The sequence below is a fragment of the Rhipicephalus sanguineus genome, chromosome 1 (assembly GCF_013339695.2).
Source record: "Rhipicephalus sanguineus isolate Rsan-2018 chromosome 1, BIME_Rsan_1.4, whole genome shotgun sequence".
Lineage (NCBI taxonomy): Eukaryota > Metazoa > Arthropoda > Arachnida > Ixodida > Ixodidae > Rhipicephalus > Rhipicephalus sanguineus.
This window is the reverse complement of record NC_051176.1, coordinates 134,572,024-134,707,375: the sequence shown is the minus strand read 5'-3', so window position 1 is coordinate 134,707,375 and position 135,352 is coordinate 134,572,024. Positions and strand designations below refer to the sequence as shown.

The following is a 135,352-nucleotide window of genomic DNA, read 5'->3' as shown; positions in this document are numbered from 1 at the left end:
CACAAAAAGCAGGAAAGATAACGCAGCGCAAAAAAGACGGAACACACCGAAAGACGAACTGTATCCGTTCGTACTTCTGGGTTTTCCGTCTTATTTGCGCTGTTTTATATTTCCTATAAGTATGAACCAACTGGCCCAAACAACCGCTTTAGCAAAAAGTAGGTTTGTCTTTCTGTAGAAGATGCTTCCTTGTAGGATTCAAATGCGTGCTATAAGTTACTGCGCGATGCAAATACGTTATTACAGAATGAAAAGAAATATTGTGTGCTTCTAATTCGGCGCAACGATAGCGCTACTATACATAGCAGGTGTTCGTTTTTTGTTTGTTTGTTTTTTTCTTTTTCGCTTAGGCTATACAGAATTTCAGAGTAAGTATATGTCTATACTTACATTGAACCGCAAGCGGTGCGCGGTCGCGTCCGATGGATTTCATCCGCGTCAACAAGGTGGCCGCGGCGCGAATTTTCGCCCTGCGGCCCCGTCGGAAATGGGCCCGCGGCAGTGGATGAGAGCGGGCCCCGAAAAAAAAAGACAGCCAGCAGAGCGTGCCGGCTGCCGCCGCGTGCTCAGCTCGCATGCGGGCTGCGCGAGACGACGTGCGGGTTAACGATGCGGAACGCTCATCCGCTTCGCCCCATGCGTTCCAATGGGCGAGTTTCGGGGCTAAAGAAGAGAACGGCCCCGATGAGACAAGCACGCCAGACGCCTCTCTCCTCCGATTGTCTCTTTCCCTCCGTTCCCCGACATTTCTCGAGAATTGTACTGCCTTCGGTCGCCCCCTCCTCCTCGCTTCCTTCCACCAACTCTCCAGCAAATATGTATACGTGACGAACAACACCGAATCAGAGACGCCCTCGTTTAAAGCGTGGTACGTCAAGCGCGCGTACGCCGATGCCGCGTGATTTGGGCGGACGTGCATCGCATTTCACGCACAGTAGCACGTACCGCGTTGTCAGCACACGCGAACGTTGCACGAGAGGAATGCGACTCGCGAGCGTGCTCGGTTAAAGAAACTATGGATGCGACGAAGGCTTCAGCGCCTTGATGTGCATGCTTCAGTGCGGAGGCTGGTGTATACAGCTTACACAGAGGTGTCCTCGATGAGTCTAAAGAACGAGATGCCAGTCTATATCTCAGCGAATTAAGAAAGGCGGGCGACCTCGAAGTACTTGTAATGGCAGACAACGACAAATAATCTCAGCGCACGATGAGCTTGGCGCCTGTCATTCAATATTTCCGCCTCCGTCGAGATGTTTGGGCTCGCGACGTGAATCGTAATGGCTGAAAAGTGACAGAAAGAACCTTACGACGGCGGTTTTAAATTGCCCTTGTAGGTCACAGCTAAAGGATAGAAATGCAAAGAATTCGCAGTAATTGGAGAGAAACGTTAAATATAGAGTGGATCAGTGCCACTATAAATTGCAGGCTACAGCAAGTAGAACCATGTGACGAAAACGTCATTGCATCCTCAGCGTTCCAATACCGGCACGTGGAGCAGCGCAGTACGCAAGGCAGGATAGCAACTGCTGGCAACGACCATGAATAAAGAAGAAAACTAACGCGAGAAGCGAATACAGGCGAAATTGTTTAGTAGTAAAAATTAATTATTACAAAAACAAGGGGAGGAAAAATAGAAAGATTCCGCAGCTCGTTCAGCGGATCGCTTCAACCTTCGCGAAACGCGCTAAGGAAAATGACATAACCAAGTGGACTGCAAGGAAAGAAGGTGTAGAGCATCACGTGCACCGTGTTCTCCGCGCCGGACGGGCTATGCCGCGGGAAATGGAGCGCCTTCACCGATCTAAAGAAAAAGAAAAAAAAACAGTGGAGCAGGTTTGTCATCAAGAGGAATGAATTGAATACACGCTGGCATTCGGAATAGATGGAGCAGAACGGTTCCTGAATAGGAGGAAGACGAGTATACTGATGACGCGAGAGAAAGAAGCGTGCTGCCAAATACACGCAGTGAAGAACATGCTTAGGGGAAGCGCGGGTCCTCATAGACAAAGGCCGACTCGTGCACGAGACGGTGGGCGCGCTCCGTGCGAAGAAGCAAGTTCACGTGGCAGGACGCACGCTGCTTTAGAAATCTTACAGACGCTCTCTTCGGCCTTCTTACCTACGTATTTCAAAAAAAGCAAAAAAAAGCATCCGTCTATGCAGTTGTTTTCCAGGATCGGGCAGCTGGAAAGCTCTGAAGACAGAAAGAAAAGTTGCAGCGGTTCTAAGCCGCAGATGACTCTGTCAGCAAGCACTGATCTATTCTTCCCTGTGCTCCCTCCCCCTTCAGCCTTCCTACGACCCGCTCTTATTTCCTTGCGGCCTCTCTCTCCCTTCTGGTCTGGCGGGCACTTTACGAGAGCTAAACGACGTCGGCGTGCCCTTGGCATTGAGCAGCGCGCGACGACCGGTGGCCCACTCTCTAGCTCGGCCGAGCGCCCACGGTCCTGGAGCGAGCGAGCGCGCAAATTGAAGGCTGTACGGCAACCGAGTGACCCGGACTGCTCGCACGCTGGTCAAGGCTGGAGCGGCGGGATGAGAGAGCGCGCGCGACCGCTCGGCGTGTACTACATACGCCGCGGAATTAGCTCCGCTGGGAAAGAGATGTCGGGCAAGCTTGCTTCTCCGATTAATCGAGCGTGCCCTCGCTCGCCGCTGTCTACACCGAACGTAACGGGGCCTTGAAGTTGAGCGAGGCGGCCCCTGCCATATAGGGGAATCGTGTGTGCGTTATTAAAGCCGATGGCGACTCCCATGATCCCATCCAGCTTGTTTAAAAAATGAGAGAAAACGAGAACTGGTGTCTCGAAGCTACCAGTCGTCGCAGTGCTGTGTTTCACGGTAAGCGCTTCGGTATACGCGACAAGGTTTATTGCGCTGAGTTCAGATGAATGGATTCAGCGTGTGAATTTGCAGCCTGCGTGCCCACGTTTAGCTGCTCTGTAATGTGCGGGCCAACAGAGCACGCAGTGAAATCATCGAGAAATTTTATACACACTGCTGAAACTGACGGTCACGAAATGGCACTTCACCGAGTTCGTGCAGTAAAGCCAGAATACTTCGAAACAGGGGGAAAAAAAATGGAACCATATTAACTGACGAAATTGGCACACAACATGCGCGGAGCAGGTTGCATCGTTCAGCTTTTCATGCACGACTTTAGGAACACATAGCAAATGCTCCTAGAAAGAACAATAGCGGTATGGTACGATGAAAGGGCCAAGAGAAGAATCGTACGCATTGCATGAAGCGTACTCGCACGCGAAACAACATACACACAGAAACAGGGAAAAAAGGAGTCATCCTTTTATGTTTTTTCTTTTTTTTTTCTTGCACGCGTTAACGTGCTTTAATGCAGCGACGGGAAGAAGCCCTGCTTTATCCGCTTTGGCGTACACTTGATCTCCATCCTTACAAAATTCATGACGCTAGCTTCGAGCCGTGCGTGTGAGTACGGTGGACCAGGACGTGTTGCGCATATGCTGGTGAACTGCCTCGTTAATTAAGTTTGCAGCAAATGCGGAACCTACCCTACAAAGTTAGGACACAGAGCAAGCACTCATTGTCACTGGGAAATATACTTGACCACGTTTAGTAAATTAAAAAAATACATTTTTCATTGCCACAAAAGTATCCTCTATTAGTGCTGACAAGGCGCTCAAGATACGGACGCTTTTATGCAGAGTGACTCGATTTCATGCTAATTCATCTTTCTCCTTTCGTGAATAATTTTTTTTTTTTGCAAATAACACGCCTGTTTTCTGAGAAAACCATATGGATATCCACTATAGATTCGTGCTACAGATAGATGCACGAGAATTTTTTCACTTTCATGAACATTCTTTCCACCCTGCGGAACTGATTTGCGAAGTAACGCTCTGTCTACGCCACATTCCGCGCGGTGACTACACGTGTACGTCTGCGCGTGTATAGCGGGCGCGCCTGTAAATCTGGCTTTTCCGCAACAAGAGGTGTTCAGGGGAGAGGCCCGCTTCTTCGATTCCGATAGTTTTTTGCGAGCGTTATTGCGGTATTATTCTATTCACCCGTATGAGCATGAGTGGAATCTTGCGAACTGTAAACGCGTGCCAGCCGAGATCGAACGTGGGCATTCTAGACCATGAAACTCGGGTTTCACTGATCGCCGTACCACGGCATTGCGTGCGCGCCTATTCTAAAAGGAACCTGTGTAAGGCCTAAATAATAAACAGCGTGTAATAGGACAGAAACACGCAGGACACGCACTACTAGAGTATAGCGCCAGCAGTCGTGTGCCAATTACAACTAGCCGAAGCAAAAACGTTTCATTAGAGGGACGCTAAGCAGGAATATGAGGCGTATGAGTTAATCAGTTTTTCGCAATTACGCAACCACCGCTCTTACTGTAAAAGAAGGTTCCGTAAGTGTCAGGAAAGGCGCTGAAACGAAAGGCGGCTGAGAACGTCGTGACGGCCACAGATTTTGACAGCCTCGGGCTCCGATCTAGTCGATTGTTTATCGCCAAAGAAAAACAGCATTGTACCATTCTAAAGGAACCAAAGGCTTAATTTATCATGACTCGACACTCCTTTTTTTTTCTACCGATGTGGTCATAACAGGATACAAAATAACTTGAATTACGAACTTCGTGCCGACGCTTCTGGTATGAGGTTCCGGTGCAAAATATTCTTCAAAAAGATTAAAAGAGAGACAGGCATAGAACGAAAGTTTGACTCTCCGCCCATTAAGTCATGATAAATATATAAGAGTTTCGAAAGAATATTTTGTACTTGTCTAAACTGCTCAATTGCTGGTCTTATAGAAGGGTCATTGGGGTACGACAAACGGGCAATGTCGCATACGTATCAAGAGCAGTGAGCCGCCAGCACGCTTTCGGCGGAGGCGAACTCGGAGATTGACTCATGGCAACGATCAGGCAAGTTTCGAAATGCATGAGCAAAACAGCAGTCCGTTAATTATACGTGAGAATTTTTGCCCTTAAGAGCTGCTAAGTAAGGGCTGTATATTTTCTAAGATAGAGCACCCCTTCCCCCTTTTCTGCTTCCAATTTTGGTATGTACCAAGTGAACCACACGCGAGTTTTTATTTTCGCACATTTTCAAAACACCTAAACCGGAAATCGGTAGGTGAACAGGGGTTGCTGTGCAAGAAACTAGACTGTCGCTCGGTGCTCGCACCACAGTGCAACCGCCGCCCAGAGGAATGAACAGATACAGTATGTTGAAGTAAGCTCCTTTATTTATTTTTCATAATTAACAAATGAAAAAAGTACATTTAGCCAAAGTAGGATCGTCTATGCCAAAATAATAGATACGAAAAAAAAAGCCGCAACCACAACAAAAGCAAAAGAAAAAAATGAAAAAAAAAAGAAACTTTGAGCACTGTCAAAAGGTCCTAACCAAAATGGTAAGCACGAAGAAGCAAGTCCGTCGTGGAATAAAAAAAATCTAAATAAAATGGTTAGTTAGACTGCAAGGAATAACACTAGTATATCAGGGGCGTAGCCAGAAATTTTTTCCGGGGGGGGGGGGGGGGGGGGACACGTGTCAACTAACCTTTACGTATGTTCATGCGGGTGTTTGCGTGTGTGCGTGGCGGAGGAGGGTTGAACCCCCAACCCCCTCCACCCTGGCTACGCCAGTCTCTCCGGGGGTGTGGGTTCAAATCCCATCGCTGCCACCAAATGTAACGGGACAAAAAAAAAAACCCCGCGTAGTCAACACTATACTTTACGAACGCTCATACTGTCCCCATCCAAAAAACAGTCTCTCTTCGCCCTCTTCCCTTTTATCCCGATCTTCCTCTTTAATCTGTGGCGTTCCTTGCCACGGTTGCACTATTTTAAGTGTGAACAAAGAGCAAATTAAAAATGCACAATAACTATATACTGCTCCCAATGACTTCATTAACTACGAGCAAACATCGTAGAGTCTTGGGCGCCAATCTTTTGATGGTTCGGGCACCACCAGAGTTCCAAGAGCTTTCTGCACTGACAAAGGGCGCCTGTGCAAGGCGTTCACTCGATTGCGAAACTTACGTCGCTGCTTGTCACGTCGTGGACACCATCAAGGAGACCGTGTTCAACAAACGTTTCTTTTTTGCTGCATCGAGGCCTCTCAGATGACGACCTTTTCTTTTTGTGACGCAAGAAAACGTGTATAGGTTTATATCCCGATGCGTAAGTAGTGCACGAGCGCACTTATAACGTGCGGTAGGTTTTCAAGCGTAACTTCGACGGGGTCGCACAGGAACATGCAATAGACATGAATGCTTCGCTGATAAACCGTGGCGCAGCTTTATTGAGCAAAGTTCCTGCGCCACTCGTCTCAGCGAGCTGAAAGCGAACTCATTAATGAGAAAAGAAAACAAAAACAGAGATATTTCCTGGAGCATATTCATCCTGCCCAGCTTCTCTGGGAAAAAATAATGACTCGGAAGAACGGAGGACATAAAATGAAGACAACGTGATGGCCTTCCTCATTTTGTTTCATTTTAGTTTATAATTTGGCAAAGGAAATCTTTCTTTGAAATGAGCTAGGCGCTACACGCCGGCAAGCTTGGAACATCAACGTTGCAACGAGTGTTTTTAAATGCGAAGCATTTCTTAGCGAACCTCTGGCACTTTGAGCGTTTCTATCTATCTATCTATCTATCTATCTATCTATCTATCTATCTATCTATCTATCTAGCCGCCTACGTTTGGGTGCTCTCATGATCGCCTCCTTAACTTCGTGTAGACCAAAATTTCCATGGGAGGGTAACAGGATTTGACGAATATGATTGCCGGGTCATGACAATAATAACGTTAAGATCCTGTCGCGTACGTGGTCAAACCCTTTCCACTAGACACGTGTGGCACAACCCGTTTACCAAGGGCCGCTGTATACGGGTATGCGCCACAGGTGATTGACAGTTTATATCTACCCAGGAACGGCGAGAACAGACATTGGCAACTTAAATGCTAAAGCGTTAAGGAAAACCAACATCGGCAGCGTTGACTCAACGAATGGAAAGAATGGAAATTAGGATCCCAGCAGGAATCGAACCTAAGCATTCTGCGTGGCAATCAGGTATTCTAGCACTGAGCCACGCCAGGTCTATAAACTGGTTTGTAAAAACAGCCTACGCAGGCGTAATATCGATGCAACGTCAATTGTGGTTGTGGTGCTGGCTATCTAATTTTACAAGAAAGCAATAAACACTACATGATACTCCTACGATGTGTACTCCTACGATACAGGCGTCATATCAGATTAACGTCTGTAGTTCCAGTGTTGGCTCGGCTTTTATAACAGTCTAATAAGCATTACGTTTGTATTCCTATGATTCAGCAAGCTATATTGAAGCATTGCTAGACCCCGGAGGAAGTTACATATGATATTCACATCACCGCACCGTAAAGTGCACTTCGTCCACCAGAACGACGCAGTGTCCTCTTCATTTCTTACGAGCTGGGTGATGGCCTCATGCTGACCGAAAATGGTGCCAGAGTGACTGACAGCCGCTTTGTAGACTAGGCTACGTAGGCCACATACGCCCAGGTAGTCTACGAATACGACAAACACCATCCACTGATGTTGGTCTACGTAGCACTATCCAGGCCTACCAGCCTTGACGGCCTATATACCTCACCAACGCGAAAGGTGGCTTCAGGTTTCGACATGTCGCCGGCTCTGTCGACAGACAATTTGTCGACGAAATGACCGAAGCATCCACGAATTCCAACAGCTCTAATATACGACATACTTCACTACACGCGGACCCCTCGTCACCACGATCACGACCGGATCCTATAACAAGTCATGACCAGCTGCTGGTGCTTACTGACCACGGTGATGATACCCTTGTTCAAGAACTGTCAAGAACTTCTCGCACACATGCACACGGGTTCGCGAAACGTGCGTGCGTTCTCGGGACACGTATAAGCACTACATATCAGCTTACCGCTTCCGGTGTTGGTAATACCCATGTTGCCATTGGCAGCGTTACCCAACCGTAAACAACTGGTTATATAACACATACGCGGCTCTTCAACATATATATGTGTGCGTATAAAATTTATACAAATCTTTAGCGTCATTTTGTAACGTGTCGCTCAGTAAGAAAGTTACGCCACAGTCACCTACCCGCCGCATGCTTCGCATAACATCGACTCCCACGGTACGTGGGATCTGCCGAATTTTTTTGTCTTAATATTGCATCAGACATTGCGCGTTCTCTGTGCTCCGTATTCGATAACGAATACAGAGGCAAAAATATTTCTCTCTATATCCGAGCTTTTTATAGCGGAGGCGGACATTGTAATATGTGCGATAATCGCCCACATAAAAAAATTAGCTATATTTCAAGTGATTAACTTTATAAATAAGCGTTTTAAGGGATACGCTGTAATTGATTTATTGAAGCCCTTGACTGAGTCGACGACCAGTTTCTAAATACACCGATTTAAAATGCACAGTGCCTTGCTGCTCCACATAACACTTTTCTGTAGTGCGCTTTTATCGCACTGCCCTGGGGTATGTTAATAGGAAGAACAAAGGACTTCTCAACGTGCAGATTATGAGCACTTACTGCTTGAAACTGGTACGGGGCAGATAGTTTCGAACAAATGGTTAGGGTGTGAGTTACGGCCGATTTCATTTTTTGATTACGATATACCCCCTCAAGTCCTGCCAGGCCGCCCCCTGCTCTAACGCACAAGTCTCGAATACACAGTAGCTACGATTCAGGTTGGCATTAGACGAGTGCATTGAACCTACTACATTACATGAAGTTTCCCGAGGCTATACCCTCTTATATTGGTGTATGTCAGGCAGTGAGGCTGCTGACTGCTTTGAGAGCAAGGTGTTTGGGATGTCAGGCCAGTGGCGAAGGCTCCTTCTCAGGGCGCAAGAAGAGACACAAAGCGCGCTATCTTAATCTACAGGTTGTTCAAAATTAAGCTTTATGGTTTCCTTAAAATTCAGCACTGGGAGGTGCGTGAAAACCACCTTTGCAGATAAGTTTTTTATCAAGGGGGACACAAAGTGAGACAATAATTATCGCTGTTAGCCGCCAACTTAACTAAGACTGAATAAGTAACTTTTTTAATGAGCGCAGCAAGTGGGCATGTTTGTATTAATAAGTTGGAGACCGTCGCGTTTCTATACAGTTCCACTTGAAAAAATTCTTCTAGCATCTCTGTGCCTCAAAATATCCCGCTGCAAAGTTTAATTGCGCTTTGCATGATTACGTATGCAAGACAGTGAGCAGTGGCACAAAGCTCCGCCCCGATGTGCCCCGGCAGTTGCGTGCGGCGATTAATCTGACAACGGGTCGAACGCATAGGCAAAGATGATAACGGTTACCCTTTTGCTACCGGCTGGCGATAGCAAGCAATGACTGCTCGTCACATCAGGGAGGAACACTGCGCCGATCCTCACCATCTTGCATGCGTAATCATGCAAACCGCAATTAAACTTTGCAGCGGGATATTTCGGGGCACAGAAGAATTCTTCCAAGTGAAACTGCGTAGAAACTCGACAGTCTCTAACTTTTCAGTACAAACATGCCCGCTTGCTGCGCTCATTAAAAAGTTAATTATTCAATCTTAGTCAATTGGGTGGCTGACTGCGATAATTATTGTCTCATTTTGTGTCCCCCTGGATAAAAAACTTAGCTGCAAAAATGGTTTTCACGTTCTCCCCAACTCTGAATTTTAACAAAACCATAAAGCTTAACTTTGAACACCCGGTATATTCCTGTTCTGGTCTGCTGCACCAACCAGGGGCGTATCCAGGAGGGGGGGGGCACACCGGGCCCGTGCCCCCCCCCCTCTCAAATTGTTTTCCCCCATGGGATACACAGGACAAAATGACACTCGACCCCACTTCTCTGCGCGGACTCAATGTCGGATCAAGGAGGTGCCCCCCCCCCCCCCCCCCCCCGAAAAAAAATTCTGCCTACGCCACTGGCACCAACACCGCGCCACCGAGGGACTTAACAGACTAGGCCGTCCTGCTTTATCGCACCAGCAGCAGATTGCCAAGTCATACCTGAGCATGGCGCTGAAAGACAGTATACTCGGTGCATCATTGTAGTGTGAGAATTTTCAAGCTTTCGGAAATGATTACTTGCAGGAGAACCATGAATTTGTTGGAAGTGCCGCTTAGTTCCTGAGCTAAGTAGCTGGAAATGACGCTTTTCCTGTCTTGGCCTCCTGCACATACCCTGCTTCACGTGATGTATAGTATATTAGACCAGAATAAGAACGGTAAAGCGGCAGCACACAGTCTGAAGCCAGCTGAAGCGTTGAACGGCGTCGAGCACGAACTTATAATTGACATTGTGTCTTCCGGCGAAAACGTTTGGTGTTAAGGAGGGAAGCGTTTCGGCTGCTCCACAATTTCATCCACGATATGCAGGTGGAGTGCGAATAGTGAGGTGAGTGGACGGGGTAGCAGAGTGATGTGGGTTCTATACGGGCCCCGGTTCAGCCTCGTGTACGGCGTTAGAATTGTCTTGTTCGTCTGTTGCGACGGCCGCCAGACTCTATACACATATACCGCACTCGACATCAGCGTCACTCAGGCGGAGCAACTGGCGGCATATTTTGCACTGTCTGCCGCTACTCGTAATGTCATTTACTTAAAGGTTTGTGAACTTTTCGTAAATTAAAGAATATGTTGGCGATTATTGCGCATATTCGGGCGTCTGCCGCTGCTGTGAACCTTCGTAAAAATTACCACGACGTCTCGAATCCAGAATCATTCCTTAACACACGAGGCTCAGCCATCGGAGAAACACGTAGGCATGGCTCAGGTGTTGGTAGAGTGATTACACACCGCAGACGAGTGTTACGAGCTATTTGGCAATGCCGCTTTGCTGCCGCGTCTAGACAGCCTGGCCGCAGCTGCAGTCTGCTGTACTGTAGGCCTAACGGAGCTCGCCCGTCGTCCGCCACGCCCTGTTCTCGTGCACTGCGTGTCTATTGCTCGACAGCCGCCGTCGCCCGCTTTCACCGACCCAACTGGAGCGTGCGCAGCTCTGTCGCGGCTGTGTTGGTTCTTTCGAGGATTCCTTACTTTCGGAGTTACGCGCTCCAGAAAATCGCGCGCGAAGGGAGAAGGGGCCACTCAGTGCATGCAAGCAAGCGCGGAAGAAAGCGTCGCGAAGATGGGCCGCTGTTTCGGCCTCGCTGGACGTGAATGGGACGAAGTACCTACGTGCGTCTGCTAACGCGTGTACACGCCATGCGACGCGCGCGAGATGGGCGTCGCTCGGTGTCCGTAGCACGCCATAGACAGCTTCGCGCGCAGAAAAAAAAAAAGAGAAAAAGTCGTGTCGTGCACGCACGCACGCTCCCTCTGTTGACAATGGCTCGAGGGGGCCCGTTATCATTCACGGACCTAAACAGTAAGCGTATACACCACCACCGGCACGGTGTGTGTGTATATATACTCTGTCAAAATGCGACCCCTGCTGGCTGGCGCAGAGAGCCGAGAGGTATGCATGCGTAAGCAGCGGCAACTTCCACACCATATAGTGTCTGTATACAGCCTCTGTCGGTCCCCTACAAACAGTTCGCGTGAATCGATGCTTCCCTTCAGTGCAGGAAATCTACACGCGTCACTCTGTTCGAGAGTGGCCGCGGTGCTGTCAAATGCCGCCGTCTCAAAGTAAAGTCCTTGGGAGTGAAACAAAGTCGATGGCGAAACAAAATCGAAAAAACGGCGAAAACGAGGGGCATTCCACACTACAGCGAAACCAAGGTTTCAGATTTCCGCCTTTAAGCACGTGGTTTTCTGCCGTTGTGGAAACAAAAGAAATATCCAGCGTGTTTAATGGAATCGAACATGTTCGATTCCATTAAACGACGACGAAGCTTTCTTAAAACGTTTGAATTACATGCCCGAGGAGACACGTGATGCTTACAATTTTACTTTATGTCCGATATATGAGCGAGGAACTGCTCTTCTTTCCATCCTATACAGAGAAGCTTTGTCATTCCGCTTCGCGGTAATACAGCTTTTCGCCTTCTACGCCGCGCTTTTGAGCATATTGATCAAGTGCCTGCTCAGTACGAGGGCTATACACGAACACTCCCACCATGTGACCCACGTGTCCTGCGGCGGCCACCGGGATTGGCCCAATTTTATTTACCCTATCTCAGGGGTCGGCCCACTTTTCATTACAATATCCGGGAGTGCACTGCTCACTGTCGAATACCGCCAAATTGGCGAATGCGCCATCTTCGCGTTGTTCTTGGCCCACAGGGCTGTTATGCGCTCCCTGGTTGGCTTAAGATACAGCCATTACAGAATTTGCAATACGACGTAATTTGACAAAGTCCAGAATAGTACCCCGGGTGTAGTCCACTTTGCTATTGAAGTGTCTCTGACATCGGTCAAGAGACGCGGGAGGAAGACATCAAAACTGCCGCTTTAATTACGCGCTTCAAGGCGTATATTTGTTATAGCGAGAGCTATTCAGGTCCACATACACCGAACACCATCGTTGCCTAATACGTGTTGTCTTTATCTGAACTTCGCTAAAGCCTAACTTTTCCTCGAAGCTGCCAATAAATAGCTCTGAACAGGAGCCGATCAAAACCGGGCATATGTCACTTACAATCAACTTTATGAAGAAAACAAGTAATGATGCTAAAGGAAGCATAGGAGCGTTATTTGCAGTAATTATGAGATAAAGAGACGACGCCGCAGCTGAGCTGCACAACAAGTGCGCCGTACGCGTACTGCGAAAGTTGTGGGTTCGGTCCCGAAAGTTGTTTTCTCGTCCACTTTCATTTCTCTTTGTCTGTTAATTATTACACTTCAATTAAAAAAAACAACAGTGACGTGTCAGTTCGTGAACGCGGCCGACGTGTGAACGGATGGCTGCTATCCTCTTGTGCATTGCCCGTAGAATCTCTCTTTATGTTAACCAGGATGGCGTTGTCGTCCTCAATGTTTCGAGGGAGAGTGCACGGAGCGTGACATAAGTTTCTATATGTATACGGGCAATTTACCACCGGCCACCGAATGCCGCATTGACCGCTACGTTATTGCGCACCGCTTGGAGGACGAGGACAGAACTGCACAGACACAAGTGCACAGACACAAGTGCGCACGAGGGGGGCAGGGGGAGCTCCCCCCCCCCCCTCATCATCTAATGGGGGGCGCCAATTCTGCCCCATAATTGTACTCAGTCGGATCTTTCACGTCGTTTATTAATGCGCAGGGTTATGGCTGTCCATGCTTTTTTTTTACAATAATGGCGATCAAGGACCACTGATATTGCATTAAAAAAACTGTTTACGCCCCAATTTACGCGGAAAGCCGGGGACCAATGGCGCGGCGTTTGTGAGAAGCACGTCATTGCTTCATTTTCATTTTTAAATCCACTGCGGAGCTTCTTTTCTTTCGGACGCGACCGACGGGGGGGGGGGGGGCTGCGGTCGGACATGCCCCCCCCCCCGATAGAGAACCCTGCGCACGCCTACGGTCTGTGCAGTCCCGTACTCGTCCTCTAAGCGTTGCGCAATAACGTAGCGATGAATGGATACCAACTATAGCCCAAGGCAATGCCCGTCGTATTGACCGTCATTGGAGATAAGCCGCCGAATTTAGCCGCTTCGCAAGCGAGTTGAACTTGGACAAGTAAGGTCACTTGGGCGGATACACGTGTCTATTGGAAGTTGAGAAATACGGGAATGCGCTCGCATTTGCCTGTGCGACCAGACGCCATGCTAGTTAATTTAACGCTATATATCTCTGCTTTCTTTCCAATACCCTATTTCCCCGCCCCAGTGCTGGGTAACATACCGGTTGGTTGGTTGGTTGGTTCCTTAGGGGAATAGCTCAACCCGCTACGGGGGATCGGCCACGAAGCGTGCGGCAGTAGACTTTGTGAAAAAATAAAATAAAATGAATATGCGAAAAAGATAATTTATAGTAAAGAAAATAATGTTTGGGCAATTTTGATTTTTTTTCCTTTTTTTAATGAAATGTTAATAGAAATGTTAATAGAATAATAGAATTAAATAAATAATAATTACAAAAATGTAAGTAAGGGAATGAAATGATATATTTCTACTTATAATATTAACATGGCATTCTCTTTGTTTCTTTAATGTAAATGAATATGGCATCACATATGCCCCTGTTGCATTGCCCTAGTGACGACGCCCCCAGGGAGAGTAATGCCGATGTGGAAAGCTCAAGGCCAAGTTTTTGAAAAGGAGGTTTTAGAAATCTTTGCCTGATGTTTTGGTATCTTCGACATTCTGTGAAGTAGTGCTCTATTGTTTCTGCTTGATTACAATAATTACAGTTAGGGGAAGGAACGAAACCAGGCCTGTGTAAATAAAAATTTAGTGACGGTATTCTGCATCGCAGTTGCCTGTACTACACCATGTGCCTTGTACTACACCATGTGCTATTCCACGAAAACCTAAGGCGCTGAAAATATGTATTGTTTAGGACAGAAGATTTAGTGCATTCCTCTTGCAGACAAAAATTTCGGAATCGTGTGATCGTGTTATTAGAAGACGGCCTCAGAACATTTATGACTGGTCCTTTAAGGGATGCTGCCGTCAGAGTGTCCGCCGCTTCATTTAATATCAGTCCTGTGTGGCCTGGTACCCAAACCAACCGGACGTGCCATACGTGATTGGGCATATATGAGTAAAGTTCTGTTAGGCAGCTCGACGGCTGTGGCACTGTTAATGCCGTACACACAGACAAGGAATCCGTTAATATAACTGCTGAAGAGATATGTGCTGGGAGTTTCCGCAAAGCAAGGATAATTGCGATTAATTCTGCCTGGAATATTGGTGTGAAGTCGGGCAAACGAAGGGAAAATGATCAATTTAGTGCTGCTGAATAAATTCCCACCCCTGCCTTCTCATCAGTAACAAAAGCATCTGTGGCTATTACTGAATTTATCCGTACGTTTTTAAGGTGGACTTCCAACAACCCATTTAATTATCTAATGGGCAATAACTTAGCATTTTTTTGGAAATATGTCGTCATATTCTATTACTGGTGTGTGTTTGAGTGCGTTTGGGTAGATTATCTCACTAAATGCCACTTGTAATGGCTCCAGGAGCTTTTGCACGAAAATTACTTGAGGGCGATGTAGTCGAGACCATTCACTTTCAAAAAATGTGGACGGCTCTCTAAGAAATACATATTGGGAGCGTCTGTGTCGGGAGGCATATATGTTTAGAAATGTTTGAACTGTTAAAATTCTAAACCTAGTTTGAAGACACGGCAGGTTTGTTTCATGGTAAAGTATATTATTAGCTACAAATTTTGGAAGTCCGAGACATAAACGTAACGCCTCACGTTCTATAGTTAGAAGAGGGCGTAATTTCCGGATACTAGCGTCTGGGTAACCTTCCTGTCTTCCTCTTCTCTCTCTATCCGCGATGCGCAGCGCCTATAGGGGCGCCACTGAAAGCCGCGTAGCGGCGGCCGTTGGAACCGCTCGCGGGTCGCGTAGCAGACGCCTCATTTGCGCGCGTGCGATTCGCCGGTTGTGCGCGTCCCAGCTAATTACTTTTGCGGCAACAGTGTGCGCAAAGGAGCCGCACTTTATAATAATGGACATGTGTCCGATGTCACAGCTGTGTGGGACGACAATGTCCCCGTACGCGACAAGTGTTTGTCACAGACAATCGACAACAAGCTTCTCCTACGAAGTGGAGCTCATCGTAAGTACATCGCTTTCTTTATAACGTCCACATCACTAACGCCGGCATGCGTTGACGCGTGAACCAATGTTTTTTCTCGACACAGTAGCTTCGTTTACGTGCCATGTGCTGATATAGTATATTTTGAGGGAGCGCTGTCGCATCGGCGTATATATTTCACAGCGTCGGCCACGTGAAGGGTCAGCGTTGGTAAAACTTTGAAACCAGCACGATAAACTTGTGAAAAAATAAACGATAAGCTTGTCATCATCGGTGCAGGAGCGCGCAGCGAACATTCTGCACCGATGATCGCATTCCAGTGCCATCAGTAGGTAGAATGCAGCCGATTTCGTACAGCACACGTGTGATTCCACGGCGCTTTTTTAAAGGAGCCGTCACCTGCCCTACATTCTCTCGCATTGCGCTTCGCGCCATTCGTTTTTCAAGTGAGCCAAGGTATCGCGTCTTATCAGTAATAACAACCTCATGTGAATTGTAGTGTCTACAATGCAGGCGAGGCGACCAAGTGTAAACGTAGTAGCGTTCGCTAAAAACGTAGCGACAAAAAAGAAGAAATAAAAACACGGTAATTGTTCTAACACTGCCGTAAACAAAGCGCGATTGCTTAGCTTCTACGTCGTACAGCCGCAATCCACCGCCGCCGTCGCTTTCGCTCATGAAATAGCACCGGAAACCTGTAGATGTGCGTTCCTGGCGATTTTTTGTGAGTGTTTGAGCAGCCGACAACGCAGCATGTATTTTTCGACATTGCTGAGGCCCGCCAGAATCGTTAAATCACGATGAAAAACACATCCATCCGTGCACTCGCGTATAGACGCTCGCGGGAACTGCTCGCCGGGCCCCGCGCTTCCGAGCCATGGCGGCAGATGGCGTCGCCGGCGCTTTGCGCATCCGCCTGCCCATGTTGCTGTTCTTGGCTCACAAGCGCCTCCTCCGCGACGCTTCGTCGTCTTTTTCCTTCTTCGTTTTGCCTTTAGATAACCTTGATTTGCGTAGACACACTCCACGACACCGATTTCACAGATGGGGCTTGCGCGTAAAACTACAAATAACGCCCCCCAAGATTTCCTTAGCTGGAGTGTAGCGTCGACAACGTTGATACGCTTGTGCGTCTCATAAAAAACGAAAATCCAAAGTGCAGGTGGAAGCAGAACGTGATATGCAGGTTGCCTGAACAGGAATAAGTGCCTAGAACAGGCTGACCAAAAAAAACAGGCCTCTCAATTCATTCCCTTCATTCGTTGATCGCGATCATGTTTGTGGCGTTACGGTAGTCCGCAGCGTATTAGTGTTCAGTGTGGAGCTGCTAAAAATTGTAGACCAACTGCCCGGTTGTATACTTCTCTTCACCTCGCGGAAACTTTAGAGGTTACAGAGGAGATACGGGCGCAAATACAAAGTAGAAACTCCGGTGTGTATACATGCTGTATACTCCAGCTGACCACTGAAATGGTTCCTAAAGGAGGAAGGAAGGGGTGCTATCTTCTGCGACCCTAGCGGGAACACGGCTCAGCGCCAGCTAACACCTCTGCTCTTCATGAAAAATTTATCTATCTATCTATCTATCTATCTATCTATCTATCTATCTATCTATCTATCTATCTATCTATCTATCTATCTATCTATCTATCTATCTATCTATCTATCTACTTACAGTATCTCACCTACTATATCAAATGTCCTCTGATAAAGCTACGGGAAAAGGTCGACTATCGTTCCTTGACGGAGGACATATGTCAAAACTGATCCAGACCGTGTTCAACACAGAAATGTGGATTCTCTGCATCAGTTGTCGCTCTTTGCATCGCGTTTGTGGCGCACTTTTAAAGCGAAGCTGTTCTTAGTCGAGTCTTTCATGTCCGTGGTCCTTATGGTAACGCTTGCGGGCATCATAAACGGGTATGCGCCACAGACATCGGGCAAATCCCACTACTTACCACTGCTACACTAAAAATGAAGGCAAGAGTTAGCCCAACAAAACGGGTATGTGCAACAGAAATCTGTGTGGCCTATCAGAAAACTATGATCATCATAAACGCGTATGTGCCACAGAAAGTGGGTAAATCCCACTACACACAACTTCCACTAAAAAGAAAGAAGGCGACAGTTAGCCCAACAAATGGCGTGCGCGTTACCACAGTCACGCCACTGTCACGTGATACTTTGTAGCTATGAAAGCCGGTGGCTATACTACCACTTTGAAAGGGTGCTTTGTGCTTGACAAAGTGTGTTTAATAAAGAGCAGTGATACAACATATTGGAGCATCTTAAGCGAATGCTTCTTTGTAAACCTGCAGGAGTGGTATGGTCAATGTGCGGGAACAAAAATGGTAAAACGCCGTACAACACGACGCTTATTTGTATGATGCTTAACATCGCAGGGCTACACTTCTGTGATACGTAATTTACACCTCAAAAGCATGACAAATGCAAACATATACTCACTGCAATGCACCCAAGCTGTTGCATACAGCGGATGTTACTGGACCCGCAGGTTTGCGGGACACCTGCGAAATTTCACTCAAGTGAATGCGAGTGTAAACGTAGGCAATATAGAGCGACATGGACGATAATATTTTCAACGCATAACAATACGTGACTGGGATGCCGTCACAGTTTGCACAGTCATTCTTAATAAAATACTTCGACCACTTCAATTACTCCATATGTTCGACCGCCTCTACTAGATTAAAATGCTTGTCTCATACATTGTAAATTAGAATGGACTTCCTTTTTTTTATTGCGATAGCAATTATATGGACACTCTCGGCTGGTTTTTGCCGTTGCCGTCATGTCCTGTATATATATATATATAGATAGATATATATATATATATGTATATATATATATATATATATATATATATATATATATATATATATGTATACATATATATATATATATATATATATATATATATATATATATATATATATATATATATATATATATATATTGGCTTGAGCGAACGAACGTACGAAAACGTTGGAACAATAAAAGTTTTCGTGCGTTCGTTCGCTCAAGCCAATTCTATTAATCACATTTTTATTAATATATATACATGCATATACATATACGGGACATGACGTGTATATATATATATATATATATATATATATATATATATATATATATATAACATCCACAAAAAAAATATTTCAGGAAAAATATTTCCGAAGCGCGGAATCGAATGGGCTACCTCTCGCTCCGCAGCGCGCGGCGTTGCACGGCTAGGTCACAAGCCATACGTCTCTCAGCTTTTTAACGGCGAGCTATTTATATACACCATTTACTTCAGCGTGCTTTCTTGGTGACCAGCGAGATGGCGCGAAGGGCGCGAGGGGCGCGTGCTTCATGTCTCGCAAGGTGCACTTTTCCCTACAGGACGTGGTCGCCTGTGCGAGCGCTTATCTCGTGAGGGGTGTGGTTTGTATGTCTTGTGCTTTCACCGCGATGTCCGCGCAGAAGTTACAGAGCGTACAAAGGTCACTTCGTTCGCTGCAGCGGCCGCGTTCGCGAAAGGAGCGCGGTGTTCAAATAGAAAGAAGTAACAACTGTGGCAGTTGTTAGCGCTCGTCTTGTGTATCCCTGTGCGTTCGTTTCGTGCGTCCTTCTTTATGTTTGAGCAGCGCGCTTTAAGTGTCGAGCTGTGACACTTGATAGTTCGCACTCGTCCTGTGTGTGTTCTTTTCGTGAGTCCTTTGCGCTTGTGCGAGGCGCTGGAAATTTCGAGCTACTTTCCGTTCTTCGCGTTACATTCCAATTTGTTGCTATCGCATTCATTGCTTCACCGTTGCGGTGAAAATTGTGACATTATTTTATGTTTAGATGAATGTTGGTATTGTGCTAAAAAAACTTGGAACAAGACTACTTTCCTAAGTAGCATATACACGTCGTCGAATCAAAGTGTTTTTTTTACTAATGTTTTCATAAGATTTCATTACTGCTTGCGACTGAGAAGGTGGTTAGACGTGTTCCGACGAAATGTGGTACTTAGCTTATTATTGCTGCCCGTCGACAACTATGCATGTACGCATTCGCCTTAATTGTTCATCTCTGAACGACTGTGTTCGCGCTCGCCCCATCCTTGTGTAAACCGCGTAACTGCTCAGAGATTACAGGCTGCCCTGCGGAAAACAGCCAACCTGCTCTTTCATTGGAGAGCTTATATATTAATTGTCAGTTGTTGCAGTAGCTTTGTTACGTCATTTCCGAACCATTAGTTTTCTTTTCTCATCGTGCCTATCATTTTTGTGTGACTGCATTCTCACCGTTTTAAAGGACTGACCCTCAAAAAAAAAAAAAAAAAAGCTGACCCGGAGGCGCCTCAAAGAAGACCTGCGCGCATTCCTTCGAAGAAATGAGCCCGAATTCGCAAAGACCTTTGTTCCCAAGGGCTGCCTGTCTTCGACAGGCCGCCTTCGCTAATAACACGTTCGTTCGTTAAAACGATTGGCCGGCGCATGATCTTACGCGCCGTCCTACACATGTAACGCGCGCGCTTTACTTTATAAATATGGAACCTGCTTTCCAATGTTATTAATTTCTAACACTTCGCTTTGTTCTTCTTTCCTATTCTCTTCCTCATATCCCCTCCATATGAATTTGCGGTGGCGCGCTGCGCTATAGACGGCATCAGCACTGACAATGCGTCTGAGGAGGCCGCGCTGCAGCCATCGTGATTTACTTGAAAGCGTCTGATCGTGCCGCCGCCTCTTTGGCCACATTCCCGCGTGGCTCAGCGTCGAGCCGCCGCTCATGGGAGCCGCTGTTATAGGCCGGACGCCGTGGATCTCAAAATCACGAGCAACTGGGGTCACGCTTTGCTCTGCAGTCACGACTCTCGAGTCACCGCGCGCTGGCTGTCACATACACGCACGTGCCGAACCGACTCCCTCGCAGCGGCTCCCTTCCGAGGTCCGCGGCGCGCTCTCTGCGACAACCTCGCTTGACTCCTTTTTAGCCTTTCTATATTCCGAACTCTTATTGTTTATCTTTGAGGCTGAGACTGGTGTGCCGGGCGCCGTGTAGCTATAGATGTCTGCCCAATTCGAGCTCGAACGAGCAACTGTCGCTGTGTGACGTCGGCAAGTCCCTCATCCAGCGCGCGCGTGTGAACGCCGGGTGGAGGAAACAATATATATATATATATATGCACGGGCTTGCTTGAAGGGCATGACCCCGAAGCAGCTGCGACGGATGATGTCAAGAGTGACGACAGTGAGTTGCGCAGTATAAAGCGCGCACAGCGGACGGCAGTTGTAACACGATTGCGATGACGAGTGCCGGGTGTCGTGTACCATGAACCCGCACTCATGAGCCTTGCTTTATTTATCTATTTTTTATTATTTTTCGCTCTATAAGTCGGTGGTGCTGGGTTTAAATTCCGCTGTCCTCGCAGCTGACCTAATTCCTCAAGGTTTGTAACGGGGCGGCTGTCACACCGGAGAAACAAGCTATAGACGGGCAATATGTCCGCATGTATAACGTATGCGGTCCGCATATAAGTGCGGTCCCGGTACTGTCACACTGAACTATACCGATACAAGTGTAAGAATGTGTAGCCAAAGGTATGTACGTGATGAGCATGCGACCGAAATTCGGAGGAATTATGGTGCCAAGTACTGCGCGAATCATTTCAGCACGACAGCGACGCGTGCCCAATGGAGATATCGTGTATAGTGGCGAGAATCCTTTCAGTAGAAAGAGCAGGCCTCATCGTGTAGGGGACGGACCATCGGCTCATACATGGTCGCATATGTGGACAGACCTTTGTCAGGTCGCTGAAAGGCCGTTTGACGTGGCCGCAAAAGTGGGCCGCTCCTGGACATAGTGCAGTACTGAACTGCACTTTGCCGACGAAACTTATTGAACGGCTGCACCAAACCAGAAACCCCGACAAAGGAGGTCTATAGAGGTTTGCTCTATGGAATGAATTGTACTGATTGTGCCACGCACTTGTTACCCTAAGGATATTCAGATATTAAGCCACTGTGTAGTCGTACAGAGAAAAGGGTCAGCAACCCGCACACCTATGAATGTATAGTTTTAGATGGGGCCGTATATGCGCAGACTGGAGCGTTATGTTCATCTTGCACGGTGAACGGAAAATCCGGCGAGACCCGACAAAATTTCGCGAGACCCTGTGGTAGCTTGCCCAAGAATGCTTCGTATTATTATATATAGGGTGTCCCGGCCAAGGAGGTTAAAATAAAATTTGCTGGAGTGGAGGAGGCGCCCCTCAGCTGAAGCCGCGTGCCGCCATCTTGCCATAGGCAGAAAGCGCGCCTTCCGCAACGCATGCTGCAGCGGCCGCATAGATGTTCTAGCTGTTCTCTGGCGTGGTGGCGTCCGGACGTTGTTGGATACATTGTGTGTTGCGTACGGCTGTATAAATCGAGCGAAAAGGTACTCTGGGATGAAGTTTCAGTTGTAAGCAGAACATTTCAAGCTCGATGAAAACTTCTCTATATGCCGGAACATATGCTGACAGCCCGCAATCTGTCTCTAATTTCCAATCTGACGGTCATTCTTTTTTCCTAACCGGTTTCGTAAGGACTCAAATGTTCGAAGCACGTCGGGGCAGGCTGTTTGACGGGAAGTCTGGAAGCCAAAAGACGGCGATCGCATATGTTAGAGGCATTTTTCGCCAAATTGTTTCGACCGGACTAGGCTGCGACCTGGGAGTTCTTCGACTAGCTGTGCTTGACGCATTTGTAAAACACCTGCAAAACCAGTCATACACATTCTTGTGCTTGTTGATACCACTGGTGCGGAGCGCGAATAGGAAAATAACGCACCGCTTGCTATTCATTGAAATTATATAAATAGGCGAGATTTCGTTATCGGTTGCCCTGTTCGTGCTATAAAAGGGTAGCTCGCAACTACGAGGTTAAGTAACGTCATTAGGGCAATATACAAGGACCTGTTTTTTCTTACATTCGTGCATTTTTTCGTTATATTTGTATTTGCTTTATGCAGTGCAGCGATCGAGTAAAACCAGCAGGCCTGAACTGTGCAGTGCTCTTTCCAGCTGCAAATAAAGCGACCTAATTCCGATCGCCCAGGGGTACTCCGGCCGTTAGATGCGTTCAAATTGAAAAAAAGTTGAAGATGTGGCAGTTGCATCACCTATACGGCAGCATTACGAAGAAATGCTTCTTTTCTAAGAAGAGATAAAACAGCTCAAGATGAAAATTCTGCAGCAGAAAAATTGCACACTAACCAAAAAGAGCGAGGCTCGATCCTCAAGCGATAATAAAGGAGATCAAGGATCAAAAGCTCATGTCTGAGTAGGGCAGGGCGATGTTCACTGCAGCCTTCCCCCATACATACAGCAACCCCTAGGGCACGAAAAGACCAGAAAGGCACGTATTCCATCCGAGCTGCGGGCGTTTGCGTTAACGCTGCACTTCTATTCTCCATCAGCTTACGAGTATGTACGCACGAAGTTTAATCGCGCACTGTCAGCAGAGCGCTCTATACGAGAACGGTGTACAGAATTCCATCAAAGGAAATGCTGGCTTCACAGATGAGTCACTGTCTCGAAAAAGCTAGCCCATTGCCGCACAAGAACTCTACTGTACTTTGATTGTTGATGACAAATGAGAAAACGTGTTGAGATTGTGGGCGACTAAACGGTTAGATATGCGGACTTTGGGACTGGAATACATGATGACAGACTATGCTCGTTGGCTTAAACTTATGACTTATGTCACTTGGGCGTTTTTAATTGATTCATTGACAGGGTAAGAGAGAGCGGCCGAGCCTACGAAATAGTATCGAAAAAGCTGTATCTATTGAAATAGTGTCGACTGCAAGCTGAATGCCCTTGAAGCACGTCCATGGAGATTTTGAGCTTGTCTTGAGAAAAGAGATGGCTTTCAAGCCTTGACGAATATATATCCTTCTCGATGAGCATATCGTGTGTGGGGTGATTCCACGAGAGATCGAACATGCCTGTCCGGTCGCAATTTTTGTTTTGCCTGGGTTTTTTATATGTTATGTGGGCACATTCAAAGTACACGGAACTGAAAATTTTATTTCCAAGAAACGCTCCCAGCGCACCCAAAAAATATTTGAAGGTGGCGGCGCATGCCTCCTGTTTTTGCTCACTGCATTGTTTTCGGATTTCACGGCCGAATTTAGCGCGAACTATAAATGATGTGTCGAAAATTTATTTTGCTGGTTTTAATACGCACTACTGTGAATTACATCCATGCTTTTTTTATGCCGTCCTCAAAAAGAAGAAAATGTGAAAAAATGGCAAACACGGCCGAAATCAAAAAAGGGTCCTAAGTTTGAGGCGCCTTGGCGCCTTTACTATTTCAAACAGAAACTTGAAAACAGTGTCAACTATAGAAAAGAGCCTTTGCAACATTTATACGGAAGATAATTTTCCTACGGGCAACGCAAAAAGAGAAAAAAATAGTTAAAGAAGCGAGTTTTTTCAAAAAAGTACATTTTCAAAAAATAAAATAAAAAAAAACTCCGGTCTCAATTTTGACGGCAATTTTTTATCGAAGAGCGCTTATGTCAATGAACATACGGTTTTAATATCATATGTCCTCATTTGCTTTGTTTACGAGATATAACTGGCCAAAGTGACCCTTGCTGTGAGTGCTCACTTCAGGGCGACTGATGGTTGTTAATAGCTTGCATTGTGCGTAAGTCGCAGTTTTATTTATTCTGCTGCAGCAAAACCTTGCTCTGGTGGCTTTTCGTCAAGAAAAATGTGTTCTCAGATTTTATTTGTGTCTAGCGTGTGCAAAAGTGGGCTGCTGCCGCCCTCTAAAGGGTGATTCCACGAGAGATCGAACATGCCTGTCCGGTCGATATTTTTGTTTTGCCTGGGTTTTTTATATGTTATGTGGGCACATTCAAAGTGCACGGAACCCAAAATTTTATTTCCAAGAAATGCTCCCAGCGTGCCAAAGAAGTATTTGAAGGTGGCGGTGCAGACCTCCTGTTTTTGTTCACTGCAATGTTTTGGGATTTCACGGCCGAATTTAACGCAAGCTATAAACGATGTGTCGAAAATTTTCTTGTTGGTTTTAATACGCATTACTGTGAATTACATCCATGCTTTTTTCCAAGTATTTCAAGGAGCCTTTGCATCATTTATGCGGAAGATCGTTTTTCTACAGGCAGCGCGAAATAAGAAGAAAATAGTTAAAGAAGCAAGTTTTTTTCAAAAAAGTACATTTTCGAAAAATAAAACAACTCAGGCCTCAATTTTGACATTTTTTTGTCGAAGAGCGCTTATGTCAGTGAAAACACCATGTTAATATGTATGTCCTCATTTGTTTTGTTCACGAGATTTAACGGGCCATAATTACCCTTGCTGTGTGTGTTCACTTCAGTGCGATCGATAGTTGTCATCAGCTTGCATTGCTCTTAAATCTAGTTTTAATTATTTTCCTGCAGTAAAACCTTGCTCTGGTGTCTTGTCGTCAATAAAAATGCATTCTCAAACTTTAATTATGTCTAGCGTGTGTGGGGATGGGCTTCTGCCGCTCTCTAAAGGCCGAACGCGTACGCAGTTTGCAGCTTACAACCTCAACTTACCCGCCAGTATTCGTTAATCAGAAGCACGCGAGACACCGCGAACACATGGTTTAGGTCACTTTGTCAAAACTCTCCTTGCACACAGAATAAAGCATCTGTATGCAGCGAAGGCCAACTTAATCTGTAACTAAATGCCACAATCAGCAGGCGCGCGGTTATGCAGTTGTTTTCTCACTGCCTGCTTGCTTCCCTTCCATTACGTGCATTCTACGCTCTAACCATCTTCCCCATTCGACGCACCCTGTGCCTAAACAACATTTGTAAAAAGCTAGCTCAATCATTTCCGAGCCGTTTATTTCACTTCCCGCTATCACATGTTTTCGGCGTCGCAGATAACGTCTTCCTGTATAATCTCGACCTTTACCTCAGCGTTTCAGCAGCCAGAAAACGTGCGGTGCGGCATGATTAAGCCATGAGTGGCCGAAGCTTCCCAATTGATGATGTTTTGTTGCTACTTTACTTAAGTACTTTCCCACGTCGAGGACAGCAAAGGTCATTGGTGGCACCAGACGGACATTACCCTTAGTTTTGACAATGAGTGCGGCCTACAAATTAAATATTACAGCCCAAAGCGCTTAGACACCCTTAGTCATAAAATGTTAAACCGTAAGCAGTTCTGGAAAGGCATTCATGACAGCTGCGCAGATGTGAGATAATTTTGCGGCGCCGTTCAGTATAAACGTTTCGGCTTGCTATAGGTCTAGCTGTTCACTACACGCGATGCGCGCGGCCCATGGCTACGTCCGATTGTTCTGTGCCGATTATTTACGCGTTCACAAAAAGAAGATTGTTGAGGAAAACGTTTTCGTTGCGCAATTTCTTTTTCCTTGCTCTTTTTGTTGTTGCCTACCTCCAGAAGCTACTGTCATGGCTGAGGATCTTCGCGACACCTGCGAGGTCTGCTTGCATTGCTTTAGGCTCCTCAAGGAAAACCTGTCTACATCTAACCGCGATGAGGTAGACCAGGCATTCCTTCAGGAAGAAGAACCGGTTGATATCTTGAACAGGCGCGCCCATCTTTCCTCTGATGATTGTAGGCGAGGTTGTAGGCTGCAAACTGTTTACACGTGAGCCATTTAGAGGGCGGCAGCAGCCCACTTTTGCACACGCTAGACACAAATAAAATCTGAGAACACATTTTTCTTGACGAAAAGCCACCAGAGCAAGGTTTTGCTGCAGCAGAATAAATAAAACTGCGACTTACGCACAATGCAAGCTATTAACAACCATCAGTCGCACTGAAGTGAGCACTCACAGCAAGGGTCACTTTGGCCAGTTATATCTCGTAAACAAAGCAAATGAGGACATATGATATTAAAACCGTGTGTTCATTGACATAAGCGCTCTTCGATAAAAAATTGCCGTCAAAATTGAGACCGGAGTTCTTTTTATTTTATTTTTTGAAAATGTACTTTTTTGAAAAAACTCGCTTCTTTAACAATTTTTTTCTTTTTTTGCGCTGACCGTAGGAAAATGATCTTCCGTATAAATGTTGCAAAGGCTCTTTTCTATATTTGACACTGTTTTCAAGTTTCTGTTTGAAATAGTAAAGGCGCCAAGGCGCCTCAAACTTAGGACCCTTTTTTGATTTCGGCCGTGTTTGCCAATTTTTCACATTTTCTTCTTTTTGAGGACGGCATAAAAAAAGCATGGATGTAATTCACAGTAATGCGTATTAAAACCAGCAAAAGAAATTTTCGACACATCATTTATAGTTCGCGCTAAATTCGGCCGTGAAATCCGAAAACAATGCAGTGAGCAAAAACAGGAGGCATGCGCCGCCACCTTCAAATATTTTTTTGGCGCGCTGGGAGCGTTTCTCGGAAATAAAATTTTCAGTTCCGTGCACTTTGAATGTGCCCACACAACATATAAAAAATCCAGGCAAAACAAAAAATGCGACCGGACAGGCATGTTCGATCTCTCGTGGAATCACCCTGTGGTGCTTTGGACCCACATTTATATTCCGCTCAAAGAAAGTGGCCGAACTCCATATATGCATAAGACTCCGTCACGTGACGAACGAAATAAAGAGGAAAATTAATGCCGAGAAGTGAGGTCTGCTCTTACGAGGATAATTATTTTAAAAAAAACAGTGATACAGGCCCTTCGGTGTGCATGCTTGCAAGGAAAACGCCAAAAGAAACAGAATAAAACTGACCGCATTCTTATCTGCGATTTCGCTTCTTATTCTTGACAACTTATCCCTTAATTTTCGCCATTATAACCATTAAAAACCACTGCGGAAAGACGCGGTCAGTGCGGCGGGCGCGCTTTGGCTCCCGTTTCTTGCCTATGGCAAGATGGCCGCCGCGCGCGCGGCGCGGCTTCACTGCGGCCCATTGGTAAGTATAGGCGGCCTCCACTCCAGCAAGTTTTATTTAAACCTCCTTGGTCCCGGCTAACTAACGTTAACCTAAGCTGTTGTTCGTTTTATTTTTTATTATTTCTTTAATCAGCCAACTAAACTGCAGATGAAAATTTGGTTCCTGGCGGAGCAGGACAAACGACCGAAAACTGCTTAGGTCACTTAAAAGTATATTTTGTCAATTATCCTTTGTTTCTTCATTAAGCTTGGTTAACGTTCCATACATATGAATGCCATATGCTTCTCTTCGGTGGCAGAACTGCAAACAGCGCGACCTCGATGACAGTACTAGTCAACCTGCGCCCCGATGTGGCCACGCCCTTACCCAGACAACACTCGACGTCCTGAGGTCGTCCTCAAATGGTACAATCGTCCTCGCACATTTCTCGATGTCCTTGGTACGTATTGAGTACGACACGAGCTGGTTTGACCCGGAAACGTCTTTGCGAGTGCTTTCTGAGGACAACAAGTTGTCCTGAAAAAGTTCTTCCAGATACCTTTTGGGGATGACAAAAGCAATATCGAGAGCGCGCTAACAAGTTGTCCTGAAAAGGTTCTTCCAGGGACCTTTTGGGGATGACAAATGCAACGCATGCACTGAGCGCTTACATATGATTCCTCGCGTCCTTTTCACGCTAAGTAGATGCATATCATATATGAAAATTTTCTCAGCACGGTTGTTTCACACAGTCATGGCATATTTTCGCCTCGTTGCTTCTCTTTTGGTTGAAAAGCTTCAAATTATGCCTTTCGCTTTCTGAAACACAAGTAATTAATCATCTTGGGTATCGAAGCTGATATTGCGAAATGGTCATTTAAAATAGTATGTTCTTAAAAGTGGCAGCCATATATTAGTGAATATCCGCCGCTGTAGCGTGTAATAACAAACTAGCCGCTGGCAACCATTGACCATGCGTTGCCGTTCTGGATAGTCAAGTAGCCAAACCAGCCAAGCCATTCCAAGTCAACGGACTGTCAAGATGGGATCTTGCACGGAGGAGTGGGATCTTGCAATGAAGGTTAGTGCAAGCCGCATATTTGTTGTTTGTGTGTACAGTACAGTGTAGGGTACAGTTAACAAAAGTGAGATATCTAAAAGTGCAAATCGTAGACGTCGACGGGAGGTCAATCGCCGTGTTGATGGGTGCTTCACGTTACTCAACGCTCTGACTGATGCTCCAATGAATGGATCGGCATCAGTCGAACAAATTGCGGTGAATTGTGCTTCGGAAAGCCCCAATGTGAATAACGGGGAATCGACGTCTGCGTCTAACACATGGCCCGACCTCGGGCAAGTTAACTCGATGCCCGTGTCGAGTGCACTGGTGGGCTGTCAGAGCGGAGCCTCTAACACTAATGAGTCCACTGTGCACGATACACGTGGTGACGAGGACATTGTGCCAGACTTCCAAGGAAGTTTACAAACGTGGGCCATTGAGTCGCAGTCGTCGCATGCTGCGGTGACATCACATGAGACTGTCATGAAATGTAGCATTGTTCTACACGGGACAGCATCTGGTTCCTTTTGCATGTATTATTCATTTCATTAAAATCGTAACTGCCTTTATTTGACGTCGTTCTCTTTTTTTTTTTTTTTGCCGGAGTAGCCCGGTACAGTAAAACATCTTTGCAAATTTGCGTTGAATGCCTTAATATTGCTTTTTTTTTTCAGACACTGCCTCTGACTACTCGGACTCGGATGCCTGAGAAAGCGGTCCTCATAACCAGTCGGGACTAATTACTGTTTAAGTAAATGAATTTCAGTCAACAAGCTTTTTTTTTGTCATATAGTCAAGCACTTATTGTCACCTCTCCGTTTCTTGACGCAATATACATACACAAGACCTTACAGAGATGTTTTTCCTTTAATGTATGTAAATACCTTAAAAAGAAATAAATCATATGTAGTAATACAAAATATCACAACCTACGGTACCGAACCGGCTGCACAATGGTTGTTCTGAAAACATACTAAAAAAGTCCTGAAGTGTTGTTTTGAGGACGTCCTGAGGTTGTTATGAGTACGGACAACAGGACTGGATTAGTGCCATTCTAGTACCATAACAGGACGTCCTGAGGGCATCATAATGTCCTCAAGGTGGCATACTGAGGATGTCCTGAGGTTGTTATTGTGTTGTCTGGGTAGCGTGCGTATTACGTATGTGACCAAGACCTGTCTAACGGTCGATGCCTCTGTACAACTATAGCATAGTTGTACACGCTCAGAAGAACTGAAACTTGGGCGAGCTTGTAAGGACCCATGAATGTGTGTGTGTGTGTGTGTGTGTGTGTGTGTGTGTGTGTGTGTGTGTGTGTGTGTGTGTGTGTGTGCGCGTGCGTGTGCGTGTGTGCGTGTGTGTGTGTGTTGTTGTTGTCGTTGTTGTTGTTGTTGTTTGAACGAAAGAAGGGGAATTTAAGGGCTCGTTATTCTTTGTTAGACACAACCTTAACGTGAACCAACAGACAATCAAGCCAAGAAAGGTATAGGGGACGTTATTTGTAGTAATTATGATATAAAGAAAGAAAGTGGGGCTTACAATTACTTTAATAAGGAATTACATACTTCGGACTGAACGCTGACATTTCTCCTGCGCTGTCAAGAAAAATTCACGCATATCCACGAAGTGAATGATGATGAGTGGGCGAAGCACCGGGGATCATTCGGATAACCGTGAATCACCCGTACATTGCCCACTCGAGCATGCAAATGCGTGACAAACACGTGTGTATAGTATATACAATGCTGTTTTATTGTTGTCATAAGGCGTATATAGTGTTGAGGTGCGGACTTCGTTTCCATTTCATTAGGACCGCCTTGTGGTCGGTGAAATGAAGAGCCAGGGGTTCTTGAATGGGATGTAATCTGAAGTTAGCGAAGACGAGGTCTATACACGTCCCCCTGGTTGTTGTTGGATGTTTATGGCCATATGAAATGCATGTGAGAGCATAACGCGCCCCTAGTGGTCTCTATTCAAACAAGAGCATGCGCCGGGAGCGAGCACTGCTACCGCAGCGCCCCTAGCGGTCTCCATTTAAACCAGAGCACGCGCTGGGAGCGAGCGTTGCTACCGCAGCGCCCCTAGCGGACTCAGTGTAAACCAGAGCTACGCTCGACGCGGGGGGCACAAGGCTCGACTCTAAGGTGCTTCGTCCCTAAAATCGCCAGGCCTGTGCTAAACACGCAGCACAGTCACAGCGAAAGCTGGAAGAACGGCCTTTCTAGACCTCATTGTATGAGTAGTGGGGCAGTTGATACAAGTCTTGGGGCAATTTATACAAGTATACTTGCGAGGTACCGACTAAGCCATAAGTCATAACTTTTGTGAAGTAGGGAAGCACCCACTATGCCATTATTTGTCATTCTGCGGAGAAGCGTGGTACCCGCTACACATCTGTAAGGCATTATGTGCACTTTGTTTGTGCTGTATCTGATGACGATGAAGAATTATGGCTGAGTCCTTTGTAATGGTTTGGAAGGATTCAACGACCCACTCTTTCCGCAATTCGCATTATGTGACACGTTGTTATTTTACTCTTCTACCACGCTATATTACATATGTTAACGCGATTCCTCGCCCGACATGACACCCTTATAGGGTCTAATTCCAGAAAATACCAGTTCAACCTGGTGAAGGTAACAATACTAACAAACGCTTCTGAACACATTCGCCCTCACTTAAACAACCTTAACTATACAGAGCAACAGGGGCGTAGCCAAAGGGGGGGTTGGGGGGTTGAACCCCCCCCCCGAAAATTTTCAGTTTTGCTTGCGTATATCATACAAACGCACGCACGAACATACATAAAGTATGGCTGAACCCCCCCCCCCCCCCCCCGAAAAAAATTTCTGGCTACGCCCCTGCAGAGCAACACTACTCATAAATCATTTCTGAGAACCCTCTTTCATGGTGAATCCTGAATGAACAGTTAATATTTTATCAGAACCTGTTGAATACCAGTATACAGACTCGTCCTAACATTCTCAAAATCTCTACCACCCGTTATGGCTCGAATCCAGGATCCGGAACTTGCTGGTTGGTTGTGGGGATTGATTCCACTTCTCTCACTGGAGAGCCATCGTCACTTGCTGCTCGGTTTGCTGACCGCGGTATGCATGCGTATTATCACCAAACATGTGACTTTTGACACAATAGAGAATGCAAATTATGGTAATAGTTTACCAGAGAACTAGGCATTTTCCATAATGACAACAACCTTGCGTGCACAAAGAGAAGCGTTGTTCTCCCATCTCAATGGGAGCCAGTCGCCTCATCATACTAAGCACGCACTTCTTTTTTTTTTTTCGCAATTCTTTCAGCGGGAAGATATTGACGTTTAATGTGCTTTGGTCCTATGACATCATTTAGCATGCTAAATTTAGTTTCCATACACAACATTCAGATCTGTACTAGATTATTTTTCTAGTACAGATTTGAATTTAGTACCTACTTGAATGCTCAGATATGTGAAAATTTAGCATGCTAAGTGATTTCATAGGACCAAATCACATTGAACGCTGAAAGAATTGCATCTTCCCGCTGAAAGAATTGCAAAAGAAAGAAAAGGCGCGTGCTTAGTATGATGATGCGAGTGGCTCCCATTGAGATGGGACTGGGAGAACAACACTTCTCTTTGTGCACGCAAGGTTGTTGTCATCATGGAAGACGCCTAGTTCTCTGGTAAACTATTCTATCCCCATAATTTGCAGTCTCTATGCTGTACATGTCAAAAGACACATGTTTGGCGATAATACACTGTGCATACCGCGGTCAGCAAACCGAGCAGCAAGTGACGATGGATCTTCAGTGAGGCTAGTGGAATCAATCCCCACAACCAACCAGCAAGTTCCGGATCCTGGATTCGAGCCAGAACAGGCGGTGGAGCTTTTGAGAATGTTAGGTCGAGTCTCCACTAGAAGTTAGTCAGAGTCTTTATCTGTATATAGTCACTTTTAATCCAGACAGCTGCACGAACTTTGAAACCCAGCGTCGGAAATATCCCGATGCACGCATGTATAAAATGCGGTTTATGTAATATTGGTTTAATTCACGAATGTGCTGCTTAATTGCAAATTATGTCCGTCTGGGCAGACCATTTACACATTAGTGACGTCATCGAGTAAATTCGAATGCGTGTTAAAGGCTGCAGTATATGTGCGGGCGTGTGTGTGGAGAAAGACAGAATAAGGAAGAGAAAGTTCGCCCCCCCCCTCCTTGCGAATTAGTTGATACACCACCACCTAGCACGTGCAACTTTTGCGTTGGTAGGCGCGGCTATTTAGGAAACGCAAGCAGCAACCGTTATGACGAACTTACATATCATTTCATCCGTCCGGGCCCCGGGGGTGGTTGCACACACAGAGGCGTAGGTTTTCCATTTTTCCGGGTTGGGACTCAAATCGGGGGAAAGGGGGGGGGGGAGGTCTCGTATAGAAGCCTCTGCGCACACAATCTGGTCGATTTGTCGCGGTTGAACAAAAAAGATATATCTAAACGGTACCACCATAGGCGTGCGCACAGGGGGGGCCAGGGGGGCGGCCGCCCCCCCTAATAACTAAGAGGGGGGGCGCAAAATCTGCCCCATACATTGACCCCCCCTAGTCACCTAAGAGGGGGGGCGTAAAATCTGCCGCGTACATTGACTTACAAGGGGGGGGGGGCGCTGCGATGAACCTTCGCCCCCCCTAATGGTGAACCCTGCGCACGCCTATGGATACCACGGAGGTTCGCTACGGGAAAAAGAAAGGAAGGGCGTGAAGGCTTCGCTATTTCCCTCATTTCTTGTACATTTTCTAAGCTTTTATGTGAGATAGAATATTTGCTCCGGTGTTGAGGCACTCTTGGCAATTGTGCCTATGACGTTGCGTAGCTAAGCACGAGGTCATGGTTTCGATTTCCGGCCGCGGCAGTAGCATTTTGTCTGGAGCGGAAAGCATAACACTCTTTCATTTAAATTTAAGCGCAACCTAAAAGAACCCCGAGTGGACAAATTAATCCGGAGTCCCCCACGAGGTCACGTTTTGTAATTGTATCGTGGTTGTGGCGTGTAATAGTTCGCTTTTCTTTCTTTACGCCATTTAGTGGACGTGTTATCAATCGGTCCAGTCGGTCTTGAACGGCGTAGCTACCGAAATAGCAGCACAAACACTCTACACGCGCTTCCAAGGCGTTCTTGCGTGAGTCACATAAGCAGCTTGCAAAAGTAATATGTGACGACGTTGTCGGTTAACATTAAACAGGACCGAAAGCTAACTTTTGCAAATGCTACTGAGTTTTGAAGCGTAACGTTGAGAAAGCCTGTCGTGCAAAACAAAACAACCACCATCACGCTTTCAACGAACGCCCCCACAACCCAGACGTTGCGCTCGTGTGCTCGTGTGTTGTGCTTGTGCTGCCATCTGCCAACATCTCAACCTGGTACGGCGGTACGGCTTCCGCGGCCGAAGCGCCGAAGCCACCGAAGCCGCCAGAGGTCGGGTGCACTTTGCAGCCGACGACGGAGGAAAGAAACGGGCCGTCGCCGCTTTGAGCGACGGGAGTCGCGACCGAATCTCGACAGTTTGTATAACTCCACGAAAACAGCAGCAGTGGTCATCTTCGGCAGCAGTTGCATGCATAAAAGGTACGACTAGATCCCGTTTGAACAGCACATGTCAAGGGAGAGCGTTGCCTACTAGCATGACGGCATGACGACACAGCCGCCCCCTTATGACGAGTTTAGGCTTACAGGAGAACATGAATACTTGATAGCGCCGTCTAAATTGCTTATTGCTCATTACGGTGCCTCGGTATCAGTCGGCGCCCAGCTAGGTAGCATCGAAGCTGCGATGGCAGCTAGCAACCGCCCTTAACGCTTCTTGTGCATTTAATTTGTGGCTTTGACAGGTAGCGGTGTGGTGTGCAATCGCCGTATCCATGGCTGCGGAAATAAAGCCGATCGTTGGGCCCGACGGTCAGGTCAGCAGCGCGAAGAAGCCTCAGCTGATCAACAAGCTCGAAGGCCACCAAGAGCCGGTGAACGTTGCCGTCATCATACCTGGCGAAGATGGAGTCATAAGCATCAGCGATGACAGGTAAAATGGTGAATCTTGAAGCATGCTGCTTGGCACCATTCCAGCACATAGTACTTGCATTCCTTCCGTCTTGTAAACAGAGCGGCGGCGGCGCTTGCACTTCGTCTGGATCTTATCATCTAGTAGCTTGAACACAATTGCAGGCCCCAGGGGTCCCTAGCACTTCATCTAGCTTATGTTTAAGCAGCCCCTTCACGTGGGCGTGTCTGTGGTTGGTCGCATCGTTTCAGTAACTCGAGAATTCGTTGTCAACTATCGTCTAAAACCTTGCGGAGTACACATTTTAGTAACTTGGATCATATTGTTTTGGCGTAGGTGGTCATGCTGCGTTGGCATGATTGATGGCTGTGTGAACAGTTAACGCAATTTGTTGTTCATTGGCATGGCTGTCAAGGCAGTGACCGCAGTTCTAAACGCAAATATGTTCGAAAAATGTGAGTTTTCCTACCCATGCATCGAAAATGTCAAACAAAGTTGGAGGCCATGCACCTGGTCTGACCACAGGTGCATTGTCTTTAGCTTTTCAAATATGTCTGAGGGTGGAAGTAGTGAGCACAACACTCTGTGTGCAGTGCTGTTAGTGCAGTGCTGTTAGTGAACGTGAGATAAATCATTTTATTAATTCCATTTAACTAAAGCATCATGCACTTTTTTTATTAAAAAGTTTATGCTAAGAGTAAAAAGTCTTTTCAAAAGCGTTCAGACCATCACCATCTCTCACTGTGCATAGGGCACTGGTATCAACCCAGGTGGGCCAAAGTTCTGAAGTATTAGAACAGTGGTTCTTTTTATACCTGTGTCACACAGTTGCCTTTGATCGTGAACAGGCCCAATCCAGATTGAGTGCTGCAGCATGATCCCTTTCAGTTGCGATTGTGCTCAATGCTGATCAAGACAATCACGATCTGACTTGCGTTTCTGCCCTGTACCTCAGTGTGCAAGAATTTTTTTTTTTTAAGTATGCATAGTTCATTAACGAAACCTCCAGAAAATATTTCATTTATTTATTTATTTTTACATACTGCAGCCCAATTTTGGGCTCTCGCAGGAGTGGGCTTCCTCTACATCAGCACACACAACAATGCAACTCTTAACAACAAACAAACAAGAATACAACTTGTAATAAACAAATCGTGAATCAATACATTCGTGCAAGCAATCTTCTAAAGGCAATAATCTAGTTGACCCAGGCAATACATCCCATTTTTCTATAGTGTGCGGAAAGAAGCTGAATTTAAATAGGTTAGTACGTTGATGGAACGGTGTCCGGTTGAGTTTGTGGCTATTCCTTGTGGGTTTCAGTTTATCGGGAGACAGATATTCATTAGTTAATGTGTAGCGTGGGGTATTAACAGGAATATGCAGCAACTTTAGGCATTCGAGATCGCGTCGCTCGGACAGGGTTTGTAGAGCTAACGTAGCAAGGCGAGAGGAGGGTGGGAAATTCCAGTCTTAACGACGGAAAATGAAATGGACGGTTTTCTTCTGAACGGATTCTAGTGTGCTGATGTCCGATTTTTTATCAGGGTTCCATGCGGGTCAGGCATATTCGAGGATGAAACGGATGAGTGATTTATACGTTAGCAATTTTGTTTCGCGTGGAGCGTCTTTTAATGTACGATTTAGGTAGCCCAGTTTCTTGAAAGCTTTATTGCAAGTGTATTGGATATGTTTAGACCAAGACATATTGGGTGTGAAGATGAGGCTCGGAGCCATTGAAAGAGTAATTGAACAGAAAAACGGAGGTGCGTTTACAGAAGGAAAGAGTAACTGTTTTAACAAGGTGTATGTTAATTTACCATGTGTCACACCATCTGCAAAATTGCGCAAAAGAATCGTTAAGTAAAATGTGGTCATAATTGATGTTAATTACACTATATAGTACACAGTCATCAGCGTAAAGGCGCATTTTCGCGGACACATAATTGGGCAAATCATTTATGTACAATCATTTATGTTTAGAACAAAAGTGGTCCAGGACCGAACCCTGGGGGACTCCAGATGATACATTCACAACAGATGAGTTTGAGGAATTAAAGAAACATACTGGGAACGGTTGTTTAAAAAGCTAGCAATCCAGTCAACTAAAGAATAATTCTTAAGAATAGTGTGATTATGCAGAAATTTAGAATGTGTAACAGTGTCGAATGCCTTTGAAGAGCAGATGAAAATTGCATCAATTTGGTAACCAGTCTAGAGCGTGCAAAATGTCATGCAAGAATTCTACAAGCTGAGTTGTTGTGCTAAAACCTTGGTGAAAACCATGCTGGGCATCACTTACGATGTTATTATTTTCAAGAAACCCCATGATATGCTTAAAGATTATGTGCTCTAAAAGTTTACATGATTGAGACGTTAATGAAATCGGGCGATAGTTTAATGGAGACTGCTTGCTGCCAGATTTATGCATAGAAAGAACTTTGTCGAATTTCTAAGCTGAAGGAACAGTTGAGGTGCATAAGGACTTTTGAAAAATTACGGTCAAATAGCGGCTGGTCCACTCACAATGTCTAAGAAGAAAAATATTAGGAACGCCATCAGGACCAAGACATTTCTTATTTCCCAAGTACAAAATTAGGTTGATAACACCATTGAGAAACACAGAAATGTCACTGACTGAGTTATTTGAACCATGTTGAAAGCTGGGGATATCTAAGTTGTCATTTGTGAATACCGATTGGAAGTATTCGTTGAACGCGTTGGGAATGGTTAACGGGTCACTACAGGGGACGTTATTTATAACAACTGTATTTGTGGCAGCTGAGGCGCACACACACACACACACACACACACACACACACACACACACACACACACACGCACACACACACACACAAAGCATGCTTGCTTTTCTCTTTCTATTCTTTTTTTCTTATTACTTTGCTATTAGGCCGAAAACTACATCTTGCAACACAGACAGTAGCTTTGCAGCACCCAGTTTTCTTCTCAAGTATTCGTTACACTTGTGTCACCTTCTAATGATATCTAATGCACTTGAGCTTACCTGAGCTGAATCGTGTTATTGAACTGGATAGGCTGCAATCACCATTGCTTGCGATCAAGGAATTCGTGCTAGATCAAGCCAGGTCACAATGAAATGTGACCATGTGACACCGGTACAGATCTCTGTAGTGTCATAGTGCCAGGAAGATTTCCAATGAAATTGTGTGGAAACTACTTTGACAGCAGGTGTTGTAACCTGTTTATTTTTGGTGGAACCTGCACTCTGCTCAAGCAGGATTGTATTCATAGACATTAAACGAATCTGCTGTGATGTTTCCTGACATTCTTTGTTTGCATCAATACCACTGCATTATAACTTCTTTCATCTGTATTAACTGTTGTCTCTGCTCTTGTGTGGCTTTTGGTACATTGTGTTATTTTTCTTTACTGTTTAATGACCATAACCTAGTCATAATCAAGCCATTCATAACATTTGCATCTATCAGCAAAACCAGAATCCTATAACTCTCTCTGAGCTTGACCATCGTTATTGACTTTCAGGGGTGTGTGCAATCTGGTGGCAGTCCATGTTTCATCTCTGAACAGTATTTGCTTCTATAATACAACTGTGCTTTTAGTAAACCTGCACAACTAAATGTTAATGTCAATATACAGGTCCGGAAGCAGTTGAGCGGCTTTCAGTCAAGCGCATTTTATCGAATATTGGGCACTGCTTTATGGGGATGGGTGTGCTTTTTTGTATAAACACATATGTAAACCATTTGATTTATAAACTGCTCAATTGCACATAACAATAAAAGTGATCTTGAATAATCACTAGGGCTGCAGCTTTTTTGACATATGATAAGATGTGCATTCCCAAGCTCATTTTCTTGGTTGTGCTAAAACTGTGACTATGCATCGTCAGAAATCAATCGCACCTCAAAACTGCACTTGCCCCTCTTGTTTCAAAGGCCATGTTTAGTATTACTCAGTTCTGTTGGCCATTCTTCGAGTTCAGAATTGTTCCCTTAACTTTATAGAGGAAGTAAATGCACTAAATGTTCTGATTATCTTTTTCTTCTAAGCCTTTCCACGTGTTAGTCTGATTAGAAAAAAATTTGTGCATGTGCATGGAGGTAATGTTTGCTGACTCAGGGATAAGAAATTTGAGAGGAAAGTGTTCCATAAAATTTATACAGGCTTAATTATGTCAAATTCATATTAAAAAGAGAGAGATGTCATGGCAGAGACATTCCCTCTGACCTTAAGCTATCAGCGAGGTGGAATTTTAATTAGAATTTATAGGGTCAAAGATACTAACACTGAACATAGTTTGTGTCTTAAAATATTCATGTAGATCCCATCATTTGACTTATTCACCAACAAATTCTGCATGCCTTTACTTAATTGCACATGTTGAACGCACATGCTTTTTACTGTCGCTGACATATTTATGCGGGGGATATCACACTCTTTTTCACAACGCACCCTATCCAGCCAACTCGGATGACCACTTGTAGCCATGTGGATAGGATGTCTCACGATTTGCCATGTGCTATCTCTCTTATCTGTGTGTCCATGAAAGAAAGGACCTTGCGGGCGTGCTTTACACTGTGCTGGGGGTGCAGTTGTAAACAAGTATGTGGAACAACTTCAACTGCATGATAGTTTGAAATGTAATGCAAACCATGCTCGAACGGTTACCATGTCTGATTTTGTGGTGTAAATATATATATGCCCTAAAGCCTTTAATAAAAAGTGAATTAGCAGAGTTTAACTGATGAACCAGCTTAAACAAGGAAATCTGTTGTCTGAAGTGCCACCTAGTTGGATAACCCAGGTACAAAAACGGACGTCCTAGCTTACTATTTTGTTTTCAACAGTAAAAAAAAAGTGTTTTGCGGATGTGGCAAGATTCCGGCTGTGTCAAAAGCTTTGTGTCATTTACTCCTCAGGACTGTCAGAGTATGGCTGCGCAGAGACACCGGGCAGTATTGGCCAAGCATATGCCACACCATGCCGTGTAAGTGACACACGCCGTAGTTCTTGGAGTTTATACCACTTATTATCTAGTTTTGATAATGCTTTATATTTTGTACTCCCCCTTTTCTAAGCTACTCGTGTAGTATTCTTTACATTAATTTGATTAAATGTTCGCAATCACAATTTCTCTCTTTATTCCCTAGCTGCTGCATCAGCGATGGACTACAACTCTGAAACTCGAAGGTTATTTATTGGAATGGACAATGGCTCCATATCGGTGCGTTGGCATAAGAGAAGCTGCTGGCTCTTTATCTCTGGTAGCGCTTAGCCTCTCTTGAGCCTTATCTCCTTCTTCTTGTTGCAGGAGTTTCAAATTTCTGATGATTTCAACAAGATGACTCATCAGAGAAATTATTTAGGTGAGTTGAAGCTTACCTTGCTTGAACGTAAACATCAAATTAAAGGACCCAAACATAGTGCACCGAGTCAACTTGATGTATGTTGAACACGATCACATAAAGGTAACCAAGCATTTCTGCGTGACTGTAAGAGGGTAGACAGTGGCCTCTCAATATTAAAAGCCACTGCCATGAAAATCGGTCCCTGCCGGCGGCAAGTTATCTTTTCGTCCACTTGCTTCGCACATATGTCCTAATTACTACAAAATAACACCCCGTGTACTTTTCTTGTCATTATTGTCTCATTTCTCACTTATATTGTGTCTAACAAAGAAAAACAAGCCCTTAAGAAAGTCCCCTTCTTTCCTTCATTCATAGCGAGGGTCTCGTTCTGGCAGACTTGATGCCTTCAGGTGGTATGCGAGGGATTATTGGTCAGCTGCCAGCTCGTAAAAAGATGTTAAGTGACACCAACAGGCAGAAAAAGCGTGTTCCACACTCGCCGCCATGGCTGCGATCGGCGCTGACTAATACTCCTAGGTTTAAATTCACGTATATACCCCATAAAGTGGACGGGGGGATGGCCGCCGCCGTAGCTCAGTGGTAGAGCATCAGACGCGTTATTCGAAGGTCGCAGGTTCGGTCCCTGCCAGCAGCAAGTTATCTTTTCGTCCACTTTACTTTCTTCGCATTTATATCCTAATTACTACAAAATAACACCCCGTGTACTTTCCTTGGCATTATTGTCTGTTCCCATTTATATTGCCATGAAATTTTGTACCATGTAAGAAAAGCCTAGTTCTAGATAGTGTAGGTATAGCAGCTCGTGTGCAAAATTTTACATTTGAGATGCAAGTAGACCTGTCTCAAAAGGCTCGAGTATAAATGTTTTTCATATCAAAACTAAAAGAAAAAAATTTGCCGGAAACGAAACACACCCGAAACGTTCAAAACTGGGACGGCTCTTCAGCATGACCTTGGAGATCAGGCAGTGCCCATGATATGGTGTTGGACGCAGTGTACTGATGTGTGCATCATATCCGCTAACCATAAAGTTCATGTGTCATCCATTAAGGTTATATTCAAAGGCTGCTAGTAAGAAAATTAAGGTACTAGTTCCTCAGCTTTGCAGGTGGGTTTAGCATTATATGGTAAAATAACGAATTTGCCAAAGTTAACTTTTGCTGCAGTTGACTCTTTGAGGGTCAACTTCTGTGAGGGTCGAATTTTTTCACGAAGTGCAGTCCGAAAATGTGTATTTTTTATTGCTAAAATAAATTCTTCAGGCGATTCTATTTAAGAAAAATATTGTTTAAATGTTTCTTGCGTGACTGTAAAGTGACAAAAAAATAATTTTTGTTGTTATACACATGGCTGATTTGTAGTAACATCAAGCAAAATCCTAAATAAAGAAACACTTCTACGATTTTTTATAAATAAAAATTATGAATTGTAATAAACATAGCTCACATACATACAAAAATAAGCGCACCAGAGTACTTTTCTGCTAAAAAATGTTCGTGCTCCTCAAAACAGGGAACGCAACCATGGTGGCGTCGCTTGTGTAATTTAGCGCCGCACGGAAACAGATGTAATCTCGCCTCTGGGAGCAATAAACAAGCGAGTTTAGAAACCAGACAGCCATCAGATTTGTGGGCGCGAGAAGCGATAACCACCTGAAGGATGAAACCGAAACCAGCCGCACCGCATGCGCATGTTCTGATGCGCAAGTGAAAGCTGCTGCGCCGCTTCGAAAAGCAAAAAAAAAAAGAAACAGCAGAGATACATCAGCGCATGAAAAAAATTTCACGTATTGCCAAAGTATGGCAGCACATGCCAAGCAAGAGAAATGATCGAAAAAGGTGCGCGTTTTAAACATACAGGCTATGCCATACATGTATGTACGACGAAAACCCCTTTGGTACCTGTTAGGTGATGCCGTATATGTACGGTGAAAACCTTCAAAGGGTTAAAGCCCAGATGATCTTCGAAACACACTTTTGGTTTATTGTGAGTTGGGAATGACCAATATGTATGCATACAGCCAGGCACGTAGCCAGGATTTTTTTTCGGGGGGGGGGCCCAAGGCCTAATTGTTCGAAAGAAAGTCTTTCCAAGGCAAAAACAAAAAAAGTTGTCTGGGAATATAGAAGGCTGGAAAAATTTCGGGGGGGGCCCGGGCCCCCCGGGCCCCCCCTTGCCTACGTGCCTGCATACAGCATTGGGCTGGAGACAGTAGTATCAATTCATGTAGGGCCTCAGCACAGTAGTATGGTTCGTACATACTGATAGTTTTTAATTCTATGGATTGCCTGTTACTGTGCAGTCCAAGTTAGTAGATGCATCATAAAAGCACTATTTTATGAAGTGTGGGAGGCATAACATTGTTTTAGTGTTGCATGTGCATACTGAACATGAATGGAGTCACTTTGGTGGAAATAACATTTTACATGGCATCACCGTAATGAAATGTGCTTCTATGTGGTTACATGGAGTTAGTTCCTCTTAAAGGTTTGTTTTCTAGTACGCTTTTTCTTTTGTTACGCAGCTTTTATGTGCAAGCTACACTGGTCATTCTGAAAATACGTAAGGTGGAGTTCAGCTGGAAGGAATTAGTGGTTTCATTTTACGCATTATTTTGGTGTTTCCTTTGATGTGGCGTCAGTGCAGCTCAATTTTTTTTCCACTTAGTGTTGGTTAGTGGTCGATGAATCGTGGATGAATTGGGGGTGGGGGGTAAAAATTAAAAAATAAACACACATACATGTGGGAAATACAACGCGGAAATTGTATCACTAGCATAACCACAAGTTTGGAATTACAAAAGCAGCACAGATGAAATACATAATGTCACAGACAAAATTTTAAAAGATGATTTTCAGTGTGAAAAGTGAACGTAACAAAATAGAATTAGATTGCTGCTGAACATTCTAAATGTGACAGCAAATACTGCTTGAATGATTGGTCATTGATTGGTTGTGGGTAGAAGTGTTTGCAAAAGGGGGGGGGGGGCTGCCGGGGAAGACGTAACAGCAGCAAAGCTGTAAATCCTGCTCCCTCTTTCCCGCTTTGCATGTGGTTTTAAACGTGTTGTATCTTGGGGCTACGGCTTCTGTGGGCGGCTATGCAGCACACCAGGGCCGAGTGATGGGCATAGTGTTCTCACTCATCGCTGAGTGGGTGCTGAGTGTGGCCAGGGACAAGCACTTCCTGTGGCACTGCTCCGAGACAGGCCGGCGGCTGGGTGCCTTCCAGAGTGGGGCCTGGTGCATGGCTCTCCAGTATCCTTCTTCTACTCCCCTTGTGTCCACACCACTGATGGGATATGTTGTCCTGCTGCCGAGCACAATATTGTCGACTGTATTTTCGTCTATGGCACTTGAAGTAGCAAAATGCTCACTTACTGAGGCCTATCATGTGAACCCTTCAAGGGTCTAAAATGCATGGCTCATTTGGCCTTATCTATTCTTCCTCTAATTGTGAATTCATTAGTTATCTCACTTAGTGGTCAATTATAGCAGGGCCCCAATGTGAGCCAGTGAAGAATGGTGAAAAAAAAAATAAATAAAATGAATAGCATTGTTACAAAATATGGCCACTGTACTCCACTCCTACTTACTTGGTGAGGCTCTATAAGTTTACTCCACTTATTAGTAGTTTTTAATTAATCACCGTATGGCATCGTACAAAGCACAGCACCACACAGTTGCTTGTTTAACTCTATGGGCTCAGTTGTCCTGCTTCAAACACATGGCAGTATTTCCATGTGCATAATGTGGACGGAGCACAGTATGCCCGTGAACAGCCAATACTAAACTAAGTAGGTTTGTTATTGTAAAACAAACTGGGAAACAGAGTCTCATACAATTCCTACATGCACTGAAAGATAACTCGAAAGATAAAATTTGTTTTTAGTGCCTTCAAAAGATGGCAGCATGTTTCAGACAGTGAGTTTTTTTTCAGTGGTATGTGAAGTTTTAGGTTCTATCATGCCATCGTACAGATACTGGGCTGGTCATTCGGGACAAGCCTAAATTTCTATGCTCACGCAGTGTTCTTTGTTAGGAGTTTAAAAACTATAAACTGGTTAAAATTAAACTGAAGCACTTCACTAATTCCTCTTAAATGCTCAATTGCAACGTCAAAAAGTTAATATTACTCAGTCATCAACTTTCCTTTATGTTCACTGCTTTATCTAACCATTTGTTTATTCCCACCGTCATGGCATCATCATGTGACAGTGTAATATGTCTCGTATTGTTTTAGTCGGGAAGTGTCAAGACGTGGGCTAGCAAGAAAGCTACAGCTTTATAAATGGCACCATTTTATGAACAAATGGTAGGCCTTTCTTGCATCAGAGCACAGGAGTGAGCTGTTCAGGTTATTCCGTGCATGCACCTCTCTGCCAGTGCTCCTACAGAATGGGCCTCTACCTGTACCACAATGAGGTGCACGTCGCATCTGAGTTTATGCTAGCTATACTGATATGCATGAATTCATTTAGTGATTGACAGGGCATGCCCCGCCCCTCAAGCCCGGAGCTGGGATTGTCACCGCTTTGTGCCAGCTGCTTACATTACCTTAACTGATGCCTGCCAGGTTTGATGCACAGTCCAAGCATGCATTTGTTGGAGACTACTCTGGGCAGATAACCATGCTGAAGGTGGAACAAACTGGCTATAAGCCTGTTACTACACTCAAGGGGCACTCTGGTAAGCCTTTTTTTTTTCTTTAGCTGAGCTTTTTCCAAATGCTGTTCAGTAACTAACCCTAATGCAGTACGAAAGTATGCATTCTACATTCCAAAGCTGGTGCTATTCATTCGTTGTTCTGAACGTGTAACTTGCCACACTCACACAGGCTACATGTTTTATATCTTGCTTAGGATATTTTCATCGGGGCCGCTCATTTGTAATTTCATCGTGGTACCACTGAGCATTTCCAGAAACCACAGTGCCACATCGCCTCTATTGGTTCAGCATAAAGCATTATGAGCACAGTGTGAAGAGGTCTCTTTGCATGTGTTCTTTACCTGGATTTGGCTTTCTAGTTTTTTTGTATGCATTACTGCTGTTGCCCAAACATTCTGCATTCTTCAATTATAAGATGCCAGATTATTGCTGCCTGCTAGAGTGGTTTTCCTCGTGTGCCATGCTGAATATGGGTCATGGAATATGGGTCATGGAAGAAGTACGGCTACTGCCATGCACCATTTCATCAAAGGCGGCAGTTTAAGGAAGGGATAAATGGGCCAAACTGCACTCTTGGTAATGGAAGGCTTGCATACGCAGTTGGAACACTGTGGTCCCACATTGGTTGGTGGGAACATTGGTGCAGTGTATTTGTTGACATCAGGACTGCCACCAGTAACCTTTCTTTTTTTCTTTTTTTTTTTCCTCTCAAGGCTTCTGTGATAACACTAACCTTTTACTGATGATGATGGTGTGGTTTAATACTTATGTCACATTTATCAGTGACTGCAGGAGCTAAATACAGGTAAAGTAGTGAGACTGGATCTGTTAAAAAGTCTTGATCCGAGGGGCGCATATCATTCAAACTAGTTCCTTTAGGCATCGATACACTGAGTACAACACAATTCCCACGCTGAGAACGCTCCCTGAGAAAGTCGGCTGCCGTGACCTCTCTCGGAGACTGTGACAGCCCATTGGATGGTGGGAACACTGTTGGAAAGGTGATCTTTCAGGCTTCTCTTGAGATTTGGGAGCAGGAAGATGTCTGCCAGGCTCGTATCGGTGCTGATGCAGTCCAAAAAAAAGAAAAACTAACGCTACATGTCATATGTACTACTACCTGTGAGTGAAAATACACAAACATTGAACACAGTATCGAGTGATATAAAATATGAAAAGCATCACGGGGGGGTATTTGCGTCATCAATGTTGATATTTTTTCACCTCAACAAAATATTGCAGTGAGAAAATGACTCACTTTAGTCTAACTTATTGCAGGTTCTCAGGGTGAGCCACTTACAAGTCCAACTCTAAAGATAGCCTGTAGCAGTGATTTATTGCACAATTAGGAATACAGTTAAATACCTGGATGTAACGAACCTCTATTTAACGAATTCCTAGATTTAACAAATTGTTTTCATTCCCCAACTCCATCCTCATAAAAGCCCATGTATTTTTTACCTTCATGTAATGAAGGCATTGTGGCAAATTACCTGAGTGTAACAAATTTTCCACCTCATCATTCATTATTTTGAGCAGTAGATCTGCCGAAAATTCGGATAAATAATGCGTAACTTTTGCAATTGCTTAAAAAATAACAGGCAAGTGGCGATCGTGAGAGGAATGCATGCGAGCACAGTGAGCCAGAGCAGTCAATCCGGTGTGCTGCGATGATCATGATGATGATGAAAGCCACTTGCTCCCCTAACGCCACTCTGTGGCAGATCTGAGTTTTTTCCCTTTTTTTCTTGCTTACGCATCGTGCATACCTGCCAACTCTTCCGAATTGTCCGGGAGACTCCCGAATTTGGACCTAATCTCCCGATTGTACGAATGTCATCTCGAATCTCCCAAAAAGTGGCCACCACAGCAGAGGCGGGTGTTTTTTTCTCTTTCTTTAAGATCATGCACGTACGTCAGCCTTTCATGCTGCGTCAGTGGCAGTGCTGCGGAAGAGCACTCGCCACCACATTTCTATTTCATTGTAACCATATCGTAGAGTACCGCTGAGTACTTTCTAGGCACTGCGCATCTGGGCGTAGGCTGGCCATGAGAAGCGCTCGTCACTGTGTCGAAAGAACGCGAGGGAAAAGGTAGTCTCAACGAAAAGAGACTGCCAGAAGTGAACGGCCACCGGAGCCGCGGTGCTGTATGTTCACGAGCGCTCCGATAACGAGACGGCGAGACTGTTGAGCACATTCCATTTTCCAAAGGAAGGGTGGTTGGCAAACCGGCGGTAAGCGGCCCCCAATGTGCTTTGCACTCTCCATATCGGCGTGCTTGGGAGAAACAGCACCGCGTGTCGCAATCTTCCCGCTCCGGCCACCATTCAGTTCGCTTGCGGCAATCGTTTCCGTTGAGTCTAGCCAGAACTTTTTCGTCTCAGTCTTGGCCCCCGCAGTTTGTATGCTACACCTACGCTGTCTGCCGTGGCTGTGGAGGTTGCGTGTTTCCAGAGTTCAGTTAGGTTGATGGCAGCGTCAAAATCAAAGAAGTACTTGCAAGTGTTTCTGGACTCATACACAGCTGAGTTTCCGTGCTTTGTGACTTCGCGGAAAGGTGACAAGTACGGATTCTGTACCACGCGCGCCTGTGATGTAAGCGTGTCGCACGGTGGGAAGGCCGATATAAAGGTGCGCATCGCTTCACAGAAGCATCAGAACTACGTTCGTGCTGCGGAAGGGCAAGGCAACATTTGCAGCTTTTTCCAAAAGAGCTGTGAATACAGCACGATCCGCGCAGAAAGCCTATTCACGGCATTTCTAAGCGTTAGTGATCATGCAGGGCCGTTGTTTCGGAAAATGTTCCCGAAGTGCGAGAACGCGAATCGGTACATGTGCGGACATACGAAAACCACTGCCATCGTTGGTGAAATGGCTGCACATACCGGAAACACAATGATGGAGGCTCTGAAATGCCGTGCTTTTGCAATCGCAGTGGACGGAAGCAACGACGGCGGGTTGCAAATGTACCCATTCGTGGCGGCGTACTACATCGAGGAATCGCGAAACGTGGAAAGCAAACTGCTTTGTTTGCAGGAACTCCATGGAGAGGCCACCGGCCGAAAGATTGGAAACCTCGTTCTGGACGCGCTCAAATCGCGTGGTATACCGATTGAGAACTGCATCGCATTTTCTGCCGACAGTGCCAGTGTGATGATCGGCAAAAAAAACGGCGTGGCAGCTGTGCTAAAAGAAGCCCAAGAAAATTTGATAGTCTTTGGCTGCCTGTGTCACCTCATAAATCTTGCGGCCGAGAAAGGAGCCGCATGCTTACCTGCAAAATTCGACAAAATGCTCATGGACGTCTTCTACTACCTCGAGAAGAGCGCCAAGTGAAAAGACAGGCTTGTTGAATTTCAAGGGATGCACAACACTGAGGTGCGGAAGATTTTGAAACACGTGCCAACGCGGTGGCTATCGCTGGGAAAGCGTCTGACCAGATTGCTGGAGCAGTGGCAGCCCTTGGTCAGCTTCTTTTTGAAGGAGACAAAGCCGAAAAGCCAGCAGCGCCCAAACTCTCTGGGTCGTACCAGATCCCCAAGACAGCTGCAGCTTTGGCAGATGTGCGCGACGAAGTCCAGCGAGATCACCAAAAACGGAAGGAGCCAAGAGGCAAGATGGATGCAACCCCGGCAAAGAAAGTAAAGCTTTCATCTGAGAGTACCGGACGTGCCAGCTTGACCCGTGAGGAACGGCTTTCGTACCTCCTGACCTCTGATGTAAACTTCGCTTATGGCCTTTTCTTGAAGAGTGTCATCCCTGTGTTTGACAAAGTCAACTCCCAACTTCAGTCACAGGCACCTCAAATTCATCTGCTCCAGTCCCTCTTGATGCAGTTCCTAAGGGACCTTTTGGCTAGGTTTGTCAATCCCTCTGCCATTAAGGCCGGCTCATCGCCACTGGAAGTTCCCTATCAAGATTTAAAGAACCAAAAAGCCAACGAAGATCTTTTCCTCGGGAGCCACACATTGTCCGTTGTGGAAGGACTGCGTGCCAGTGAGAAGCAGGATTTTTTTTCTACTGTTCAGAAGTACTTTACTGTCACATGTGACTATATACGGCACAAATTTCCACTGAAGAATGAAACCTTGAATAAAGCGGAAGTTGCTAATCTGAAGTTCTTGAATGACGCATCTTTCACAAGCCTTCGCTTCTTCATTGAGTCCTTTCCGCAAATTCTGCCCCAGGGGAAGAATGAGTCAAGAGTAGAAGCCTTCGATGCTCTTGAAGTGGAATTTGCAGAACTGCAGGCACACGGTATTTCTGAGGACATTCTAAATGAAGAGACGATTGATGTTCAGTGTTCAGAATTAAGTGGGAAGTATCACTAGCGTTGATGGAGAAGTGAAATTTGGAAGAGTGTTAACCCTTTGCGGTCCGTTGTCGGGCAGCGCCCGACAACGCAACACGGCCGTAGCGGTCCGCTGTCGGGCCCCGCCCGACAAGGGTGTTCGTGGTTTAAATTTTGCTGTTTTCTCACCGCGAGTCGCGCACATTTTTTGTATACATGAAGGGCCATCTCTTGAGGAATAAGTGAGCTTTGTTTGTTGAGGTTTTACTTTTTTGACACTAGGGTGCAGCACTATGATCAGCACGGGGCCTAGAGCGTACCCACTCGCGCGCGCGGTTCGCTGAGAAGCATGGCCACGTTTTCACCGCGTGCGTTTTACGGCGGTGCTTTTAGCGAAAGCGAGGATGACTTTAGTGAGGAAGAGAATTACGTGCCTCCACCAGACAGTGATGACAGTGATTCGACAGAAGTGAGTGACGAAGACGACGACGGCGGCGGTGGAAACCTGCAGTAATAACCCTGGCCTGCACACAGGGGAATGCTTTGAGCGGTATCATACGTTGCCCAAATATCACTAAAAGAGTTGCCTGCAGAATGCAGGAGCAAAAATAAATATCCTGTGCGTTTCTCTTCCACAGCTTGTGTTTTTATTCGCGGCGCCAGAAACTGGCGAAATAGTTTCGGACCGCTAGAGCCGGAAAGTGGGTAAAGGTTTTGGACCGCAAAGGGTTAAAGGTGATGCTGCAGCTGCTTGCCATTCCACACAGCAATGCTGAATGTGAGAGGATATTTAGCATGGTTAAGAAGACTAGAACCGAATTTCGGTCTTCACTTTCAAACAAGACTCTAAGTGACCTCCCCATGGTGAAGTCACCAAACCGGACGTTGTTTTGAGCAGATGTATTCTGACAAATTTTTTAGGCTTGCGAAGTCCGCAACTGCCAGGTGCCTTCACAAGTAAAGAAGTTTGGTTCAAGCAGCTCAAAATAACCATCCTTGCCCCTTTCTGATGTCATTCTCCAGTCTCTGTAATTTCCGCTATGCAACTCAACACCCCCCCCCCCTTCTGCGGTCTCCGGAATTTTCATGCTGCGAGGTTGGCAGGTATGATCGTGACACCAGATGTCGCTGTTGTGTGCACCTGATTTTGTTTGCTTTTTTAGGCTTGTGCGTGTTTTGTTGTCGTTGCATCGTGTGTGAAGCAGATGCGATGCAAGCCTTAAAGGGACACTAAAGAGCAAAACGATTTATCTCATAATTAGTAAAGTACTCCTTCACGATACCAAAAACACCACACTTGCTGCGAGAAGATGCTTAGTAAGAGAGAAAACGTGCAAAGACAAAATGTGGGTGGCGACGCCACCTTGAAGTTTCAGCACCATTCGCCGTGAAGTCACATGTTTTGACACCGACTACTAGGGACTACGTGGTTTCTAATCGGTAAAAATGAAGTATATTGTCCTCTGATGGGGCTATAGACTTAATATACCAAGTTTGGAGTAATTTTGTTGAGCCAATGGCACCCTGTCACTTGTCCCGTTAATCGGGATGGCAATCGCCGGGCGGATTCTAAGGGCTGGCGTCAAGGCCCTCCGAAAACGCACCACGAAAGCGCGGACAATTTAGAGTTGGTCCTTTGGTGCGCCAGCGAACGCCGGTTGTGGTCCAAAGACCGAGTCAGAGCCGAGAGTCGATAACACAAACGAAAACGAAATATATTCTCAGTTAAGGCAATACAAATAACACAAACACGTGCACACTCGGCTGGTACCAGTTACAACTTCACAATATAACTCGGATGGTGTTTACACAACGGGAGCTAAACAGATCACACGCTACGAATGCAATCGCATGCATTACAACTATTCAATGACAGTTAAAGTCCTGAATAAACAATGGCGTATCCAGTCCACAATACTTGGACGGTAATCGAATGCTTCTCTTCAAGGAAACACTCACGCCAGCTCCAGCGTTGATCGTCGTAGCTCAACCGACGTCGTGACTTGTCACGGCTCACACGGTGTCGTCATCGGATTCTTCCAAATCGACGATCGACTGACCGCACACCATCATAAACACGTCTTCTTTGGCTAACGGAGCCACACGTAGCATAACTTCACCATATCCGGGCCGACTGACTCGCTCACTCCTTCACTGACTTCTCCACCTGTCTGGTCGTCGTCGCACGCTTTTATCCCTTCTCCCCCGGTTTCTAGAAGCGTCGGGAGAGTTCTTCGGCGTGCAGTACAGCTGAGGCTGGAGAAAGGGCTTGAACTTTCTCGTAGGTTCGAATCGCGGCGGCATCGCTCGGTGCTGCGTCCCCCGTTCCTTCTAGAAACATCCAGGCTTTGCCGGGCGTTGATCGTGTTGTTTGCTTCTGGCTCCAGTGGGTGAGGAGGATGCGGCGCGCCGGCGTCTTTTGATGTTTGTTTTTTTCGTCTTTCGCGCTTGTTGGTCGCGCGGCTCGCGCTGTTCTGTCTCGTAGCTGCTTGAAAGCGGCCGCGCGCGCGCTTTATAACCCGCTCGTTTGTGACACTGCCCCCCACTTCAAGAATATTATCACATAATATTCAAACAACACAAATGAGCGCGCACATACACAGAACCAAAAATGTCCCACATACAGAGTCCACAACTCTGTCCACACACAATGCGCGTCACATTCACAATAGAAATATCAATACAATTCACAGGGCATTTCAAAGTCACGACATACGAAAGATAAACATAAGCGCATATGTACAACACACCAACACATACATTTCATATAAACAATGCAAACGCACAAAACAAGCTCTTCATTTACAACGCTTATACAAATATATCAATATCATTGTACACATAAGGTTACGCAAACGACACTTAGGCTCACTAGACATACACACTTGACACAGGGAATAATAACACTTCGAACACTTTCAAACTCAAAACACTTCAAACACTTTCAACTCCAACACCCTGTCTTGTTTAAATCGTGTCGCGCTTGCGCCCCTTCTTTCGGTGCTCGCGCGCTCTCTTTTTGTTCCTCTTCTTTTTCTTGCGAGCCGTTCCATTTGACGGTGCCGGAGGGGGCGTCTCTGCTGCCGTCGACACATTCGACACCGGCAAGGCGTGGTCGCGTTAGTTAGAACGTTCGCGGTGCTTCGCCAACTTCTGCGCGCCGGGGTGTTGTGCTTGGACGACCACCTTCGTCATCTTTTGAGCCGCAGATGATGGTGGCCGCTCAGTTGCAATGTCACCTGCTCGGCGCGTCTTCACAGGCGGTACAGCGACCGTTGGTGCCCCCTCATTGATATTCCGTGATACCTCGGCCTCAATTTGAGCTCGGGCAGCATCCTTCATGGGATTCCCTTCCGCGCTTCCTTTTGTCGCGGTTCCCGAACTGACGAGGGCTCGATCTTCGGGGCTTCTCCTAAACGTTCAGGATCGTATGGCCCTCGAGCTCCGTCGATGTTTCCCACGATTAGGTCAAACAGGGGGTTATCCATGCACAGGGCAGTAACTCTCCCGCTGAAGTAAGGGGTCTCAACCTCAATCTTGGCTTCAGGAAGCATTCGATCGAATGGAACTATCAAGCAGGCAAACCGGTTGGGTATTGCCTGTGAACTCGCTCTCTCGGACCAATTTCTTTCGTACGATAACAGTCGTGCACCCACTATCTCTTAATACCGTGACTTCCTTTCCACCAACCTTCCCCTTAAGTGTCGACATTCCTTTCGTTGTGTCTGTTGTCATTGCAGCACCAATGAAATGCATCTTCTTCCCGCTTTTCAGCTCGGTTAATTCATTATTGATCGCTTCCTCTTTTGGCGGGGCATGCGCACAAGCTGCTTGGTGGGCCTTACTTGCATCGTTTCGACATGCGTCTGCTTTGTGCCCAGTCTGACCACATTTAAAACACTTCATCACACTGGGGCGTGAGAAGTTGGTCCGACAACTGTTAGCGCGATGGCCCACGCGGTTACACAGAAAGCATCGCGGAACACTCTCCGGTGCATGCTTCTTTTCTTCAGGTGCCGATTTCTTCGACTCCTCGTGACCCTCCTTTTTTACTTTGGCCAGATTCGTGCCACCTTGCGCTTCCAAGAATTGATCGGCCAATTCAAGCATGTCCTCAAGCGATTTAGCTTTCCTCTCTTTCAGATACGGCAACAGGCTCGGGTGGCAACTGGTGAGAAATTGCTCTCTCATTAAAAGCTCTCTAAGCTCACCGTACTCCTGTGCCGTCTCTGAAAGTTCGATCCACCTGTCAAAGTAATGGCTGAGTCGCGCCGCATACTGCGTTGCCGTCTCGCCATCAGCTGGCTTTCCCGTACGGAACCGATCTCGGAAGCCCTCCACGGTGAATCTAAATCGCTTCAGCAAAGCAGCTTTCACTTTCGTGTAATTAGCTGCATCAGTAGGTGTCATCCTACCATACACACTGAGCGCTTCGCCACTCAAACAAGTGCTCAAAGCTGTTGCCCATTGCTGTTCCGCTAGAAACCAATTTTGGCTTCTAGCTATTGTCTCAAACCTGTGCAGGTATGCATCAAGGTCATCTTTCCTCTCATCAAACGCCACAAGCAGTTTGCTTGGGTTCAAACGGAAGCTATGATCTTCCCTTTCGCTGCTCTCCACTCTAGCCTGGACGGGAGTTTCAGCGCGCTGCTGCAAACGGAGCCGTTCGAGTTCCAATTCGTGCTGCCGTTGCCTTTCTCTCTCAGCCATCTCAGCTTGCATCTGTCTCTCTTGCGCCTCTCTTTCTTCTCTCTCCCTCTCAGCTGCCAGCCTCTCTTTCTCTAGTTCTGCTTCTCTCTCTTTGATGGCCCTCTCAGCCGCCAACCTCTCTCTTTCAAGCTCTGCTGCTTTTTCTTCCTTAACTCTTTCTCTTTCTTCTTTTTCCTTTTGGCTGACCCACTTTCGTAGTTCGGCCCCAGACAAACCCATCTTTTCACCAAGGGCAACTAACTTCTCAAGATCCATGATGCCCGTTAACAAAACCTAGCCGCGTGCACAAAATCTCTGCCTAACTTCGAATTCAAAAACACTCTCTGCACACAGGTTAGCGAGAACGCGGTGCAACACTCAAAATCGTTCGCAAGCACTATCAACGTCTCAAGGCTCTTTCTCCCTACCTTGGACACACTGTGCACCAAAAAGGTCCTGTGTCGCGGACGCCAGAATAATTGTCCGTTGTCCCGTTAATCGGGATGGCAATCGCCGGGCGGATTCTAAGGGCTGGCGTCAAGGCCCTCCGAAAACGCACCACGAAAGCGCGGACAATTTAGAGTTGGTCCTTTGGTGCGCCAGCGAACGCCGGTTGTGGTCCAAAGACCGAGTCAGAGCCGAGAGTCGATAACACAAACGAAAACGAAATATATTCTCAGTTAAGGCAATACAAATAACACAAACACGTGCACACTCGGCTGGTACCATTTACAACTTCACAATATAACTCAGATGGTGTTTACACAACGGGAGCTAAACAGATCACACGCTACGAATGCAATCGCATGCATTACAACTATTCAACGACAGTTAAGTCCTGAATAAACAATGGCGTATCCAGTCCACAATACTTGGACGGTAATCGAATGCTTCTCTTCAAGGAAACACTCACGCCAGCTCCAGCGTTGATCGTCGTAGCTCAACCGACGTCGTGACTTGTCACGGCTCACACGGTGTCGTCATCGGATTCTTCCAAATCGACGATCGACTGACCGCACACCATCATAAACACGTCTTCTTTGGCTAACGGAGCCACACGTAGCATAACTTCACCATTTCCGGGCCGACCGACTCGCTCACTCCTTCACTGACTTCTCCATCTGTCTGGTCGTCGTCGCACGCTTTTATCCCTTCTCCCCCGGTTTCTAGAAGCGTCGGGAGAGTTCTTCGGCGTGCAGTACAGCTGAGGCTGGAGAAAGGCGAGAGCTTTCTCGTAGGTTCGAATCGCGGCGGCATCACTCGGTGCTGCGTCCCCCCTTCCTTCTAGAAACATCCAGGCTTTGCCGGGCGTTGATCGTGTTGTCTGCTTCTGGCTCCAGTGGGTGAGGAGGATGCGGCGCGCCGGCGTCTTTTGATGTTTGTTTTTTTCGTCTTTCGCGCTTGTTGGTCGCGCGGCTCGCGCTGTTCTGTCTCGTAGCTGCTTGAAAGCGGCCGCGCGCGCGCTTTATAACACGCTCGTTTGTGACACACCCAAACACTCAATACACTTTGAAATCCGCGACGTCATGCGGTGAGATTTCGACGCCAAATTTAAAAATGAAACTTTGAACTTGATTTTCTCCTCTATTAATAAACCTATGATGGTGAAATTACCTAACAACGTTAGAGTTCTCAGAACACAATTTATCGATCTAAACCGATTCATTGTTTCTTTTTAGTGTCCCTTTAACGCGAGTGTCAATGTCAGCAGTGTGTATTGTGCGTTTCTCACAGTGATTGTTCGCTTCAAAAATGAGTTCGGCGAGAAAGCGTAAAGTTTTGTCTTTCGAGGACAAGCTCTCAATCGTCATTGCAGTTGCTGCTGGTTCAAGCTCGAAGAAAAAAAGGATAAGGTTGTCTGATGTGGACAAAGCTATCCTTGCGTGGTTTTTGGACACGCGTGCTTGAAACGTGCCCATAAGCGGCGCCATCCTACTATAAAAAGCGAAGGATTTTGCTTGCATCCTGGTGCACAACGACTTCAAAGCTAACAACAGCTGGCTGCAACGATTTAAGAGCCGAAACTGAGTCGGCGGGAAGATCATTAGCAGTGAGCCAGCCTCTGCCGACAGTGATGCTTGGGCATCATGGATGGCCGAGGAGCTGCTGGGCATTTTGAGCCGCTACGAGGCAGCTGACGTTTATAACGCTGATGAAACGGCTCTGTTTTATCTGATGCTGCCTAATCGCACGCTGGCGCTTAAAGGAGAAGACTGCCACAGAGGCAAGCAAAGCAAACTCCGCGTGACAGTTTTGCGTTGCGCCAACAGCGATGGCAGTGACAAACGGGTCCCGTCTGTTATTGGGAAAATCGCGCCGCCCAGATGCTTCAAGGAAACGAAGCGAATTCCAGTAAAGTATGTGGCCAATTCAAAGGCATGGATGTCGCGGACGATCTTTTCCGATTAGTTGAAAGTTTTCAACCAAGACATCATGCAACAATGCCGCCAAATCTGTTTGCTCCTGGACAATTGCTCTGTGCACTACGTTGACGGCTTTCAGCTCTCAAACATATATTTTCCTCCCAATTGCACATCCCTGATACAGCCACTGGACAAGGAAATAATCAACAGCTTCTAGTGCTGCTACCGCCGTCGTGTGATAGAAAAGATTCTTCTGGACATCCGTTTTGAATGGCAAACGAAGATCAAAATCTATCAAGCGTCGAGATGATTGCCACGTCGTGGCAAGAAGTTGAAGCTCAGACTGTTTCAAATTGCTTCACCAAGGCCCAAATAAAGGTCGTTGAAGCTGGAATCTGTGACGACGAAGAGCCTGCGAATCCAGTGAATGTAACTGAGTTGTGGGATGCACTACGTGCGAACGGGGGAGTGCCTGATGACGTCGAACTTCGCGTATTTCTGTTTGCTGACAACAGCGCCGTATGTACCGAAGCAATGTCAGATGCGGCGCTTGTTGAAATGGTGCAAGATTGCGGTCACGGCGAAGGTGCATCAGAGAAAGATTCACTGTTTGCCGCGCCTACCGCGAAGGAAGTGATGGATGCGTTTGGACGTCTTGTATCGTGCCACCAGCGCGCAGGATGATGAAGCTGCATTTCATGAATTCACTTCCTTGGAGCGCCGCTTGATGTCATCATATGTATGAAGAAAACACGAACCAAAATCACGCAGTTCTTTTCTTCTGAATAAATGTGAGAGGTGAGGTCTTCTGAAGTGATGGCAGTCTTGTTTTCGTTTTGTTTTGCATGATACTTGCCGATTTTCACGTGAAACTGCATGTAACGAAAACCTGTATATAACGAAATATTGCTGACATTCGTCAATTTTGTTACATCTAGGTTCAACTGTATTGTGTTTGTAACCCTTTGAGGGTCATTGATGTAAACATACAGCACTGCAAGCAAGTTGTAAATGGTCAATACCATACATTTATGGTGTCATCTGTATGTTTCAAAAGACGTGGCAATTTTTAAACTCTTCTTGCCCAGCCAGTGCTGTCACCATGTTGAAGTAGAAATTTTTTTTTTCTTCCACCATTGACATTTGATTTTCATTACAAGGTTTGTTAGGCTGGCGCATAAATTATCGCTCACACATCCGTGTGGGTGTACGGCGGCAATTTTGGTTTTTGTCTCGTGGAGAGTTTTGATTTGTTGCACTCGTAATAACTGATGTCTAATTTCTGATGTTTCAAAAGGTGACCACTTGATATTCGCTCATTGATTGCCAACAGGGTGAGATTTGAGCTGTTCACAGGTGGGCGGTGGTGTATATAGACTATGTCCCTATATACAAAAGTTGTTACTGTGCCTCTGTTTTTTGTGTTGAGAACCACAAAAATTGATTGCTTCTCAGTGGTGATAACATAAAGGGTCAGTGGCAGTAGTTTATCGCAATGACGATATGGGTGTGCGCGCCAGTTTCTCTGCTGCGAGTGAGTCAAGCGGCGATCCCTTCAATTTGTACTAATGCCAAAATGACAAGTTGGAATCGGATTCATTGGATGTCAGCCGTCAAGAGGAAGAATTGCTAACCTGTTTGAAATCAAACTCTGACCGAGCAGCATCTTCTACGAAGCGTCAAACAGTCTGCCCTGGGCGAAACACGGCACTTGTGACTGATACAAACCTGACAGTTGTCTGGTGTGCACATTTTTCTAAGCCTGTGGAGCATAATTGTTCTTCTGAAGGTAATTTTAGATTATTAAAATAAGCTTGTTTCTCATTTTCATTTTCATTATTCATGGATAAGCACTGCATCTATACTTATCGAAAATATCTTTTTCTCAACAGTGTCGATAGTCGAGCGAGTTAGTACATGACCTTTTTCTCACTTTATGGTCACTCTGAAAAATTTAGGGTAATTTTTTCGAAATAGGTCATTTTGAAGATTTACATCTGCAATAAAAAAAATCTGTTCTGGGGGGATCACATTTGGCAAAAAAAATTCAGATGTCAAAGGGGTAAAAACTCCGATTTGCATTTTGCTCAGCATGCGGGTCTTTCCTGCAATAAATGAGTGACTATCAAGGGCCTTGATGTGTGGATGACAGTTTAACGCTTTCATTAACCTTGCTCCACCTTATGGACTTCCTCGGAACAGATTTGCCATGGTACAGCTAACGCTACCACAGTTAATTCATATGTGTTCAAAATAAATTCTGCTGAAATTGTCAGTCTGGCACGCCCCTTGCTGGAGTTATGGCTGTAAAGTAAAAGTAGGCTGTCTGGGCAAGCAGTCTGCAACAGCACCAGCTGCAAAAGTTCAGCTTGCTGTGTAATGGGTGTTGCAATTGTCAAGTACTGCGAGGGAACTTGATGTGACATCTTCAGCTACAAGGGTACACAGAATGTACACAGGCTGTACTTTGTATGAGATGTTTAGATGTAGTCCGCTATATTTCTTCATTTAGTGACAGACAGCTTTTGTGAAGAATCTTTGGTGGGGCCAGATCCCCTACTTCTGAAATTCCCGACTGGAGATATAGGGGCTAGTTGCCATTGAAAGCAACCGGCATGTATGGCTTTATCGGCCATGCAGAAAATCAGTTTCTATGTTGACACTTTGCAACCTTCGTTTTGCTTTCGATGTGCAGTTGACATTTTGAGCAATCATTTAGAAGTCACCTATAATTTTTTAATTTGAATGAGGAGTTGTTAATGCATTCTTGGGGGTTTGCTATCCAAGCAACAATGAGTCACCCAGGAATATCAGCTTCTCTGGCTTTATCGGTATGTCACAAGCATGGCGTGATGCTCCTCCATTAATCATTTGTTAACAGCAGTAATTGCATGGTCTTGTTGTTAGCTATTCTAGTTTACCCTGCACACTCTGCAGAATGAGCACATTTAGGCACATTTGTGGCCTACTCTAAAGACGTTAGTTTTGCTGGAAACAATAGAGGTTTATTTATTTATCGGTATGAGTTGCTGCTAACTGCTTAGTAGTACAAAAATGAAAAAAGCAAGGGTTTAACACAGATACAAAACAGAGGGACAAAAGTGTGTGCAGTAGCATGCAATGGACTAAATTAGGCCACTTGTAGTCACAGTTACAAAACATGTATTGAACAGGAATGAATGGATTGAAGACAGTAGGGATGAATACATATTTATGAAACACTGCAGCGCAACAAGAATGTCTATATTAGGTGGGCAAAGACAACTTTACCACTCCGTCCATTATAGTGAGCAGTTGTAAAGCAGGCAGTGCTACTAAAACTGCTAGGATTTGTCATGGGTCAAAATATATGAGTTGATAGTGTTTAGTACAGTAGTAGTGGGGTATCTACAGTGCTACATTTAATCTTGTCTTGAACACTCTCCAGGACCATGGTGAATATCAGTTTCTCAGATGCTTTGACATAGCTCTTCTGTACCTTTGCAAGATTTCTCCAACTCGGGGGAAATGTGGCTGTAGTGTGCATTTGCGAAGTCAGCATATGAAACTGGTTTTCTGCGGTCATGGCAACAACCTGCACATTTGAGAAGTGCTCACTGTGGCGTGCACTGAACACTGGCAGTGGAGATGAAGGAACTAGTACAAAGTCTTGTGCACTCCAAAAAGGTGTCCTTGATATCATTGGGGAATTAAGCATCCAGGAAGCCATCAAGGGAGGACATCTTCAACTGAGAGTATTCACTATAAATAAACAATAATGTTTCCCATTCACTTTAGTGTTGATTAATAAATTCAGAGATCCTGGAGACATCGTATCATCAAAGTTTTACTGTATTATCATAGTCCTAGGTTATCTTGCACATGAATTCCTTAGTAGCAGCTTGTGTTACCGAGAAAATTGTATCTCATAAAATTTGTTTATCACAATAGGGGAAGCATAGCACTTCTATTATTTTGAAATTTTGCAACTTGCTGCAGTGCAAGCCCTGCAAGAAGTTACTAGGTTGTTTCTATTATTAGCCTACATAATTTCTACTTGCACCTAAATGTTAAATATTCTGATAAACATAATTACTAAGAAAACAATGAGGAAATTCTAAGTACTTCCAGCAAAAGAATGTTAAGGCAGGAAGTGGGCCAAAAGACAGACTAACAACTAAAGGTTTTGTAGTGAAGAGAGGATGAAGATGAAGCATACGAGCAAGCAAGCCTCAGTGTCAATGGTAGCCATAGGACACGAGCTTGCGCTTGCCCGGATTTTGGTTGCTTGATGCCCGCCGCTCTTCGATGCTCCCCTTAAGACGTTTCTCGACTTTCCCTGAAGTCCACAAGTCAATAAACCATGTCGCAGTTTGAAGGACTGTGAAGAGCAGGGAAAATATTATCTTCGGAAAAGCGTGACCATCCTTTCTTTTTGAAACGCCTGAGAATGTGTAGCACTGTTAATGGGGTCGCACTGGCACCGATGATAATGTTCTGCAAAGTGCACTGATTCTGCAGTAGTTTGTGTTGCATCGGTGTTAACTCAGCCTATCGTTCATAGACCTGCCAGTTTGAACGATACGGTTCTTGACACATGGAAGGGGAACCCTGTAAACAACTTCTGCTCGACAAAGGAAAGAAGATGGCTTTTAAGGGCTTGTTTTTCTTTGTTAGACACAATATTAATGAGAACTAACAGACAATAATGCCAAGGAAAGTATAGGAGATGTTATTCGTAATAATTTGGATATAAATGTGAGGAAAGTAAAGTGGACGAAAAGATAACTTGCCGCCGGCAGGGACCGAACCTGCGACCTTCGAATAACGCGTCCGATGCTCTACCACTGAGCTACGGCGGTGGTCACCCGCCCCCGTCCACTTTATAGGGTATATATGTGCATTTAAACCTAGGTGTGTTAGTCAGCGCCGATCGCAGCCATGGCGACGAGCGTGGACTTCCTTCACATTTATATCCTAATTATTACAAATAACATCTCCTATACTTTCCTTGGCATTATTGTCTGTTAGTTCTCATTAATATTCTGCTCGACAAGCAACAGAACATGTAGTGTGCTCTCTGGAGCAAGTGCTTTTCCTTTTCCTGCTGTTTATGGCAGCACACATGCATACTAGCTTGTCCTTTGTGGACAGGACTATCGGGACGGCACACTTTGCAGCCACCTTGTTTACACGCTACGCTACAATAGGCTGTGCACATAGGCTGCTTCTCAGGCCGGCTTGCCGTGCTTGTCCTTCGAACTTGCAGTTGTCATGTGTGCGTCCCTCTTTGCCTTCTGTTCTTCACTGTGTCACCTTTCCTTCGGCACTTACGTGCTTGCGCTGCAAACACCTTTAAAAATTGCAGTTGTCAGTCCAGTGCATTTCTGTTCTCTTGCTTCCTTCATTAGTGTTCTTTTGCTGGAAATTCTCATAATGCACTTAATGCAGGAGCCTTTCTTTCAGCTCTATAAAATACTCTGGAATTATTTTTTCAGAATTTAAGTAGTGTAAAGGTAAATTGAAGACAAGGGGCTCCTCGTCGCCTGTTCTTCTGTCGCACTGATTAGCGACTACCCTCTTTACAGTAGACAAATGTAGAAGTCATGAGCATGATTAGCATTTTCTGAATACCTTGTGTTATATGAACATGTTAATGAGACATTAAAGATGCCTTAAATTGAACTGCACTTTGGATTAGGCAATGCAAATTAAGATATCTTGCTATGAGAGAAAGTTCCAAAAACAAAAGACTGCTTCAACACTATCTTGTAGTTCCAGCTTCTGCAATATCATGGATTTTGGCACTACAGCATCTGTTCTGGCCTTGTTTACTTTTTACGTTACTGGGTGGACCATATTGTATTCAAAATAAGCCAAAGGTTTAATTGGTGAGTTTTGAAGAATTCTACCGTGCCATAACAGCTGAAATAGTAAAAAAATATTTTGAGAAAAAATTTATAGAAGGGGAGTTTGACATTATTTGCTCAAATAATCAGCCAAAATATTAATATTAATATTTTCAAAGAATACTTCATCACTATGAACTGTAATGTGTTGCTGTCTATTGTCCATAATAAATATGGAAGCTTAAAGGGGTCATGAAGCACCTTTTGGGCTTGTTGAAAAAACGCATCCTGCGGAACGCTGACACTGCTATGAACTGCTCTGCCAAATATTAGTCGTGCGCGCCGCGTAAAGGCCACAAGCGGAGCGCGAAGTTGCCGTTTCCTCAGGCGCCCTCTTTTCAAACAGAGGCCGGTTCTCACTCTCGTCGGTGGGCGGGGCATCTGCACATTGACGTCGCGGATCTGCCAGTTTACGTCGCAAGAGACATAGCATGCTTATTGGCCGATAGCCGACGTAAATCGAGAGCGGCGTTCAGATCAGATGCGCTTCTTGTCGCGGGGTGCCGCCACTTGCTGGCGCCGCACTCCTCAGTACACGGTAGCCGCACTTGCGCAAGCGAATCACAGCGGGAGAGCGATCGCGTTTCATGACGTGCGCTGACGTAACTTCTTTCCCCCGTGCCATCCCTCCCTGTCTAGCTTCTAGTGCGCTCGTCGGCACGAGAAAAGAGAGAAAGCGCTGGGAGCGTGCGCCAAATCCCCGTAACTCCTCTGATTCTTGACGGATTCGAGAAATTTTTGCGGCAATCGATTCGGGAGGCAATAAACTCCGATACTAAGGTCATTAGATCATTACTTGGAAAAGTGGTTCATGACCCCTTTAATGTGTGTGCTGCCCGCCTCGGTGGTCTAATGGTTATTGTGCGTGGATGCTGACCCGAAGGTCTCAAGATCAAATTCTGGCCACAGCGGCCACATTTCGATGGAGGCAAAATGCTAGAGGCCTGTGTGCTTAGATATAGGTGCACGCCAAGGAACCCCAGGTGGTCAAAATTTTCAGAGCCTTCCACTACGGTGTCTCTCATAATCATACCATGGTTTTAGGACGTAAAGCCCCAAATATTATTATTATAATGTGTGTGCTGCTGTCAGCGTGAGTTTTGCTAGACTTTCACAATAAGTTGATGGTAGACACCGGTAATGTGAAGTTAACCCTGGCCACGTTTTGTCTGGTTGTTCCTCTACTGTCTCTTTAAAGGGACACTAAAGAGAAATAATGAATCGGCCTAGATCAATAAATTGTGCTCCGAGAGCTCTAATGTTGTTAATTTCATCATCATAGGTTTATTAATAGAGGAGAAAATCAAGTTCAAAGTTTCATTTTTAAATTTCGCGCCAAAATCTCCTCGCGTGACGTCACATATTTCAAAGTGTATTTATCGTATTTTGGTGCCATTGGCTCAACAAAATTACCCCAAACTTGGTATGTTAAGTCTATTGCCCTCTCAGAGAACAATGTACTTCATTTTTACTGATTAGGAACTACGTAGTCCCTAGCAGTGTTGCGTGGTTGCCATACCGGATTTGGAATGACTCCGAAATCCTTCCACATTTTCGCGACCTCGGAATGGAATGGGAATGGAATGGGGGCAATGCTTGGAGGAATGGAATGAAACTCCTTTTGAATGTAATGGGAATGGAATTACGTCTTTTTCCGAAAATAGAACATGTTTTCGTCTATGCGCTGTTTTTCAAACTTCACACATTAGTAAGTCAGAGCCTCGAATTTAACAATAAAGGAGTACTTTTAAAATGGTTTGGCTGATTACAGGCATGGTACATTTATAAGGAATGCGCCTACTACAATTATATAGACTGTGTTGCTCCGAAGTTTGTCCCTATTCTTCGGGTAACTGTGGATCTATGTTGTTGGTATCCGTCGTGTGGAGCTACGGGGGCGGAACACCCCCCCTCCCCTCGCCTTGTGATTTTTTTTCCTTCGGCGGCGCCCCAGCCGCCTGCTGTCTCCCCACCCTTCACTTCTTTGTTTTAACACGAAAGTGTTTTATGCCGGGGTCCGCCATGGCTCCACTGACGTATTTTTGTCATGGATATGACGTTAAATATAAATACTAACAGATGGCAAAGACAAAACTAGAAGAAAAAGTTCCATCGCCGAGAGTCTGGAACTTACGACCCCACGCTCCGCAGTGCGAAACGACTCAGCCACACACGGCACGTTCTTCGCCATACTAACGGCGAGCTATTTATATACACCATTTGCCGGTGGCGGTACTCAGGGATAGGTGGTTCATCAGCGTGTTTTCGTTATCACTAGCGAGATGGCGCGAATGGCTCGAAGGGCGCACTTTAAAGGTCGTCACCCCACGCGTTGCGATGAGTGCACGCCTCTACAGGGTGTGGTCGCTCGTGCGCGCGCGCTTATTTCACATTTTCTCACATTTCCTTAGGCCACTTGAGCATTTTGTAAAGTTCTGATAGCCAGCTGATTGTTGCCGCACTGCAAGTTTAGTCATAAAATATTCTTGAAAAGCGTAGGCTGTGTGAACCATGCAGTCATTGAAAGCCAGCAAGATGAAATTTAAGGAAAGCTATGCACTGTTTATCATTTTCGTGCTGTCTAAACAACCATACTGGTGGCACGAGCAGACACTAGTACTAGACTTTGCTCTGGTTGTTTTGGTATGAAACTCTTTGAAGGGTGCTTCAAACCTTAGATGAGAACAAACCTTTTAACTTTAAAAGTTTTTGCTTCTAATATTGAGTAGAAGTTTCTGTTGTTGGTTTTGTGTTGAATTTATGTGGATGGGCAACAGTAATATGAATTACTGTAGTGCTCGTAGTGTCTGGCACTGTCTTCCATTTTGCATTTTAATTTTGCACTACACCGATTTCCTCAAGTATTAACCAACTAGCCCAGGAACACCCGCTACGGTGGTCTAGTGGTTATGGTGCTCGAATGCTGACCCGAAGGTCACAGTATCGAATCCCGGCAGCGGTGGCTGCATTTTCGATGGAGGCGAAAATGCTTGAGGCCAGTGTACTTAGATTTAAGTGCACATTAAAGAACCTCAGATGGTCAAAATCTCCGGAGGCCTCCACTACGGCACCCCTCATAATTATATCGTGGTTTTCGGATGTTAAACCCCCACAATTAAAATAAAGGAACAAGATATCTTTAATATGAGTGTAGACACCAGGAAGATATTTTTCAATGTAGATAGAAGAACATGGGCAGAAAATTTGCTTTTGTTTCTTTTTCTTCGTGCTGTGTAGAATCTATTGGTGATTGCTGCTGTGTGAATGGTTGCATAATCATTGATACTGCTCATCAGTTTACCTAGTTGCATTTCTAATATAAATTGCTGAAATATTTTGACCATCACACATGCTGCTTTTTCAGTGCTTTATTGGGCGATTTTCGTACTCGATTTTGAAGTAAACTAATTGAGTCTTGGACTGTTTGTGTGGAATAACTATTTCCACACTTGTTTTGGGACACCTTGACATTCATTATGTGCTCTTGTTGCAGGGAGCATACGATGCCTAACTTGGGATGCAGAACGCAAGCTGCTTTTTTCTGGTGGCTTTGACCAGACTATCATTGTGTGGGACATTGGTGGCAAGCAGGGCACTGCCTATGAACTGCAAGGACACCAGTAAGTCTTGTTTTGCACAACTTTTTTCCAGTTTAGCACTACTCCTTTTTGTAGATAAACGTTCACACACTCCACACTCTGGTCTCATATTGTTCTCTTCACTTTTCTAATTCCGTATGTACATAGTTCTGTTGCTGAATTCTTCAAGAGCTGCACTTTAAAAAATACACACCCAGCTCCACATGTTTTGTTTTTCAATTGTAGTGAACATGCCTGAATGTCTATCTCATGCGTAACTTGCAAAAAAGTTCTAAGTTGACATACATGAGATTAAGGTCAGTGTTCGAGGAAGAGTCGTGTGCACCACTGATGATGGTCTTGAAGACATGCATCCTGCTGTCTTTTTCCCCATCAGATGAAGGAACAGTATGTGGCGCTCAATCAAACATAGCATGTGCTAAATATAATGATCTGTCTTGAGCTATTTGATAAAAATTAAGATAATTGGCCCACAAAGGCGGTGAGACATCTTGCCAGTCTCCCACACTATGTAACTGCACTGGCATTACTGTTGCACTCCTTTGTTTTCTGATGAGATGGTGCACCAAGTTTCGTAATGTGGAGGAAATTTGCTGATGATAACTATTTAGTTATAGCATCTGAAAATTGTGCTGAAACTTTTGTTCATGTTTTGATAGCATGTTAAAGTATTCATTCATCCAGAGGTAAATGAGGGCATATCTACCATCACCAAGGCCTTTGGTTGAATACGAATGGATCTGTAGCACAGAACACTAAAATCCAGCTGATGTCATAGATCTGCGTAATTGACAGCCCCTAGTATGAAAGTGGGCTCCGTGTTCTCACACTGCTGGCTAGTTGTGATGGCAGCTATATTATTCTGAATCATGTTAAACAGATAATTTCGGATAGTGAAGTCCTCACCAGATTCATTGCAGCTGCTGGAGAATCGTGGTAACTAAGTGTCTACTGTAATCACTAGAGACCGGATTTTAGGCAAATGCCTATTTTGTTCCTTGCACTCCTATCGTGCCTTTTTGATATATGAGCATGAAGTAGAGGTTAAGAAGGGCTTTTATAGTGTTTTTATAGTGCCTTTAAATGCCTATTTTAGGTGTTCGTGCCTAAATGCTTACAAATGCCTATAAATGCCTATTTTCAAAATTGGCGCCTATATGAACGCTATTTAGCCTCAAATTTCGCGCCCGGGTGCTGTTTGAGACCGTTATTCATGTTACCGTGTAAGATTGACTATTGGGAACTATGGGGTTCAACCAAGTCCTCTAGTTCAACCGACTCTAGTCCTCTACTTTAACTAACCAACACCGCTAGCAGCAGTGAAGCGGGACACGCCGGCGAGCATTCGCCGCCGCGCTGACATGGCCCGAGCGGTTGGCGAATGCAAAACCGCGGAGAGCCATCAACGGAAAGGAGAGTTAAGAGCAAAAAAAGAAATAAAAATGTGATGTGCACGCAGCCTTTCCTTTGTTTGTAATTTACTTTTTAAGGTGTTCACTGCAGCAGCGTAGCCAGAAATCTTTTTCGGGGGGGGGGGGGGGGACAACCATACTTTATATATGTTCGTGCATGCGTTTTTATGTGTGCGTGTATATAGACACACACAAACTGAAAAGTTTCGGGGGAGGGCGGGAGGTGGAACCTTCCCCCCCCCCACACACCCACCCCCCTGCCTAAGCCAGTGGTTCACTGCCAGGGGAGAAATTGGCTTTACGCAATTCGACCCGGTCAATAGGAGGAATCCCTCTATTCTGGTCTTTTAGAAAAATCTGGCTGTCTGCTCCTGCTCTGCCTTTTAGTCATGCCGGAAAGACACACTGGAGTGTGTTGATTCGACAGTGGACAGTTGACTCACTCTCCAGAACACGGGAGTGCGAACCGTGTGGGACAAAGCAGGCTATGTTCAAATGTTGGCGCCTTTGTGCCATCTTAAGCAATAACATTTTTAACGCGATAGCGTTAGAGAGCTCGTGTTGCAGAAATTCCGCCGTCGGCGTCGGCACCGTTGGTTGTGAGCGAAAAATCGTCCGTAAGCGAAAAATCGAGAAAGAAGCAAATAAAGTAAAGAATACAATGTTCGGTCCCATTGAGGATCGAACCCGGGCCGTTCGCGTGGCAAGCAGGTGTCCTACCACAAAGCCACGATGGTTTTTTTTTTTTTTTGTCTTTATTGACAAAGCCACGATGTTACATGCAGCTGCTGTGGAAAAAAACACTACATAAATGCCATGTAGTGAAAGGATTTGAATGGCGCAGGCTTTCTCCTTAACACATTTTGTTGGACAGGTGTCACGACGAAAACGAGCCCATTCGGCGATTTGTAGGCGCATTTGGGAGGCCATCAAACTACGTCGAAAAAGGCCGGGATAGTGCAGCCATCGCTGCTAAAAACACACACGAACTTTCAAACAAAAATGGACAACTATGTCCATCTAGCGGAAAACATATCAAGCCACCGCTGGCTTTCCAGAGCGTTGTTCCAGAGGAGGCGTTGATCAAGCAAACAGCAAACGCTAGATAATGTGCTGCCGTCTGTGAGGCATTGTGAGACTCTTCATGGCCTCCGAGATGGCAAGCGCGCGGCGTCTATCTTGGAGGCCATGCGACTTGCTTTAGATCAAAAACCTGTATGTACCATTCGTGCGCACGCGTGTGTGTGTGTCTGTGTGCGTGTATGTGTAACAATACACATTAATAAGTATGCACTTAGTGGTTGAAGTGCGCACTAGGTTGAAGTGCGCACTTCACCTTTAAGAGTTGAACTGCGTTCAACTCTTAAAGGTGAAGCTTAAGGGTTCCCCAATTTATTGTTTTCCTGGCGTAGATAGAGGTCGCGCACGTCTTCATTTGAAATTATTTGCATTTATGTGAAAACTTATTGTGCCTATATTTACGATTTTGGAAGCCTAAAACATTGTTTTGCCTGCCTATTTTTGACGCCTAAAACGAGCTTTTTTAGTGCCTAAAAATGCGGCCTCTAGTAATCACGTTACGTAAACACCATTCGGTGATGAGCCATTCATGCTAACCTGTGCGCTGGTATAAATTTAAAGCATTGCACTGTACTGGCATAATAATTTGGTTTAGTGTTACTTTTGCCACTTATCTCTTGAACCAAGTATGATTAGCCGCATGTCTGGAAAAACAGGCATAGCCAGAGGGAGGTTAAGGAAAATCAGCCCTCCCCACCTCCCTCCAAAATAAAATCCTGGCTATGGCCCAGTCCGAAAGGTTCAGTCATGCTTCTTTCTTTGGCTCTCCATTATTTTGACAAATGCTTCCTTTTGTTTTCTAGCAACAAAGTGACTGCATTGTGTTATCATAGTCCAGGAAAGACGCTTATTTCGGCCGGTGAAGATTCAATGCTTGTTTTCTGGAACATGACAACCAAGAGGATAGAGGTATGTGGATTTGCATATTGAAGACAGATTTAAAAATACCTGGTTATGTATATCCCCTTCAGCAGCGGTGTATACAATGGTACATATCAACTACAGAGGCGTGTCACGCACAGAGTGTTTCTTGAACTGGCTTGAACACAGTGTGCACATCTGTGCACGCTTCTTAAGTGGACAACTAGCGCTCATTTAACTTCACTGTACCGCGTATTGCTGCAAAGGATCACTTTGCTGGAGACACTGCCATGTTCGACGATCGTTCAACGTGCTGCGTTCCCGGACCAACGTCAAGAGTATTATTTTTGCTTACTCAAAAGGAACACAACCAAAAACAAACTGGGCATGCATTTTGAGCCTAATATCTGATTCTTTTTGTGCAAGAATTGAACCTGAATGATTGCAGAAGAATTATATATTTAATTACATGCTAATTACCATTAATTACAGACACTCACACAAAACAACACATTCATGTTAAAGAGACAGGGCATGCAAGGACACAAGAGAGAAGTCAAGACACCACAAACGCTGACTGACATCTGCAAAGGCGTACAACGGTGGAAAAGAAAGAAGGCACGAAAACTTATCTGTGCATGCCCATGCAATAGGTGAGCTTATCAGTTCGGCACGCGCGGTGGTCTACGTGAGAGATAACTATTCAGACACTTGATTTCTCCTTTATGCAGGTTAATCGATGTTTGGCTGACACATGCACTACCACTGTTATCGATATGCCAGGCCCCAACCATTAAATGCGTTTCTTCATTCCTGTGCCGGTGCAAAATCACACATTCATCGAATTTTGGTGTGCACTTACACTCTCGACAATGTAAAGATGGATTGGATGGTAAGCTTCCAGTTAGCGATCTCTTATGTTCCATTAATCTCTGGTTAACATAGTGACCCGTTTGCCCCTACGTAGAAGCGGCCGCAGCTAAATGGAATCTTATACACCACAAACATATGGCAACCAGCAAATTTTTTGGTATGTTTCACAAAACAAACGTCAGTTCGCTTCTTGTCTATCACCCGCTCATTCTTTCTCTGTGTCCATGTTTGCACGCCCTGTCTCTTTAACATGAATACCTGCAAACTAGCTCAGCTCTCTGTCATTCTAAACAACACATTACCTCATTTTCTTTCCTGGCAGGTAATTTCGAGTGCCTTGGAATTATGCTGCGTGAATTTGACACTTTTTCAGACAGTCCATTGTAATTCACGCCTGAAGGGGATATACATACATAGGGCTGTTTTTGCCTGTTTGTGACATATGCAGTTCTTTACTGACACTAGTGCAATCCATAAATAAGAAAGTAGAGTTGTCAAAGGGGCTTACACGGAGCACCTATTGGGGCAATTTCAGCCTTATTTTTCTTGTTAGTGACGTGTGTTGCTGTTTTGTGTAACCCTGTATTAAGGTGCTTATTGCACTCTGCAGGAGCTGCTATAGAAAAAAGCCTCTGCTTTCTATATTTTGCGTGAGCATAGTAGGTCAAGACCAGTCCTTGATAATATGGTATGATGGTACCTTCACATGAACTTTCACATGAAAGAATGTGTAGTAAGTGATTTATTTTTCAAAATATTTGTTCCTGAACCTCCTGTATTGTGTAATTTTCTAAACCAGCGCTACCACAGAAACTGTTTTTTCTAGGTTTCTCCTTATCGCTTTCTTTCCTTATGTGTTCTCAACAAACAGTTGTTGTTGGTTGCCTAAAAGCAGAATATTTTGATCCTTGATACTAAATCATCATCAGATTTCCTAGACTAATACGAGTTCTTTCCACATATAAATGCATATGACCATCTCTTAGTGCTTCATAACAATGAAAATTTTTGAAATTCTAGAAGTGGGCTAATACCAAAAAAGTGTTACCCTTGTACACAGATACATCAAAGTACAATTTTCAATCAGTGACAAACTTCCCAATAGCTGCCACAACAAAGAAAAATTGGCATACAAGAGGTTGGCATCTACCTGATATCTGCTTGAAAACAATACTTTTCCATGTTTTATGGTCTGCAAAGGGTTGTCGGATTGTCATACTTACTTGATTCTGATGCATACTTTTTTTTTAATTAGCATGGCAGTCATTTATTACAGGGATGAAGGCATCAGAATCAAATAAAAAGTAGAAATACAACATGCCTGCATACAAAAAAATTAAAAATACAGAAATGTTCTGCAGTATCCTTTTTTAGTACTAAAATACTGCAAGCTTTGGCTGAGAGAGAAGGTTTTTACTCATTGTTCAACAATCACCTCTGAAACCTCTTGTGGTGATTTGTCCTGGTAAGCACAGTTGCAACTTTCCCCATGTTACTGCCCATCGCTCTGCGCATATCCCTGAAGCCTTTCTTGTCTCTTCAAAGTCACAGAACAATAACAGCTGGGAGGAAGGATTTCACGAGTTTGCTATGTGACAGGCGCTGGTGCTGTGCACACAAACTTTCAGAGGGAGCCATCTGGACACCTCCACTGGCACGTGCTAGTGCTTTACTGCAGAGCACCAGATAAAGGGTTCCATTTGAGGCTGCTGTGGCTACATGTAGTGGGTGTAGAATGCAAAAATGCCTTTGTACTGAGATTTTGATTACATTAAAGGGGCCCTGTAACACCTTTCTTAGGTAACATAGAATAGCCTTACTATTGAACTCTGTTGCCTCATGAATCTTCTGCTGCAAAAATTTTTGGAGTCTATCAAGTACTATATAAACAAGTTATCACACGAGCCATGAGTGCACTCGAAGCTACACAAGAGGGGGGATGCCAAGAGGACAACGCATCGCCCAACAGTTACGTCATCATGCATCATGGTCTTGAGTTTTTTTTCTTTCTTTTTTGTGTATTGGCTGCTAGGTCTGGTTCACACTTACGCAGTGCCAGCATGTGGTGGCAGCCCAGGTCGGCAGTAGTACCTACATGATGTAGCATGTGGCCTCAGAGATTGTTCATCACATGCTGTTCATTATATTCTCCAATACCTGTCATGCTTACTTGGTGTGTAGTCAGGCCCGATCGCTACGTCTATGTAGCTCGCTTAGTGAAATGTCATAGTGGCGACATTTCAACGGAAAGAACAAGGCCATTTCTGGCTGTCTTTGACAACAAATTGTAATATCCCTGCTGCAGGAAGTTCCATAATATTTGGCTCACACGTTCATGGGAGCCTTGACTGCAGATGGGCAATGTTTCCTTAAAGGGACACTAAAGGCAAATAACAATGTATGTCAGAGTGAAAGCTCAATGTATGACAGCATCTAAAATGGCAATATTATCAACAGCAGTGCCCTACTTACCGAGAAATTAAGCAAAATGTATCACACGATGAGCGCCACGAGCGGCACGTTTTGGAAATTATCCCGATGACGTGAGAGAGTTTGACTACAATTAATCACTCGTAATCAAACTAGCTGCAATAAAAAAAGAACCTTCCGTGCATCAAGAGACGTAATAAAATGCTGCTTGTTCGTTTCTGTTTGAATCATGGAAAAAAGAACCTCTTTGACGTTGCCATGGGGAACGGCACGCGTGGTTCAAAGGTTCCGTTTTCGCCGAACTGCGCTTCGCCCGGCACCCTGCTTCACTCACGCGGTCGCGTCTCAGTGGTAGCTTCGGTATCACGTACTGCGGCGTGTGTTTTGCGCGCTCGTGAAAGCTGCTGTGACAGAAAGTTTGACAAAATGCCGCATGCATGTGATGTTGCCGGATGCCCGAATGGCGCACGCCGCTGCGCAGTAAAGGCGGACAACGTTGGGCACAGCAGCAGTGACGTGAGAAACACCGCTTTCAGGCGAGCGATTTGAAGTGCGCTAACGCGATGCAGACCACTAAAACGGGATTTTATTTCAAAATAAGTACTTCCTTGACACAAAAGTAGCGCTACAAGGTTTCTGGACCGCTATTTCAACAATCAACGTCGACTTAATATTTGCCTTTAGTGTCCCTTTAATGTAGGTTCTAAAAGTGTTGCAGGGTCCCTTTAAAGCAGTTGATATGGTCATAAATAGTCTAGAGTACTTGTCATAGCTGAAATGCTGCTTTGGAATGTTAACGTAATTCCATGAATTAAATTCCAGAGCAGCCCAATTTTTCATAGTTGTCTGTTTTTCTACATTAGTACGCACTCTCTGATTTCTCAGACTCCTGAGTGGGGGGAGAGCGACACGTGCCAACGGTGTTCTCGTCCGTTCTTCTGGAACATAAAGGCAATGGTGGACCAGAAAACGATCGGGATCCGACAGGTGAGCAGTAGTAGTAGTAGTACAAAACATTTATTAATCATAGTCGTCTATAAGGGGTGGTAGTCTGTCAGCCACCTCCTCATCTCTATGTCCCGAAGCTAAACCCCTCGGTTGTCGGATGAAAGGTATTCCTTTCCATGGCCATCGGTGAGGGAGTGGCCAGGAGATTAGGTGGGGGAGGGAAGGTCATCTCTGCAGTCGCAGAAAATATGTGTGAAGGTGGCTATTTCCCTGCATAATGAACAAGGGGGGTTAATGAGTTTTCCATAACAGCCCACAGCACAAAGCCACATTTTTGCTCACCTGCCGTCTACATACTACAGGTGAGCAAAAATATGGTTTTTGCTGTGGCCTGTAATAGCAGACTGCTACTTCATTTTGTCTGGCACTTTTTCACAGGACTTCCTGTGCTGTGATTTTATGTTAATTTGAGTATTAGAGAATAGCTGACTAAACAACACAATTTTAAGCAGAAAGCATTACATTCTCTATATATCTAATTTTGTTTCTGGCTCTTGGCAGTACAAAAGTACGAGTTGTCACCACTCATGTCGCATGTCAAAGTTTGTCTGCTATTGATGGGGTCTTTGCAATAATAAGGAAACTGCTCTCAATAAAAAATGTAATCTGAAAGTCGGCACTCTGTACAGTCTCTTGTTTTGTTTGTTAAAGCGTAGTATAATGTGCTTTAACAGTAAAAGACTAGGAGCAATGCGTCACCAACAAGCCTGCCAGCAAACAGCATTTAATGGGTACACAGATCGGAAGCCTTGCCAAAAGGGATGTAAGCAGCAATATTTCACAAAATGAACTATGTAGTAGGCAGTGAACATAGCATTTCACGAAACACCTCAACTACACAGAAAATGGGTGCCTGGCAAATTTAAGGACAGCTGTTGGTGAAGTTGGAAGGTTGCAAACCTTGGGCATGCTGCTGTTCCCTAGCCCTGTTAGATTTGTGCTCATTCATTGGCACTAAAGAGCAACACTACATAGTTTTATGCTCTAAAAGTATTTGTTCAAAGCCCTGTTTTTGTTCACATGGAAGGAAAGGGTTGGCTATTATTAAAAGAAAAAAAATTGAATGCCCGAGTTCTCCATTTAGAGTGACGTCAGGGATTTCAAAGTATTTTCTCTTACTTGGGATGCTTTGGGGGGTTGAGTCTTCGATTGCTCCACACTCTGCATTCAGTGGCACAAACAAAATAGCGCATAAAGAAAACCCACTCTTGTGTTGCTCAGCAGTGAAGCAGGCATGGCTAGGCCTGGCCAGGTGTTATGGTTATTGGCTTGAACATAACAGCAGCAATCACGTCTGGAAACGCTGTGGTTGTTTCAGATATTCTAAATAGCATGGAAATTTTTTATCCTTGTCACTGATGGTCTCTGAAACTGATCCTTGGCATTTGTTATGAGGCCAACTGGACACAAAACAAAAGTATGACTAGATATCTCAAGAAATCAGCAATTTGATCAGGCAAAATGGTTAGGGAATGTGAGACGTGGGTATAATGATCTATAGTCTATATCGAACAGTGTTAACGTCACCTTGGAAATCTCATTCAAAAGTATAGTGCTGCAGTATGTGTATACATATTGGAATCTCATTCGCGATCACATTCAGTATGTCAACTGCTATGCTGCGGTCATGCAAGAGCACTTCTAACAAGCCCATGATTGCTTCTATAACTTTTGGAAATATTTAGTGCTTATGAATTCAGAAAGGACTTATTTGGCAGAATCTGTCAAACAAGACATTGAATATGAAATATATGTGCCATGGAGAAAAAAAAAAGAGGAGCTTCTTTGTCTCAGTTCTTGTCTCTGCACATTAATAGCTCATGCAAACTGTGGCTATTCATTAGTATCAGAAAGAGCAAGTCTCCACCCTGCATCAAGAACACAAAGAGCCTGTGCGTTCGGTACATGTTCCACAAGAAAGTGTGCATGACACAATCCTTTTACTAGGTGGCTCAGAGTATAGGATACCACACTTGAGATGTCTTCGCCACCAGGTTTGTCTTTTTGTAGACGAGGGCTTTGCATGAACAGCATTTTAGTTCTGCAAGCAGCCAAAATGAATGCAACCCTCACCTAAACTGATTTTTACACTGCACTTTGGACTTCATGTGTAATAGCTGTGTCACACGGGCACTTTTGAACGGCCATCCATTCAATGGCCATCGAAACACCATAACTCTATCGACTCGATAGAGTTGTCGCGCTGCTACACGACAGTTCTGAACGCCGTTGAGTGGTTCAGGCGTCTCTCACAAAAATTGTGTGGCGCTGCGGATCTTTATTTTCATATTCATGTCACCAAAAGTTAAATAATACAAATTCGCTTAAAAGCACAAATATGTCTGTTCTTTTTTTTAAGCATTTTAATAAATTGTTTATTCATAGTTGGGAATACATATTTAATTTTTAAGTTGTTGAGCAGCAAAAACAGTGGCGAGCAATACACGGCAAGACGGCATGATGAAGACAAGCACTTTGCTGTTGTCAAGAATATGTGCAGTTTGCACATTTCAAGTGACACAAATGCTTTATGAAATAATTCATAACGCTCGCGTATATTGCTTTAAAGGGGTCATGAAGCACCCCTTGGGCTTGTTGAAAAAACACATCCTGCGGAAAGCTGACACGGCTATGAACTGCTCTGCCAAATATTACAGTCGTGCGCGCCGCGTAAAGGCCACAAGCGGAGCGCGAAGTTGCCGTTTCCTCAGGCGTTCTCCTTTCAAACAGAGGCCGGTTCTCACTCTCGTCGGTGGGCGGGGCGTCTGCCCGTTTACGTCGCGGATATGCCTGTTTACGTCGCAAGAGACATAACATGTTTATTGGCTGATAGCCGACGTAAATCGAGAGCGGCGTTCGGATCAGATGCACTTCTTGCCGTGGGATGCCGCCACTTGCCAGCGCCGCACTCCTCAGTACACGGTAGCCGCACTCGCGCACGAGAATCACAGCGGGAGAGCGATCGCGTTTCATGACGCGCGCTGACGTAACTTCGTTCCCCCGTGCCATCCCTCCCTGTCTAGCTTCCAGTGCGCTCGTCGGCACGAGAAAAAGAGAGAAAGCGCTGAGAGTGTGTGCCGAACCCCCGTAACTCCGCTCATTCTTGACGGATTCGAGAAATTTTTGCGGCAATCGATTCGGGAGGCAGTAAACTCCGATACTGAGATCATTAGATCATTACTTGGAAAAGTGGTTCATGACCCCTTTAAAGCATACTGGTTAGGTTCCTTGTTTCTAATCATGAGTACAGCACACTGTGAATTCGAGGGCATGTTCGCGTAGTGACCAAGAGGCATCAGAGCGCTGAGTGGACTCCAAGACAAGACAGGCAGGCTTAATGCGTTTAACAATTGAGAACAACGACCTAGTTCAAACAGGCAGTCAGTCCCGGAACCTGGCACAACAGTCTACCTGTGTCATTTCAACATGTTGCCAGTATATGATGATCGGTTGGTTAAATAGCGAGTTGTAAAAGGCATGCGGATGAGTATGCACAATATTCAATTAGTGGTCGAAGTGCACTGATGGTGGCACAGTGCATATCCATGCATACTCATTTGCTTCCACACATTGTCCATTTCTATCTTATCCTGAGTAAAAGCACTAAAGCACTTCAACGCATCTGAGGCACACTGCTGTACAACATTAAGATGCAGGTCTTTAGTGTTAACATTGAAATTACTCTTATTAGTGTGTGAACCACCACTCTGCACCGCAAACGACTTAAGACACTCGTGTGCAGAAATCACGTTGTGCTTTGGGCATTGCCTTGAAGAATTAAATCGGTAAGTTCTCACTTGTCATGGTTTTGGTTTCTGAGACTTGTGGAGGTTTCAGATAAGTTTCAGATAGGCATATTTTATTTCAAATTATTAATAAATCAGACTGTTTTGCAATCTTTTTTGAGTTCAATATATATATGGCTTCGACTGTATTCATTCTTTATCAGAACAGCTTTGTTGCATACTGTTGGGGCATTTCAAGACATCCAGTAATACATATATAAAGAAAAACTCAGAGCATGTCAGTGTTCTTTGCTGGTGGGCTCTAGAAAACTTTTAATTTGTAGTTGAGGTAAATGACAGATATATTTCGCACCTCAAGGAAAAGCAATAACTGGCTAAAAAGCTTCCAGTTTCTTTCATTCTCTGTTCTTTTCCAGTCTTGAAGACCATCAGTACCACTTGATTTGTAGCACTTAAGTTCAGTTCGGGGCCTTGCGATTTCCAGCTTTTTTTTCTCATTGGCCGCAAGGATGTGCATTGGTGTTTCAGCAGTGTCTCTCAGTCAGAATAGCTTTGCCAAAGTAGAACACCACTGTCATTGCGATTGAAATTGTGCTGCCTAGCATTTGATATACATACTCCTAATTTCACACAGCACATCTGTTGACGTGCCTGTTGACGTGCTCGGCCTGCTAAAGATACTGCAGGTGCTGCGTCTGCTGACACAGTAGCAACCCATGAAGCTGTGGGACCTATGTGGGAATTTTGTTAAATTTGACGTGGCTAGACATTGCCGAGCAAACGCACTAGGGTATCAGATTGTTGTGCAGGTCACAATATATTTACATGAACAAGCACTGAGAACCTTCAGTGAAACCGCTGGTATTGCAAAGCATGAATAACAGGTTAAGAAATTATCTGGGCAGTAGCTCTTCAAATCATTGAAATGTTACTACTGTAGTTTCACATGCTGACAGAAACATGCACACCGTTTGGCTGTTGTTGCCCTGGTGCCATTAAACTAACAGAGACATGCTGTCACTAAGTGTGGCAAATGCAGCTGAATCGCTGTGCGTTAAGCAGATGCATTGTGCTGTGTGCAGCATGTTTTTCTCATTCAACCATTTTTTTTTTCTCATTATGACTAGCACCACTGTCGTAAGTGTGGCAAGGCAGTCTGCGACAAGTGCAGTTCAAACCGGAGTTGTATTCCCATCATGGGCTACGAATTCGATGTACGTGTTTGTGACGAGTGCCATGTGGTCATCACAGATGATGAGTGAGTAGCTTTACTTTGTACAGCTTGCACTTGCTTCAGCAGTAAAGTTTGCACAGTTTGCAAGAAAATATGTTTCACATTTGTAGTTCCAAAGCAGTTGCGGTCTGGGTGAGAAGTATGTTGATGGAAACTTTCGACTTTACCTTGACCACATTTGTCAAAATAAAACGTACGTCAAATAAATGCTCATTTGCAATTTTAAAGAGAAGAGATTCATTACAGTCTATTTACAAATATAGAATGAAATGGGAATTTAACAAAACACATGCTCATGGAACTACTTCCTAAAATTTTTCTTTAATGTCTGAGACATTAAGCAAAATTTTTAAGTGGTTCTAGAAGCAAGTGTTTTATTTAATTGCAAATTCTATGTTGTTGCGACAGAACTGAGGGCACCTATCATTGCATGAATCTTGGCAAGAAATTACTTTACCTTAAGTTTCCTGTTTTCATGAAAAACCCCAAGTACTGTAATGACAGCGACTTGCCTCCAGTTCAGCATTTCCATGAATTGAAGCAGTGTTACTGAAACACTGCGTGTACTGTAATGATGGACACCACCCTTATTTTTTCCAGGTTCATTAGAAGTTACGTTGCATGAAGAAATTCTGGAATAATTTTTGTACAGTGCCATTGATGACAAAAATGTGCTGCTAAGTAGGTGCGACAATGAAAAGAATTGTTCCTGTGGTCGCTTGTACGATGAAATTGTTTTTGCATAGAACTGACAATGGCAACAATAATTTCAGATTTTAATGTCACCAAAGCTCAGTGATTCTCTATTGACATAGAAATGATTCAAAGCATTTTTACTTGGGGATAGTGCATCCATGGCCCATATTCTCAAACAATCGCAAAAGGCGATAGTATCGCATTTGGTGACGTAGCATCGGATGTGTTCAATAACTGAAGAAACACTTACCCGCGACGTCATTGTTGCACTGGCCGTTGGTGTTACGAATGTCTCACAACACAGGGCCCGTATTCTCAAAAGGCGACAATCGCAAAAGTATCGCCTTTGGTGCGCGCTGATTGGCTATTGAGCAAACCGGAAAAGTTAGGGCGCCGTCTGGTAATTCCGCCGACGTCAATTTTGTGTCATGCTGCTCGACGGTGCTCTCGACATATTTGCAATAAACGAAGACACCGTTAACCGTCGGTTCGTGCTGAAGTCTAGCATTTCAGTGACGTAGGCGGTAGCTTCTAGTATTCAATCCTCGGTGGATATACGCAGCATTTTTTACGCTGAAGCTTTCATCGAGCATTACCTTGGGGTGTTATCAGCACTCGTTCTTTGTCAGCGCGTCTTTTTTCGTGGTTTGAACGTCCCAGGAACATGAACCGTGCGTTGCTCGCGTGGCTTATCGCGAGCCGGCAACATGTTGAGATCTTGAGACGATGTCGCTGCGGCGGCACGCTACAGCTGAACTCTCCGAGTACGCCGTGTTAAACTCTCAACGAAAATACGTTTCACGCAAAGTTGCATTCTTTAAATATTATACTGTGCATTAAATAATTGAACAAAAAAATGTTGAAAGCACTTTCAACACGTCTTATACTTCAAGTAGCCACAGCCAAGCCGGCCAAGCCTGGCCACTGCGTAGAAGCAGCAGCACACGCTCGAAAACGCCGCACTCGGGTTGTTCTGCTCTGCACTGTGCGCTCACTCCTGTGTTGTGAGACATTCGTACTACCAACGGCCTGTAGCATCAATGACGTCACAGGCAAGTGTTTTTTCACTTATTGAACGCATCGAATTCTATGTCACCAAACGCGATACTATCGCCTTTTGCGATCGTTTGAGAATACTGGCCCAGGAGTGAGTGTACCATACGAGCGCAGAGCGACCCGAGTGCGGCGTTTTCGGGAGTATGCTGGCTTCTACGCAGTGGCCAGGCTTGGCTGTGGCTACTTGAAATATAGGACGTGCTGAAAGTCCCAGTGATTCCACTCCTGCGCCAACTACGCCAAAGTGCGCCAAATTGCATTTACTGCGCCATCCTGATAAAATCGACGAAAATTGCGCCAAACTGCGCCAAAGTCTCGGGTTTGGGGGCGTCTATCACCGGCAATCGCACGGCCGGCGCGTCAGAACATGTGCAGCTTGATCTTGGGGCTGCCTAAGTCGCAACCATGGACCAAGAATTATTCCGCTGAATAAGTAGCGCTCGCGCGTCCGTCCCGAATAAGCCACGATGCCATGCACGGTGCCGACGCAGCTTCTGTTCTGCAAGTCGGCTCGACAGCCAAACGCGCTCTCCGCAGGGGCTCGTGATGTCTAGGCCTCTCAGTAGCGAGAAAGTGTGACGACGATTCATCGGCGGACGTCGTCTGTTCTAGAAACGCTGCTGATAGCTCGTTTCAAGCGTCGCACGGCATGTAAGGAAAGCAATGTTCAGTATTAATTACATGTGTGCTGCTAAAATGTCTGTCACTTCTGTTTCCGGACATCGCAGAATGAAATCTGGGATTGCTAGCAGTATATATATAGAACAATATCGAATTTTCCTTGCTTCGCGTTTATGGAAGAGCACGCGAACGGTGGAAACGCGTTCACACTTTTCCTCGGATATACTTTATCCATGGATCTTCATTCGGAAGAGCTTTTTCGTAATTGCTTATACCAGCACGTCCGAGTTTAATCACTCTGCGGTAAATACCCCCTAAAAGGCCCTGCCCTTTCGAGCTCACGTGCTAGGGTTCCAATTCGAATTTTTTGCTTGCTTTTTAAAAAATGTCATCTCATTAATAAAAGCATATATCCTAGTCGGAGCAGCCGCAAATGCACAGCTGTCAGTAGCGGGCCCGTCGCTGACGGCCCACAGTGAAGCGGCTACCCCATGTTACACGTCCGCCCCTCGCTTTCGTGGGTCAATAGCTGACGGGTAAAAAAACTCAGTTTCGCTTAAGGGCGAAGCAATGAATGCGATACCAACAAATTGTATTGTGAAACGAAGTAAGGCTAGCAGCTAACTCTTTTGGATTCGACCTCGCGTAACTCAACAAAACACTGGTTTAAGGGAATATGGCCGCTCCAGGAACCGATGCGTTTTCTTGCTCTGAGTTCTCTAAACACGAAGTAAGCGTTGAGAGCACAGCAAGTTTACGAGCAGTCTCCTGATGCCTCGAGATGGCGCGCGCAAGCGACTGCGCCTTCGAACGATGCGGTCCCCTTTCCCCCCCCCCCCCCCTCCGCTCCCCTGGCGTCCTTTCATGCTCCTTACGAAAGACGGGCGGGGCGTTTCCTCTGATGAGAAATCGACGGCAGGCCCGCACGCGGGAAGATGTTATCTCATGCGCTGTCCGTGCAACGGAGACAGACGGCCGGCTAGCTTAATCTCCGCTTCAGCCGCGTTCGTCGCCAGCGCTCGCGAGCTTTTACCCGCGGCCAGAATGCGCGTGGTGATGTTATTAATTTGGTCTTTGTACAGAAAATTACGGCAATGGCGACGGCAAAAATCCACGGAGAGCGTCCATATAATTGTTATCACAATAAACATTTAAAAAAAGTTGAGGAGCCATTTCACTCTGTGAAGTGGATGATAAGCGAAGCTGTTTCGCGCATGGCAAGGAGGTGACATGGTGGAGGACAGTTTGGTATGTAAGGCCAGGTTGTTAACGTTCAATACGCAATATTAATGCGAAAACATCAGATGCTTTATCAAACACGAAAATTGACCGTCGGCGGCGTCAATCGATTGATGCAAAAAATAATCATGTGATGGCGTCATCATCACGTCATAGATCGTCAAAACTTATGACGTCGTCATGGTGTCATATATCGTGATGTCACGTGATGACGCCATCACGACATCGTCGCTTTACACTGCTTCCGTAATCAGTGCGCCGATCATGGAGCTAGCGCAAAACCAGGTGAGGTGCAGATGGCTCGCAGAGAAGGAGGGGGAGGATCAACCCGTCGACCGAGAATAAAAAGAACCTGGCTTTTGCCTTGGAGTTTCCTTAGGGGAATGCATTAGGGACATTGTGGCTCTTTGGCATTGAGGCACTGCTGTACATCACGGCGTTTGTCTACAATGTCTGCTGATAACCACATAGATGTATTTAGAGTGTTATTTCATAAAGTGCAATTTTATTGATCTGGTATTCTGTTTATTTGCTAGTATCGAAAATAATCGCCGAAGAGGTTAATTCAGAACACTCAACTGCATGAGCCCTTATTTTTTCATTAGCGAGTGAAGTATGCAGTTCTCCTGAGATGATTTTTTCCATGAGATTTGCAATGAATCGAAATATTTCTAGCCTTCATAAGAGCCTCCCATAGTAATATTCCGGTGCTTGAATGTTATTGCAATATGCTTCTGTAGTGCACTCCAGGATGTAAAATTTGCTGCTCCAGAGTGCTCCCAGATGCAAAATTATCTGCTCCAAAGTGCTCCAAGATGAAAATTTTGCTGCTCCAAAGTGCTCCAAAACGGAAATTTTGCTGCTCCAAAAATTGCTCCAAATCAGAAGTCCTCGGTAGCATCACTGAAGTCCTTTCATCGTTTTTTTGTGCAATTGTTTAATGCACAGTACAATATTTGAAGAATGCAGCTTTGTGTGGAATATATTTTTGTTGAGAGTTTAACGCGGCGTACTCGGAGAGTTCAGCTGTATTGTGCCACCGCAGCGACATCGTCTCAACATCCCAACATGTTGCAGTCGCGCGATAACCCACGCGAGCTACGCACGGTTCATGTTCCTGGAACACTCAAACCACGAAAAAACACGCGCTGGCAAACAACGAGTACTGAAAGCACCCCAAGGTAATGCTCGCTGAAAGCTTCAGCGTAAAAAATGCTGCGCACATCCACCAAGGATTGAATACTAGAAACTGCTGCCTATTTCACTGAAATGCTAGACTTCACCACCAACCGACGGTGATAAGGTGCGTTCGTTCATTCCAGGCATGTCAGGAGCGCCGTAGAGCACCGTCACGTCAACGGAAATACTAGATGGCGCCCTCACTTTTCCGGTTTTGCTCAATAGCCAATCAGCGCGCACCAAAGGCGATACTTTGTGAATACGGCTCCATCTGTATAAAGGAACAAAATACCATTAGGTTGTTTCTTTTTCCACTGCTTTAATTTCGGCATAACTTACGGAAGTGGACATCTAGTGAGTAGTTGAAGCTCTGGTTGGCTGGTTGTGGGCAACTACACTGCATGCAGGTTAAACTGCTGCCCCACATTTATTTCAGCCGAACTTCAATGGCCACGTTCCACGATGCAAAGCACTCAATTGTTCACATGCATCTGGACCTGACCCGTGGCCATCTTCTAACAACAGGCTCAGATAGGGTCATAAAGGTGAGTCAGTCTCTTTCGCATTTTACATATCACATACCACGCACAGCTTTTTTTATAGGGACAGAAGGGAAATGCTGATTGTACTGTAGACTGGTAAATGATTGTTTGTAAACTGTATCGTTATTTTGCGCTGAAACCACAGCACACGAATGTCAGTATCGCATCATTCAGGGGTTGTGGCTCTGGCGCGAAGGTAGCGTCGAACAAAGAAATGGTCCTCTCAGTCCATTCCCCGTCTTTTGTTCAGTGCCACATCATGGATTATAAATAGGGGTGTGCAAATATCAAATTTTCAACTTCAAAGTAAATTCGAATAATAAAACCAAGTGGAAATCGAATAGAATATTTTTCTAATATTTTCAAGCATGAATAATACTACTACTGATTTTAGTAAAAAAAAAAAATTCATTTTCGCCAACCAGACATGAAAAATAAGTTTGTGGTACAGCAAATAATATACAAGAAAATTATGCATTCAACAACACTATTGCTCGACAGTACCACATATGCAGTAACTTAATGTTATCAAGAAGGGAGGGTAGCTGCTTGGTATGTTCGGGAAGCAGCGACGCCTTTGTGCATGTCACCATTCCTCCAGACAGTGAAAACAGCAACCCATTAAACACACCAGTGCTAATCCTTTAAGCTTGTTTCTCAATGGGGAGGAGCAATAACAACTGATCGCCACGATGTTCATTGCAGGTTCATTATCTTAAGATGACCCGGAGATGGGCTTCCTAAGTTTTAGACATTTCTTCTTAATTTTGTAATGACTCCCCACTTGTTTCGATGGTTTTCTTCAGTATAATTTGTGCACTCTATTGCAACAACGTTCTCGGCTTCGTACACAATGCCATGCTTTGGTTGCTACAATTGAATACTGGCATAACATTTGCAAAAGTGCAATAATGGGGGGGGGGGGGGGGATGTGGCAACTGAAACTAACTTGTTTATTTGTGCATCAAGTTCTGCAAAATTTAGCTCAGTTATGAAATTCGTTGTGCTAATTTCAATACTTTTTACGAAGTATTGTGGTGTCCGAATACTTCAAATAGCAAAAATGCTGTGCGAATCGAATCGAACTGTTCGAATCAAATATTCAGTTTCACATATTTGCACACCCCTAATTATAAAGCCTTTTCTTTTTTTCGTATTTTGACCAGATTGGCTCTATAAAATTTTCTGAAGCTTGTGTTGTTAACGTCCCTTGTATGTCTCTTAGAATGTAACTCATTTTTTTTTTTTTTTACCGAAAAAGAATTGTGTAGGCCCCAGAAGATGTATGCCGTCAAAATTTATGATGTCACGAGTTGGTCTGGGAACTGTATTTTCTTTGTCCACATTTTCTGCCTTACAAATGCATTTTCTCATGGCAAAAGGGATAATTTTTGTAATGTGGAAGAGTAATTTAGTAATAAAATTTAGTAATAAGTAGTAAAATTTTTTTCCGTAAGAGTTGGGTTATGTGAAAGACGTTGACTCGATCACTTCATGCCAAATGCACCAGGCATAGAGCTTTACTTTCATATGGGGAAGGCAAAAATGTCAAGAAATGTCTTTTGAAAGTGGTCTGCACACACATACAAAAGTTAATTATTTTTCTACTGCATGAGTGGCCTTCTAAACTTTCAATTCAAAGTGTAGCATATTTTACAAAGATGCTTGCAGTGTGGCTGCAAAGTTTTCCTTTGGTATTTTTGAATTGTAGTTCTTAGATGTACCGTATTTTCTCGCATATATCCCACACCCCCACTTTTTAAGCACATTTTTCCATTTTTTGGTGCCGGTTATATGCGAGAAAATACGGTATTATTGGCCTTTTTAATCATTAGGTATGTCTCTTTGTTAAAAGTGAAAGAGATAAGTTCAGAGCAAAACATATTTGTGAAAGTGAAAAATTATTATTCACCTGACTGTAGCACGTACCATCAAAGGAAACCCATAATCCTACCTCTGATTCTTTTATTGAACTGTTCTTTGAACAGTTGTGCCTGGCCATCTTGGGTGTAACTAACAACTAATGTGGTTGCGCTGAGCGAAAGACACAAAGGACAACACGACACATCGCAAAAGCACGTCAGTATTATACACAAAACAGTGATGATAGCAAAGAAATATGTCACTACATAATATACATGAAAGCAAGTCATTTCAATCCTTTGGGTTCCGCGTGTGTAGTGTTAACTAATCTAGCTGTTGTCAATAAAGCTAAAAGCTGCCTCGTTTAGGGCTTAGGTCAATGACATGCTTGCAATGACATGCTTTTGTGAAAATAAACAGTTGAAAGTTGGCGCCCTACCTGCTCAGTTCGCTGTGTCGTATTGTCCTTTGTGCCTTTTGCTCTGCACAACCACATTAGAATGCCGTACCAACTAGCCCAAGTTGAAGCTTTGCATAACTAAGGAAATACATTGTGAGATGTCAGTGAGCAGCAAAGTGGAATGTATAGTACAGAACAAACTTTTTCCTCAGCAACAAAAATTCTTCTGAAGACATGCCGTTAAGAAAAATTGGCATCAGCTGAAATTAATTTTGTGAAGTGCTCATTGTAGAAGATTGCAAAGCTTTTTATTTTTTTCCTTTGCAGATTTGGGACATCAGCCACATGCTGTAGTCAGCCAAGGTGTGTGTGCCATGGAGTGAGCAGGGGCTGGAAAAAGAAAAATGCCTTGCTGCTGCACATTTATTTGTCAGGACTGTGTTGCCGTTCTTCGTGCTAGAAACAGCTGAAAGCAGCCAGGAGAAAATGCTATCGGTAGTCTTCCACCGTAAACCCTGGTCTCCTCCAACGGGTCATCTCAACGCAGTGATGGAAGGCGAAGTCAGTTTGTAAGGGATGGAAAAGAGGTGCTTGTACGAGCACTTGAACCTTTTGATGCTTGTTGCCATTTCACCTTGTTTCCATGCCTGACTTGTGCACAGTTGCAAAGTGCAAGGCAGAGCGCGCCTTACCAGTGGTGCACAATGGGTCGGTGCAATTTGTGTTAACACATGTGGCAATGCTAACCGCAAAGAAGAGACTACCCCTGAGCAGACATTGTGCCATTGGCCACTGTATGCAGTCTGTGGTGGGTGCTCTATGCAGGCACATTTCTCGTACTTGCTGTTATGGGGAGGGAAGGTGGGCAGTGTGTTTGTGTGTGTGTGTGTGTGTGCACACTAGTACATTGTTTGTACACCTGCGTGCAAGGATGATATCCAACCACTATCCAAATAAGCAAAACTGCCAGTGGAGTGACTGCTTTATATAGAGAGTAGTCGTAGCACCAAAGATGCCATGCTTGCTCTTTGCTTTTGACCTTAAAACTGTGCATAATGCTGGCGGCGCAGGGACACCTTGGCCCTGCTACAGTCTGTGCTGCTTCAGATTTTCTCTCATGGGAACAGCTAACTAGGGTTGAAGTATCTTGAGTCAACACTGTGTACCTTGATCTGTTGGTACGTTACCAAGGGTCCATAGATTGTGGTGGAGTAGTGCCTGCTTAATAGCAGAACTGGAAAGTCCGGTTGTCTGCTGTGTGGGTGGGGTATCTGCCTTGTCACTTCAGTAATGTAAACCCGCACAATATACAAGGTAGCTGTCAAGGCTGATATCCTTTACCAGATTCACGAGTGTCACCAGAGAGATGTGAAGCAGCAAATGCCCATCATGCACACATAGTCTGCAGCCATTGTTGTGGTGTACAGTTCTGAACGGTGTATATAACCACAAGACTGTACTGGCAGTGTCATATCGTGTACCTGTAAGTCTTCGACTTGATTTCCATTTCCTTTATTATACAACTAATAGTAGACTGCTGCATGGAAGCCTCATTTTTGCCTCCTATGTTGTACTGCTTTCTTGTGGCAACCATCTCTCCTGCATCAGTGGCAGATAGTTCTTCTTGCTTACATGGGCCACCACTGAGAATCGTTCCTGCTTAAAACTGAGCATGGCCACAGTCCACTGTTTCTGGTGCTTGTGTGTAAGCTGGCCCATTTCCTTTCCCAGCACTTTACCTTTTTGCGTGTTGCCAGAAAATATTTGTTGCTCTTGACCCATTTTTCTAGTAAGTTGTCTGTATGTAAGCTGTCTTAATGCCATGCTGTTGATGAATGTTGCATAAGAAGGTTTATAAGCTAAACACTGTGGAACACTGCTGTATTCCAGTGGCTAACTCTAGCACTTAAGTGGTCTCGTGAAAGCTGTTATATAAATCTGTGATACTGAGCTCCTGCAAAGTAAAAAGCTGGGTTTAATGTCCTTGAATAAATGCTGAAAAAGAGCATGAATCTGTTTTATTCCTTATGGCTCCACCTTGAACACATTTGATGCATTGGATGCATGAAGTAAATCTTATTTTTGAAGCAGAAGTTCCCCTGCTTGCCACAGCTGTGCAGTTTCTTGTGGTCTGCTCACTCACCAAGTACACTTCAGATGTCATTTTGAGGACTTCCTTGGTGTTGGATTGACAAGTGTTATAGAACATTGGTAGAGCCCTTTCATATGGACTTCTACTTGACTCAGTTCCCTGATTAGCTTAGCAGCCCGAGTGCCCTTGTAGAGTGTCCTTTAGTGTGTGGCATTTCTGCTCACATGAGCGTCTAAACTTGCTTATTGTTAATGGTCTATCTTGCTTACCTTAACTTCTTCCATGCCACACTATTATCCTGAATTCTGACCAAAATATGGCCAAATTATTCTAAGACCCTTAATTCCCAACATGTTTTACTTCTTCCACCTGAATTGGCTCCTTCCTGCTTGTGCTGCCTCACAAATCGTGCTTCCATCTACCAAAAGTGTGACAAAGCATGAAGATGAAACCAGCTCATTCATAACATTGCTGGAAAATAAAAAGTGCTATTGAATCTGATGAGTTGAGCTTGTCCTCGTCTGTTTTTGCCGAGAAACATATGAATGAATCCCAATCATCCACAGCACGAAAGGACTTAATAATTAGCGGACCTTTTGAAGAGACTGCTGGAAAATTTTTTGGAGCACTGTAAAGGAAATGAAGCATGCAATCTCTTACTATTCCATGGATGGTGATCTGCAACGCCCCTTGTTATGAAGGTGAATTTTGTATTGCAGGAAATATTACCAGACCTTTAGAAGACTGCACGGCTGGTAATGCGTAATGTGTGTAGCTGGGCCACTTGGGGAAATGAAGCCAGTTTAATGGCACATGTGAGGATTGCCAAATCTGGTTTCAGGAGAACTGTCTCCACAAGCAGGAGAGCTTGTGATGTCATTTAGCACGCCAATGAATGCATACAACGCTTTCTTCCTGTCTGTTCCCTCTGTTCCCCTTATAACATGCACCTCAGTTTTAAGAGTGGCTGTGCTGTTGCTTTGCTGCACCTGCTTGTAAGAAGTAGAAGTACCCTCAGCAGTTTACAAGCAAGCATTGGAGTTGATGAAATTGACTTGCACATCTATCAATTATGCAATGGCTCTGTTTTCAGTGAATATACGGACTGCAAGACGGTATATTAATCAACATTATGTCAGACTTTGTTTGCAAATTTGTACTCAAACTATTTTTTGTGTTAGAAAAAGCACATACAGACTAGGAAGTGAGAAATGTGTGTAACGAGGCCGCAATGGCTCATGGGGATATAAAAATTTAGTTTTGCTTGAGCAGCCCATCATTTAACATAAATTGCAAAAGTAACAAACTGGAGCTGAACTAATGAATTCTTGCAAGAAATGTTCATTTTTGTTTTTCAAACTTGGCTGGAATGTTGCAACTTTCTCACTCAGTGTCGAACCCCACCACCTCAAACTAAAGCAAGCACCATAACTTTTGAGGTATGGGGTTTGGCTTGGTTTGAAAAGCCTAATCTGCAGCTTTTCATCCATCACCTACATCTAAGTGCATACAAGCTTGCTGCCATTTGAGGGATGACGCTAACTTGTTCCAAATTTCAAGATGGTATGTCAGGAGGTAGACACTGGCCACCATCTTCACCAGTGGTGGGAGACCTACTCGCTTAGTATGGTATGTACTCAACATGTCACTGCTATGTTTAGTTACGTGTGAATACTGTTATTGCTTGCCTGAGCCTGCCTCTGTTTACTATGGCGGCTAATTGCAGTGATGCAGCACAGCAAGCCTCTGTTGCAAAGTTTGTAGTTAACAGTGGCTGGAGTTTGAATTGACAATAATGTAAGGTTTTGCCTTGCCATCAGAAAACATATAAATTTTGTATATCCGTCCTTCTGTGCTCATTATGCATTAACCAAACCGTGCAACCACTTACGTATGATGCACGCATTAGAAGGCAGAGCCATAGGTCGGCAAACTCACTCGTGAATTGACTCGCTCAGATTCTGATCGGGCCGTGAGTCTTAGTGAGTCCGAGTGAGTAATTTTCTGGTGAGTTTGAGTCTGAGCGAGTCCGGTTGAAGAAAATTTTAGTGAGTCTGAGCGAGTCCAGTTGAGGAAAATATTAGTGAGTCTGAGTCGGAGTGAGCCCTAAGCGCAAAATATAATAGTTGAATGAGCCCAAGTGAGCTCCACCTTTTGTTACCGACTTATGGTCCCATCTACTCATCTTCAGCATTACTATCAGCCTTATATCGGCTTACGTTTATACTCAAGTCTATTCACACATATCTCGGTGCACTAGCATTCATGCGCCACATCAATATTTATTTGTCAGAGGTGTGAGTTAGGGAAGGGGTGCCATGACCTCCCCTTGCAAAGTTTTTCATGTGAGGTTCTTGATAAAAATATCTCGTGTGAGTTGTGTGTTTCATGCAAATGGCCTTACTGGATTGATATATGGTGATGATATATGATATAGGATAACTCGTATTTGAAGTTACATGATCAAAAGGTGTGTCGTAGAGCACTGATTATGTGAGATATTGGCGTTAAAGATGATTGACACCATGATCGAAAAAGCTAATTTTATGCCATCAGACTCACAGAGTCAGGTGAAGCCGCGAGTCTGAGTCCGGCTGAGAAATATGTTGGTGAGTTTGAGTCCGAGTGAGTCCGGTTGAGGAAAACTTTGGCGGACAGACAGTCTGTTAGTTCTCATTAATATTCCAACTAAAGCAAGACATACAGACTCGGTGACACTAAAGTTAGCTCCAATGATGAGCGAAAGCAGTTAACATGGGGAAAGCAGTTAACATGGAGGTGAAATGCTAGGAGCCCTTGTACTGTGCAATTTCAGTGCCCGTTAAAAAAACCCAGGTGGTCAAAATTATCCGGAGTCTTCCATTATGGCATCTCTCGTAGCCCAAGTCGCTTTGGGACGTTAAACTCGATAAACCAACCAATCAACCACTTAACATGTTCCTGTCCATTTTAGCATTGGGCAAGTACCACGCCTACTCTGTGACCACTAACGTCGGAATGAATTTCAGTTGGGGCATGAGGGTTATAAGCACTGTTATAAGCAAGATGATCAAGGCAAAAGTGGTAGTTTGCTCATCTTAAAAAAAAAAAAGGGGGGGTGTCCGTAAGTAACGATTAAGTGGCTGGGCAATGTCATTGAAATCCTAAACAAAACTTCAGATGTCTAGTAGCTGAGCAGGGAACTGGAAAGTCACTGCATGCACATTGTTGGGATGAGGTTGGACACTGCTAGCACTGACAAGATCAAGAATGATGATGCGACACCAAGTAAAATTTCACTTCAACATGTTCATTTGGAGGCCAGCTCACTGGAACACAAAGAATGGCTGACATGAGAGTAAGGTAGCTCTCAAAGGTAGAGGAAAATACAGCCGCATCATGTAGATGGCATAAACAAGTGGACCATTTGTAGGCTTAAAGGAGAGAATTTATCATTCACTCGAACTGTGCTGGGGCGTTACTCAAACCGAAAGGCATAGCAACCTTGAACTGGTAGAGGCAATTTGGTTAAACAAATGTTTTTCTCACAATCAATGGCATCAAATGAATGCATGAAATGCTGGAGAAACGGTCGATTGAGAAAAATATGTGGTTACATGCAGGCAGTCCAAGGCATTTTTTTGTGGTAGAGGGGTTATGTATTTGTGCATAATGTTCATGTGTTAGTAGCCAACGCAGCAGTGCAAGCTGCTGCTTTATTTCTTGACAAGAACTACAGGTGATGCCCATGGACTGGAAGAAAGCCCTACACACTGTGCCTGTGTGTAGGGCTTTCATAAATTTCATAAATCACATGGCATTTGATGTGGCAGATGCAATAAGGAAAGTGGCAGATAGGGCTTGCATTGCCTGTGTTAATTTGATTCAGGGCAATGGATATTTGACAAACTAGAGGATGTTCACTGAAATCAAAAAGGCTATGGAAGGACTTGGGGTCAGTAGCTTGTATGGAAGGAAGGCCAGTGAGGACTATTTCGGCAAAAGTGTCCCTCAAGAAATTGGCTGCTGTGGAGACGAAAAGTACTTAGGGCATGGAGCACAAGGTGGTGCTCTCACGTTCAGCAGTGTGACTGATGGCAGAGAGCAACATAACGTGCAGAATGATTTGAATAAATTAACTGAACTTCAGACATGGAAAGGAGATGCAGTTAACATCAAATAAGGACAACATGTAGTCTACGTTGGGAATAGCGGCATGTGACATCAAGGTGACATAGTATGTGGCAACTTGGGATGGCAGGCATACGCAAGATGGAGGCCACATTTGAATTAGGTGAATAAGACAGAAGTAGAGTGACCAGCGATATTGACACAGGCAGTGCACATACCAAGGACTGTGGGCATTCGTGCATTGGCCGTACAAATAAAATGGCGTCTGACCACGTGTGACCACCTTTGTGAATCAGTCATGAAGTTCAGCCCTCATCAAAGAAATGCGAGCGCTCGTTTTGGTGAATGCAAAAATGGTCACATCATCAATCTTTTTAACATTAATGAATCACTGTTGGGGCAGTGGAATGACAAGAGGATATTGTGCAGTCATCAATGCAGCATCACCTCCGTGATGCATTAGTTTAATTTCCTGGTGGAAAGTGGCCGCACTTGAAAGGCAGTGGCAAGAAGCGAGGTCAAGCAGGAAGGCAGCAAACAAGACTAACAACCTCTCAGTGATGAAGAGCAGCAAGACCGTGTTGTGCCGACTTCAGGGTTGGCAAGGTGCGACACAAACGAAGACTGCTATCAATTATTGTTAGCACACATGCGCAGGGTGCCCCTGCCCTTTTCCTATTTCACATTTTCCTTTTTTCATTCCTCACTTACTATACATCACTTAAACCCCACCTGGCAGGCCAACCTCTCTTTCTCAGTAGCCCCCTCCTTCCCTTCCTTAGTGCATATGCTTTCTGTTCTCCACTCTGAGGTTTTGGGAGGGTGAGCAAAGCGCACATAAACACTCTGCTAAGGAAGGCAATTGCTGCACTAACAAAGACAAGTCCACTTGTCGAAACATTGGCTCCAGCGTCACACCCTGTTCAATGATTTTTTGTCACTTCAAGCCCATAGGTCAGCAAAGTCACTCATGGAGACTCAGATCGGGCCACGAGTCTGAGTGAGGCCGGTTGAGTAATATTTTGGCGAGCTTGAGTCCAAGTGAGTTCGGCTAAGAAAAATTTTGGTGATTCTGAATCCGAGCGAGTCCAAGTGAGGAAAATTTTGGAGAGTCCGAGTGAGCCTGATTGACGAAAATTTTGGAGTCTGAGTGAGAGGGAGCCCTAAGCACAAAATATATTTCTTAAAGGAACCCTGACAGCGAAATTTTTGTTGGTGAGTGACTTTTTTGCTGTAATTTGTAGCTTTGTGTCTGGTAATCTCTAAATTAAATCATAAATGCTCTAGCGTATCGTACAACTAATTCTAGCGTAGTTAATTGTGACCATTTTAGCATCACTTCAAAACGCCCGCCTAAAAACCACAAGAAACTGGCGACCCATGCGGGGGAGCGTCAAAGACCACGTGCACTCAAGCTGTGGTGACGTTGACAGCGCGGTTTTCAAATTGGGGCGCCGCGCGGTAGAGATTGAAAGTGTGTGTAGTATGTGGGTGCCTCGGTATGGGTTAAACCTGTTAAGCGCGTGAAAACTACCAGCCCGACAACAGAGCCAGAGGGGTGAGGAACAATAGGCCTCGCCAGTCGTCGCCCCGCAAACCTTCTGTGACGTCCACAATACTTGCTTTACTCGTGGAACGTCACACGGGGCCTCTATCTACGTCATACCAGGATGTCGCAAGGTGCAGCCAACTCAAGTGAGCACTCACGCTTACTTTAAAACCAAATTAAGATATCTTAAAGGCAACGTTCGTCACTAATAATCGGTCAGATGTACCCCTGTATACAGGAAAGTCAAACAACACAAAGATCTCGAGGTTTCAATTTTGGTGTCAGGGGTCCTTTAAGCAAGTCAGTGAGCTCCATTTTTTTGCCGACCTATGGTTCTATCTACTCATCCTCAGCGATACTATCAGCCTTATGTCAGCTCACGTTTATACTCACGTCTACTCGTACATATTTTAACACACTAGCGTTCGTACGCCACCTCAATATTTATTGATCAGAGGCGTGAGCTACGGAAGGGGGGGGGGGTGCCTTGACCTCCCCCGCAAACTTTTTAACAGGAAGTTTTCGATAAAAAATATCTCATGTGAGTCGCGTCTCTCATAAAACTGTCCTTGCTAAATTGCAACCACTGATAACTCGTGTGTGAAGTTACACGAGATCAAAAGGTGCCACGTAGAGTACGGTTTATGTGAGATATTGGCATTAAAGAGCATTGATACCATGATCGAAAAGCTAATTACACAATGAACGCACTCATGAATCGCACTCAGGCTTATTCAGGCTCTGATCGAGCCATCAGTGCGAGTCCGGTTGAGAAAAATTTTTGCGAGTCTTGAGTCCGAGTGAGCCCTAAACACACAATATATTTCTTGAGTGAGTCTGAGTGAGCTCCACTTTTTTGCCAACCTATGTTTAAACCACAGTCTTCCTTTGAACTTCTGTCTTATGATGATCTGCTTAAGTATTTTAGTGAACTCCCTCAATGAACACATTCTACCCACATTTGATGGTGTGCCATTTCTTTTAGTACTGTCATTGTCATCGTACATCAGATTTAATTATCTTGAATTTCTCCAAAGGACAAGATTTTTAACAGTTCAGGGGTGAACAGCATTACATGTATCAAGTGATGTAAAGAAGCGTGTTATTAATTAAAGAGACTCTTTGTAACCTTACATATTATTTCATTTGGAATAGAAAAGTATTCAATATTCAATTCAATATAAAAAACTGTTTTTCACTAATATTCATACAAATAGAAAATTTTGCGATTCCAACACCCCTAATTTGCATACTCTCCTTTTAAAATGTAGGATAGATGCACCTGACACATTATACATCAGGTACCTTCTTTATCCATGTGGTGTGTAAACATATCAGTACTACACTAAGAAAAATGCTTCTGAACACTTTTGTATCAAGGCAGGTTCCCAAGGCCTAGAAATTGAAGGGTTCCTGCTAAACTTTTCGAAAATTGTTAAAGCTACACTTAAGTTACTAAACAATGTTGTTACAATATACAAGCTTCCAATATATTTGCAGCAGGGAGAGCACAACAATTTCATTCAAGAAGGTTTAAGCTGCCGAAATCCCTGCCGCTTTTCACGTATACAATTCGCAATGCCCACAGACTGTCACGCCACCAAGCGGATGTCAGGAGGCCAGTTAGCAGATGACAAACCGGCAGCCGCTCCCGCAAGTATCTAAATGTCCTTTTGTGTTTGTCAGCTAGGTACCTAGGGACAGAATCTCAAGGGATTTTCGATGGTGGCGCCGTCACTTAGCACAGTGGGAATGATGGAAAGTACAGGCTACGGATTGGATAGCATTAGCTAGCGAACTGTGTACGGACCTTTTTCTACAGTTTCAGTTTCGTTCTTCGCAAGGCATGGGCAGTGTGGTGCGTTACAAAGCACTCGAGCAGTGCCTTTGTTGTTTAGAGAGGCTGAAGACCACTAAATCTCTGGGTTTGCTGTGACGTTGCAGCTTTACAGGTTGTATTTGACAGTTTTAGCAAAGTGTCGTGCACTCACCACTGCACATATATGTAGCGTCCCATGCCAGTGCAGGAAATTGCATAGAGTTCACGTTTTTTTTTCATAAGTGCGTCTTGCCAAAACTCATTCAGATTGACTGCAAAATGGCAAAGCTAAGTAGACGCACCGTCATGCTTCTCCGACTTGATTTCACAACAAAACGTGAGATGCGTTGGGAGCAGACCACTTGGGCAGATGCACCTGGCATTGCAGCAGATGATACACTAAGCGTTTCTCACTAAATACAGTACTGTTATTTCCATAAATAGATAATGTGCACTTTTGAGGGAAAAGCAAAGAGTGTTGGTTTTAGTGTTGTAAAAAAAATAATTCATTATATCGTGATGCCAGATCTGGAGCACAATTGCAGAGCAATGCATACCCTGGTGGTTGAATTTGTCCAGGTTTCACTTCCATCTCACGGTCATGCAAACTTTTTGCCATAAGTTTTACGTACAAAAGAATGAAGCAAGTTTTAATTGGAAATAACTTCATATCACTTTGTTTTACACTCTGCAAACAAGCGCCGCGAATCTCAAGAATGTAATCCATCCGAAGCAGATCTGAGGCCTGTACTTCCCATCATTCGCATAGTAGTTGAACGCTGCTCAAGGAGTCCGTATACACACTAGCGCCAGATTTCCCCCTAGGTATTATAGTATGAAACTATGGTCGTGGACATTATGAATACACATTTAAACATGATGGTCCTTTGTCGAATCTCTTAGGATTCCACAACTAAGCAGTGCATCCAGAATAAGCAATGGTGAAGAAATCTCATCAAGGGTAGTGCAATGGTACCACCTTGAAGTAGAGAATGCATACATGCTACGGCCTCCAAGATGAGGCGGAATATACCATAAGTTCATACCACAGAACCAGGATGCCAATAAAAAAAGCATTGATTGTTTATGTGCATTCATACAAGACATAGCACAAACTTTCTGTTGGAGAAAATACATAAGGACATGCCCTTTAAATATCAGACATTCATCATGCATAGGAAGTACCGCATGGCCTCTAAATTAAGAAATGTACTAAAGTGTAGAACAGATCTAACAATGATATCACTTCTATTTTATTTTATTCACTGTTAAATACAAATCTCATCACGTACAAAAGGCATTTCAAACAACCATTTACTCACACTTTCAACACTGGCTGCATGTTATATACAAAGTGCTGCCAGTTTGCCATAGCCAGATTTGGTTGGCGCATTTTTCATCATCTTTGTATATTTTTGATGACTATGAAAAAATTCGCACTGGCATTGACTGGAGGCAAGCTGCGGGGTAATAGTGTCATACAAAAATACATATCATATGTTGTGACAATCATTCTCATTTGTGCAATGCCATATAGCACAGGTTTACACAGAAGTGCTACCCCTTCATTGCAGTTCATAAAGACTGCAGAGTCCTTCAGTGGTAGCAATGCATTTTTTTCTGACAAAAATTGTTGTGACCAGAGTATAAGAGAGGAAACAGCACACACAGCAACATCGGCACATTTGCATACACTGGGCACCAAACATGGACACATTCACACAGACACGTTCAAACTGTAGCCTTTAGAAACATAACGTCACAAATAGTGGGCTTTGTCACCAATAAATAAATATGTCTATAAATACACTGAGCATTTGAATAATTGCTGTTTAGAGAAAGTCTTGGAACACAGCTGTAACCAAAGTAGGCGCTCGCATAGCATCTTAATATACTTGCTCGACGCAAAATTCTGAGTACTTATACCTTTATAGAATAGTATGAACACAGCAGCTCATTTTTAGCTGAGCTGCTAAAGCATAGGGAAAAAAATAACAGTATCACTTAAATTGCTTTTTCCGCTTAGCTTTCATGTCGGGAGCATTGTAGCCGTTCGAAGGTTCAACATGTTGATGCCCATCACTTAAATTACATGAACATATTTAAAAAACGGCAGGAAGGGGAAGATAGAAGCTTGCGATGAAATAATCCGTAAACGGAGTGGGTGCTCGAGCCGACGTTTTGACGAGTGGATTTGTCTTCTTCAAGGCTGGAACGGCCTTCAAGTTCTAGCCTTGAACTTCCAGCCTTAAAGAAGACAAGTCCACTTGTCGAAACGTCGGCTCGAGCACCCACCCCCTGTTTACGGATTTTTTCATGAACATATTTGAAGCACACAAGTACACAAATGGTGGAAACATTGGCTGACTTGCTTTCACTTTAACTGCTTGCATCACAAACTACCAAATGCTTCTACTGGGATCACACAGTGTACAATGTATGCAGTTTTACCTTTTGAATACAAACATCGATCAACAATATTTCATGCACACGCAGCTCTTAAAGCACTGAAAACTTGCACAAAATGCACAGAAATTTCAACACATTACACCAGGTACACAAATTTCTGGAACATGAAAACTGCACCTACACAGTAACATTCTGCAACAAAAACTAGCCAGGGACATCCTTGAGCACATGATAGTGTGCCCAAGTAAGACGGGGCACCAAAGCTGCCAAAGCGGTTACAGGCATATAGCTTTTTGCTGTTGCTTATGGTGTAGAGGCTAAGAGAGCCCAAGCTTGTTAACAAAGTCCTCCAAGTTCCTCATGAAGAACTTCTCGTCATCCAGGCTTGTCTTTGTCTTGCCAAAGGGAATGTGGGGACAAGTTGTCTTCCTATCTGAAATAACAGGAGTGCGAGCATATGACAAATGAGGCCATCAAACAAAATCCCTGGGAGCAAAGCCTCCAAAACACTATGCCCGCAATAGAGTGCAATTGTAAGAAAGGAACTATCAATGTATTTTTGGTGTGGTGTCACCCAGCACCTACTATTTCATGCTGCAACATGAGGTTCAATGTCAGCTGAAATGTGCAACACGTGATTACTAGAGACCGGATTTTAGGCAAATGCCTATTTTGTTCTTTGCACTCCTATTGTGCCATTTTGATATAGGTATCAGCATGAATTAGAGGTTAAGAAGGGCTTTTATAGTGTTTTTATAGTGCCTATAAATGTCTATTTTTTCTGTTTGTGCCTAAATGCTTACAAATGCCTACAAATGCCTATTTTCAAAATTGGCACTTATATTAACACTATTTACCCTCAAGTTTCACTCCTGGGAGCAGTTTGAGACCGTTATTCATGTTACCGCGCAACATTGACTGTTTGGAAGGACACGCAGGCGAGCATTCGCCGCCGCAGCAGTTAGCGAATGCGAGATCGTGGAGAGCTGTCAGCAGAAAGGAGAGTGAAGAGGAAAAAAAGAAATAAAAATGTGATGTGCACGCGGCTTTTGTTTTTGTAATTTACTTTGTAAGGTGTTCACTGCATTAGCGTAGCCAGAAATTTTTTTCGGAAGGGGGAGTGGGGGGAGGGCTTTAACCAAACTTTATGTATGTTTGTGCGTGCACTTGTATGTGTGCGTGATATACACATGCAAAACGGAAAAGTTTTGGGGACTGGAGGGGGGTTTGAAGGAAGTGTTAGTTGAACCCCCCGAAAACCCCCTGCCCCCTGGTTACGCAGGTGGTTCATTGCCAGGGCAGGAACTGGCTCTACGCAATTCGACCCGGCCAATAGGACAAATTCCTCCCTTCTGGTATTTTAGCGATCTCGCTATCTGCTCCTGTTTTGCCCTTCTCAGTCATGCCGAGAAGACATGCATGAGTGTGTTGAATCCACAGCGAATACTTGACTCGCTGTGCAGAAATCCGGCCTCTAGTGATTACAGAGTGAATCAGGAGGTACTATTCGAGCATATAAATAACATGTTGCTGGATGACATAAAAAGGAGATTACGATGCAGAGCAGCACTTGGAAATTTGTTCCTTACGATTGCAACCTCCAGTCTTAGTCTGTACAAGCTGCTTCTAGCTTTCACCAATCAAGCAAGGATTGCTGAAAAAAAGATGTGGCTTTCTGAATCGAACTAGTATGTTACTGCAGAAGCTGCAGCCATTGACTGCCATATACAGGGCTTTTTTTTTAGACAATACAGATGTTTTATAAAAATCCTATGAGAGTAAGGCTTTTAACGTTTTCACACGTGAACTCTACGTCGAGGCGGAAATACTTAGCCTCAAATGGAATGACACTGTCATGACTAATTAACAAAAAATCGTTAATTAACTTTTTAAATTGTTGCCTTGAGGGCAGTTGTTTATATTAAAAAGTTGTATTGCATGACAATTTATGGCACACAGTTAATTAACGAGTTTTTGTTCATTAGTCACGTCAATGTAATTTTAGATGAGGTAAAGTATTTCCACCTCGACATAGAAATTGTATGCGAAAACGACAGGACCCTGACTGTCATAGAACTTCCATAAAAAAATCTGTATTGTCTAAAAAAAAACGCCCTGTAGATCCTGTGTAAGAAGTCGCAAATGTAGGTTTGCAAATACTATACGGCACTGAAACGTGTACTACATGTGGAAGCAGAGCCCATTTCGAGAGCATGGGCCATAAAGAAAGAAGATACTGTGCAGTGGAGAAACCACAGCCAGCATTCAGCTTTCATACATCGCAAAGCTCTATCGCAACAGCATGTGTGTTAGCACTACCGTTCAAGAACAAAAAAGGCAAATAACCAAGAAAGAAATGATGCACTTGAAGGCAAATATTTTTTGCAGTGAGGACATTTAGGTGGCTTCTGTTATTTCATTACATAATCCCACAGAGAATAGATCCAGGAATTGGCACATGTGCGGTTCTCTGTTGAGCCATGTAGGACTATGACATGTCAAGGAAGGAGCAACGCAGAAGCCAAGGCACTCACTAATAAAGATAAAAGACAAACTTGCAAAAGAAAAGTAAACAGGAGTGATATACAGCATCCCTTGCACAGAATGTGATCAAGTTTACATGGGCGAGATGGGAAATTTCAAGCAGAGAGTGAAACAACACTGTTACAATGAGAAGTAAAATACAGTAGACTCTCAGTAAACGGAAATCTCTTAAACGGAACTGCTGCTTAAACGGAACAACTGCCCCTAATATGACTGGTTTCATATTTGGATTCTGCACCCTTGCTCCTCTCTCTCAGTAAATGGAACACTTGTTAAACCTAACACATTTTCCTGGTCCCTTCAGGTTCCGTTGAACAAGAGTCTACTGAAGAATACTGCGTCCAATACATTAGTTGAACATGAACAAACGACTAACCATGTAATTGATCAGGACAATGAAAATATCATCTACAAAGAAAGGAATTTTGCTTTGCGACTTCATATTGAATCGCCGTTATTACAGACAACCAAGCTGACGCTCAATCGCAATGATGGAAACTTTCCACACCTGTATACACGGTGCTTCCATCACGTTTTGAAATGTACAACAACCAGACTTACTTTTCATTAATCTTCACTGTGAACAAGGTTCCCGTATGGGAACAGAAAGTCTTTGTTATGTTTTTGATTCGTGGTCAGCGTTCAATGTCAACTTCTTGCGAAGTTTTGAACATGAAAAAGCCTCCAAAAGTTTCACAATGTTCCTGCTTCTACCTAATATATTTGATCCATTGAATGATGACATGCACTGGCAACTTTAGCAGTGGGCAGCAGGAAAATCTGCACATTCCTTGTTTCTCAGTGATGTGGCATGTTCAAAATACATGCACATCTGCCAACACACTGTATGTGCAAAGATAGTCTACAGTTTTTGCCCTCAGTGATTTGAGTCAATCACATCGCAGTAGTTATTCCTATCGTGCACTGCAGCAGAAAGCAAGCACAGCCTCTAATTGTACTATCATATGTTGCCATAGATTGCTATCACCTGTCCCTTCTTTGCAGGGAGTTTATTATTATTATTATTATTATTATTATTATTATTATTATTATTATTATTATTATTATTATTATTAAGGGTGTGCAAATATTCGAAATTTCGAATATTTTTCGAATTATTTTTGCTATTGAATTCGATTCACACTGGAATTTTACTATTCGAACAATGCGAACTTCCCAAAGACAAAACACAGTCAACATCCGATTGAAAGTGACCCCTTCATATTTTCAATATGCTTCACCTCATTACACTCTCGTATCGCGGCAAAGCTGCCTTTCAAGCTCTGTTACGGTTGAACTTATGGTGCGTTCACACTGAGACATTCGGCGGCGAGAGCACGTGGAATCCGCTTCGGCAGCGGCGGCGACATCCGTCGGAAAAGCGCTTTCCACGGCAATCAGTCGAGGACCGATTTTTGCAGCAGCTGCCGCCGGATTCCCTCACCGCAAACCAATCGGAACGCGAGTCGAACATTCGAAAAATGGTGGCATGCTTGTGATATCACAGTCGTCGAAGCCCGTAGCGACAGCGAAGTTTTTCGTAATCACCCTGTAGTTCTCGACAACTGCCAAGTGTTGTCGCGATTAGCATCTTTGGAATACACCATCGCCATCTCGCAGAATGGGTAGCATTATCTCAGCTCGACCAAGCTTCTCGCGTCTTGCACATCAGGGCGAACCAACCACAACTGCTTACGTCGTTTCCTGTTCGGCGAATGCATGTTTCTCTTTGTCAGACATCGCCAGAAAGTTGGTTTCCAGCAGGCCCAGCAGTTCGACGACCCTGCTCCTGTTTATGTGCTTCGCCATAACGAAACGCGAACACAACGCAGAGCGCGTCGATGCCAGCGTTCCTTCGCGTGAAGGAACGATGACAACTAGGCGCCCAAGTTTCGGCGGTGTGGTTGGTAAGTACCTAGTATGAACAATGCCGAGTTTCGGCGGCACGAGAATTCCAGTCACTGTGGCCAGCGGATTCCCCAATGTGAATGAGCCATTAAACAAGACATAGTCAACGTCTGATTGGAAGTGGTCCCTAGGTTTTCAATATGTTTCACCTCATCACACCCCCGTATTGTGGCAAAGCTGCCTTTCAAGCTCCGCTACGGTCGCAAATGTAGATGTGGCAGAGGTGGGGGCTCGATTAATGCTGTTTTGGACCTAAAATTTGGGCAGCAAGTCCAAAGAATCTGACGCCGAAGCTTTTTAGGATCCAAAATTTCAGATGTTTTTGTATATCGACGTCTATGAGGCAGATTTGGAACTCCGGACTTGAAGGGGGCACACCCTTGTCCACCACAACAGTTGGGCTTCCACAGAAGTTGAAAGAGGCTGAGCAAATGGCATCTTTGCCTATCACTTGTAAAGTGTTGTCAGCAACACTTTTATTGCATCAAGTCATGTACACAAATACAATACGGTCTCTAGATTGCCTCATTCTTGATAAGACAACTATGAAACACCACGCCGCCAGCGCTTCATCAACCTAGCGAAAAGAAACACTTTCATGTTGCTATCTCATAAGAATATGCTTAGGAATCCTCTCCAACTTTTTTTTCTGCAATTTCGCTTGGAAGTATTAGAAATATATTCTAAAAATATTCGAGAAATATTCGAAAAATATTCAATTCACACTCACACTTCAATGTTCGAATTCGCTTCGCACCCAAAATTTTGCTATTCGCACAGACAGCTCTAATAATAATAACAATAATTAGAGCTGTGCGAATAGCAAAATTTTAGATGCGAAGCGAATTCGAATATTGAAGTGTGAGTGCGAATCAAATCGAATATTTTTTGAATATTTTTCTAATACTTCGAAGCGAAATTGCAGAACAAAAAGTTGGAGAGGATTCCTAAGCATATCTTATCAGATAGCAACACGAAAGTGTTTCTTTTTGCTAGGTTGATGAAGCGCTGGCGGGGTGGTGCTTCATAGTTGTCTCATCAAGAATGAAGCAATGTAGAGGCTGAATTGTATTAATGTACATGATTTGGTGCAACCAAAGTGTTGCCGACAACACTTTACACGTGATAGGCAAAGATGCCATTTGCTCAGCCTCTCCTCCTCTTAAACTTCTGTGGAAGCCCGACTGATGTGGCAGACAAGGGTGTGCTCCCTTCAAGTCCGGAGTTCCAAATCTGCCTCGTAGACGTCGATATACAAGGACATCTGAAATTTTGGATGCTAAAAAGCTTCGGTGTCCGATTTTTCGGACTTCCTGCCCAAATTTTAGGCCCAAAACAGCATTGAGCCCTCACCTTTGCCACATTTTTCATCACAATGTTGGAAGCAGTGTTTTCTTGAGTGAATACTAGGGATGGGCGAATATTCGGGCGTTTCGAATATTCGAACGAATATTACAGTATTCGAATTCGCTTCGATACGAATTTAGATTATTCGAAATTTCGAAGTATTCGAAATGAATGAATGTCTGTATACATTTGACCGCACATAATCCCCTGTAAAGGTGGTTTCACTGCAGCGTCTGATTGCTGTGCCGTGATACAACCCATCCAGGGGAAATTTGCACTACCGCGAAGCCACCCTTCAAGGGTGGCTTCGTTTTTAAGTTTAAAAGTTTAAACTTTTTAAGTTTTTAAGTTTAAAAGCGTCTTATATGGGCTTATATGCGCTAAGTATAGTAATTTTTAAATTGTAACGTATTGCACCACTTATAACTTGCACCCTACTGCTATTCAAATCGTATACTATTCAAGGCTGCTTCCACTTCATTTCAGACCAAACAAAAAAGTGACATTCACTCATACCTAGTTCCAATCCTTAAAAATATTGTGAAGGGTCATGACAAAAATGCTCATTTTTTTAAATAATATGCGGTAAATACTATTCGAACTATTCGATTCGAAATTATTAGACCAAACACTATTCACTTCGAACCTCAAATTCACTATTCGCCCATCCCTTAATACATTTGAGACTGTAGCGGAGCTTGAAAGGCAGCTTTGCCGCAATATGGGGGTGTGATGAGGTGAAGCAAATTGAAAATGTAGGGACCACTTCCAATTGCACGTTGACTGTCCCCCGTATTCTAGAACGTCCCTTCACTCAACGCTCCACCTTGACTTGACAAAGTCGATGGCAGCGCCGTTTCTAAGCGGAACAAATCACTGCATATCAGCGATTATCTGCAGCGATTCTTGAGAAGCGCGGCGTCATTTTCGGTCGAACAGCGGCGCTGTGCTCGACTTGTTCAAGTGAAGGACGAAATTCGAGTCGAGGAGCGTTTGTGAATACGGGGGTGTGTCTTGGCTAAGTTCAACCGTAACGGAGCTTGAAAGGCAGCTTTGCCGCATTACGAGAGAGTAATGAGATGAAGCATATTGAAAATCTGAAGGGGTCATTTTTAATCGGACGTTGACTGTATTTGTCTCTGGGAAGTTCGAATAGTAAAATTCTAGTGTGAATTGAATCGAATAGCAAACACTATTCGAAAAATATTCGGAATTTCGAATATTCGCACACCCCTAATTATTATTATTATTATTATTATTATTATTATTATTATTATTATTATTATTATTGTCTTTTACACAAAAAATAAATCATGAGAACAAAAGTTAGTGTAACAGTACAGGTGCAGGCAGTAATTGAGATACACATTGCAGTGTACTTGAAACTGTAGCCTGCCTTCATTTGCTGGCTGCAAGAACAAAAATTTTTTTTGTCACCCATATGGCTATCATACATTTTTCACATATATTTAATGGCAATCTCCCTGGCTATGCCCATGTTCACAACAAACAATCACAGGGTAAATATGTCTTCACCTACCTTGAAAGAACATGCCACTTGAGTGCTTGAGAGCCGCCTGTGAGATGGCTAGCCACAAAATTGTGTCTGCCGCTTCCTCTACCGACCGGCACCGCACAGAGACCTTACGCAGCAGTTTCGGAACAGCATCCTTGACCCCTGTGTAGCAGCAATTCATTTTATTTGTGATTTGTGTATTCACTGAATAAATAAATTCATTATTGAAGTATTCGCTGTATTTGAGTAGCAATCCATTGGGTTCACAGAGAGGAAAGAAAGGGGAAAGGAACTGAAATGAAAGGCCTCAGGTATTAAACTGTCACACCTTCCAATGGACACCTAACTGTCCTTCAGCTGCGAAAAAAAAAAAAGATACAGGGAAAAAGAAATAGAGGCAGAGGCAAAATACAATAGCTGCCTGCAACTCTGCTTGCACATGAAGGATTTGACAAATCTGTGGCAGGAGGTTTGTGAGGCAACACAGTCCAACAGTGATTATTCTAGTATAACAAAGATCTATAACATAGATCATTCTCATATAACATAGATCATCCTATGCTTACACAGAGAGGTGTTGCAAGGCCCTTTTAATGGGGTAATTTCCAAATATTTCATGCGTTATATTGCTTGAAAAAAGCACAGAACATGAGACAAGGACCAAGACAGATGCTGACTTGCGCTCATGAGTAGGCATGAAATGTACAAACCAACAAAAAGAAAACTATTTATCGTCACTACGTTTCGCTAGTTAACAGTGCTTTTCTTTAACAGCTTGCATTAAAGCTGTCAATCAGGTGAATAAAACAGCACTAATGTACCATCGACCATTTTTGTACTTCTCTGCAGTCACTAGATGACTGCTCTGATGTAGCCCTCATATCCCTTTCATCCCTTTCAGTCATGCTGTCCCTATACAAAGATGTAACATACATTTACACGTGAGCTCAATGCAGTGAAAACACCCCATAAAGGGATGCGAGCGTCCTTGCAGTTTTAACTAGTGATGCTATTGAAAAAATCTTAAACATAGTTCTGAATGTTGAGGTAACCCACTGCTAACCAAAAAATGTTGCATAAGCATTTTGGTAGGGTGAGCAAAGCAAAACGAATGTAATTATCAACTGCACTAGCTGGTTTGATGAACTGCTCAGTATCAATGCAGATACTAATTTGTGTTAGCTCTCACATCAGAAGGCCGTTGACAAGATAATAATAGGCGCATCTTTTTGTAACAGATGTATCAGTTCTTTTCATTATGTAGCCCATCAGTTCTTTTCATTATGTAGCCCAAATATCTAAGGATATGTGCAATCAATTTTTGTAATTATCAAGACTGGCCTGTACTAGTGGGTATATTTATGTTACATGGATCAAGATTTGTTCGAATATGTGTGTGCCATAATTGAAGAAAAATATAGGTCTGGAGTTTCTAAGCTAAATTATGTTTCGTGACAGAAGGGGATATTAGCCAAAAAAGAAAAAAAGAGATCAACAACTAGACTAAAAAAACAATGCCACTAGGGTTGTGAACACATTAAATGACTACCAATGCACTATCGCAGCAATACCTAAAATTAACTAAGTCATGCTTTGTGTGCATACCCTGGGGTTCAAGCCAGCCTGGGTGCATGGCTGAGAAGTGGATGCCTGGATAAGTCTCAGCATAGTGTTCCACCAACACGGCCTGGTGACGTTTCGTCTGTGTGAAGGCTGCCAACCCATTGAAGGGGAACATGCACTCAAACTGAAGGTCCACTGGGTCCAGCCGCTGCATCAATAGGGTCCCACAGGTGACCAGCACCTGTACAGATTGTGCATTGCACAGACTGTGATGGCGATAAACAGCACTGTATTTCAAGAACAAGGAGGGATCCGAATCATACCGCCCTAGCTATCAAATAACTAACCACGCTCATCATCATTATTAAGTTAAGTTGTAGTAGCCTTTTTGTATTGTTTCTTAATGTTATGTTTTTCGTGCCATGGATTAGGTTACTTTTGTTTGCATTATCTGTTGCCCTTTATATTCAAAGACTTGCTATTATGTTATTTCCTACATATTACCTATCAGTTCTGTAATGACTCCTGCCTAAAGTCTCTCACAAGAGGCTGGCAATACCCTTGAAATAAATTTCAGCGGTGCCAGCCTGGATAGGGGCTGAACAAATTGAAAGGCCAAGCCCTCAAGAGCCTAGAAAACGTACTGCTAGGCGTTAGTGCACCCCGACGTCACAACACGGTATGAGCTTCTCGTCACGTGCACGCACAAGATGTCATACGTTTCCACGGCCGCTCCGCACCGTGGCTCTGTAGGCGACGCACAAGTGGCCATTTTTTATGTTTTGGCGACGCACGAGCGGCCATTTTGGAAGTTTTGGTACCTGACGTCATCACAACCAGCCAGACCGCTGCGTGTAGTACTGTAGCCTGACGTCAAGCTAGTGTCGATGACAGTAGGTGCGCCATGGGAAAATTGACTTTAATATCAAAATAAAATATCTTATGAGCATTTGCTGAGCTTCACACTTGCTCAGAGCCATCTCTGCATACAGGAGCTTTGCTGGGGCTCAGAGAAGGTGCTCCCGGTATGGCCAACGAAAATCTGAAGTGGCCATTGTTATTGCGGCTAATAGCAGCACTGGTTCAAACAGCCAACCAGCGTCTGGCGGAGCATTAAGAAGAGGAAACAAATATAAAGTGTGCAGGCTTGCCTGCACGAATGCAAGGAAATGCAAGGCGATTTTGTGGCATGGCCACGGGCATTCTACTGCAGTTCCTGCCAAATTCAAGTGCTCAAAGCTGCGCTGCCTGCTATAGAAGCTACTCACCAACAAAATAAATGGTCAGTGAATTACAGCCCATTGAATTACAGCGAGTGTTGCCGAGTAAAAAGGCTAATCTACAATCACAAACTGCCAAATATGTAACTGATTACAAGTAATTATATGTAATTCATTTCGTATACAATTCTATTGCAGTCCAGCCACTGTGAATTCGCCAGCCAGTTGTTGCCACCGCTACAATGGCCCATATCATTAAGTCGTAAGCAGCCATAAGAAATTTCTAAATTTGTCAATCACCTCTTCAAATTAAATTATCTTTATTACAAATGGCAGGACTTTTCCTGAATTTAGAGTGAGTGTTGAAAGCTCCAAACTGTACTTGTAGCCCACACATACCTCTGCAATGTAAAACTAATACTGCTAGCCCATAGTAGACAAAGGTTAAGTATGAAACAAAAATGTTGCCTGAGCTCACCACCCGTGGCTCACAGCTCCGGTTCAACAAAGGAATGAGGTTGGTAATCAGGATGTGGACACCTGCACAATAATAATTAGAAAATAATCATGCGACAGCACTCAATGAGAAATACGGGGCTAGCATAAACAATTCATTCGTTTTGAAAAAGCCACAGTTGAACCCCTTTATAAGAGACACCCACCAGGGTGCAGTTTTTGTCTCTTATATGAGGGGTCTCTTACAAGCAGGGCTCCATGTTCTCAATTTCTGATCAGCCCCTATTCCGATCTAGGCACACTGGTGTCTCTTCTACCCAACTGTCCGCTACATCAGTGCCTCTTACAAAGGGGTTCAATTGCATTTTCAAAAGTATTACACGTACACACTTGAAAAATGTATGAAAAGAACCACAAACACGCTAAGTTTAATGTGTGATTCTAGGGAACACAAAATCTACGTGCATTCGTGACAGCTGAAAGAGATCCGCCAAAAATGAATGTTTTCTGTGCAGCGTCACAAACAAAGATGTACAAACTGTACAAACTGTCTTTGCTGAGCAAACTGTGACTGGTGAATGTTACCTGGATAGTATGTTGCAGTTGTTGTTCCCAACTCAGTACTGACTTCAGGGATTTTGTCTTCCAACAAAACGGGACAACCCCTGATTGGCACGTCAGCACCCCAACATTGGCACACTGGGCGTATCGGTAAGATTGGCCTAGCTTTGTTCCCCTGGTCTCCCCTAAATTTAAGCCCTGTGGCTTTTTCCTGTTGGGACCTTACGTACCCCCACTACCACAATCTTTAGTCGAGCTCAAAGAATGCATCAGGGCTGCAGTGCACACAGGGCTATGCTAAAAAATGTATGGAATGAGCTCGCTTATTGTATGGACGTGTGTCGTATCACCAAAGGAGCACATATTGAACATTTGTAGAGGGTGTATAAACTTGGTGAGCTTGTGGTTCTCTTCATATATCTTTTATGTATGTATGTGTACAATCAAACCTCATTACAACAAAGTCACATATGCCACGAAAATAACTTCATTATATCCGAAAATTCGTTATAAACATTTATTCATAGCACTATTTATGACAAGACTATTCTTCATTTACTTCGTTATAACCAATAATTTGTTATATCCGTGTTCGCTATATCCAGGTTTGAGTGTAATACATTTTAAAATTTAGTGTTTTCAAAATGAATAAATCATTTAGGCTAGCCTTGTACTAAATGACTGCACGTATCATGAGACGTGAAAAAAATTGTATTTTACTAATGAGCAAGCACAAAATCAATGAAGACAAGGCAAACTGCAACACTACATGTCACGCTACATAAATATCACACTGTCATAAATGTTCAAATGTCACACTACATAAAAATATATCAGCAAGTACACTTTGGCAAGTGTAAGAATCTCCAAGCCAAATATTCCTAGTGGCTTGTTACAATGAGGAAACAGGAATATGCACATGCTCCAACTGCTCCAGAAGTGCTCCCACAAGCACTTGTGCGAACCTTGGATGTGGTACAGCCACCGAGACCAGTGAGAGTTATTGGGAGGACACTTTTCAAGCAGTTCGTTGTGCTCTTAGCTGCTCACCTACTAGGAAATGCCATAATAATTAGAGCTGTGCGAATAGCAAAATTTTGGGTGCGAAGCGAATTCGAATAATAAAGATTGAGTGCGAATCGAATCGAATAATTTTCGAATAATTTTCGAATATTTCTCAAACATTTTTCGAATAATTCGAAGTGAGATTACAGAAAAAGTTGCAGAGAATCCCTAAGTATGTTCTTGAGAGATAGCAACATGAAAGTGGTTCTTTTCGCTAGGTTGATGAAGCGCTGGTGGGGTAATATTTCATAGTTGTCTTTCTTATCAAGAATGAGGCAATGTAGAGGCCGAATTGTATTTATGTACATGATTTGGTGCAACCAAAGTGTTGCCGACAACACTTTACACGTGATAGGCAGAGATGCCATTTCCTCAGCCTCTCCTCCTCTTTCAACTTCTGTGGAGGCCCAACTGATGTGGCAGACAAGGGTGTGCTGCCTTCAAGTCCGGAGTTCCAAATCTGCCTCTTAGACGTCGATATATAAGAACATCTGAAATTTTGGAAGCTAAAAAGCTTCGGTGTCCGATTTTTCCGACTTCCTGCCCAAATTTCAGGTCCAAAACAGCATTAATTGAGCCCCCAACTCTGCCACATCTTTCATCTCCATATTGGAACCAGCGTTTTCTCGAGTTAATACATTTGCGACCGTAGCGGAACTTTAAAGGCAGCTTCGCCGCATTACGGGGGTGTGATGAGGTGAAGCATATTGAAAATTTAGGGACCACTTCTAAACGGACGCTGACTGTCTCTTGGCTAAGTTCGACCGTAACGGAGCTTGAAAGGCAACTTTGCCGCAATACGGGGGTGTGATAAGGTGAAGCATATTTAAAATCTAGGGACCACTTTCAATTAGACATTGACTCTCTCTTGGCCAAGTTCAACCGTAACGAAGCTTGAAAGGCAGCTTTGCCGCAATACGAGAGTGTAATGAGGTGAAGCATATTGAAAATCTGAAGGGGTCACTTTTAACCGGACGTTGACTGCATTTATCTTTGGGAATTTCGGTGCGAATCGAATCGAATAGCAAACACTATTCGAAAAATATTCGAAATTTCGAATATTCGCACACCCCTAATAATAATCCATAAATAACACACAAAAACCATTTATATACAAGCCAAATACCCTGAACAAACAGATGGCTCCTAGCTATTACTGACTGCCTTTTCATTTAATTCCAACATATTGGAAAGGGGCAGTGCACCACATACAGGGTGTGTTTTTTTAAGACAATACAGATTTTTTATAAAAATTTTGTTACAGTCAGGTTCCTGTTGTTTTTGCACATGAACTCTATGTCAAGGTGGAAATACTTTTCCACAGCTAGAATTAGTCACATGATTAATTAACAAAAGCTCGTTCATTAACTTTTTTAATTATTGACATGAAGGCAGTTGTTTATATTAGAAAGTTGTAGTGCATGCCAATTTATGGTATACCCATTTTCTATAAATCACGAAACTCGCAAGTAATTGGAGATATTCATCATCGAATTTTAAGGCCAATACCGAAACTGACCCCGCTCGATATGCAGAAAATGTAACCATTCTGTCACTTCAGACCCAAACTACCCGTGACAAGGGAGTGACGAAATTCAAAGGATCACTAACACAAAATTTCGAAGGAGAGAACTTGTGGGATAGATTTGTGTGGACACACACGCATCATCTACGAAATATCTACGGATAATATAGCCTAGAACATATTTAAAATCAATTTTAAAGTGTGTGTCGTGTCACTGCACGCGAAATGCGACATTTGTTTTCGTGTAAACAACCAGCTGCCCCCTGTGTCATGAGTTTGTGTTGGTGCCACGATCCTTGCGAACACTCTCTTCTAGCAGACCTTTTGAACGGAAAGAGGGGGCAGACTTGCACGGGAGTGCAAAGGCTGATGTCCTTGCCTCGGCAGTGCATTTTAGGGGGGTCATGCATATTTGCTAAGCCTCAGAGGGGATTATAGCAGCACCCAGGAAGCCTTTGTTGAAAAGAGTTGTCAACGCTGTGCTCATGTGCACCCAGTTTTGTGTGCTCATGTGGCCAGCTATGTTTACACAAAAACCACTCTGGGTCCGGCCTCACTTGGCGCTTTCTGAAACCGAAACTGCGACTGCGCGCTATAAAACGATCTCCAAATAATTAACCGTTGTGCGCTTGAGCAAACGAGCTTTTCAGCCATGATCAGTGGGTCGTTAGCTACCTACTGCAACAGAAAAAACAAGATGCAGAATTTTTGTGTCAGTGCTCCTTTAAATCAAAGCACGCGAAGCAGAATCTGTTCAGGAACATCGGCACTCATTCTGAAATACACAAGTAAACAGCACATTGTTCGTGCGCGATGTGTGGTGCTTATCTGTTTCTTTCTGAAACTACAAACAGGTGCAAAAAAATATTTCGCCTGTCTGCAAGAAGCACCGCAGTCGCTGCCCCTGAGTTTTATGCTTCACAGACAAAGAAAAGGTTGATATGGCAGTTTTTTTGCAGACGGCTCGAAAGAAACAGATAAGCCCCAAACACCACATGCAAAGGTAAGCCAATCCGCTTGCCACGATGCGCCTTCATTCAAATTTCGTCACTTCTTTGTCGCGTGTAGTTCCGGTCTGACGTAACAGAGTGGTCACGTTTTTTTGCGTGGTGGGCGCGATCAGTTTCGGTATTAGCCTTAAAATTCAACAATGAATATCTCTAATTACACACAACTTTTGTGATTTCTAAAAAATGGATTCCCGATTTCTAAAAAATGGATATGCCATAAATTGGCACTCACTACAACTTTCCAATATAAATAACTACCCTGAAGTCAATAACTAAAAAGTTAGGTGAGTTTTTGTTAATTAGTAGCAACAGTCTCACTTTAGCTGCGGCAAAGTATTTCCACTTCAACGTGGAGTTTGCGTGCGAAAACGACAGAAGCCTTACTGTCATAGAAATTTTATAAAAAATTTTTATTGTCTAAAAAACAACACCCTGTACACGAAACCAACGTCTTTAACCTTCACCATAATTCACACTAGCTCAATAAATCATGCAATTACTTCTGTATGATGGAAATGGCTGTTTTTATGCTCGTCTCATCACTACAAAAAAAGAAAGAAGAGGCAATATTGTCAGCTTAAGCAAGAACACACACAAAGAAAAAATGAGCCAAGATTCGAGGTTAATAAGTGCAGCATATTAAATTAACTGGCAATTTTCAGTGCTTGGCACAAAGTGTTAGATTACAGTGAATTAAGCAAAAACACTAGGGAAGGATGGACTATTTCTATTTTTAGTCCAGCTGAAGCCTACAGTATGTTTTTTGCAGCCCTCTTAAAGTATGTGAAACAAATGTTCAGCTAGAATTGGTCTCCACAGCATCTGAAGATGTAGGGCATGTGAAAGCCATGCTGGAGCCCTAAAAAAAAAGAAATCTGGAGAACTGCGGCATGTACACATCTCAAGAGCCAAGGGCAGAATGAATGCCTTGCGGAGAGCAAAAGAGGTCCACTTCCAAGCTTGCTTGCATTTTAGTTTTGTTTTTGCACTTCCCTGTGACATGGCAATATTTATGTGCTCTTTTAGAGTAAAGATAATGTTACTGTGACGGCACTTGTGCATGAACTTTCATGGTGGGAAGCATTTTTATAATAAAATCAGTTGTGAGTGAGCATTTTTCCTGTCGTGTCTAGTTTCTTCGGATCAGTTTTTATGCTCCCCATCACAAGATGTTGAAACAACTAGCCCAACAACTCCCTATCTTGAAGAATGGATGCGTTAATTGATGCACGTGCCTTCCTTAACCGCTCACATACAACAGACCTTTAGCACGCGTTGCGAGCCAGTCTTTTTTTTTTTTAATCAAGTAAATTTTTTTAGTGCAGCTTTGGCCCAATGGGAAGACCATTGGCATTCCTGTATCATGGGACTCTGGCGCAAATCCTACCGTTGAACAAATAATTTTCTTTCATTGAAGAGGCCCAAAACAAGGCGTGACAGGAGCACACCTATGAATGTACCACAAAGTGCCCAAATTAAGGAAGGAAATGCTGTGCATTTATACAGCAAGAAAAGAGCACATAGTGTCGATATGTCTCACAGTCTGGCAAACATAAAAAAGACGCTTCTAGAGCTTAATACTACACACAGAGAAAACAACAGATCAAAGGTAGAGAGATCAAGCAGGTTAATAGTCTTGTTGAAGCGTATAAAACAGAACTGGAAATTAAAAATATGGAAAAGTTATTTGTCAGTTACGTATGAAAGCCCAATAATTATTAGAGTACAATAAGGACTATGCTCTTGAATTTTTTAAGGAAGCTATTTAGAGTACAAACACACACAGTCTATCGTGTTTTTTTTTTCTAGATAACAGGCAAAACTGAGGGGAGGGGGCACAAATCTGGTCTGGTAACTTCAATTACTTTGCAAGCAGCACATTAAAGCTCATTTGCCTGAACTGAAACAATGACGAAAAGCACGAACTGAGAACATCCTGCATCTGCACATCGCTTAGCTCACTGCAGTTATAATTTGAAATTCATGTTTCCCTTTAAATAAATCGTGCAATTTGTGAAAGTGAGCTTTCTTTATTTTGGAATGGACACAAAGGCAGTGAGGGAGGTGGGAGGTGGGGGGGCGGTGCTGTCACACTATAGTGCCACCCCGGCCCTGTTAATACAAAACCCTGCATATATGCTTACGTGCTAGATAATCCCTGTAAAGTGGACGCACATGGTCACATTCCAAAACGGCAAATTTGATGAAGCATTCAGATATTTACTTACATATTATATACTGAAATGCAAAGTTGAACAAAATCATCACAGCACGCAAATCTTTTTCCAAATTACCGTGATGAACAGTCGGTACAGCATGACACAGTCAACCTAAATTATTCAGATTTTAAATACTTAGGCATACATTTTCCACAAGATGATGTAAACAAAGAAAATCTCAAGCAATATTTATATACAGGGGTGAAAGCAGCTGCATAGCCTTAAAAAAGAAAAAAGAAAGACACGCTGCACATTTTCAAATTCAAGGTTTCATGATGTGTTCCGTGTTCTTCGTTCACCAAGACATGCTAGGTGAATAGTAACAGCTGTTATTAACGATTTTTTCAAATATATTCAAATGCACAGAGATTTTTAAATATAGAAAAGATGTTCATCTTCTTAGCAAAGCAGTCGTTTCAATATACATGAAGCTATATATTACTTGAATCACATTTGTTGTATGTAAGGAATAACAAACCAAACTAAAGCTTACCAAATTCTATGCAGGAAATCAACCCACAAATATTTACGTTACGTGACTACGGAAGAAGTAATAATGATGATAATAATCTTTATTTGCACAGTAATATGAACTGTCAGATGATGTCCAAAGCTAGACAGAAAGGAAATTCCCTTACACTCGTGCGTCTGCTAGCCTTTCACCGTATATTACTGTACAGTGCTTTTCACCAACGATTTCTTTTTTCAACTTTACACAACACAAAAAAAAAGACACCTCAAATAGCTGCTTTTCAGCAGACTTCTACACGTTACAGAAAATAAGTAACCGATTACAATTACAATTACTTTATTTAAAATGAAATTGATTACAGCGGTCAATTACAGCCCCAGAAAAGTAAGTGAGCAATTACAGAAGTGTAATCGATAACATTTGCACTACTTTCCTTCAAAATTTTATTGCCATAACACAATAACACAAGTTAACTCAAACTGCAACAAACTACTGTGGCTTGCATGCGGTAGAGAGAAGACTGGAGGTTTGCGTGAAAGCTGAGGGGCTTACTGTGGCTTCTGTAATATAGCGTTACACATTGTTAACTTTCAACAGGAATTGTTTCTCAAAGCTGTCGTCGCTGATTCTTCCATGTTTCCTCTTTAAGAGGTCAGCTGCTACCATGGGCGTTGGCAGGATTTTATCCTGGGAGGTGCAAACCCGAGTTGCATCGTGGTGGGGGAGGGGGGAGCGCTGGTGTGGCTTTAGTAGGGGGGCAAATGCTACTGCGGCTTCGGGAGTGCAAGTGTCCCTTTTGCACCTCCTGCTGACGCCCATAGCTGCTAATCTCAATGCATGTGTTGGTGGGAAGGGCGGTATTATAACATAGGAACACCTTGTGCACCAGCTCAGAGTTGTGCAGAGCTTCAGAGAAATGCTCCCATTTAGGATTGGAGGAATAGCGCCTTTTCCTCTCCTCCTCCTAGCGTCCATGCCCTCTACGAAGCGTCGCGCTTTGCTGTTGCTGGCGCTCTGGTACGGCGTTGCAGGTAAGGCCAAGGAAAAGGTGAGAAAAAAATAGCCTGACAAGATGGGGGTCCCTACAGAGCGGTCGCATATTTTTCGTGATGAGAATTGCCGTATAGAAGACTGGTTCAACTTGATTTAGCAAAAAAAGTAATCGATTACCGGTAATCAATTACAAGAAAATGCAACTGAATTACCCAGAATGTTACAGTTTCAAAAATGTAATCAATTATATTACAAAATTGCAAGAAAATGTAAGTGATTACAAGTAATCAATTACTTGTAACGCGTTATGTACAACTCTGCTTTTCAGTAATACCGTAGAGGAAATTATTGCTCTGAACAAGGAAATATAAAAACTTCAGCCAAGAAAGCACCCTGAAATTTTGCTTCAGGTGTGTAGTAAAATTACAGTGCTTCAAAAAAGAAAGTTCAGCGGAAAAGAACAAAAAGAAAAACCTGTGTCAAGTACAAAACAAATGCCACAGTGTACGCAACACGAGCCGGCTCATACATAGGCTGCCTAAAAGGCATGTTTAAGCTCCCTCTGCAATTCAGCCCCACAGTTCATCAAAGCCATTGAGTGACCACACCTAGGGTCACATTAGTGATGCACACCTTCACTTCGGTTCACATGATTAAAAAACACATTTTGTTTTCCAAGTTCCTACTTCCTTACGCACTGAACTTGCACATGACATCACTTTCTACCCATCAGCACCTGTAATTTTGGCAAGCACTTGTACATATTTCCAATTTTAAGAGTTACATGCATCTTTTTTTACTGTCTACAATTTGCACACGTGCTGCAACCCACAACACATCAACGTATTCCACCTTAAAAAATAGACAGCAGCAAAAAAACATTGAAATCTGCGATTTCATGTGTCGAAAGCACAACCTGGTAACGAGGACTGCAGTGATTAATTTTGACCACCTAGGGCTGAGCATAGGGATGTGAGTGTTTTTGCATTCCATCCTGAAGGGAAAGCAGCCCAGAGGCAGGTTAAAGTGTAACAGTGAACACACAATCGTGCTGGCTCGTCAGACTGTGTGCAATTTTGCACCACTAAAACCTAAATTAAACATTACTTTTTTGTTAGTTTATACACCCACCATCTTCCTCTAAGGAAGGCCGAATGTATCAAATAACCGTTGTACCATTATTACGGCACTAAATATTTTCACTGCACAGTGCACAAAGCAATAAAAATAGATTACCAAAGGAGAAAAAGGGAGTTTTTTTTTAACACTCACCAAGTGTGTTCGTAGCGAAGGTTTTCTCAAGACCGTCCTCCCCAATTTCCCGGTTTTGTGTGATTGTTGAAGCACAATTCACCTGTGTTGGGTTGTATGAGGTAAAACACGAACAAAATTCACAAACAATACACATTTATACACACAGATCAGCTAAGAAACTGCACATCACTGTCTCACTACATGGTGCGACCAAAACTTAATCCTTCATCAACCTAAAAATTCACTGCGAAGCACCTAAACAACCTTATCAAAAGGCGTTACTGACCGACTCAGACGGCAAGTATAATAGTCTACAAATAATTACAACAACATAATCGTCTGGACATCGAAAGGAACTTCTCTGAATAACGCCGTGGTAAGCAGATAGATAGGTTAGGAAGATCAGGAATGTGAAGGGATAATAAAGGAAAATGTTAAGTCATGCTGAATTGTCAAATTATATTTCTGGAATACTGGAAACAGCAGTTTCAACATAAATGGAATCTCCAAGAGCCACAAAAAAGAAACACGCACGAGAACCAGCTTGCAGTTCTCACACTTGGCCTTCACAAGATCTAGATAGTAGTGTCCACTAAGGATTAGTTAATAGTTTGCCAACAAACAAGAGTTACAGTGAAATTAAAGCAGCCAGAGACCCAACAAAGAGAAGTCAAACTTCTTTTTTTTTATTTGTAAAGAAAAAGCCCAAACATGCAAAATGAGCTTGAAATAAGTGACATCATACTGATGCACTGGCACTGCAACTAAGTTTTAAAATTTTTAAACTGAACTATGCCCTTCATTCTCTATTTCATATTTTTCAGCTAAATAAACAAAAAGTTCTGTAAATTGTAAACTTGACACTTGAAGTTTGTTATCATATGAAGACACAAAAATGTGTTAGTACATAAGTGTTCAAATAAAAACTGTCAGGGGGACTTAACAACAAGAACAACAACAACAAAAATTACAAAATCTATTCAGGTGTGTCCTAGCTGTCACTGCATAACATACATAGAATTTCCATTAAACAATGTTGCACCAACAGGGGGAGCACCCCCTACACCCACAAAACTTGAGAATGAAATTTGATGCCATTCTCCAAAAATCAGGGATCCCTGCAGAACAGAACATTTGGCTACATCCCCATTTTCAGAATTAGTTCTGTAAGTATGGTGCAACATACCTGAAATCAAGACAAGAAAATTGAGAAGTTTGAGTTTGCTTGTAGTTGGCTGTCAAAGTAGCTGGGGTGCAAGTATTCCTGTGTTACTCTTTTTATATAATTCATTTCAACTCTAATGCTGATAAATCTATGTTTGTTACTGGTTTATAGGGGTCATAAAGTGGGTTGAACAGAAATTGTCTAATCATGCTAACCTAGCCTAAAAAAATAATAATTTTTAAGGCTTAACGTTTCAAAACCACGATATGATTATGACAGACGCCGTAGTAGAGGGCTCTGAAAATTTCGATCACCTTGAGTCCTTTAATGTGCACACAGATCTAAGTACATGGGCTTCTAGCATTTCTGCCTCCATCGAAAATGTGGCCGCCGCAGCTACGATTCAATCCCGCGACCTGCGGGTCATCAGTCAAACACCATAACCCCTAGACCACCATGGCGGGTCCCTAAACAAAACTAAAGCTTTCGTATCGGAAGGTCGTAATGAGATTTATTTTAAGAAAATAGCCTGATGAGTGCGGAATTGATGCACTAAATAAGTCTCTTGTTGTGAATGACATGTTCTTGTCAGCAAAAGTTTTACATGCATAACACCATGTAACTGCAAATATGAGCAAAATGTAAAATTTCTGTTCAACTAAACTGAGGGGATTACTTATTCAGTCTGCGAATAAGCCCTATGGCCACATTTCATTGCCAAAGCTGTGTAGTCTCTTATTTGCTTGCTTGGTGGTCATGTTTGTGCTTTCATGCAAGATGTTTCAACAGAAATCAAAGTTACACACGGGTGCACACTTGCTTCCTGCTGTGTTTACAGGGTAAAACATTAAGCACCTGGAATGCAACAAAGCTTTTGCTAATAAAAATGTCAAGCAACACATTCTTCTTACCAGAACATGTAAGATTCCGTAGTTCTGTTTAAATTTTTTGGCAAAACTGAGGACATCCTGGGGGCGAGACATATCGAAGATGTGCACAACAACAGATTCCTGCAAAAATAGTGTGGTAGTGCTGTATTAATATTTCACAACAGCGAACAATGCATGTCAAATATTTTCTTCGAGCAAATGTGCACCTCATTTTCTGTTATGTCAGTGATTGTTTTCTTCAAAGCTTCTGCCTTCTCTTCATCTCTGCACACGAGGTGCACTGTGCCACCTGTTTAAAAAAGAAACAGTTTAGTACATACATACGCAACAAGTTTAACAGGCAACAATAGCGTCGTATAACAGCGGGCATTCATGGTACCTGCACTAAGATTTTTAGAAGAGAGCAAATGTGCTTTATAGGTGGACAGTATTACTGAAATGAATCTCTACATAAAGAATTACATAACGTGACGAGAGAGAACACTTTAATGCCAGAGAAGGAAAGAGGTTTGCCGGAGGAGCTTTGTCACTGAATTGCTACTCTGCATAGAAGAAAAAGGGAAGTGAAATATGATACAGAGAATGTAAATGATGATGATGATGATAGTGTACAGGGAACTATGTACAAATGCAATATACATACAAGGCTCGTGCCAGTCAGAATGTGTAGGTGCTAGTTCTAGAGCCTCGATGTGAAGCCATACTCCATTAAAAGCGTCAAGAGCATTCTTATGTTGGCAGAGCACACCAACTGCACTGTTCCATAACCTCTAGGATCTGCTCCAAAAAGGGTCTCTTGCCCAAAGCAGATAATGTGGCATTAAGGGTCTGGTGTTCTATGTAGTAACCAGGGCAGTCTTAGAGGATATTTAACCCTTTCTGGGGTATTACATCCATCATGTTAAGGATCATGTTTGCAGCACCTACCTTATGAAGGTAATGACACGTCTTAAGATGCGTAGTAAAGTTGTATTTTTTTTCTTTTTAGTTTGGGTGGGATCCATAATGTTAAGTCTGTGCTCATTGTGAAAAGGCTATCATGGTGAAGGTTATGATAAGCGCAGTGCAAACTTAAGGCTCTCCAAATTGCAAAGGAGAGCAACGACATAAATGCTGCGTCTGGAGAAGGCACAGCATTATGCACAGGCTTGGCTTGTGCATATCTGCTCACTTATTGTCTAAGATTCCACAATGGATGGGTATCCACTGGAGCACTATCACATGACCCTTGTCACGCATTTCTTCATACCAGATAGCTAGGTCTACTACGAGTTTTTTTGTTCCCTTCTCTTTTCAGTGGATATGAGGTTCCTTGCATAGCCGACATAAAATCTGAAAATATCGTCCACCGCCGTGGTGTGTCAATGTAGATTATATTGCATCATGGATAGCTGTTAATTCCGCTGATGTTTGGGATAGTCTGTGAGCACCCTTGAAGCGGCGTCGGTGCAAACAACTTGTATATAGGCATCACGACTGCCGCTGTTACAGAAACTCGTGTGGTGGAGCAGCTTACAGAAACACAGCGCTACCGTCACAGCACTTCTCGTTAATGTAGGTCAAAGTTTTGAGAAAGCAGCTGCGCATATGATAGCACTTGCACAGCTCATGCAGTGACGTTCGCTTCAGCATGTTTGTTTTTGCCAATTAAAAATAAGCAGCGAGTGAGACAAACAAAACATGTCCTACCTTTCTGTGCAAGTTGGATAGCAACAACCTTTCCAAGCGTGCCCGTGGCGCCGGTAATCATGAAAACTTTACCGGCGCAATCGACGTCCAAGTCGGGGAGGTTGAAGGATCGGCAAGCGGACCGAAACCCGCTCCTGAAAAGTAGAACGCGAAACACAGAGACCCTGCCTTCATTCAATGCGGCGAATGATATTCAAGCAAATAACGGAATCCCAAGACAGACAGTAAGCTACGTGATAACGGCACATTAAGCTACGAAGCGACGAGGTTGGCACGCCCAAAATGCGCGACTGTCAAGTCAAACCGCAACCCATGCGCGCCATACAGGCGTTGCCCGTAAAACATGCTTTGTCAAAATATTCTACTCTACAATGCGCTGTTTCTACGAAAAGGTCAGGGGAACTGCGAACTACGCAGCACATGTGTCATAGCAGTATGCCCACGCAGCTTCCTTACCTGCTGTACTCTTTCATGCCCTTCGCAAACCAGAATACGTTCCTGTAGAGAGACGTCATAGTTTACTGCAATTAACTCTTGATTAAAATACGTCGGCGCTAAGCGACAGTTGCAGAGACGCAGCAAACTACGCTCGTCTCGAGAGATGCGTATCTCCGAACCACCACTGCCACCACGACCACCATCCGTCCAACAGCAGACGGCTTTAAGCCAGGCTCACGGTAGCCAGATTAATATAGGAAACCGCTACGTGACCAAAACGTCTGTGGGAAGAAGGCACGTGGCCAACGAAGCAAATGCAAACAGCGCGATGTACCTGCTTCGGAGTCGCATATCCCGCACATCTTCCAGAATGTCACGTTCGGCAGCCACGGTGAGCCTATCCGACGGTAATGTAATAGGAACAGAATGCAGTCGTCACGCCGAGAGGCGCGCGCCGGCCGCATCACTTGTCATTTTCGCAGCAACTGGAATCCAAGCGGCTGTGCAGCGGTTAATTAAGATATTGCTTCTTTCAGGTTAGAGAGAATGTACCGTTCAAAGTTCGACATTAGAGTTCATGCGAGTTTTTGACGGTTGCCTCTGCGTTGCGCCTCTGCATAGGATGATGGAAAGTATGGAAGCACAAATCAAGCATTAAAATAATAATAATAATAATAATAATAATAATAATAATAATAATAATAATAATAATAATAATAATAATAATAATAATAATAATAAACATTATATACTAACGCGAAACCGCTTCCGCGTTTGCGGCTTTCCTAGAAGCTATACTGAATTGACCTAATTTTATCTAAATTAAATACAGAATACAGACAAAGAAGACGAAAAGACTAGTCTTTTCGTCTTCTTTGTCGTGCCGTTCTAAAGCCATGCATCAGTACCAACTCGCCCAACTGTCAGTCCTATAATTAACATAATACTTTAGGTAATTTTTGGAGATGGATAAACTGTGCAGACGATCCTTTTCTGTTTCTTTCTTTATTTTGTATCCTCGTGATGTGAGAACAGTGTAGACGCACTCTAAGTTTTCTTTTCTCTTTCCCTCCCCTTTTTTTTCTGTTTAGCGTTATTATTTGAGGTACAACGAATTCGTGATTGGGATAGCCGATTCCGACGTTACCTACCGTTTTCTTTTTCTTTTTTTTTAATTAAGTCAAAATAAACATGCATTCAAATTAAATTCCGGGGTCTTCACGCGTTACAGGGCCCCTCACCAGCCTCTGAAAATATTCTCTCTTGGCGTTTCTCGTCTTTCTGGCGCACTTCGTGATGCTGAACAGTGATTCCCGTGACGTCTGCATACTCTCGATTGGTATCAGAATTTTCTCCTGCATTCCTTTGCCATACAGCCGCCCATTCGTTCTTCCTAGCCTCGCATGACTATCGTGCGCGTGATCAACTTATTTCACTTCATTTTCTGTGTTTCCGACTGCGCAAACGGATATATCAGCGCGTAGCCGACAAACACGAAATCTTGATAGACTCCCCAGACAACACACTACATCCCAGGGACTTCCCAAAAAAGTCCAAACGTCCCACATCCCAACAAGGTGGTTTTTAGGATGTCCTTTAGACATGTGCATAGGGATCATTCCTAAAACATCCCTTGTAGGATCTGATTGGGACTTCAAGTTAGCGGTGAAATAAGCTACCGTGTTGAAAATTGGCGATCCTAAACAATCGGAAACAGGAACTCCGCCGGAGAGCAATGGTTGGCGCGCGTGCACAATTGCATATCTACATGCACATGAAAAACAATATATCCGCGTTTTTTGTGAAAGTGTTCGTTTGTTTTTTTTTTTGTTTCTTTCTAAATGTCGCGCCGTTATGAGGACGAGGGATCGATTGCTGTCTGCGTGAGCAAGTGTTACACTTGGTAAAGGCGGTACAGTGGTACGGCACACGTACTCGCGCCACGCACGCCGTGCTTTTCGTGAAAGATCAGAGAACGGCGGTAACGGCGGCCGCACCGCACGAGCGGTGGTGTGGTGGTGTCGTATTTATAAAAACACCGACATATTAACTTTAGAAGAATTGAATGAAATATTGTTATTTTATTGTTTTCTTTCTTAGGTTTAATACGCAGTTGTTCTTTAATTGCGCTTACTGCGAGCCAAGACCTGCTCAAATAGTGGACGATTTGCTGCGAGCACTGCGCAGACATCGCCATCGCCATCATGGCGCCCGGCGACTGTGACTATGACTACGACTATGACTGTGTACATGATGGGGAAGGGAGACATTGCCAAGGAGGCCTTTTTCGACAATTCACGAGGAAGTGGTTTGTTGGCGGAGGCACGATCTGGCGTGCTACGTACTCGACACTGGAGGGCACACTATGTTGACGGGCAGCAGACTCAATGCATCCTTTGCAATGCAGCAGAGGAAACAATCGAACACATAGTCCTCCAGTGTCCGAAGATCCACCCACCCTCCGGGACAACTTCGCTACAGACGGCACTCGGTTTTGTCGAGGGAGAAGACCAGCGTAAAGGCGCCAGAACACATGTGGAGCTAACCAAACAACGGTTGGAGCACTGGTGGCGGTATGGTGCGCCGCGGTGACTCTCGTGCCCATGTTTCCGGGAATGTCTTGGAGCCGCGATGCTCTGAAATACGTTTCTTTTTTTTTTTTTTTTTTTTCCCAGGCTACGCCGCGCATTGAGCGCAGGCGACCCGATTCAAAGGGTATAGCCAGATCATCATCGCCATCGCCATCGTGTTTGGAGTTCGGATAGATCAGACTCTTCGTTGGCCTCGTTTTTAGGTGTTTGATCCGTGACGTTTCGTCGAAAAATCACAAGCGCGCATGCCGTAGGTGTTTGCCTGGTTGCAAGATCTTGCCGATTTCAACGTTTTTCCACCTCTTCGGTAAGTACTTGACATGCCGGGATTACTGCAATCAGCACGTTCTTAGCACTTTCTTCTTTGGCTCCCCATCGCGCGCAGGTTGGCGTACGCTGAACTGGACCCTCGCAGCAAGAATGGCACGTGGGAGTAAGTTTTATTTGTGACGCGATTTGGTTTATCTTCCGCAGAAACTGTTAAGCTCACAATGCTGATATGTTGTTGTTGTCGGCCACGTGTGTAGATTGACACCGCGATCGTGGAACACATGGCTGATCTGCCTCGAATAACTGCAAGCCGGCGCGTGCGTAGTGCCGTGGAGAACGATCAGAAGTCCTGGACGACAAAGAAAAAACTTCAAAGGTTTGTTGTACATGTTTTCCACGGCAACTGACATAAGCGTAAAAAAAAAATGGAATGGTCAAATGCATGTGTCAAGTTTAACCATTTGTAGTGGGCTGTGGACATGAATTAAGCATTGCTGCACACAAGACTGGCTTGCCGTAAGTTTATGCCCAGTACCAAATTTTTTGCTCTCATTATGACACCATTTGTAAGAAAAGCCAGAACTTATGTTCAAAACAGCGCATATTCTTGCTATTCTTTTATTCAGTTGCACGTGTGAGTCCTGCTGCTGGCCATCAGTTAGCCGGTTATGAGAAGAAAAGGGCACAGCCCAGTTTTGTACTGGTATATACCGTATCGTTTGTGATTATGATCATGATTTTTGTCTTACTGAAACAACAAACTGAAAAATGTATGTTGGTGTTTCTGCTACATCTCTATGAAGCAGCAGAACCTGTTGTTCAGTCACTTGGTGCATATTAGCAACTGGCACCTTGTCTGGCTTCCCGATACCTCCGCCTTTTTTCAGTGCATGTTGTTTTCATCCTTTACCAGCAGCCAAGTAGTTTCACACAACCGAAATGACCAACTAGCCCACTCTGTTTGTCAAGTAGGTTTTACTTCCAAACAAATGTAGCACATTTGTGATATGCACTGTTGCTCAATGATATTCTTTTTGCATGTGCTAGCTGTGTACACATATTACATGATCTTTTTTCTTTTTTTTCAGCTGCTTCTAGTAGTGGTGCCCCTGGTGTGCACCTTTACCCCAAATGTCTGCACCTTTGCCTACCGGTAATGACATAGAATGTGCTCAGCTTCCTGGACATAGGCATGCAGGTTAAGAGACGGAAAACGTGCAGCTTAGACTTCATGCCTGTAAATGCGAAAGTCGTAACCGACATAATTAGAGTAAGCTAAAAGGAGAAATTTCTACTTATGAGCAAGTAATTATGAAGCAGGTTTTACTCCTCTTAAACTAGCAGACATGCAACAACACAGTTGTGCTATGTTTGTTTTGTGCGCCACTTTCATGCATATTTGTGCTTGCAGTGGATATGCATATACATGAAGGATTTGTTTTTTTTTCCCTCAGCTGCCTCTGCGAACCCCGCTCCTGGACAACAGCTGGGAGGCTCTGTGTTTAAACGCGTGCACCTTGGACATCATGCTCGTAAATACCAATTCCTTTGTCATTCCTGGCATGAATTTCGTTGGTAAAGCAATAAGTAAAATTGTGCATTGTTGTTTACAAGCACTTCAGTATGAACCAGGCTTAAAGGAGAAGGGACCGACAACTGGCCAGAACTTGTGATTAGATCCTGTCAGAAATGAAAAGACCGCGCTATATACTACTGACATATTCCAGCATCCTTTTCGCGCTGTGAGTAGGATTTATATCTCTAAATTGTGTTTAAAAGTAACAAAAAAAAGGCATGTTGTGCAACCTATCGCAAGAGCCTTGAAGCTAGATTGCGGAGTTGATCACTTTGCTGTACAAAGTCACGTAGTCTGATACCGTCATGTGTGCCATTATTGGTCCTAAAAATTATAGTATGTATATTACTATCCATCCCCGCTCTATTCTGTGCTGCTTATGAGGTAAAAGGAGTTGCATGGTGACAAGTAATGGCGCTGCCTTCGCGGTAGCCAGTGGACCATGTCGAGCCGCAGCGCATGCACGCGAGTACACACACACGCAGTAAACCGCCGCGCTCGAACACGAACCGCTGTCACGCTCACTGTTTGCATCATGTCTTTCTTGTCACGTGTGTATACGACTTCATATCCGTCGCAGATAGAAAAATTAGAATTACAACTGTTTCACAGCATTTTCCACATCACCATTCCTTGATTATACACTCTGACTGGTAAGCTTTCTGTCGCGTTAAAGAAAATAGGTACCATAAAAGTTGGTTGTTGGTCCCTTTAACCTCTTAACACACACACAGGACAAAATAGGCATGCTATATCCCTGTTGTGCACCATCTTTGTGCGTTTGTGTGTGCAGTATGGACATGTACATTAAGGCTTTGTTTTTGTTCTCAGCTGCCTCTGCGAGCCCTGCTGTTGGACGCCAGTTGGAATGCTCTGCATTTGAAAGCGTGCACCACAGATGTCATGCTCATAAATACAGAGTTCTCATGATTCTAGTGTTGACAAAGCACTAAGTAAAAGCAGGCACTTGTGCATCTGCAATGAGGTTTAACCCTGTCTCAGGAGACATAAGACAATATAGTCATGCTATGTTCCTGTTGTTCACCATTTTCATGCATGTTGTGTGCAGTACGTATACATACATGCAGGCTTTGTTTTTGTTGTCCTCAGCTGCCTCTGCAAGCCCTTTTGCTGGACGCCATGGAAGGCCCTCCACTCGAAAGTGTGCACCTTAGACTACACGCTCATCAATACCAAGTTCTCTGTCCTTCTCGGCATGATTGTAGTGCCATATAATAGTGAGGCAATAAATCATTTTTGCTGGTCACTTGATGTTCCATGCATGTTGCTTGGTTTCTGAACACATGACTTGGTTTTAAGTTATCTAGTTATCTATGTGAAAAAAAAAGTGGGTTGGTTGGACGAGGAATATGCTTTCCTGGAGAGGCAACTGGCTCTCTCAGGTAGGCGGTGGTCGAGTGCGATGAAGCAAGTTAACATGTTATGGGAGCAGATGTCCCACCCTTTTGAAATAATCCTGCAGTAAAAAGTGGCCACATGTCCCAATAACATCCCACACGCATGCAGTTTTGGGACATCCCAAAAAGGTCTTTTTTTGTATCACTTGGGATGTTTTTCCACCTTGTGTGGGACGTCTTTTGGATGTCCCGAACTCCCAAAAGGGATGTCATTTGGATGTCCCTAGGATGCCTTTGCGTTGTCTGGGTCAACGCTTAGTGCTGACATGGTACACGTGCTTTTAAGAAATAAGTGGTGAGGGGGAGATACGGTCTGTAGGAAGGGTAGCGAAGGCGAGGAAGAAGCCACTCCCTCGCCTTTGAACGCGGGGTGGTGACTGGTGAGCATAGGCGTGCGCACAGGGGGGGCAGGGGGGGCGGCCGCCCCCCCCCCCAATCATCTAAGAGCTGGGGGGGCGCATAATCTGCCCCGTACATTGACCCTTCTAGTCACCTAAGAGGGGGGGGGGGGGGCAAAATCTGCCACATACATGGACTTAATAGGGTGGGGGGGCGCTGCGATGAACCTTCGCCCCCCCCCCCCCCCCCCTAATGGGGAACCCTGCGCACGCCTATGCTGGTGAGGGCAGGGGCGTAGCCAGAAATATTTTTCGGGAGGGGGGGGGGCACCTCCTTGATCTGAAGTGGGGGTCGGGCAGGCAGATGTGATTGAGCGTCATTTTGTGCTCTGTATACCACGGCAAAAAAAAAATCGGGGGGGGGGGGGACACGAGCCCGGTGTGCCCCCCCCCCCCCCTGGCTACGCTTCTGGGTGAGGGACCCTTTAAAGCGAATATATTTGATCATGACGAGGTACGGCGTAGTGGTGGACACTTGGGGTCCCTCAAAGCTCACCCGTATACCTGCAGGTAGTACGGGTACGGGCGCTATTGCACTTAGCCTCCATTGAAATGGAGGCTAAGTACCAAAAAAGTGTCTGCAAGATTCTATCGTAGGTCGTAAATAGAACCGGAGTTACTTACATGATTTCCAGTTATATTAAATACTACTCCCGCACTACCGACCATAGGCGGTCGGAGCCCAAGTCTGCGGTCTCCTAAGCTTCAGCCTTATGTTCAGCATGCGCATGTTTTTTTTTTTTTTTTAGACATCGCAGGGTTTTTTTTTTTCTTTTTCTTTAATGCTGTGACAGTGAGGAATGTCGTCTTCGCGCACGAACTGTTTTACGTTAAAGTAAAAGTACTTTGCCTCTGCCAAAGTTATTGAATCACAACTTTATGTGGCAATGAAGGGAAAGCTACGGGGGCGGAGCGTCTGCACATGTACTGCAACGCGAAGTAGTCCGGTTTGGTGCGCCTCGCGTAACGCCGTGGAAAGTGATGGCTAGCGTTGCATCCATCAAGGTACGGGTAAAAGGCGCGACTTTTTCACGCACGCAAAAACGCAAAGTGAAAACGTATAAAGTAAAATAAATACAAATATATCGCTTGTGTGCGCTGCGTTCTGTCTCAAAATGCTACATGTAGAAAATGAAGGAGTATTTTATATATCTCACGCAGAAAATACGAACGCAATTGTGGGACTACATTTATTAGCGGTGGGATACGTGCATTGTGGCTCTGTAGCTTTCCCTTCATTGCCACAGAATGTTGTCCCCGAGTATAATTAGCAGCAATGTGTTAGTTAACTAACCTATTATTTCCAACACGAGAACAGTTGTTTACGTGGAAAAGCTGTAAGCATCACAATACTTGGCATGCAGATTTTTTTTATATAAATCCGAAAAATTGCACGTAATTTGAGACATTCATCATCGATTCAAGGTTCCGATATCGAGATCGCGAGCGTACCGGGAACATAGCACATGCGCGCAGAAAAGACTCAAACCGGAACTTCCCGTGACAATGAGGTGACGAACCTTGAGGGAAGGCGCATCGCAGCAATATTTCATATTGGAAAGTTGCAAATCATTTAACTTGCACCAGTTGATCTCATTAACTTTGCGTGTGCTGTTTGGTGCTTGTCTGTTTCTCTCGCGCTGTGTGCATGAAAGCCGCAATTTCGACCTTTTATTTTATTGTACAGAGTAAAACTCGGGGCCAGCCACGGCTCCACTTGTGTCCCACAGGCAATAAGAATGCTTCGCGTCTATTTATGGTTTAGCAAAGAAACAGATAAGCACCGCACTTCACACGCAAAGAATAGGCGGTGCACTTGTGTATTCGTCAGAGTAAATATATCAAATTATAGGTGCTTTTTTTATTTCTAGAACATGAACATGCCATAAATTGTGACGCCCTACAACTTTCCCACATAGACGACTGCCCTCAAGTTGGTAAAAAACAAGTTAATTAACGAGTTTTTGCGAATGAGTCTAAGGAAAGTTAAGCAGCGGCAAGGTTTTTCCGCCTTGGCGTACAGTTCAATCGTGTGCGAAGACGGCAAGTGCCTTACCCATTCCCATGATTTGGGGACATTTGCGCGTGGCGCCGTCTCTTGGCGATTACAACGGCGTCCTGCCATAACTGAATGGGAAATGGGCGAAAAAAATCATATCTCTTGAATAAAGCAAGCTATCAAAAGCGACTTGAGGTTCTATGCAGTAGAGACCTACAGGAACGTTTTGGTAAAATTGCAGTATCGCACTACAAAGCGTGTGGCTTCGCAGGACAATTGAACACCGTCCATTAGAAACACATGGGGCCCCATTGTAAATTTTTAAACACTCAGGGAAGCCACGCGGATTAATTGTAGTGCGACACTGCAATTTCAACAGAATGTTCAAATAAGTCTATACTGTATAGAACCGGGAGTCGTTTTTGATAACTAATTTTTTTCGTCAGATATGATTTTTTTGTCTAATTCCCATTAAGTTACGGCATGCCACCGCAATCACCGACGAGAGATGGCGGTACATGCATATGTCCCCAAATCCTGGTCATGCATAGCATTTTTATTCAAATCTATCTATCGTCTAAAAAAACACCCTGTAATTAGAGCGAAAACAAGATTTTTGAAGGTAAGTAAAAAAACTTTTTTTAGAGTAAATCGGACATTCTGATAGTCGGTGAGTGTAATTACAGCTAAAACGGCCCAAATTTATGGCCGCCCCTGCTTATTTGTATAGCTTAAGAATATACGTATATTTTCACATATATTCCGGAATTGGGACACGAACCTGGACGGCGTGAACTGGGTGTCTCGACCCTTTCATCAATTCCGCAAAGATATGGTTAGATATACATGGTGGCTGGATGCTAGTATACCCCGTCCTTTTCAAGCTCGTGGTGCCTTTACGTACGCAAACTCGTTCAGAACACCTCGCGCTCGATAACTATTACTTGTGGCGATGTCAGTGGCGTACAGCACAATAATCTAGCAGGATCCACGTGCCCCACCCCCAGGGTTGGCGCCAGGAATTTTAAGGGGCCCGCAACACTTCTCCAAGTAATAATCGAATGGCTTCATTAAAAGAACTTTATTGCCTCACGAATCGACTGCCGCAAAAACTTTTAGAATCTATCTAGCACGAGTGGAGTAATTTGTCGCACGCTTCAAGCGCTTTCTCTCTTATTTCCTACCAGCGAGAACGCTGAAAGTTGGCTGAAAGCTACGCAGATGGGGGTGATGACAAGGGGGCAAGAAGATGCGTCCGTTCGTCAGCGCGCGTCATGACCTTGAATACTTTCTTTTCTTTTTTTTTTAATGCGAAGCATTTCTTACGGACCCCAGGTACTTTGAGCTTATCTATCTATCTATCTATCTATCTATCTATCTATCTATCTATCTATCTATCTATCTATCTATCTATCTATCTATCTATCTATCTATCTATCTATCTATCTATCTATCTAGAAGCCTACGTCTGGGTGCTCTCGTGATCACCTCCTTAATTTGGTGTAGACCTAAATCGGAATGGGAGGGTAAGAGCGTTTGACGAATACGTCTGTCTGGCCATGACATGAATAACGTGACAGTCCTGTCGCGTACGTCGTCGTTCCTCCAGACACGTGTGGCACATACCACGGGCCGCGGAATGCGGGTATACGCCACAGTTGATTGATAGTTTATACCTACCCAGGAAAGGCGAGAACTGACATCGGTAATTTAAATGCGAGGGCGTTAACAAAAATCGACATCGCCAGCGTGTACCCGACGAATGCAAAGAATAAAAGTCAGGATCCCAGCAGGAATCGAACCCAAGAATTCTGCATGACAGTTGGATATTCTACCACAGCCACTCCAGGTCTCGAAACTGCTTTGGAAAGAGGCCCTGTACATGCGTAATGTCAGTGCAACGTCAATTGTGGTTGCAGTGCTGGTTAGCAACAAACATTACATATGTACTCCAATGATATAAGACGTCATGTCTGGTTAACGTCAGTTGTGATTCCAATGTTGGCTCCGCTTTTAGCGGCAGTCTAATAAACTACATTTGTATGCCTATGATTAATCAAATTACATTCAAGCGTTGCCCGCACCGGAGGAATACGCTAACGAAAGTTTCGTATTATATACACATCATCGCATCGCAAAGTGCACTTCGTTTCGATAATACTGGCGTTTGTTCTCAACGTGAGTTCTGGCGTTGCGTCAGACTATCTGCGATGCGCAGCGCCTATAGGGAACCAGCGCTGGAGTTTCCGCGGTGTGGGCAGTGCCGCCCTGGCGGTCAAAGCGCGCATACTCCAGCCGCTCCCGCGGACGAGAGTGGCGACTGGTTGAGGCGATGCGAGCGCGTATCGCCGAAACAAAACTAAAGGATGCTGGCGGTACTGTTGCGCATTCAAGTGCCACAATACGTACAAATGACGGAGGACACATTCTTCTATGCTTTTGGTTCTAACACATATAAACAGGAACGGATGCGGCGTTGCATCTGGGCAGTCAGGCGAGCACAGTATTGTCACGTGGTCGTGACGTCGATGAAGACAGCAGTCGGCGTTTGCAGGATGAAACTGTTTATTTGGCCGAACTTGTGGCCGGGAAATGAGAACTAGAACTACAGCAATACACGCTGTACAATGATAGCGGCGAACAGGGCGTCGTCCGTCGATCAACTGACAAGCGGTCAATCGCGTCGGCTTTTATACAGGCGGTATCGAACTTTCCAGCAATATCGCTGGTGGCGGCGTTATCTCTAGACAAAGCTGGAACGTTCGCGTGCGGGGCGCAATCTTAACAGAACGATCTACTATAGACGTGAAGCTTCTCGAACAATGCTTCGCGGACAGCGTCGAGCGTTGATAACCGTCCCTGCCGGTCAAACCCGAATACATCAAAACAAGACAAGAAGTGGGCGTGGCATTGCCCCCCTCTGAAAAAGCATCGTCCCGATGCTTGTGAAAGAACATAGAAGAGAGAAAAAAAACAAGTGCATACAAAAATAAATTTCAATAACAAAGGAAGAAAAATAGAGTCCCCAGGTTCGCTAACGCGCAAAAAACGGCTTAAGGCGCACGACATGGACGACTTCAGGTCGTGCGCGGCGTCGCTGGGAGTTCGTAATGCCGTCCGGGATCACCTCGTAGTCAAGAGCGCCGAGGCGTCGAAGAACCTTGTATGGCCCGAAGTATCGCCGAAGGAGTTTTTCGCTAAGCCCACGTCGGCGTATCGGCGTCCAGACCCAAACACGGTCGCCGGGCTGGTATTCCGCGAAGCGTCGTCGAAGATTGTAGCGATGGCTGTCGGTGTGCTGCTGGGTCTTGATGCGCAGGCGGGCGAGCTGTCGAGCTTCTTCGGCACGTTGTAAGTAAGCGGCGGCATCGAGGTTTTCTTCGTCGGTGACGTTGGGTAGCATGGCGTCGAGCGTCGTCGCCGGGCTCCTTCCGTAGACCAACTTGTACGGAGTCATCTGCGTCGTTTCTTGGACGGCCGTGTTGTATGCGAAGGTCACATACGGAAGGATGGCATCCCACGTCTTGTGTTCGACGTCGACATACATGGCCAACATGTCGGCGATGGTCTTGTTTAGCCGCTCGGTCAGGCCATTTGTCTGTGGGTGGTACGCTGTGGTCCGGCGGTGGCTTGTTTGGCTGTATCTCAGTATTGCCTGAGTTAGGTCAGCAGTAAACGCCGTACCTCTGTCGGTGATGAGAACTTCTGGGGCGCCATGACGCAGGACGATGTTCTCAACGAAGAACTTCGCTACCTCGGCGGCACTGCCTCTAGGCAGGGCCCTCGTCTCGGCGTAGCGGGTGAGGTAGTCTGTAGCTACGACGATCCATTTGTTTCCGGTATTGGACGTCGGGAACGGACCCAGTAAGTCCCTCCCGATTTGCTGGAACGGCCGTCGAGGTGGCTCGATAGGCTGCAGAAGTCCGGCTGGCCTAGTGGGCGGTGTCTTGCGTCGCTGACAGTCCCGGCAGGTCTTCACGTAACGAGTGACGTCGGCGGAAAGGCGCGGCCAGTAGTACTTCTCCTGTATTCTTGCTAGCGTGCGAGAAACACCCAGGTGTCCAGCCGTCGGGCCGTCGTGCAGAGCCTGGAGGACCTCTGGCCGCAATGTCGAGGGTACCACGAGAAGGCTATCGGCTCGAAGCGGTGAGAAGTTCTTCTTTAGGAGAACACCGTTGCGCAAGAAAAATGACGGCAGTCCCCGCGTGAATACCTTCGGAACAACGGTGGTCCTGCCCTCGAGGTATTCCACAAGGCCCCTGAGTTCTGGATCCGTTCGCTGTCGTTCGGCGAAGTCGTCGGCACTTATGATTCCCAAGAAGGAGTCGTCCTCCTTGTCGTCTTGCGGCGGTGGGTCGACGGGGGCGCGAGACAGGCAGTCAGCGTCGGAGTGTTTCCTTCCGGACTTGTAAACGACGGTAATGTCGAATTCTTGAAGTCGTAGGCTCCACCGTGCGAGGCGACCTGAAGGGTCCTTCAAGTTAGCTAGCCAACACAATGCGTGGTGGTCGCTCACAACTTTGAAGGGCCTGCCGTAGAGGTAGGGGCGAAACTTGGATGCAGCCCAGATGATCGCTAGGCACTCCTTTTCTGTTGTGGAATAGTTCGTTTCTGCCTTTGATAGCGACCGGCTAGCATAACTGATGACCCTTTCCTGCCCGTCAGTCTTCTGCACAAGGACGGCGCCGAGTCCTACGCTGCTTGCGTCGGTGTGGATTTCCGTATCGGCGTATTCGTCGAAATGTGCTAGTATAGGAGGCATCTGAAGGCGTCGTTTCAGTTCTTCAAATGCTTCGATTTGCGCCGTTTCCCACTTGAATGGCACGTCGGTCTTCGTGAGGTGAGTTAGCGGTTCGGCGATTCGTGAAAATTCCTTGACAAAGCGCCTGTAGTAGGCGCACAAGCCGAGAAAACGGCGCACGGCTTTCGTGTCGGTGGGGGGCGGGAAGGCAGCGATGGCAGCTGTTTTCCGCGGGTCTGGGCGAACACCACCCTTGCTGATCACGTGACCCAAAAACAGCAGCTCCTCGTATGCAAAGCGGCACTTTTCAGGCTTCAAGGTGAGGCCAGAAGTCTTGATTGCTTGTAGTACAGTGTCAAGGCGCCGGAGGTGTTCGTCGAAGCTTGAGGCAAACACAATGACGTCGTCCAAGTACACAAGGCAAGTGTGCCACTTCAGTCCAGCCAGCACGGTGTCCATAACGCGCTGGAACGTCGCAGGTGCCGAGCAAAGACCAAAGGGCATAACCTTGAACTCGAAGAGGCCGTCTGGTGTTATAAAGGCAGTCTTCTCTCGGTCTCTCTCGTCGACTTCGATTTGCCAATAGCCGGTCTTGAGGTCCATCGACGAAAAGTACCTCGCGTTGTAGAGTCGATCCAGGGTGTCGTCTATCCGTGGGAGAGGGTAGACGTCCTTCTTCGTGATTTTGTTTAGGCGGCGATAATCGACGCAGAAGCGTAGGGTTCCGTCTTTCTTCTTCACTAACACCACGGGT

The 135,352-nt window shown here is 44.3% G+C and overlaps 2 protein-coding genes and 1 long non-coding RNA gene across 6 annotated transcripts; 2 read left to right on the top strand and 1 right to left on the bottom strand.

The window, feature by feature from the left end:
- The first annotated feature begins 34,037 nt into the window (after positions 1-34,037).
- Positions 34,038-87,794, top strand: LOC119398676 (WD repeat and FYVE domain-containing protein 2). The gene is made up of 13 exons (XM_037665511.2): positions 34,038-34,250; positions 34,514-34,701; positions 39,603-39,670; positions 39,834-39,907; positions 39,995-40,049; positions 43,159-43,309; positions 44,628-44,740; positions 65,446-65,572; positions 68,847-68,952; positions 73,093-73,194; positions 78,089-78,219; positions 83,423-83,531; positions 86,119-87,794. The coding sequence occupies exons 2-13, from the start codon at positions 34,544-34,546 to the stop codon at positions 86,143-86,145; spliced, it is 1,221 nt and encodes a 406-aa protein (XP_037521439.1). The 5' UTR covers positions 34,038-34,250; positions 34,514-34,543; the 3' UTR covers positions 86,146-87,794.
- Positions 87,795-96,613: 8,819 nt separating this feature from the next.
- Positions 96,614-122,064, bottom strand: LOC119398661 (dehydrogenase/reductase SDR family member 12). 3 transcript variants are annotated; one of them, XM_037665504.2, is made up of 9 exons: positions 121,940-122,064; positions 121,168-121,301; positions 119,685-119,767; positions 119,500-119,598; positions 117,442-117,523; positions 108,347-108,408; positions 106,691-106,889; positions 105,110-105,247; positions 96,614-98,203 (listed from the first exon to the last, which is right to left on the bottom strand). In XM_037665504.2, exons 1-9 carry the CDS (start codon positions 121,954-121,956, stop codon positions 98,088-98,090), a joined length of 930 nt encoding a protein of 309 aa, XP_037521432.1. In that variant the 5' UTR covers positions 121,957-122,064; the 3' UTR covers positions 96,614-98,087. The 3 variants fall into 3 exon arrangements, with proteins under 3 accessions (XP_037521432.1, XP_049272555.1, XP_049272559.1); XM_049416598.1 differs by lacking the exon at positions 121,940-122,064 and adding an exon at positions 121,624-121,856; XM_049416602.1 differs by lacking the exon at positions 121,940-122,064 and adding an exon at positions 121,533-121,579.
- Positions 122,065-123,848: 1,784 nt separating this feature from the next.
- On the top strand, positions 123,849-127,309 carry LOC119386946 (uncharacterized). 2 transcript variants are annotated; one of them, XR_007416452.1, is made up of 4 exons: positions 123,849-124,503; positions 124,582-124,629; positions 124,724-125,998; positions 127,153-127,309. It is a non-coding gene; the product is annotated as an uncharacterized LOC119386946 (long non-coding RNA). The 2 variants fall into 2 exon arrangements; XR_005182409.2 differs by having other exon boundaries at positions 124,724-127,309.
- The last annotated feature ends 8,043 nt before the right edge of the window (positions 127,310-135,352 follow it).

Bases quoted from the DNA above. Each gene is read 5' to 3' on its own strand.
- LOC119398676 (XM_037665511.2), top strand. From the start codon at position 34,544: ATGGCTGCGGAAATAAAGCCGATCGTTGGGCCCGACGGTCAGGTCAGC. The intron at 73,195-78,088 runs GTGAGCAGTAGT...CATTATGACTAG, and splicing joins AAACGATCGGGATCCGACAG to CACCACTGTCGTAAGTGTGG. The intron at 83,532-86,118 runs GTGAGTCAGTCT...TTTCCTTTGCAG, and splicing joins GCTCAGATAGGGTCATAAAG to ATTTGGGACATCAGCCACAT.
- LOC119398661 (XM_049416598.1), bottom strand. From the start codon at position 121,682: ATGACGTCTCTCTACAGGAACGTATTCTGGTTTGCGAAGGGCATGAAA. The intron at 119,768-121,167 runs GTAGGACATGTT...TTTTTTAAACAG, and splicing joins TATCCAACTTGCACAGAAAG to GTGGCACAGTGCACCTCGTG. The intron at 106,890-108,346 runs GTGAGCTCAGGC...CAATCTGTACAG, and splicing joins GGAGCTGTGAGCCACGGGTG to GTGCTGGTCACCTGTGGGAC.